Source organism: Natrix helvetica, assembly GCF_964273705.1.
Source record: "Natrix helvetica genome assembly, chromosome: 7".
NCBI lineage: Eukaryota > Metazoa > Chordata > Lepidosauria > Squamata > Natricidae > Natrix > Natrix helvetica.
Genome location: NC_138558.1, coordinates 75,466,726 through 75,606,830, shown reverse-complemented (window position 1 = coordinate 75,606,830; position 140,105 = coordinate 75,466,726). Strand labels below are relative to the sequence as shown.

At 48.2% G+C, this 140,105-nt stretch overlaps 5 protein-coding genes across 13 annotated transcripts; 2 read left to right on the top strand and 3 right to left on the bottom strand.

Moving 5' to 3' along the window:
* Positions 1 to 8,530: 8,530 nt before the first annotated feature.
* Positions 8,531 to 10,077, bottom strand: HMX1 (H6 family homeobox 1; the record flags this gene model as incomplete). Its single annotated transcript, XM_081959169.1, has 2 exons — positions 8,531 to 9,156; positions 9,741 to 10,077. The coding sequence occupies 2 exons, from the start codon at positions 10,075 to 10,077 to the stop codon at positions 8,531 to 8,533; spliced, it is 963 nt and encodes a 320-aa protein (XP_081815295.1).
* A 14,171-nt stretch (positions 10,078 to 24,248) lies between these two features.
* DOK7 (docking protein 7) lies at positions 24,249 to 39,614 on the bottom strand. Of its 3 annotated transcripts, XM_081958987.1 has the most exons (10): positions 39,533 to 39,614; positions 39,382 to 39,427; positions 37,573 to 37,803; positions 36,743 to 36,943; positions 34,924 to 35,034; positions 34,137 to 34,244; positions 30,260 to 31,065; positions 27,902 to 27,944; positions 26,749 to 26,877; positions 24,249 to 26,323 (listed from the first exon to the last, which is right to left on the bottom strand). In XM_081958987.1, exons 1-10 carry the CDS (start codon positions 39,584 to 39,586, stop codon positions 26,169 to 26,171), a joined length of 1,884 nt encoding a protein of 627 aa, XP_081815113.1. In that variant the 5' UTR covers positions 39,587 to 39,614; the 3' UTR covers positions 24,249 to 26,168. The 3 variants fall into 3 exon arrangements, 2 of the variants coding, with proteins under 2 accessions (XP_081815113.1, XP_081815114.1); XR_014175857.1 differs by lacking the exon at positions 27,902 to 27,944 and having other exon boundaries at positions 26,187 to 26,323; XM_081958988.1 differs by lacking the exons at positions 24,249 to 26,323; positions 26,749 to 26,877; positions 27,902 to 27,944 and adding an exon at positions 26,908 to 27,901.
* MSANTD1 (Myb/SANT DNA binding domain containing 1) lies at positions 28,633 to 136,925 on the bottom strand. Of its 3 annotated transcripts, XR_014175859.1 has the most exons (5): positions 136,364 to 136,925; positions 134,048 to 134,332; positions 131,639 to 131,979; positions 125,156 to 127,348; positions 28,633 to 28,700 (listed from the first exon to the last, which is right to left on the bottom strand). XR_014175859.1 is itself a non-coding variant. In XM_081959027.1 (3 exons), exons 1-3 carry the CDS (start codon positions 136,615 to 136,617, stop codon positions 131,744 to 131,746), a joined length of 780 nt encoding a protein of 259 aa, XP_081815153.1. In that variant the 5' UTR covers positions 136,618 to 136,925; the 3' UTR covers positions 130,061 to 131,743. The 3 variants fall into 3 exon arrangements, 2 of the variants coding, with proteins under 2 accessions (XP_081815153.1, XP_081815152.1); XM_081959027.1 differs by lacking the exons at positions 28,633 to 28,700; positions 125,156 to 127,348 and having other exon boundaries at positions 130,061 to 131,984; XM_081959026.1 differs by lacking the exons at positions 28,633 to 28,700; positions 125,156 to 127,348 and having other exon boundaries at positions 130,061 to 131,979.
* On the top strand, positions 39,767 to 99,898 carry RGS12 (regulator of G protein signaling 12). 3 transcript variants are annotated; one of them, XM_081958936.1, is made up of 18 exons: positions 39,767 to 39,819; positions 46,484 to 48,382; positions 54,623 to 54,742; positions 62,614 to 62,635; positions 65,733 to 65,902; positions 66,170 to 66,262; positions 66,960 to 67,103; positions 68,760 to 68,939; positions 69,921 to 70,074; positions 71,395 to 71,471; positions 73,455 to 73,655; positions 74,246 to 74,319; positions 75,059 to 75,185; positions 76,527 to 76,623; positions 77,630 to 77,700; positions 84,810 to 84,951; positions 96,105 to 96,617; positions 98,303 to 99,898. In XM_081958936.1, exons 2-18 carry the CDS (start codon positions 46,559 to 46,561, stop codon positions 98,656 to 98,658), a joined length of 4,365 nt encoding a protein of 1,454 aa, XP_081815062.1. In that variant the 5' UTR covers positions 39,767 to 39,819; positions 46,484 to 46,558; the 3' UTR covers positions 98,659 to 99,898. The 3 variants fall into 3 exon arrangements, 2 of the variants coding, with proteins under 2 accessions (XP_081815062.1, XP_081815063.1); XR_014175856.1 differs by lacking the exons at positions 77,630 to 77,700; positions 98,303 to 99,898 and having other exon boundaries at positions 96,105 to 96,231; XM_081958937.1 differs by lacking the exons at positions 77,630 to 77,700; positions 96,105 to 96,617; positions 98,303 to 99,898 and having other exon boundaries at positions 84,810 to 84,995.
* HGFAC (HGF activator) lies at positions 101,089 to 124,149 on the top strand. Of its 3 annotated transcripts, XM_081959003.1 has the most exons (13): positions 101,089 to 101,314; positions 106,397 to 106,460; positions 106,892 to 107,014; positions 108,785 to 108,916; positions 109,575 to 109,691; positions 112,458 to 112,623; positions 113,203 to 113,288; positions 114,234 to 114,335; positions 114,588 to 114,843; positions 117,443 to 117,582; positions 118,198 to 118,338; positions 120,540 to 120,688; positions 123,415 to 124,147. In XM_081959003.1, exons 1-13 carry the CDS (start codon positions 101,246 to 101,248, stop codon positions 123,583 to 123,585), a joined length of 1,716 nt encoding a protein of 571 aa, XP_081815129.1. In that variant the 5' UTR covers positions 101,089 to 101,245; the 3' UTR covers positions 123,586 to 124,147. The 3 variants fall into 3 exon arrangements, with proteins under 3 accessions (XP_081815129.1, XP_081815131.1, XP_081815130.1); XM_081959005.1 differs by lacking the exon at positions 109,575 to 109,691 and having other exon boundaries at positions 123,415 to 124,149; XM_081959004.1 differs by lacking the exon at positions 114,234 to 114,335 and having other exon boundaries at positions 123,415 to 124,146.
* Positions 136,926 to 140,105: the final 3,180 nt, after the last annotated feature.

Sequence of the window (140,105 nt, the reverse complement as noted above, 5' to 3'; positions counted from 1 at the left end):
CAACAGCAATTTGACAGAGGAGAGTCCTGGGTCTGACCTGGTTCCCCCCCCCCCCTTCCTTCCTTCCTTCCTTTCACGGCTAACCTATATTTATTGTGCGTCCCTGGAAGCGGCGGCAGGAAGCGACAGGGCTTCTCCCTTTTGCAATGCAAATTCCCGGCTCCCTTTCTGCAAATTTGCCTTGCAATTTTAATTTACTTTTTTTGCATGGGGAGGGAAAGCGCCGTTGGGTCATCTGGACCTCCCTCCACCCACCCGCCCCAAATCCCCACCCCCAAACCCAACCCCCAGCCCCCACCCCCGCAGCTCTCGACCCCTGTGTTGTGGTGAATGGACAATTGTTCAGGAAATATAATTGGTTCTGGGTCAGTCCCTCCGAAATGAAGGCTCTGTTGCTCCGGTAAATTGTTTCTCTTTCCTCCCCCCCCCCCGCTCCAATTAATCTCTAACGACGGTTCCTCTCTCAAGCCCTTGGAGTCGCACAGCAACGACCGCTCAGACGGAGGAGGAAAAGCTGGACTGAAAGACTAGAACTCAGGGCTCGCTCGGCAACTTTAAGCCTGGAGGACTTTTGCTCCCAGAATTCCCCAGGCAGCTTTGGGAGAGAGGGAGGAAAAGAGGGAGAAGGGTAAAAGGAAGGAAGGAAACAAAAAGGAAGGAAGGAAATAAACAAGGAAGGTAGTGAGGGAGGGGGGACTAAACAAGGAAGGAAAGAAGGAAGAAAAGAAGAAGGGTGGGAGGGAGGAGGGAAGGAGGGAAGGAGGAAGGAGGGAGGGAAGGGGGGAGAGAGGTAAAAGGAAGAAAGGAAACAAAAAGGAAGGAAGGAAATAAACAAGGAAGGAAGGGGGAACTAAACAAGAAGGGAGGAAGGAGGGAGAGAGGTAAAAGGAAAGAAACAAAAAGGAAGGAAGTAAATAAACAATGAAGGAAGGGGGAACTAAACAAAGAAGGAAAGAAGGAAGGAAATAAATAAGGAAGTAAGTTAAGAAGGAAGGAAAGAAGGGAGAGAGGGAGGGAAGGGGGAGGGGAGGGAGGAAAGGAGGCAGAGGTAAAAGGAAGGAAGGAAGCAAAAAGGAAGGAAGGAAATAAACAAGGAAGGGGGGAGGGGAGAACTAAAGAAGGAAGGAAAGAAGGAAGAAAAGAAGAAGGGAGGGGAGGGAGGAAAGGAGGGAGAGAGATAAAAGGAAAGAAGGGAGGGAGGGGAGGGAGGGAGGGAGGAAGAAAGAAGGTGGAAGGGAGAGAAAGAGAGAGGAAGGAAGATAAGAAGAGGATGGGAGGGAGGGAGGAAGAAGGAAAGAAGGAAGGAAGGAAGAGGGAGGGAGGGTTAGTTGGCTGGTCAGAAGGTCTCAAAAGGGGATTAGGTAACACCTCCCCTCCCCCCGGACGCTTCAACCTGTCATAAATAGGGGTCCACCTGCCAAGCGTGGGACTTGTGGCTGGTGGGTGGGACCCACGGGGACGTTGTGAACAGTCGCTAAGTTTGAACTACAATCTTAAGTCATGATTTTCATGGCGACTTCCAAGGGTCACTAAGACTTGCCTTCCTTTTGAGGTTGGTGCGGAAGGTCTGCGGGAGGCTCGGGAAGGAACCATTTTGGCCGGAGACCCGTTTGATTGGGGGTGGAGGAGCGAGGAGGACCTTCCCACCACCCCCTTCCGCCTTCAGGCAGGAGAAATCGCAGAAAATTTTGCCAGAGCGGGAGGGGCTCTTCGACTCCTCACATTATTGTTGTTGCTGTCACGAAGTTGTGTCCCACCCATCGCGACCCCATGGACCACGTTCCTCCAGGCCTTCCTGTCCTCTCCCGTCCTCTGGAGTCCATTGAAGCTCATGCCTGCTGCTTTGGTGACTCCATCCAGCCACTTCATTCTCTGCCGTCCCCTCCTTCTTCTTTTGCCCTCCATCGTTCCCAGCATGAGGCTCTTCTCCAGGGAGTCCTTCTTCCTTCTCATTAGGTGGAACAAAGTCTTTGAGTTTCCTCTTCAGGATCTGGTCTTCTAAAGAGCAGCCAGGGTTGACCTCCTCTAGGAATGACCGGTTGGATGGCCTTGCAGTCCAAGGGACTCAATGCAGGAGTCTTCTTCTCCAGCACCAGAGTTCAAATAACATTATTAGAATAGAACAGAATAAGAATAGAATAGAATAAAGACTAGGGTAGAATAGAATGAAGACTAGAATAGAATAAAATAGAATAGAATATAATGAATAGAATGGAATGGAATGGAATGGAAAGGAATGGAATGGAATGGAAAGGGATGGAATGGAATGGAGTAGAGTAGAGTAGAGTAGAGTAGAGTAGAGTAGAGTAGAGTAGAGTAGAATAGAATAGAATAGAATAGAATAGAATAGAATAGAATAGAATAGAATAGAATAACAGACCATGGCTAAAATGAATTGGATGGATCCCAATTATTTAATTATAAAAATTATAATTAAAGAGAGACAACCCCTTTCTAAACTATTCTCCCTGGAGGGAGGTTTTGGAAGATTATTGGATTTCTTCTTTTTTTAAAGTAAAAATCTTGGGCTTAGAAGAATCTTTATGCCAGGCCCGTAAAGCAAAGGGGGGAGGGAAGGAAGCGCTGAGCCCCCTCCCACCGTCTAACACCCCTCCGCCCGGGAGGGGAGAGGGGAGAGGAAGGGAGAGGAGGGGCATTCGTCCCCTTCAAGGTTCCTCGGAAGATTATGACTGACTGCCCGGAATCTATCGGCGCCTGACTCCAGCCCAGGGGTCTCGGGAGCAAGGCAGGCGGCGCGGCTTTCCAAGAAGGGTCTGCCTCCCCTCTCCTTTCGCGGCCCACTGGGGACCACAGAGCCCACTTCCCGGCTCGGCTCCTTCCGCCGCCCCCCCCCCCCGCCCACCACAGTTTTAAACAAAACCACACCCTTGGCCAGCCAGCCTGCTTGGGATAGCCCAGGTCCAGGATGGCCTGGAGGTATATAAAATGTTTTATAAATGGCATATCACCAGTGCTAGAAGGGAGTGGGGTTTGCAAAAAGGAAGGAGGGAGGAGGAGGAGGAGGAGGAGGAGGAGGAGGAGGAGGAGGAGGAGGAGGAGGAGGAGGAGGAGGAGGAGGAGGAGGAGGAGGAGGAAAAAGAGAATTACTGTTGCTCTCTGAGCTTGGTAGTTTTCTTGCAGATTTTTCATGATCCAGCTAGGTAACATCATCAAGATAAATCAACCAATTGTTGTCCAGAGGCAAGACAGATATTGGGCAAAAATTCGTACGTGGTTGGAAAGGATGATACAGTAGCATACCGATTTGAAGCCTGAACTGTTTTCGTTGGGTATTTTACCAGGGAAATATAGTAAAGAAAATATATATTTAGTTATTCCTGTAACAATTGCAGCTAGAATTGTATTTGCACAAAATTGGAAAACAGAAAAAAAAATCCCTCCGAGGGAGAGGTAACTAAAAAAAAAAATAGACTGTGCAGAAATGAACAGATTAACGTTGGCAATTAAAAGAGAAGGAAGAATCAGAGTATTATAAGATCTGGGAATATTTTTAGTCACTGGACAGAAAATGAATCTAAACAAAAAGAAACAGAAAGTTGAATCATTGGGAAAAGGAGGCAGAATTCTAGGGGAAATTAAAGGTAATTAAAGGAAATTAAAAGTAAAGGCAAAGGTCAGATAAAAAGAGATTTAAAATGACGCAACTGTTAAATAGGATGACACAAAGATTGCACCCAGGTGACCCACTGTAAGATTAATGATGTAAGAGTGGGGATGGGAAAATAAAAACAACTTTTTTTAAAAGGGGGGGGGTCGCCTGGAGGTGCCTTTTCCACCTTCACGCAAAGCCGAGAAAGGCTCCGGTTTTCCCCGCGATCCACGCCATCCTGAACCGGCCGCCTAAGCCCACGGGCGTGGGGAGGGGGCCGAAACGGCGGGACGTAGGGGAGGCAAAAGCAGGGAGGGAGGACAATTGCGTTGGACTCAAGGCAGCTTTCCCCCCTCCCCTGCGGGGCGAAGGGTCGCCTTGGGGCACCTTTAAAGGGGGAGTGGGCTTTCTCTCAAGGATTTCCCTCAAGGGCGGCAGATTAAGTCCCACATTTGGGGGGGGGATTGCAGAGCCCCCTCCCTGCGCTCGCTCGCTCGCTCCTCCTCGCGCTCCCTAAGAAAGGCCCAGCCGAAGCCCCTTCCCCACCCCGCTTCACCCCCTCCCCGCCCCAGGTCGGCGGTCCAGGGGGGCGCTCTTTCCTTTCCCCCAAATCTACCCAAAGCGCCTATGGATAACTTGGGCAGCTATCTAAATTTCTTTTAATAAAGAAAGAAATAAGCACGAAGTGAACGCAAAGTGGGGCGCAGATGGAGCGAAAGATTGAAGGGAGAAAGCGCAGCTTCCCCCACCCACCTACCCCGGCAAGGTCGAAGCCCCGGAACACGCGAGGGATTCCCGGTCTGTCTCCGAAGCTCCCCGGGCCCGGCCCAGCCCTGGGCGTCTCCTCCGCATAGGATGGCAGTTCTTAGGCGCAGTGCTTTTCCAGGCTTAGCCGTCCAGTCGCCCGGGCTGGAGCCCCCTTGGCCGGCCGGGAACCCCCGCAGATCTGGGCCGAAGCCCACGCGGGAAAAGCCCACACGAGCTCTGCCCGTGGACCAATCCCGCGGCCTTGGAAACCTTCACCATGGGCAACTCGCGGGGCAATTGGAACCATTCTTTAAATTTAATTGAAATTTACCTTCTTTAAAAATCAATAATTTAATTTAATTTTAAATGCAAATTCTTTAAAAATCAATAAAAAGATTTTAATGGTTGCCATTCGCCTTTCCTCGATCATTCTGTTCCACTATAACCAGTCCTCGCTGTATGGCCGCGGATGGAGGCCAAAATGTATGCTGCTAAGCGAGACACCCGTTAAGTGAGCTGTGCCCCATTTTTACTTGCCACGGTCCTTAAGCGAATTGTTGCTTTTCTTAAGTTAGCAACACGGTCGCTAAGCGCATCTGGATTTCCCGTGATTTGGCTTGCCCCAAGGTCGCCAAATAGTACACGGCGTCCGTCATAAGTGTGAGTCGGTTGCGAAGCATCCCAATGTACATCACATGACGGGGTGGGGGGAAGCGGTCGTGAGTGTGAAAAATGGTGAGAACTCACTTTTTTTTTCAGTGTTGTTCTAACTTGGAAGGAGCTATCTCTATTTCTTCGACATTTCGTGTAAATCTTGTTCCGTGGCAAGTTGTCCGTGGCGATTTTGCCTCTTCAGCGAGCCTCGTGGGGAGCCTGATCCAAAGCGGCGTGATTGCGCCCAGACGGAGAGGCCCGTGCGCGTCCGGACCTCTTGCGCGAAAGCTTTGCTCTCTTCCGCCAACCGAGCCTAAAGCTTCTTTTGCAATCCCACAGCGTAAAAGACTCATAAAATTCTAGATAGATAAGTAGATAGGTAGGTAGGAAGGTAGGTAGGTAGGTATGTAGACAGACAGACAGACAGAGGCAGGCAGACAGACAAATAGGGATAGATGATAGATAGATAGATAGATAGATAGATAGATAGATAGATAGATAGATAGATAGATAGATAGATAGATGATAGATAGATAGATAGATAGATAGATAGATAGATAGATAGATAGATAGATAGATAGATAGATAGATAGATAGATAGATAGATACGGTAGATAGATTTACCTAAATATAGGTTAAAAAGGGTAATTAGGTAATTCCACCCCCTCCCAGAAATTTGGGCTGCAAACAGCGAAAATTGTGCTCAGTTAAACAAATGGTGGCTCAGTGGCTAAGACGCTCAGCTTGTCAATCAGAAAGGTCGGCAATTGGGCGGTTCGAATCCCTAGCGCTGCGTGAGTGAGCTCCCATTCCTTGTCCCAGCTTCTGCCAACCTAGCAGTTCGAAAGGACGTTAAAAAAATGCAAGTAGAAAAATAGGAACCACCTTTGGTGGGAAGGTAACAGAGGCGTTTAGTCATGCTGGTCACATGACCATGGAGACGTCTTCGGACAGCGCTGGCTCTTCGGAAACTTTGAAACAGAGATGAGCACCCCCCGCTAGAGTCGGGAACAGACTAGCACATATGTGCTTAACATTACCTTTTCAACAAATGGCGCAAGGGAAACATTTACTTTTAAACAAACAAATGGGGCAAAGTCCTTGGAAACGGCCTTCCCAAAGGATCCCCCTGCGCTTGGGGGGTGGGGGAGTTCCATAAGGATGGGAAACGGAGCTTCTACCAAGAGAACCGGCGGCAGGGAGGGCTTCGAGGCCCTGGGCTGCGTTCGCGGCGCGCAGAGCAATCCTGCGCGGTACTCCGGGCCAGAAGTGTTGCCGGTCGCTCCCTCTCTCCCTAGTTCGGCTTTGAGCGGATCGGCCTTTTTGGGAAGTGGGGGGCAGGGCGGGTGGGTTTCGGGGGAGGGAGCGGCACTGGCTTGAACCTTTCTTAAAGATCAAAATCCCGAATTGCAAAGATGGAGATGCGGGAAGGAATATACTGTATTTTACTGAAGCGCCATAAAATAAGAGGTTTTTTAAAAAATACTTTTGCGGCTAGAAACAGGAGAGCGATGGGGGGGAGGGATAAATGTCATTGGGAGTGGGGAGGATTAAGAGTCAGCTTCCCGGCTCTCAAAGCCGGCGGATCTCGGCCGCCAAGAGATCCAAGCGGCGGGACTCCCTCTGCATCGCATCCGCCTCGCAAGCACTTTGGAGCGGGAATGGGGAGTGGGAGGGTTAACGGTCCCGAGAGAGAGAGACACAGAGAGTCAGAGCCGGTCTGTCAATAGGATGAGCCCTCCCCCCTTCCCCCACCCACCCCCTTCGGCTGAGCTTCTTTCTCTCTCCTTGCCTTCGCATCCAACGCAGCGAAATCCGCGCGGCCTTTCCGCGCACAGGGTCCTTCTCCGCAAGGCCGGAGGGAGCTTCTCGGCTTCCCACCGCCCTCCTGCCAAGCGCCTGCCGGGTTCTTCCCCTCCATCGCCCCCCCCCACTTTCTCCCCCCCCCCCCAAACCTGGCGCAATTCGCCACTTTCAAGCAGCCTCTATAGCCGGTGCAGAATTTCGAAAAAATACATTTTAGACAAAATCTGCCTCCGACGCTGCTAACGATTTTCCATTCTTTTTTTTTCTTTTTTTTTTGGGGGGGAGGGGAGGTGTACCGCTGACAATTTTTTCGCCCTCTAACCAGAGGCGAACCGTTTTGTTCCAAATATAATAAACGGGTTCCTTAAAACAATAAAAATAACAAACCGTTTTAAAGTGGATTTCGTGCCCTTCAAAAAAAGGGGGGGAGGAATTACTCGGAGACCTAGCATAAATAGTTTCTCCCAATTCGTTCCCTTCCTCATCCGAATTTCCAATGTTAGGATTGATGTATATTTTTTTAACCCATTCGCCCTTAAAAAGCTGAGAAAAAGGAATATTTAAAGGAACAAAGTTTAAACAAGCCCAATATATTCCCTATAATGCCGCAACGGGAGAATCCATTTTAAAACTCTACCTCAGATGGACGTGATTTAAGTTGGAAAAGATTTCTAGATTCAAAACCCTCAACGTAATCGGGGATCGAATTTATCTTCGTCGAGAATTAAAAACAGCATTAAGCTATATAGAATATGATACAGTATTGTTTTGAGGATATTCTAATACAGCATTCAAGAACATTTACCTTACCGCGTTTTTCAACATACCTCGCGTCATAAATTAACAAAGAAAATAATAATTATGCTACATGCTTTTTTTTTTTTGTAAATGGATGGCCTCCTTCCCCACCCGACAAACGCGGATCGTTCGTTCAAAATGTACTTTTAAAGAGGGAAATCGTAGAGAAACGAAGAGAGAGAATCGCTTTTTCCTTCCTTGGTCTGGGAAGGAATCGATTAGGCCAGGGGTGTCCAAACTTGGCAACTTTAAGACTTGTGGACTTCAACTTCCAGAATTCCCCAGAATTCTGGGAGTTGAAGTCCGCAAGTCTTAAAGTTGCCAAGTTTGGACACCCCTGGATTAGGCCATTGGAAAAGACAAAAAAACCTCTTTTGCTAAGTCTTAATTTCGCGCTTGTTAGTTAAAGGTTCGCCAGAGACCGTCCGGTGGGATATGGCTGGGATATCAGTCTTCGGAGCCGGCAATTGATCAAGGCAATTCTAGACGATGATGATGATTTTTCTCCTTCTCAGCTCCGCCAAAACCACCGGGAGGGTAGGATGGGGCCCTCCGGAGAAATAAAGCGCCCCCGCTCCTTGATGGCGCTAAAAGGCGAAAATCGGGACGCCACTCCAGAGTGGGTACTTCATCCCTGGAGATCTTTAAGAGACTGGGCAGCCACTTGTGCCTGAAATAGGATAGAGTCTCCCGCTTGAGCAGGGGGTGGACTAGAAGACCTCTAAAATTCCCTTCCAGCTCTGGTATTCTTTTGTTCTTCTGTTGTAGGTCCTCCACCATTGGAGGTTTCTAAGAGCCTGGGCAGCCACTTCTGTCTGAAATGGGGTAGGGTCTCCCGCTTGAGCAGGGGGTTGGACTACAAGACCTCCAAGGTCCCTTCCAATTCTGTCCCGGTCGAATTAGCGAAGGGGAGGCTTAAACCAGGCCGCTCACCGGCGCCCGCAAGAACGGGGCCGCCGCCGGGAAGGCGCTCAGCGGGTAAGCCACGGGGCCGCCCGCCAGGCCCAGCAGCGAGGGCGGCGGGCGCGGCCCGTGGGGGGACAGCGGTAAGGCTGCCAAAGCGCTGCCCGCCAGCGAGCTGTCGTGGTACAACACCGGGACGCGGACTATCCGCTGGGCAGTGGAAGGAGGCAGCTGCGCGGCTTCCAGGTCGGCGGCCAGCTGGCGCTTCCATTTGTTGCGCCGGTTCTGGAACCAGATCTTGACCTGCGTCTCGGTCAAGCGCAGCGAGGCAGCCAAACCGGCCCGCTCCGAACTGCTCAGGTAGCGCTTGACGTCGAAGGTGGACTCCAGCTGGAACACCTGGCTGCGGCTGAAGACGGTGCGCGTTTTCTTCTTGCGCCCGCCGGCCCGCGCCTCGGACGCCTCGGGCTCCTCTGGACGCCGCTTGCCGTCGCCGACGCCCCCGCCGGATCCGGGACGCTCCCGGGCCGGTTCTGTGCTCTCCTCGACGGCGTTGGGCTCCGCTGTCACCCGTGGCTGGCGACTTGCCTTCGGTTGGGTAGCTTCTTCGGCGATCTCCGGGGAGTCTCTGTCGCTGGCTGGTTGGGGAGGGGGAGGGGGAGAGAGGGAGGGAAGGGGTCAGTCCACATCGTCGGAAAACCCTCCACCCATCAATCCACAACCACCCCGCGCCCGGCTGTCCGGACTCCCATCGCAGCCGGGACCCTCAAAACCCAAGTTGGAAGGCCGGGTCAACTCCGGCAGAGGTCCTCGCTATGGGCTCTGCGCCCCTCCCCTCAAGAAGCTGGAGAAGAGGGGAAAGCCCGCCCCCCTCCCAGCCTTGGGCTAGGTCCGGGACCGGGAAGCCCAGCGCTCCGGTCCCGCAAGCAGCCTGAACAGACGCCCCGGTACCGGTTGGACTGTAAGGGGCTGCTGGAAAGACCTTCCTACCCATGACTCCCCTACTCCCACGCCGCGCTTCCCCGGGGAGGCCCACGGAATGTAGGCCGCTTCTCGGAGCGGGAGAGAGGACCGGGGGTCGCCTCTGTCCTTCTGCCCGGCGGGGGTTTACAGCAGCGCCGAAGGGAGCGGGGATAGAGAAAGGGATGGAGCCCGGACCCAAATCTCGCCGGCCGGCCCCAAGGGGTCCGGAAGGGGGCGCCGCGGGGGCTGCGGGACTTACTTTCCGGACTGGCGCAGCTCCTAAAAGCTTTGCGGGCCCGTCGGTACCACTCCAGGGCGCTCTCCCGCAGGGGCGAGCTGAGCTCCAGGCGGGGCCCTGGGGCCTGGCAGCAGGCGAGGGGGCAGGGGCGTCCGGGCTGGGCGCGGGGCGCCGGGGTCTCCTCTCGAGCCTGGCCAGGGCCGGATTCCCCCTCCGCCGCCTCCTCCTCCTCCTCCTCCTCTTCTTCCTCGTCCCCCCGCCGCCGCCGCTTCGTTTGGGCCGCCAGTAGGTTGGCAATGAAAAACGAGGAGACCCGAGCCGAGGCGGCCTGGACGGTTCCCGACGCTTGGTCCGGCATCCTGGCACGAGGATGCGGGCAACCGGAGCCGCTTTCAGGATACGAGAGCGCGGGCGAGAGGGGGACGCGCTCCGGAGGGTCACATCGCCGTTGTCCCCCTATGCCAGCCGGCCGGCCGGCCGGCCCGACTCGCCGCTTGGCCCGAGGCAGAAGCCAGCCCGAGAATAGGGCGCGCCCCGGCTGCCGCGCCCTCCCCGCGCCCGCTCGGCCGATTTAGGTCAATTGGGCAGCCAGGCACCGGCGGGAGGCGCCACGCCGGGAGGTGGGGGGAGGGCAGGGGGCCGGCCCTCACCCGCGTCTCTCATTGGTCGATCAGGGGGAGGGTGAAGAGGACAGAGGGGTCTGCCAATGAGGACGCCCGCCCTGGGGGGAAAAAAGAATCAAAAGATGCGCAATCTCGCCACGCCCCTCCAGCTCCCTTCCTTTGCTCCAGTTCCCACCGCGCTTCCCTACCCCCACGAACCCACCGACCCCTCCCCCCCGGTTTCGGCGCGAGGGCTTCGGCGCGAGGCGGAGGGCGGCCGGGATGGGGGCGACCTCCCTTCTCGGAGTCCGCAGCGGAAAGAGCCGGTCGGGAGGTTGGGAGACGCGGACGCATCCTCGAGACCCCAATGGATCTCTCCCGGGCCCGGCGGGGGACAGGGACGGGAAGGGGCTTCTCGGCGCCCGGCAGAAACGGGGCTCAGCGCGAGTTCCAACGGCTTCCCCAGTCCCCACTGGGAATCCCTCTCTCCCTCGAGCTGGCTTAAGCTGGCGGCCAATTTCCAGAGGGATCCCCGGGAAAATAAGCTGCCGGGGCTGGTGGGAACACCGTGGCAGCCGGAGGGGACATGAAGCCATGTCCCGGCCCAACTTCCGAAGGTGCCACGGCTGCCTAGAACTAAGAGGGTCTCCCGGATTCGCGAGACTTTCGCCCCCTCCCTCCCTCGGTGTCTCAGGTCCGTAGGGCGGCATTCCCGGGGTCACCAACCGCTGGGGAAGGAAAGCGGCCCCGTGAGAAGTTTGAAGGTGCCAACCTTCGTGGACCGGGGGTTCGACGGCCTGGAGTCCAGCCGCCCACCTTCAAACCGGAGAAAGGGGCTGCCTTTTTCAGGAGGGGCGTCCTCCCCGTCTCGGGAGCAGCGTCCCCTGCCCACCTCCGCCTCCAGGTGAGCCTGACCAAAGAGACGGCGTCTTCGTTGGATAGGAATCCCGTTTCTCCTCGTAAGTGGCAGACGTGCTTTTAAACGAATCCATTTTCTGCAAAGATCTAGCTAGATGACAGACAGAGAGAGAGAGCGAGAAAGAGAAAGAAAGAAAGACAGACAGACAGAAACAAAGACAGACAGAAAGAAAGAAAGAAAGAAGAAAGAAAGAAAGAAAGAAAGAAAGAAAGAAAGAAAGAAAGAAAGAAAGAAAGAAGATACCGACAGAGAGAGAGAGAGAGAGAAAGGAGAGACGAGAGAGAAAGGAAGAGAAAGGAAGAAAAAGAGAGAGAGAGACAGAGGGACAGAGAGAGAGAGAGAGACAAGAGAGAGGGGGGAAGGAAGGAAGGAAGGAAGGAAGGAAGGAAGGAAGGAAGGAAGGAAGGAAGGAAGGAGTAACCCCAACCCCACCTCCGTCTCCAGGTAAGCCCAACAAAGAGACGGTCTCTTCCTTGGACAGGAATCGCCAAGCGATTTTTGTCAAAATGCGTCGCTTCCTGAGCTGCCACCGCCTCGATGGGAGCTGGAGCGAGGCCGGGTTTTGAATGGGGGCGAGGCGGGGAAGAGAAGGCATAGGAGCGCTGGTGAGAAGGATGGCAAGGGCCGTGTCCAATTCAATCAGAATAGAGCTGGAAGGGACCTTGGAGGTCTTCTAGTCCAGCCCCCTGCTTGAGCAGGGGAACCTATCTCGTTCCAGGCAAACGGTTGTCCAATCTCTTCTTCAAAAACCTCCAGTGATGGAGCACCCACAGCCTCTGGTGGCAAGCTGTTCCATTGGTTAGTTGTTCTAATGATCAGGGAGTTTCTCCTTAATTCCAGGTTGCTTCTGTCATTGATTAGTTTCCATCCATTGTTTCTTACCCAGCCTTCCGGTGCTTTGGAAAATAAATGGATCCCCTCCTCTTGGTGGCAACTCCTCAAATACTGGAATATGGATCTCATGTCAACACTTAGTGCTTCTTCTTTTTTTCCGGGACCCAATTTTTTTTATAAAAAAAGTCAGTTCGGGGAAATAAATGTTAGGAAGCTCCTGACTTCCCCCCCCCCCACCCCCAGATTCAGACTGATGGGGCTCCTTTATCCGTGTATGCACGCGTGGGTAATCCCGGGTTTCTTGTGACTGCCGAGGAGAAAAGCAGTATCAATGTGTACAATAGAAATAAATTCAGATGCGCTCTTCTTGAGAAGGAAAAAGCCTTCGGCAACCAGCCTCTTATTTTTCCTAAATAATAATAATTTAAAAACACCGAAAAGGTGGTAGGATAACGCTGAGGATATATTGTGGTGCGAAGAAAACAATGTGTGGAATCCGGAAGAGAAATACGCGCGCGCGCGCACAGAGTGGGGAGGGGGAGGGGGGAGATAGGGAGAAAGAAAGAGAGAGAGAGAGAGAGTCAGAGAGACAGACACAGAGGGACAGAGAGACACAGAGAGCTAGACAGAGAGAGAGAGAGAGACAGAGAGAGATAGAGAGACAGAGAGACAGAGAGTAAGAAGGAAGAAAGGAAGGAAGGAAAAGAGAGACACACACAGAGAGAGAAACAAAAGAGAGAGAGAGAAAGAAGGAAGGAAGAAAAAGAGACACCCAGAGAGAAACAAAAGAGAGAGAGAGAGAAAGAAGGAAGGAAGAAAAAGAGACACCCAGAGAGAAACAAAAGAGAGAGTAAGAAGGAAGGAAGGAAGGAAGGAAGGAAGGAAGGAAGGAAGGAAGGAAGGAAGGAAGGAAGGAAGGAGGGAGGGAGGGAGGGAGGGAGGGAAGGAAGGAAGGAAGGGTGGATAGAAGGAAGAATAATAAAGAGTGAGAGAAAGAGAGAGAGTAAGATTTTCTTGGTGTTTTTTTCTTTCGTTTTCGGAGCTAAACGTCGGACTAACATTTTCCTCGGAACGAATTTTGTTTCCAAAGTGAAAACCTACCAAATAAAGACGTTTTCCAACGCTTCCGTTGGCTTCCCATTGACTTTCTCTGCAATAGACAAGGAAGATTCTTGCAGACAACAAACGGGGAAGATTTTAAGATTTTTTTAAAGCAAAATCGGAAGAGGCAAATTCCGTTTGGGGCAGCATAGTAAGCGCCGCTTTTCAAAAGCAGAAGCGGCCATGAAAAAAGAAAATTAGGGAGGTTACGGACGAGGAAGCGGGGCGACAAAATTCAAAACGCTTGGTATCCGTTGCAATATTTTAAATAGTCCAGTTTTGCTATCCATCCATCCATTCATCCTTCCCTCCCTCCCTCCACCCATCCTCCCTCCATCCCTCCATCCACCCACACATCCCTCCATCCATCCCTCTGATCTGCAGCTGATTTTTCTCCTCTGTTTATTCCTATCTGGTGAGAAAAAGAAAAGAAAAATAGTGTATACCATTTAAGACATCAAACCATTGTTTACTAAAAGAAAAAAGAAAAAAAAAGAGTGTGAACTGTTTTTCATTTTGTGCAAAATCCACCCCTTAATTTTCAAGCACTGGATATAGACTGCTCATTTTGTACAATATTTTTCCCCAGCCCTGCTATTTGTAATAACTATTATTACATAGCATAAGGATTGTTACCCTATTAATAATAGCCAGGCGAATGATAGATAGATAGATAGATAGATAGATAGATAGATAGATAGATAGATAGATAGATAGATAGATGATAGATTAGAGATAGAGATAGAGATAGAGATAGAGATATATTATTATATGTATCAAATAATATAAATAGGGACTGTTAAATATTACAAATAAATATTGGCAAAGATGAGCCTTAAAATCAAAGTGTACAAATTAATTATCTGTAACAAGGAGTTATGTGGAACACACTATCCTGCTTGGCACGCTAAATATTATCAGTTGACCGAACAGAGTGAACATCTGCTTGCTTTCAGGTTCAGGAGAAAAATCGAACAATAGGATGGAAGCTACGAAATTGTAATGGACATTTGAAGCAAAAATAATAATAATTCTGCCTCTTGATGAGCAGAAAGCAGTTGAGTAAAAGAACAAGTTGAAAGCCTAAAAATAAGAATGTGTGGTTCTTTTATTGTGAAACTGTTCATTTGTGGATCGAAGGGAATCTTTTCCATGCCTGCGTTTCCATTGTGGGGGGAGGGACGTCTAATTAAATCGGCTCAGATTAAAAATGGAAAGAAGGAAAGAAAGAAAGAAAGGAAGGAAGGAAGGAAGGAAGGAAGGAAGGAAGGAAGGAAGGAAGGAAGGAAGAAAGCAAGAAAGAAAGCATGAAAGCAAGAAAGAATGAATGAATATGGACGGGCAGTTTATATATGTACAATAGCGCCATCTAGAGGAGAACGTTCGTATCTTTTTTATTCGTTTTATATAATAGAAAATAGAGAAAAGATAGAAAAGAAAATATCGGGAAAGGGAGGGAGGGAGGAAAGGGAAAAATGTAGAGCAAAGGGGGGGGGAGAAAGAAAAGGTGTTTACTTCTGACTCCCTTTGGTGCAGTAGAATAAGATCATAGCATCAAACCTCAACTTTTTAAAAACTTTTGCTTAATGATATGAACTAGCCATTTCTACAACAACAAAGCTATAAAACAGATGAGCATCTGCCTGATTAGGAGGGGCAGAAGTGGCAGCTGGGAAGCCCAGAGGCTTTGGGTGGAGAGGCCACATAGCTGCAGCTGGTCAGTAGAGAAGGGAAGGGAAGGGAAGGGAAGGGAAGAGAAAAGAAACTATGGAGGATTGGAATGGAGTGGAGTGGGAATAGAATAGAATATAGAATTAGAATAGAATAGAATAATAAAGAATAGAATAGAGCAGAATATAGAGTAGGGTATATAGAGAAGGGGAAATAGAATAGAATAGAATAATAAAGAATAGAATAGAATATAATTTAGAACAGAATATAGAAATAGAATAGAATAGAATATATAGAATATATAGAGTAGAGAAGAAAATTAGAATAGAATAGAATGGAATAGAATGGAATAGAATAGAATAGAATAGAATAGAATGAGTTGAAAGGACCTTGGAGGTCTTCTAGTCCAATGCCCTGCTCAGGCAGGAAACCCTATACCATTTCGGACCAAAGAACTATTTCCTCCTCCTCCTCCAGATCCCAGAACAGAGGAGGGCTGAGAGGAGGCAGGCACAAAGGAGGCCAGCCAGGCTACTCGCGAGGAGGCAACCTCAGCCCTCTTGATGAGCTGCATTGGGAAGGAGTTATTTAGCTCAGCAAGGTGCGAGAGAGAGGGAGAGGGAGAGAGAGAGAGAGAGATGATCTTGGGAGAAGCGCACCTCCCTTTCCTTGCGGTGAAAATGAAATGTGGATGAAAAAAAAATTAAAGTAATTTATTATTTGAAATAATTCAATTGCATTGTTGGATTTGTCCCGCAGCAAATTGTTCCATGTTGAGTTGGCCATAGTGAGTTGTCCCATATTCCGAGCCTCAGATACTGCAGCGCGAGGGTCTTGCATCCACCGCTTCAAATTGGCCAGGAGCAGGGGGTATGGGGGGGGGGCAGAGAACAAGAGGAGGGGGCGCCCTTTCCCACGCTCCCGTGGGAAGTTCCGATGGAGAGCCAAGCGATGATTTTCACCCACTGTCGTCCCTTGGGGAAAAAACCCCCGAGGATGCAACTCGGGACGAAGCAGGAGAGGCAACCCAAACCTTCAGGGTTCATTCCCCCCCCCTCCCCAAAAAACCCTGGCATTTCCTTCAGAATTAGCTGCTTCCCTCAATTTCATCCTTTCCTGAGAAGGCAGAAAGGGACCGTCCTGGTCAACAATGCCTCCATTTGTTTAACCTTTCTTCCGGCCGCTTGACCTTGTCAGAAATGGTCAAATAAAGGCCAAAGTGAGGGGAGGCCGAGGCTGAATCTCTGAGCCATCCGTCTAAAATCACTTTGCCTCTTTAGTTTAGTGATGTATCACTTCACAACGGTGGCAAGCACGAAATGGGGCAAAGCCCATGAAACAAACATCTCACTTCCTTTTACAAACAAAGTTTCTTGATTTTTTGTTACACATTTAAATTTCTTTTGCAAACCAAGTGTTGCCTGGATTATTCCCCTTTAACATTCTCTCACATCCATAATTCATTTGGCATCGTATTTCCATTTCCAATTTTAGCCGTATTATTTTCTTCCCATCTTAAACTTAATTTTGTCTTAACACGTAAACAAGATCATTATTTGCCCCTTCAGAAATAAACCACGTTCATTTTCCATCTATTTTCCATGGGTAGCATATATCCTCAAATTCAATTTTTATATAGTAAGCATTTTACTTAATTAGTTATCCGCAATTAATAATGTTAATATAACTCCCTCACATCTTAGTTAGCTACATATCATTAACAGTATTAAACAAAGATCTCACTTAACCACAGAAATGTTGGCTCGATTTTAGTCTACCTGCAATAGCCTTTTAATTTTTATTTGTAAGAGAAGGCTGTTTATTTTGTTTCCAGAAAAACATTTTCCTTTGGGGTTTCCTATATGGCGCTGAACATCCAAATCATTTGGATAGAGAGAAACTAGGAGAGGCGGACAATCTTTCGGTGAAATTTAAATGTTAAAAGTTAAAAAAGAAATCAATAAAATTCTGTGTAGTACGGCTGTGAAGGTCTTCTTGGGATCATCGTCATCATTTAACGACCCCATAATCCCTTGCAGGGTGGAGTCTGGGCAACTGAATGGAGCTAGCAGAGAGTTTTATTTTTTTACTGGCCCGATGCCCTTCTTGTTGCCAGTGCTGAGTTTTGTTCAGCAGATATATCCTCATCGTGCCCAGAGAGAGAAATATCAGCCCCTACCTAGGATTGAACTTCCAGCCTCCTTATTGTGAGGCGAAGGCTTCACCTCTAGGCCACCACAACACTCTGCTTGAAGGTCTTCTTGGGATGTTCTACCTAAGACCTTCCGGGTCCCTTTTTTTTACTCCTTTCTGGGAAAAGCAGGGTGACATGGGAACTATTGATTCCGAAAAAAGCAGGTGTGGCTATTGGCCACCCCTGGAAGAGGTGGGAGAAAAGGGAAGGGCCAGAACTTGGCTTTCCTGGAAACCTTTTGCGGTTAATGGTTGCGGTATTGATCACATGTCAGGTAATGCTTCTGTGCTCCAGACTGCAGATGTCACATCCTCCCTTTTAAAAGCAGACAATCTCAGAGCGATGCCATTCAAAAGAGCAGCTTGTTAGATGTTGTAGCTCCCAAGAAGTCCCCTTACCTGGGGAATATAGGTAATGCACAGGTGGGAGTTTACACACAAGGGGGTCAGTCTGAAAAAGGCCACCTGGCTCTCTTGAACTCACCTGGGAAAGCACCATGAGCAGGCAGTGTTGTGACCGAAGCTTCCCAAAAGCATGAAGCAAACTCCTTGTCCCAACAAAAAACCCTTTTATTAATTGTCTGTGAATTCTGCTCCTTCCCATCCAGCAAAGTTTTTCAAGGGAGGATTTACAGTTACAGACCTTCTCTGGCTTGGAGAGCTGCCAGGCCGATCTCTGCAGAACTTGGCCAGGAGTCTCGGAGAGTCATGAACCAATTAAGCGAACTAATGGTCTCCTGCAAACTCCACTCCCCCTTTGCTCCTTTTTTATTTCCTCTGGGAGGGGCCATTCACTGTCCACCTCTGGCCTTACTCCCAAGTCGACTCCTGTTCTTTAGCTGTTCCCTTCGTCTGGCAACTCTGCTCATGCGCACACTGGGAACAGGCTCCAGCTGTTCCTCTGCCTCACTGATGTCTGACTCTGAAGGCAGCTGATAACTGTCAGATGGCCCTGGCCACATCTCTGTCTCCAGCACAGAGCCTCATCAGAGCCTTCCCCAGACTCGAGGACTGGCCCAGGTTCCTCCCCAACTCTCCTCACTGTCTGAATCTGCTGCCAGCTCCACTGGCCGCTGGTGGGCTACAAAAGCCACCTGATCTCTCAGAGCCAACCGGGAAACCATCATGAGCCACAGCTCTAGTGCAGGCAGTCCTGGACTTACACCGTTCATTTAGTGATGGTTCAAAGTTACAACCGCCCTGAAAAAAGAGACTTACGACTGACCTTGGCAGCATCCCCGTGATCACGCAATGGTGATCCAAATTCAGACACTTGTCAACTGACTCATATTTACGACGGTTGCAATGTCCTGGTGTGTGGGTGTCAAGTGATTCCACTTTGGTGAACTTCTAACAAGCCGAGTCAACCAGATTTGCTTTGCTGCCATGTGACACCAACTGAACAAGGACAGTGGTTCGCTTAACAACAGTGGCAAAAAAAGTCATGACCTGGGGCAGAGCTCGCTGAACCCATGTCTCACTCAGCAACATAAATCTGGGGTTCAGTTGCGGCCGTAAGACAAGGACTAGGTAAAGGTAAAGGTTCCCCTCGCACATATGTGCTAGTCATTCCCAACTAGGGGGCGCTGCTCATCTCCTTTTCAAAACCAAAGAGCCAGCACTGTCCGAAGACGTCTCTGTGATCATGTGGCTGGCATGTCTCAACACCGAAGGCACAAGGAACGTTGTTCCCTTCCCGCCAAAGGTGGTTCCTATTTTTCTACTTGCATTTTTTACGGTGCTTTCTAACTGCTAGGTTGGCAGAAACTGGGACAAGGAACGGGAGCTCACTCCGTTACACGGCACTAGGGATTTGAACCACCGAACTGCCAACCTTTCTGATGGACAAGCTCAGCGTCTTGGCCACTCAGCCACCGCATTGAGAACTACCTGGGTTTAATTCTTTGCTCCACAAAGAAGCAGGAAACGGAGTAACAGTTTCTATACCAGTTAGTGGCCCAATTCTAAAGATTGGGCCACTAACTTAACAAAATTATATTAGGGAGCAAATGGCTTGGCGGAGCTGCTGTGCCATTGAGCTCCATGAACCAAAGTACTGAGCCACACCCTGGGCTTGTCCTTGGAAAGTACTTCTCCTAGGTGTTACGTCCACTCGGGGCAGTCCTCCTGCTTTCTGTCGTTCTTCTCAAGTTGAACATACACACACCCCGGGGCTTTCCTCCTTCTTGAAATTCCAGTTTCTCGGAAGAGGCAGTGGCTAGACTGGGGATTATGGGGATTTGAACTTCTGCAGACGCCGTCAGAAATGGGGCGTGTCTTTCTTGCAGCTGTATAACACTCCTGGCTCCTCTTCCGGCTGAAATCACCCAGTGGTGGGATTCAAATTTTTTTTTTACTACTGGTGCTGTGGGTGTGGCTTGGTGGGTGTGGCAGGGGAAGGATACTGCAAAATCCCCACTCCCTCCCCACCCCACTAACCTGCTTTCCAGCTCCATTCTTCTGTGAAGGGCAACAGAAGAAGACCCAGTCGATCATCTGGGACTCGGGAGACAGAGAAGAGATTGGGGTGAGGCCAGCCAGCTCTCCGAACTACTCAAAATTTCTGCTACCGGTTTGTGGGAACTGGCCAGAACTGGCTGAATACCACCTCAGATTATAGCAGGTTTCTGCGGGGTGGTCCACTAACCTGCTTTCCGGCTCTGTTGTCCTGTTCAGGGCAACAAAAGAAGATCGGCTGGGAGGCAGCAGGGGCGGGGCCAGCCTATTTGCCGGTTCTCCGAACTACTCAAAATTTCCGCTACCGGTTCTCCACAACCGATCAAAACCAGCTGAATACCACCTATGAAATCACCCCAGTATGCTCAGATCCCTTGCACAGATCCTCTCTACCCCTTTACCTCACTTTACCTTGGGAGTTCAGTGAACTCTTGAGTTTTGGCTTTTCCCACGCATCGGCCCAATTTGTATCACCCGTTCAAGTGGAGGACGGTTCGTCTGGCAACCCTTCCCTCTGCAGGATAAGCCAGATCTGCCCCTGAATTTTAAGCCCTCGCTGTCTCCTAGGTAGGAGCTGCACTGCCCAGCTCAGGAAGGCTGCTCCAAGCGTCCGGGGAGGCAGGGGGGCACTTTTTTCGTAAATCTCTGGGAGGGTGACCTGAATTGAATGAGCAGGGGAGAAGGGAATGGCACCAGGCCTGTCCTGAAATAAAAACCCATCTCGTATTCAAAGGTCACTTGTCATCCAAACCGGGGACTCATTAAAAAGTTTCCACTCCTGTTACTCGAGACAACCCTTTGAGTATGACTGGGCATGGCGAAAGAGGGGGGGACTTGACTTCCCCTTCCCTAAAATAACAGGCCTGCATTTTCCCCGTCTCCTTTGCACTTGTGACCTTCGCTGTCGGCTGAACTGTTTGCTTTCTTTCTCTTTTCCCGCAGCTTTAGACAAGGCTTTTCTGCTGAGGGGCTGCTCTTGACACCTGCAATGATAACCCTGGGAATTGGGGGAGAGGGGTGGGGTTGAGAAGGAGGCGCTAGGGGCTTCCTGAGATGCCTTCGGGACAAGCAGGAACAGTGGTCTTCTAAAGACTCAGAGCGGAAGGGGACAACTCACCGCCACCTGCTCGCCACGCCCGAGCCAACTCGCTATGGGTGTGCAATTCAATGATTCAATGGAATGATTTAAAACAATCGTTGAAAGTATTTTAATTGGTGTCATTCAAATTTTATTTTGTCCTTCCTTTGGCATCCTTCCTTTAAGGAGTCTGTTCCACTATTTCTTCCATATTAGTGTAACTCTTGTCCTGTAGAGATGACCATGGAGACTCAGCTGCAGCAAATTGGCTGTGGAGAGTTGGCCATGGAGAATTGGCCGTGGAGAGTTGGCTGTGGAGAGTTGGCCATGGAGAATTGGCCATAGTGTGTTGGCCATGGTGATTTGGCCATAAAGAGTTGGCTGTGGTGAGTTGGCCATGGAGAGTTGGCAATGGTGAGTTGGCCATGGAGTGTTGACCGTGATGTGTTGGCCATGGAGAGTTTGCCATGGAGAGTTGGCAATGGTATGTTGACCGTGGAGAGTTGACCGTGATGTGTTGGCCGTGGAGAGTTGGCAATGGTATGTTGGCCATGGAGAGTTGACCGTGATGTGTTGGCCATGGAGAGTTGACCGTGATGTGTTGGCCATGGAGAGTTGACCGTGATGTGTTGGCCATGGAGAGTTGGCTGTGGAGAGTTGGCAATGGAGAATTGACCGTGGAGAGTTGGCCGTGGTGAATTGACCATGGAGAGTTGCACACGGAAAGACACACAAACGTCACCGAAACACACAATGATCACTATTTTTCCTTTTTATTTCAGCATTTGAAGGACACTTCGGTGATGCAACTCAAGCCCACATTTCAAGAGGCACCTAATTCTGCGCCTTTATTTGGTTAGAAACATGAGACTGTTTCTCTAATGCCGGACCAGAGTCAGAACTACGTACAACGATGAAGTAAGGAAGTGGTGGGGTGGGGGGAGAAGCCCCATTTCAATCGGGGCAGAGTGTGGACCGAACCTCCTGCAGTGGCTAGGGCTCTGCTGGGCCCAAAGGAAATCAGGCCTTTGCTGCGAAGGAAATGAGATGGCGCACAAAAAAATCTGGGAAATGGAACAGGTTGGAAAAAAAAATGAGACGATCAAAACCCCAAGCAACTCTTATGAACTAAAATCTATCAATCTGCACCGTTTTGGTTGTAAATTCCATATTATAATATGGTGGGATTCAAATTTTTTTACTACTTGTTCTGTGGGCGTGGCATGGGGTGGCTTGGTGGGTGTGGTAGGAGGATACTGCAAAATCCCCATTCCCTCCCCACTCCAGGGAAAGGATACTGCAAAATCTCTGTTCCCTCCTAACTCCAGAGGAAGGATGCTGCAAAATCCCTATTCCCTTCCCACTCCAGGGGGAGGATTCTGTAAAATCTCCATTCCCTCCCCACTCCAGGAGAAGGATACTGCAAAATCTCTGTTCCCTCCTCACTCCAGGGGAAGGATACTGCAAAATCTCTATTCCCTCCTCACTCCAGGGGAAGGATACTGCAAAATCTCTATTCCCTCCTCACTCCAGGGGAAGGATACTGCAAAATCTCTGTTCCCTCCTCACTCCAGGGGAAGGATACTGCAAAATCCCCATTCCCTCTCCAGTCCAGGGGAAGGATACTGCAAAATCCCCATTCCCTTTGTACTCCTGGGGTAAGGATACTGAAAAATCCCCATTCCCTCTGTACTCCTGGGGTAAGGATACTGCAAAATCTCCATTTCTACCGCACCCCACTAACCTGTTTTCCAGCTCCATTCTCCTGTGCAGGGCAACAAAAGAAGACCCAGCCGATCAACTGGGACTTGGGAGGCCGAGAACAGATGGGGCGGGGTCAGCCAGAGGTGGTATTTTCCGGTTCTCCGAACTACTCAAAATTTCCACTACTGGTTTGTCAGAACCGGTCAGAACTGGCTGAATACCACCTCTGATTATAGCAGGTTTTTGCAATGTGTAACAAGAGAACATGAGGTGTCTCCTGCTCTCTAATTGCCCCTCCTCCTTTTGAAAATGATTGTCTTGATGCCGCAAACCCAGCTGCAGGCGAGGGACACCCCACAATTATCTGCTGCAAGACGGTAAACAGCAAGGCCTTCTCGCCCTTCGGCCAAGTGACCATGTCCTGCCTCCATTTTGAGAGTTTCTTTGACCAGGAGAAGCGCCTTGGTAGAGCCATGGTTAGAATACAGCACTGGCAGGTTTACTCTGCCGACTGCCAGCAGTTCGATCCTGACTGGCTCAAGGTTGATTCAGCCTTCCATTCTTCCGAGGTCCATAAAACGAGAGGACCCAGATTATTGGGGGGAAGGCTGACTCTGTACACCGCTTAGAGAGAGCTGTAAAGCACTGTGAAGCGATAAATAAGTCTAAGTGCTATTGCTATTTTTTCCTCCCTTCTCTTCCTTCCTTCCTTGCTTTTCCTGCCTTTCCTTCCTTTCCTCCCTCCCTCCCTCCCTGTGGTTAGAGTGCAGTATTGCTTGCTAACTCTGCCCACCACCCACAGTTCAATTTTGATTGGTTCAAGGTTGCCTCAGCCTTCCCTCTTTCCAAAGCTGGTAAAATGAGCACCCACATTGTTGGGGGCAAAACACTGACTGTGTAAACCGCTTAGAGAGGGCTGTAAAAACACTGTGAAGCGGTATATAAGTCTAATGGCTATTGCGATTTGACCAAACCTCCATCTGTTTTTTTTTTTACAGGCATAGAAAAAGTGGTGGAATTTGATTGGCACCGTAATGCTCACTTCTTGTACCTTGTAAAAGCAAAGGTAAAGGCTCCCCTCGCACATATGTGCTAGTCGTTCCTGGCTCTAGGGGGCCGTGCTCATCTCTGTTTCAAAGCTGAAGAGCCAGTGCTGTCCGAAGACGTCTCCGTGGTCATGTGGCCGGCATGACTAAATGCCGAAGGCGCATGGAATGCTGTTCCCTTCCCACCAAAGGTGGTTCCTATTTTTCTACTTGCATTTTTATATGCTTTCAAACGAGGTTGGCAGAAACTGGGACAAGTAACGGGAGCTCACTCAGTTACGCGGCGTTAGGGATTCGAACCGCCGAACTGCCGGCCTTTCTGATCAACAGCTCAGCGTCTTAGCCACTGAGCCACCATGTCCCTTTGTGCCTTGTAGTCACCCCTAAATGTGCTGGTCATGCAGATCAATGCATGTACCTATAAAAGTAATAATTGCAACCGTCATTATGGAGAACGGGGAAAGCCTGTAAGAACAGCTAAATACACAGCTATCTATATATAAATGGCTCTGGTGTGTGTGTCTCTGGAAACAAATACTGTGGGGGTAAGACACCCCTAACACACATCGGTGGGGGAGGGTGTTCTGTTAAGATACAGCCTGTTGTGCCGTAAAATGGCTTCTACTGGACTGCCTTAAAATGGCTTCTACTGTACAGTGCGGTGGAGTTGCCATGGTAACGGCTTTGCAGTACTCCACAAGGGGGCTCCCTCTGGTTACATTAGAAATTACGCTCCTGGGGTCACGGGGAAAACATTTCTAACTAATTTAATTGTTGCCAAAATCAGGGAGAAGTTTCTCTTGCCATCGCCTCTCCAGGAATTGCTGCGATGTTCGTGGAAGGAGAGGGGAAAGCCCATTCTGCCCTTAGGTTGCCACTTGACATCGCCATTTGTGTCTGATAGAGGGGATAAACACCGTTATCAGCTATTAAATAATAAAAACCAGTTTGGCTGGGGGTGCAGTTGGGGAGGCCTGTTCCTGACCACAAGCAACCTTTGATCCAAGCAAAAAGAGAGGAAACAGTTCCCTCCACCTTCCTGACCATGGAATGCAGAATCCACAAATGCCACCCACTTCCCAAAAGTCTACTGGAATGCCAGTTACTCTACAACAGGGGTCTCCAAACGTGGTACTTGTTATGGCCTGCCAGTGGCCAGTGGAGCTGGCAGCAGAGTGAAACAGTGAGGAGGTTGGGGAGGAAGATGGGCCAGTCCTGGAGTCTGGGGAAGGCTCTGATGAGGGCTCTGTGTCGGAGGCAGAGAGGGGGCCAGGGCCGTCTGACAGTTATCAGCTGCCTTCGGAGTCAGACATCAGTGAGGCAGAAGAACAGCTGGAGCCTGTTCCCAGTGTGCGCATGCACAGAGCTGCCGGAAGAAAAGAACAGCTCAGAAATCAGGGTTGACTTGGGAGTAAAGCCACTGGTGGACAGTGAATGGCCCCTCCCATAGGACATAAAAGAGGAGCGAAAGGGGAGGGGGCTTTTGCAGGAAACAATTTGTTCATTCGTTCATTTCAGGAGTGTGAAGATCTGTTCGTGAATCCCAGAGACTCTGTGCCAAAGTCTTTCCTTGCACAGCACCTCATTTGGGAAAATATCTACATGGCATCTTTCCAAGACAGATAAAGTCTGTGATCATAAATACTCCTTTGAAAGACTCTTTGCCAGGCCTTGGCTGAAGGTGAATGGGAGGAATTGACATGCGTTTAATAAAAGGGGTTTTTCAGGACCAGGACTCTGCCTCCTGCTTTTTGGGGAAGCCTCGGTCAGAACAGCCATTTTAAGACTTGTGGACTTCCACCCCACCCCCCACCCCCCATAATTCCTCAGCCAGCATGGAGTTGAAGTCCACAGGTCTTAAAGTTGCCAAGTTTGGAGGCCCCTGCTTTCTACACGAGGAAGGACACGCCTGCAATTCCAGCCAGAAGCGCGCGGTAACAGAAAAAGGCAAAATTAAAAAGGCGGTTTGTTTCATGCTACTCGCTGCTCGGCCTACAGCCCACTCCTAATCACGCAGATGTGTCCTTCGGCTTTTTGAAAAATTAATAATAATAATAATAATAATAATAATATTAACAATACTAACAACCCAAAGCCATTTTGGCTCTTAACAAAAGCAGCCTGATCAATACGTACACTGTACAGGACTGCTGTTTCTTGCATGTTTCGTTCTAGTTACTTTTCTTGGACTCGAAATGAAATGCCTCGATTTGGGTATCTAATGCCTCGTGGGCCACGATCCACATTTCTTTGGACAGAGAGGACCACTGGTTTGGAAGTAGGGGTCCAGGAGGCCACGTGTGTCAAAACTGAACGGCCCTGGCTCAACAGAGGAGGGAGGGATACGACATTCTCTATCTGCAGTCCACAACACAGTCCTTTCGACTTTTCCAACAAGGTCCCATGCCTGTTTGCACTACTCAGATGATACTTTGGACACAGACAAACCTCCAAGTGGCCTCATTGACTCTCTAAAAAGGATGCAAATGACCAAATGTCTGTAAGGAGTATAAATCCTTCCATTCCCCGCCATCCTCTCACAGCTGAGTGAGCAAAGACCATTAAAAGCTAATGAACAAGATGCCAGCAACGGCAACGGAGACCGGGGAACCGGTTCGGGGGCGTGGCCAGCCTGAGTCGCTGCCGGTTGTGCAACCCAGGCCAGATTACCACTACCGGTTCGGGCGAACCGGGCGCAACCCACTTCTGTCGCACACGTCAGCCGTGCTGCCGGTTTTCCCGCTAGAAAGTGAGTCCATTGGAATGAATCTGGACCAGACCTGAGCGCAGGGATGGCGTTTAGGAGGGCGAGGGCAGGTGAGCAGGTGGCGGATTTCTGCCCCTTTACGAAGAACTGGGCAGGCCGCCGTCTTTCTTCTGCTGCTGCTGCTCGAGCTCCTGCAGACGCTCCTCCCGAAAGTAGGCATGCTGGGTGCCCACCTTATGGGCCGTCTCCGTGGCGGTGATGTCAATCTGGGCATATTTCGTGGCGTCGCCACCTGAGTGTAAAAGTATATTGCGTTGGCCACACAGCATAGCCCACACCCGAGGAGCGGAAATATCGGTTTGGCACGAAGGACTGATAAGGGGAAACACCGCCCCCCCCTTTATCTGGATCTCTAGAAGCTTCAGAGAGCAAACACAGGCAGTCCTTGACTTACGGCATTCCGTTTAGTGACCGTTCAAAATTACAATGATACTGAAACTCTATTTTTCTGCTATCCTTTCTTCCTTCCTCCCCTCCTTCCTCCCTCCCTTCTCCATCACTGCAAGTGTTTAAAAAGAGAATGGAGAACCACCTGTCTGAAATGCTATAGGTTCTCCTTCCTTTATATTCCAAAAGTTATTGAAATTCTTAGCGTAGCTCAGAACGTCACAAAAAATGTAAACTCTTCCCTGCTTGGCCATTTTCGGAGATCCTTACCTCGAACGCTCCCGCTGGGCTCCTGAAGCTCCACCTCCATGTAATGGAGTTGCTTCTTTGCTGTGGGGCTTGTGGGGATATTCACGTAAGTTGCCATTTCGCCGTGCAATTGCTCCGAAGGGGACGGCTCTGCAGAAACAGAAGGCGAAGTCTGTGGGGATGACCTTGGAAGCGAGAGGAAGCGTCAAGGCTGCAGAAGGAATGTGGGCCTGGCTTATGTCTCACATGGGACCCTCCCCAGGATCTAGGACAGTAAAGGTGTAGGAGGGGGAGAGAATGTATTTTCAGACTAGCCAAATTTCCTTTGTATCCCCCCCCCTTTTTTTAACAGCACTGTAGTCTCTTAAATTGGGGCGACTGACGGAAGCTGAGCATTTACTGACCGGATGCCCTTCCTGACACCTACGTGGAGTTCACAGTAGATATTTTTTCTTCGTGCCCTGAGAGAGAAACTAGGAAATTTCTAGGGGGTTTTTTCCTCTTTTTATGTCCCTGCAGCTCCTTAATTCAGGATAGGGTTAGGGCGATTGACTGGAGCTGAGTATTTACTTGCCGGATGCCCTTCCTGATACCTACGTGGAGTTCACAGTAGATATTTTCTCTTCGTGCCCTGAGAGAGAAACCAGGAAATTTCCAAGGTTTTTATTCTATTTATGCCCCTGTAGTCCCTTAATTTGGAGTGGGGTCGGGGTGACTGACTAGAGGGGAGAATTTACTGGCCAGATGCCCTTCCTGACACCTATGTGGAGTTCACAATAGTATGTACTCTTTGCGCCTTGAGAAATTATGAAATTTCCTTTGTGTGTGGTTTTTTTTTCCTTTTTATGACTCTGTAGTCTCATCATTCAGGGTGGGGTCAAGGCCACTGGGTGGAGTGAGCATTTACTGGCCGGATGCCCTTCCTGATGCCTACGCGGAGTTCACAATAGGTATTTTCTCTTTGTGCCTTGAGAAACGACGAAATTTGTGTAACTTTGCAATCAAGATAAGATTAGCCCTCTTGAGTAGGCAACGTTGCAAGGCGACACCTGACTTAAACGGCAATCACTTAACTGGATACGTCTGGAGGGGTGACCAAGCAGAACTAGAATGGGAAACTTTTTTCTTCGGGCATGAATGGCGTGGGAAATTCAAATCTTTCCGTGGTTCTTACCTAGATTGGGTGCGAACATTTGAGATGATAAAATTGATGTCTCCTTCGAAAACACACAAACACACACAGAGAGAGAATAGGTTGTATTAAAATACACTTCTTTCAAAACTAGGAGCACTAAAACTAACTGCTTTCTATTGATCTCTTAAAATGCAGGTAGTCCTCGACTTATAACAGTTCGCTTAGCGGCCGTTTGAAGTTACAACAGCATTGCAAAAAAGTGACTCATAGCCGTTTTTCACACTTACGACCACTCCAGCATCCGTAGGGGCGACGTGATGTACAATTGGATGCTGGACAGCTGACTCATGTTTATGACGGCTGCAGTGCCCGGGGGGTGGGGGTGGGGGGTGAGGGCGTCACACGATCCCCTTTGTGACTTTCTGACAAGCAGAGACTGCGCGAAAGCCCAGATTCAATGAATAACCATGTGACTCGTTTAACAACAGTGGGGGTTCACTTAACGAATGTGGATAAGAAAAGCCGTAAAATAAGACAAGGCTCCCTTAACAAAATTTATATGCTACTCGTTCCTGACTCTAGGGGGCGGTGCTCATCTCCGTTTCAAAGTTTCCGAAGAGCCAGCGCTGTCCGAAGACGTCTCCATGGTCATGTGGCCGGCATGACTCAACGCCGAAGGCGCACAAAAACGCTGTTCCCTTCCCACCAAAGGTGGTTCCTATTTTTCTACTTGCATTTTTACGTGCTTTCGAACTGCTAGGTTGGCAGAAGCCGGGACAAGTCACGGGAGCTCACTCCGTTACGCGGTGCTAGGGATTTGAACCGCAGAACTGCTGACCTTTCTGATCGACAAGCTCAGCATCTTAGCCACTGAGCCACCTCTGCTCTATAGAAACACATTTTAAAAGTTTTTAAAAACCCGCCAGGAAAGCTTTAAAGGTGATATCCAGCACCTGGAATTGCAGCTGGAAACACAGAGGTGCCCCATGCAGCCCACCAATGCAACCCAGCTGTGTTACAGAGCTGTGTTACCACCTCTGCAGCCTCGTTCTGCATCAGTTGAAGCTTCCAACTGTTCTTCAAGGGCAGCTCCCTGTAGAGACCTTTGTAGTAGTCCAGACGAGAGGGCAGGAGGGTGTGAGGGATTTACTGCCGATTTCCTTTTCTAGTAAACCGCAACTTAATCAAGGAACCAGCAAAAACACTTGCCACCAACACTGACGGAGCAAGCCACTTGCATACAAACAGGAGAACAAACCCATGTCCCTTCTAGCATTGATCATGTTGCCTAGTTGGGCCATGAAACGTCTGCGAGGACGCAACCCGGCTCAGAGAGCACCTAGGAGCCTGAGCTACAAATATTTCCTTCTGTTTATTTACTTCACATTGTAATCTTCAAAAGAATTTTTTATAAAATGATGCACACTTGGGGTATGACACCAGAAAACCTGTCTAGAGGAAGATGCCAAACTGAAGACCTGCGGGCCGGATGCAGCCCACGATGTGGTCAGGGCTGGGCTGGGGGCTGTCCTGGAAAATGTAAGGGGCCGGCCCACATCACTTCGGTCCCATCTACCCAGTGCGAAGAGCTAACATGCCAGTAGTTTGACGAGCAGGCTGACCACGCCCATGCAGTCCCCGTCTACCCAGTGCGAAGAGCTAATATAGCAGTTTGAGGAGCAGGATGGCCACGCCCATGCAGTCCCCATCTACCCAGTTGAAAGAGCTAACATGATAGCAGTTTGACGAGCAGGCTGGCCACGCCCATGCAGTCCCCGTCTACCCAGTGCGAAGAGCTAACATGCCAGTAGTTTGACGAGCAGGATGGCCACGCCCATGCAGTCCCCGTCTACCCAGTGCGAAGAGCTAACATGATAGCAGTTTGAGGAGCAGGATGGCCACGCCCATGCAGTCGCCATCTACCCAGTGCGAAGAGCTAACATGATAGCAGTTTGAGAAGCAGGATGGCCACACCCACACTGTTGGCCATACCCACTCTGGTCCCCCAAGGTCAACCGCAGCCCTGATGTGGCCCTCAATGAAATTGAGGGTAAAGGGTACTCTAAAACAGCAGCCCCCAATGTTTTAGGCACCAGGGACTGGTTCTGTGGAGAGAGGATTTTCCACGCACCAGCGGAGGTGTGGCTGCCTGCATCCCGCAGATGGGGATTTGCTTCTTTGTGCAGCTCAGTTTCTAGCATGCCTTTGCCCGGTACCGGTCCACAAGCCTGTGGATGGGGACCCCCACTTTAAAGCCATGTTGGAAATCGGAATAGCAAGATGGGACATTTTTATCACACATGGCGGTTGCGTAAGAAAGCTTTGGGTTCAGATACACACACCAGTTATGCACAGATTCAAAGCAAGGTCAGGATGAGCTGCCGGTCATGGTTTTACCTGTATCCCACCACAGACAGGGCAAGATGGGAAGAGAGCTGTTTTCGTCTCGGAAGGAGAGCTGCACAGTTCGCAAGAACCGCCGGAGATACATGGAGCAACCTCGGGCCCTCTCCAGTCCTGTCTGTGAACTGGTGGCCTGAGCTGTGTCTCCGGAATGGAGCCTTTGGTGCTTCCTGATGGGGAGACGCCCTGCGAGTCCTTATCCTGGCTTGGCTTGTTAGCGGCTTCTCTCTCCAGATGGGAGGCTGGCCGTTTCCCGTCCCCTTTGGAGCTCTGGGCCTTGGACAGGCCGGCGTCTGGACCAATGGCGAGGATGCCCGTTGTAGACGCCGCGAGCAAACTTCGGGGCGTATCGTAGTTGTGCCGGAGCCAACTGGGGGCCTGGTACTCCGAGCTGGGGCTCCTGCAACTGCAAACATTCCGGTCGGAAGGGAAGCTGAGCGAGAGGCTCAGTAGGGACCCAAACTCATCCCCATGAGAAATGTCCAGGCTCCCCGTGTAGGACGAGAAGCTTCCCGAATAAGAGGAGTGGCTGCCGGTCGCTATCCCGCTGTCAGAGGAGCTCTGGCGGCCAATTTCTTGCAGCTGCCTGGAGCGCAGGAGACTGGGGGGTGGCTTGCTGGCCCCCTGGGCTCCGTCTGATTGCAGCTTCTCCGCAGCTGCTGCCGCTGCCGCCACCGCTCCACAAGACTCCTGGGAAGTACCAGCGGATGACTGCTCGGGCCAGAGAGTCAATCTGCTCCCAATGCTGGCATCAGAGTGGCTGGTGTCCGAGGACGCGCTGGACAAGCTCCGGTCATCCCCTGGTTGAAGGAAGAAGGGACACAGGGTTAAACTGTGGAAGCTGTCTGGGATCAGAGAGGGAGGCCAGTAATCCTGGCCAGGCAGGGGAGCATCTGTTATCACCCAGGTCGCCTAGGCAGAAGTGGGCTTCTGAGGCCTTCTTATTTCGGAGGTCCAGGAGGCAGCGAACGTGGTCATCTCATGGCTGCTGCTGTGTTGCAATATTTTCGGGGAGGGCTTATTTTGTGCTCAAAAGCTTGATTGGGCTTATTATCCGGGGAGCTCTTATTTTCAGGGAAACAGAGTATCTATCTATCTATCTATCATCTATCTATCGATCTATCGACCTATCATCCATCTATCTATCTATCGATCGATCGATCTATCTATCTATCTATCTATCTATCTATCTATCTATCTATCTATCTATCTATCACATCTATTTACCTATAATCTATCCTCTATCTATCTCTATTTTGTATATCTATCTGTTTATCTATCTATCTATCATCTATCTATCTATCTATCATCTATCTATCATCTATCTATCTATCACATCTATTTACCTATAATCTATCCTCTATCTCTATCTTCTATATCTATCTATCTGCTTATCTATCTATCTATCTATCTATCTATCTATCTATCTATCTATCTATCATCTATCACATCTATTTACCTATAATCTATCTCTATCTATCTCTATCTTGTATATCTATCTATCTGTTTATCTATCTAGCTATCTATCATCTATCTATCTATCATCTATCATCTATCTATCTATCTATCTATCTATCTATCTATCTATCTATCTATCTATCTATCTATCATCTATCTATCTATCACATCTATTTACCTATAATCTATCCTCTATCTATCTCTATCTTCTATATCTATCTGTTTATCTATCTATCTATCTATCTATCTATCTATCTATCTATCTATCTATCTATCTATCATCATCATCATCTATCTATCTATCTATCTATCTATCTATCTATCTATCTATCATCTATCTATCACATCTATTTACCTATAATCTATCCTCTATCTATCTCTACCTTCTATATCTATTTATCTGTTTATCTATCTATCATCTATCTATCTATCATCTATCTATCATCTATCTATCTATCTATCTATCTATCTATCTATCTATCTATCTATCTATCATCTATCTATCTATCTATCTATCTATCTATCTATCTATCTATCTATCTATCACATCTATTTACCTATAATCTATCCTCTAACTCTATCTTCTATATCTATCTGTTTATCTATCTATCTATCTATCTATCTATCTATCTATCTATCTATCTATCTATCTATCATCTATCTATCATCTATCTATCTATCACATCTATTTACCTATAATCTATCCTCTATCTATCTCTATCTTCTATATCTATCTATCTGCTTATCTATCTGCTTATCTATCTATCTATCTATCTATCTATCTATCTATCTATCTATCTATCTATCTATCTATCATCTATCTATCATCTATCTATCATCTATCTATCTCATCTATTTAGCTCTATCCATCATCTATCTCTATCTTCTATTTCTATTGTCTGTCTTTCTGTCTGGAGGTTTTTTTCAGAATATACTCTTCCTTTCCTTCATTAACATGTTTTCCAATAAAAATGCCATTATAAAATTCAACATACCATGTTTTCCCGAAAATAAGACAGGATCTTATTTTCTTTTGACCCCCGAAATGACCGCTTGGCCTTATTTTCAGGGAGGTCTTATTAATTTTGAGGTGCAGGAGGTGACGAGCGTGGTCACCTCATAGCTGCTGCTGTGTTGCAATATTTTTGAGGAGGGCTTATTTTGGGGGAAAGGGGTTAGTTTAGCGCATGCGTTCAGAAGCCTGACTGGCCTTACATATTATCCGGGGAGGTCTTATTTTCAGGGAAACAGGGTAGATTTAAAAACTGTTTCTATGCTTGGGCTGTCAGCCTCTTAAACAGAACCACAATCACTCCACACACACGCGGAAAGCTATGACTAGTTTTTCTTTTCTTTCTTCTTGTTCCTAATGACTTGCATAGGGATTATTCTTTATACCATTTGTGTTGTTTGTATTTTTTGCCATGGAATGCACCACTGAGGCTAAAACCAATTTCGTTGTGTACGTGATGTACAATGACAATGAAGGTTATACTATAAAAAGCCTTGACCTGTTCACTTCCACCAGCTCTCCTCTCTCTGGGCTCAGCAACTGCCCTTCCTCAAGTTGGCCAATGAAACTATTCTTTTAGACCCGGTGTTATGGCCCGGTGGCAGCCAGCAGAACTGGCAGCAGATTCAGACAGTGAGGAGGTTGGGGAGGAACCTGGGCCAGTCCTGGAGTCTGGGGAAGGCTCTGAGGAGGGCTCTGTGTCGGAGGCAGAGAAGGGGCCAGGGCCGTCTGACAGTTATCAGCTGCCTTCAGAGTCAGACATCAGTGAGGCAGAGGAACAGCTGGAGCCTGTTCCCAGTGCGCGCACGCGCAGAGCTGCCAAAAGACAAGAACAATTAAGAAGGCAGGGTTGACTTGGGAGTAAAGCCCCACCTTGGAGGTGATTGGTCCCTCCCATAGGAAAGAAAAGAGGAGCGAATGGGGAGGGGGCTTTTGCAGGAAACAATGTGTTCCTTCGGTCATTTCAAGAGTGGAAGTTCTGTTTGTGACTCTAAGAGACTCTGTGCCAAGTTTTGCTTTGCCCTGTGTTTGGAAACTAGTTATCTGGCAGCTCTCCATGCGAGATAAGGTTCGTGTTGATAAATATTCCTCTGAAAGGCTGTTTGCCAAGCCTTGCTGACAGCGAATGAAAGGAATTCACAGTCGTGTAAATAAAAGGGGTTTTGCCGGGACCAAGACTCCGCTTGTTGCTTTTTAAGGAAGGCTGGGTCCGAAGACCTGGAACTTGGCACCGGCTGTGCAGAAAGCAGCAGACAGGGGGCCACCCTGGCATCTGAGGCACAGCTTTCTTCTCCTCGCCCCCTCCCACAGGCCCTGAAGGATCCAAGTGCTTCAGATTCCCTGGCTCAGCTGGAAAGAAAATTGCTAGGAAGGAGAAGGAAGGGCCGGGCGAGACGTTACCTCCGCTGCCGTGGCAGCCGCTGTGGGAGAGCAGGCTGAGGCGCTTCTCCAACTTCGAAGCCTCGTAGGCCACCCTTTCTTCCGTGCAGGCGGGGTTCACACTGGGGTCTTCGAGAAGGGAGAAAGAGAGAGAGAGATATCAATGAGAGAGGCTGAGATGAATTCTAACGGACAGTCAAAGGACAGCTTGGCAGGTCTGTTGTAGGCTGCCAGCGGACTCAGACAGTAAGGAGGTTGGGGAGGAACAGGAGCCAGTCCTGGAGTCTGGGGGAGGCTCTGCGTCAGAGGCAGAGAGGGGGCCGGGGCTTCTCCGACAGTTCTCAGCTGCCTTTGGAGTCGGAGATCAGAAGAGGCAGAGGAACAGCTGGAGCCTGTTCCCAGTGGGCGCATGCACGGACAAAGGGGAGAGCTAAGGAACAGGGGTCGACTTGGGAGGAAGGCCACAGGTGGACGATGGATGGACCCTCCCAGAGGAAATAAAAGAGAGGCAAAAGGGAGGGGAGTTTGCAGGAGACCATTAGTTCCCTTAGTTGGTTTGTGACTCTCCGAGACTCCTGGCCAAGTTTTGCAGATATCGGCCTGGCAGCTCTCCAAGCCAGAGAAGGTCTGTGACCGTAAATCCTCCCTGGAAAGACTTTGTTGGAGGTGAAGGAGCAGAATTCACAGTCAATTAATAAAAGATTTTTTTTTTCCCAGGCCAGGAGTTTGCTTCATGCTCTTGGGAAGGCTCGGTCAGAACAGCTTATCACCCCATTCCTGGGGGGGTGGGGGGGTTCCCCGTCTTAACCTGCTAGCGCCCGCCGAAAGCCTTTCGTTGGAGAGATGCCGTGAACGATACAGTCGAAGAGAAAGCTGATTTTTTCGCCTTCCGTGCAAGAGAGGAAAAAGACTCCGGCCCCTGAAAAAGACGAAAAGGTTTACACTTGCTATACATTCAGCGTTTTACTGATGGATTGATATTGATTGATTGATATTGATTGATTGCTTTTTCAAACATCGATCTTTTTTTATAAGTTTATAACATAAAATGCAAAAATGCGAAAAGCAAATAATAGGAAGAACAGGGGAGGGAGAAGTGTAGAAAAGAAGGGAAAAAGATTGATTCAGTAGAACATCAAACCTCAACCGGTTTTTTACTTTTACATAATAGTATAGACTTGGGATGCAGTGGCTCAGTGGCTAAGACGCTGAGCTTCTCAATCAGAAAGGTCGGCAGTTCGGCGGTTTGAATCCCCAGCGCCGCATAATGGAGTGAGCTCCCGTTTCTTGTCCCAGCTTCTGCCAACCTAGCAGTTCGAAAGCACGTAAAAAATGCAAGTAGAAAAACAGGAACCACCTTTGGTGGGAAGGGAACAGTTTGGCGTTGAGTCATGCCGGCCACATGACCATGGAGACGTCTTCGGACAGCGCTGGCTCTTCGGCTTAGAAACGGAAATGAGCACCGCCCCCTAGAGTCGGGAACGACTAGCACATACGTGCAAGGAGGGGAACCTTTACCTTATAGACTAGATATTTCTATAACAACAGATCTACCTGATTGGTAAAACCCAAAATCAAAGATTCATTTTTTTTTCTATCTCAAGCACAAAGTCCAGAAGTGGTTTCCAATGAGAAACAAAATTGTGGGGTGAGTTGTTGTTTTTTAAATCAAAGCGCTAAATTTATACCTCTATGCTAACTCCCCTCAGCTTTTGCAGCTGTTCATCCATTGTGGGAATCCTTCCATTTTTGTACATAAAGTAATCTTGCTGTCATCAACCTGTATAGCAGCCATGTTCCAATTTTTCCCCCCAAGTGTTTTTCCATTAAACCCAGTAGAAAAAAATCTTGTTTTATCTATATTCATTTCAAGAATCTGCTCCAATATTTCTTTGCTTTATCACATCATCATCCTCTTTTTTTTAAGCAGATTTTTAATTGTTTTTTAATCATCATCATCCTCTTTTAATGACCCCTATAATCCCTTGCGGGGTGGAGTCTGGCCAACTGAATGGAGCTCAGTATTTACTGGCTGGATGCCCTTCCCTGTCGCCAATCTGGAGTTTTTTCCAGTATATGCTCTTCCTTTGTTTCATTAACATGTTTTCCAATAAAAATGCCATAATAAAATTAAACATACTGTGTTTCCCCAAAAACAAGACAGGGTCTTATTTTCTTTTGACCCCTGAAATGAGCACTTGGCCTTATTTTCAGGGAGGCCTTATTATTTTTGAGGTGCAGGAGGCGGCGAGCGTGGTTACCTCATGGCTGCTGCTGTGTTGCAATATTTTCGAGGAGGCCTTATTTTAGCGCATGCGCTCAAAAGCCTGATTGGGCTTATTATCCGGGGAGGTCTTATTTTCAGGGAAACAGGTTAATTATTCTCATCATAGTAATACTAACAATTGTCATTTTATTCTCATGTTTATCTTATTTTCTGTTCTTCTTTTAACCTTCTTTTCTTTTTAACCTTTCCGTTTATTTCCAAATATACTTTTTTACTCTTTGCCGCGTTTCTCGGCAGTCCAGAAAAACTTTCGTGGGCTGATTCTCTACCCTGTTGGATACCACTGTTATTTTTGTAGACTTTAAGTAAAAACAAATATCCTGGAACGGCGAATACTCACAGAACCCGCATCGTGTGCCGCCTTCAAAAACAAATCCGTTCGGGACTGCCCCGTAGCGCCGGAGGTCCGAGAGCTTCCACTGCCCCATGATGACCGGCGGGACGTCCTTCACCAAGACGAGTATGTCGTTGCAGAAGTGAAGAGTAGCCGGGCCGCTCTCCAGCGTGGTTCCAGGCGCTACCACGACGTGAAATCGGTGGACTGGCGGGAAGGACAAGCCCAAAGAATTCAGCTTTTGATTGAAATACCTTTAGTCTGCCCACTTCCCTTTGGGTCAGCTGGCATCTCTGCATCCAACAGCACTGTGGTGGTGGAGTGGATAGAAGGCAGTATTGCAGGCTAACTCTGCCCATTGCCAGGAGTTCGATCCTGACTCAGCCTTCCATCTTTTCCAAGGTCGATGAAATGAGGACCCAGATTGTTGGGGGCAAGAGGCTGCCTCCGTAAACCGCTTAGAGAGGGCTGTAAAAGCACTGTGAAGCGGGATATAAGTCTATGTGCTATTGCTAGTCCATCTGTCTTTCCTTCCTTTGTTCCCTCCCTTCCTCCCAGTGGTTAGAATGCAGTATTGCAGGCTAATTCCGCCAACTGCAGAAGTTCAAGGTTGTCTCAGCCTTCCGTCCTTCCGAGGCGGGTGAAATGAGGACCCAGATGGTTGGGGGCAAGAGGCTGACTCTGTAAACCACTTAGAGAGGGCTGTAGAAGCACTGGGAAGCGGTATATAAGTCTAGGTGCTATTGCCATTTTTTCCTTCCTTCCTTCCTTCCTTCCTTCCTTCCTTCCTTCCTTCCTTCCTTCCTTTCTTTTCCTTTCCTTCCTTCCTTCCTTACCTTCTCCTAAACTGTAGCGGATGTGCGCATCCCAGACGTGCATGGTTTCCTTGCTCTCAAACCCCAGCATCACCACCTGGGAGAGGCAGATGATGGCCAGGGTGTGGGTCAGCCCCTCGTAGCAGAGCCCGGGGTCCAAGCCACAGATGTCCTCCAAGGTCACGCTGCTCCTCTCCTTCAGCCCTCGGAGACGCTCGGACCTTTCCTTGTACACCAGGAGGAGCAAACAGTCTGGGGGGGAGAGAGAGAGACAGAGAAAGACAGAGAGTGAGAAAGAGAGACAGAGACAAAGAGAGAGAGAGACAGAGAGATAGAAAGAGAGAGAGAGAGAGAGAGAGAAAGGAGAGAGACAGAGACAAAGAGAGGGAGGGAGAGAGAAAGAGAGAGACAGAGACACACACAGAGAGAGAGAACCTCAAACCCAACTCTGGACCACATCCTGGAGGAGACCCAGAGTTTGACCCCACAGCCATTCAGATCATCTAGGGACCCCAGCGCTGCCCCCCCCTCAGAATTCCTGCGCCCCCACCACCACCCAAATCCATCGGAGGCTCCCACCTCTCTTGCTTCTTCTCCCCCCTCGTCCCCCCACTTTTTTATCCCCCCTTTCCTATTACACGTAAACCAAAGGCAGATTAGGATATGCATGAAAGCCCGTTGCCTCCTTTGCCTTTGCTCCACTGAGCAGAATAACTGAGCTTGTAAGAAGCAAATGAAACAACCAAGTATTGATTAATATTCAGTGTTTATAATTTTATATTTGAAAGACTGGGTATGAATGAAAAGAGCATCCTAAAATAAGCCCTAACTGCTCAAGGAGACAGTAAACCATTTCAATCAGTCAATCAATCAATCAATCAATCAATCAGAATAGAGCTGGAAGGGACATTGGAGGTCTTCTAGTCCAGCCCCCTGCTCAAGCAGGAGACCCTAAACAATTTCAATCAATCAATCAATCAATCAATCAATCAGGATAGAGCTTGGAGGTCTTCTAGTCCAGCCCCCTGCTGAAGCAGGAGATCCCATATCGTTTCAGACAAGTGGCCAGAGCGAGCTGAGGGGCAGAATCCCTGACCCATTGAGCCACATCCAGGGAGGGGAGCTCTAGTGCAGCCCCCACGACCTCCCGCCCCTTCTTCTGGGTTTCCCCTGTCTCCCTCCCTAGGTGCAGGGACTGCATGGGTGACCCCCTGCTCCCAGGCAGAAAAAGGGGCATCCAACAGGGGCAGTCTCTGCCCAGCTCCCCAGCGCAATGTTGCCTGGGGTCTCACTTGGGGGGGGGGGCGCAGTGGCTGAGGGGCAGAATCCCACCCCCGTCCAGGGAGGGGAGCTGTAGACCTACCAGGCGCCCCCTCCTTCTGGGTTCCCCCCCCCCAGGGACTGCGTGGGTGCCCGCCTGCCCTCCGAGCCAAACCCTTGCCCCCCTCCTGCTCCCAGACAAGCAGGGGGGAAAGGGGGCGTCCAGGAGGTGCAGCCGCTGCCCTTCCGTGGGGCCTCCCTTGTGGGGGGGGAGGTGAATTAGGGGAAGAATCCCACCCCACTGAGCCACGTCCCTGCCCCTCCAGGTCAGCCAAGGAGGGGAGGGTCTCCACGACCTCCCGGGAGCCCCCTCCTCTTAGGTTCGGGGATGGTCTGGGTGCCCCCCCTGCCCTCGGACCCTCGCCCCCCTCCAGGTGGAAATAGGGGGCCCCAACAGGTGCATCCGCTGCCCCCTCCCCCGGGGTCTCACTTCTGCGGGGGTGGCCCAAGAGAGGAGGGTGGCGGGGATGGGAGGCCACCCGGAAAGCCCGGGGGAGGGGGAGGACTCACCGGCCACGGGAGACGGCTTGCGCAGGACCAGCCACCGGCTCTTCCACTGGGGAGGGGGAAGGCAGAGAGACAAGGGGAGGGGGTTAGCCGAGTCCCAGGTCTCCACCCCACCCCCACGACCTCCCTCCCCTCCCCCTCCCCTCCAGGGCACCTTCTTCCCCTCCCGCCACTTCAGCTGCCCCTCCAGCACCACCGCGTCCGTCATCTTCGCGCATGGCTGCCGACAGCTGTTAGGGGGCGGGGCGGGGGCGGGGACTGGGCGGGGCGTCTCCCCTCCCTCCCGCCCTCTCTGCGGCGCGTTGCATGCCGGGAGCCGTAGTCCGCAGGGAGGACGCTGCCACGGCGGCGGGAGGGCGGGCGGGCCGGAGCGGGCGGGTGATTGACAGCGGCGGCGCGCGTCGCCCTGGCAACGGGGGCCGAGGGAGGCCGGCGGCGGAGGTGAGCGGCGCGGCGGCGGACAAAGGGCGGGCGGGGGGCGAGGGAGACCCTCCCCGGGAGGAGAGAAGGCGCTGGGAGGGGGAGGGGAAGGGGCGCCCCCTTTGCATCCCCCCGGGGGCCTCTGCGAGGGCATCTGGCCTCTCCCCTCCTTTCCTTTCTTTCCTTTTCTTTCTCTCTCCCTTCTTTCCTTCCTTCTCTCCTTCCTTTTCTTTTCTCTCTCTCTCTTTTCCCCTTCTTTCCTTTCTTTCCTTCTTTCCTTTCCTTTTCTTTATCTCTCTTTTCCTTCCTTCTTTCCTTCCTTTTCTTTCTTTCTTTTCTCTCTTTCTTTTCCCCCTCTTTCCCTTTCTTCCCTTTTCTTTCCTTCCTTTTCTTTTCTTTCTCTTTCTTTTCTTCCTTGTTTTGTTTCTTTCTTTTCTTCCTTCCTTCCTTCTTTCCTTCTTTCTTTCCTTTTCTTTCTTTCTTTTTCTTTTCTTTCTCTCTTTTCCTTTCTTCTTTCCTTTTCTTTTTTCTTTCTCTTTCTTTCCTTCCTTCTTTCTTTCCTCTTCTTTCTTTCTCTTTCCTTCTTTCTCTCTTTTCCTTCCTTCCTTCTTTCCTTTCTTTCTTTTTCTTTCTTTCCTTCCTTCTTTCTTTCAATTCATTCCTTCCTTTCCTCCTTTTATCTTTCTTCTTTTCTCTTCTCCTCTCCTTCCTTCCTCCGTCTCTTTTCTTTCCTTCTTCCATCCCTTTGCTTCCTTTTATCTCCTTCCCTCTCTTTCTTTCTTTTTCTTTCTTTCTCTTTCTCTCTCAGTTCCTTTTTTCCTCTTTCTCCTTTTATCTTCCTTTCCTTTTTTCCCCTCTCCTGTCCTCCTTTCCTTTCCTCTTTTATCTTCCTTTCCCTCCCTTCATTCTTTTATATTCTTCCCTTTCCTTTTCCTCTCCTTCTTCATCCATTTACTGTCTTCTCTTCTTTTCTCTCCCCTTCCCTTTCTGCTTTTATCCCTTCATTCCCTTCATTCCCTCCCTTCATTCTTTTATATTCCTCCCTTTCCTCCTTCCCTTTCCCTCTGCTCCCCTTCATCCTTTCCCCCTTCTTTTTCTTCTTTCCCTGTCCTTTCCCCTTTCCTCTGCTTTCTCCTCTCCCCCCCTTCTGCTTCCCTTACCCTCCCTTCCTTTCCTCTCCCCCCTCCCCCTTCCCTCCTCTTTTCTCTCCTTTTTCCTTTCTTTCTTTTTCCTTTCTCTTCCCCCTGGGAATCCCCAACTTCCCAGCCAGACCAGGGCGGTGGCGCACTACTTCTTGGGGAGTGGGGGGGGGGGGAGGGAAAGACCCTTTGGAGTTCAGCTCATTTTTTAGGCCGCTCGGAGAAGTTCATGTTTGGCACCTCTTCCCCTCCTCCAGCTGAAGTAGTCCTCAAGCTACGACCACAATGGAGCCCCAAATCTCCGTTGCTAAGTGAGACATTGGTTAAAGTGAGCTTCGCCCTGTTTCACGACCTTTCTCACCCCCGTTATTAAGCGAATCCCTGCAGCTGTTAAGCCAGTCAACCCGGCTGTTAAGCGAATCGGGCTCCCCCTGTTGAGTTTTGCTCATCGGAAAATCCCCCCCAAAAAAGGGATTGCGTGACCCCCGGGAACACGGCCACCGTCGTAAATGTGAGTCACGGCCACCGTCGTCAACAGGAATCCGTTGCTGAGCGTCCGAATTGTGGATCGCGGGACTGCCCTGATCCTAAAGCGTGGGAGACAGTCCTTCCTTCAGTGCCGCGGTAACTTCGGACGGTCGCTAAATGGAAGGTCGTAAGTCGAGGACTCCCTGTCTTGCAAGGGTGCCTGTCTGCTTTTCCAGTTTCCTGGATTTTCTTCCCCGGGGCTTCCTCCTCGGCTGGGCGGCATAAATTGTGGATTGCAAAGCGAAATAAGAGCGAAATGACAGGTTAAAACTTCATTACAGGTTTTGCTTCCCGGGCTGGTAAAAAAAAACAACTTTTGTTGCCCTGCTTTCCGTTTTTGTTTTCTTTCGCTCCTCGGCGTTTCTTTTTGTTTCCTTACTTTTCCTTCCCTCCCTCCTTTCCTTCTTTGTTTCCTTCCTTCCTCGTTTATTTCCTTCTTTCCTTACTTGTTTATTTCCCCCTCCCTCCCGTCCTTTCTTGTTTATTTCCTTCCATCCTTTCTTTTTGTTTTCTTACTTTTCCCTCCCTCCCTTTTTTCCTTCCTCCTTTCCTTCCTTCCTTGTTTATTTCCTTCTTGTTTATTTCTTCCCTTCTCTCCTTCCTTCCTTCTTCTTTCCTTCCTTCCTTTTCCCTCCCTCCTTCTTTTCTTCCTTCCTTCCTACTTTGTTGTTTCATTCCTTTTCATTTCCTACTCACTCAGGTTTCTGTCCTTCTGCTTTTCATAAAATGAGGACCCAGATTGTTGGGGGCAAGAGGCTGACTCTGTAAACCGCTTAGAGAGGGCTGTAAAGTACTGTGAAGCGGTATATAAGTGCTATTGCTAGTCCTTCCTTCCCTCTTCCCTTCCTTCCTTCTCCTTTCCTTCCTTCCTTCCTTTTCCCAGTGGTTAGAATGCGGTATTGCAGGCTAATTCCGCCAACTGCAGCAGTTCAATCCTGATCAAGGTTGACTCAGCCTTCCGTCCTTCCGAGGTCAGTAAAATGAGGACCCAGATTGTTGGGCGCAAGAGGCTGACTCTGTAAACCGCTTAGAGAGGGGCTGTAAAAGTACTGGGAAGCGGTATATAAGTCTAAGCGCTCTTCCTCTTGCTCTTGGCATTATTCAAACTTGTCCTTATTCTTCTTTGGTTTCGTGGTATAATGAATTATTTGCCCTTGACTCTGCTCTCTTGCCTGCTTATACCGATATCAGGAACACAGGGAGTCTCTTCGTACGATCACGATTGAGCCCCATGTCGCTAAGCGAGATGTTTGTACAGTGAGCTTTGGCCCATGGTTACGCCTTTTCTCGCCACGTCGGTTAAGTGAACCCCTGCCATTGTTCCATTGTATCGCGCGGTTGTTAAGCGGATCTGTTTTTTCCCGTGGGTTCTGCGCGCCAGAAGGTCGCGAAAGGGGGTGGCGTGACCCACCCTGGGGCCATGCGACCGTCGTAAGTGTGAGCCAGCTGTCGAGCATCCGAAATTTCAACCCCCTGACCCTGGGGAAGTTGCACTGGTCATAAGTAAAAAAGAAACAGTCGTCGTGAGTCGCTTTCTTTCAAATGGCGTTGTAACTTCAGACGGCCGCTCAATGAACCGTTGTAAGTTGAGGACTATCTGTACTTTCTATCCCCGTGAGGCGAACCTATGGCATGGGTGCCAGAGGTGGCACGCAGACTGTGGGAATGCATGCTGTCGCCAGCCAGCTACTGATGTTCCAGAAAACGGCATGAAAACAGCCTTTTCAGGTCGTTTTTGACTGTTTTCCAGGCCATTTTTAGGCTGTTTTTGGAGCTCTGGCAAACCCCCCCACCAAAAAAAATGGCCTGAAACACAGCCTAAAAATTGCCCGATTAATCTTAATTATTACCGATCCTTCTCCGGAGCTGTCAGTCTGAGAACTAATCATTATCCTAGGATAATAGCTATGCTCTCAAATGCCTTTGAGGTCTGCCTCCCGTTGGCAGTGCTCAATAAAGCCCTTTGATAATTGCTCACAGGTGTAGTGCCTTTTCTTGAACCTGTTTCCCAAGCTTCACAAGCCTGGCCGGCCCCTTTTGACCTGGCCAAGGGTGTCCACTGCTCCAGGCCACCTCCAGGGCCGGAAGATATGGGTGGACTCGGCTCCAGAATCTCCCATCTGGGACGCCAAGAGGTGAAGGCCACTTTTCTTCAAAGATGGGGAAATTCTGTGGGAGGTAGAGAAGGAGGGAGGCGTAGAGGGGGGAGGGAGGGAAAGGGAGAGAGAGAGAGCGAAAGAAGGGAGAGAAAAGAGAGGGAGGGAAGGAAGGAAGGAAGAAAAAAGGAACAGGAAGTCCAGAAGGGAGGGTGGAAAGGAGGGAGGGAGGCATAGGGGGGGTAGGAAGGATAAAGGAGGGAGAGTGAAAGAGAGAAAAGAGGGAAAGAAGGAAAAAAAAACAAGAAGAGAGGTAGGAGTAGAAAGGGGAGGGAGGAAAAGAGAGGGAGAGTGAAAGAGAGAAGGAAAGGAAAGAGGGAAGGAAAAAATGAAGGAAAAGGGAGGGGAGAGCAAAAGAAAGAAGGAAAGAAAAGAGGGAGGGAAGGAAGGAAAAAGAGGAGGAGGGACATGAGGGAGGAAAGGAAGGAGGGTGGAAGAGGGTAGGAAGGATAAGGGAGGGAAGGTGAAAGAGAAGGAAAGAAAAGAGGGAAGGAAAAAATAGGGCGGGAGCAAAAGAAAGGAGAGAAAAGGGAGGAAAAGAAGGAAGGAAAAAACAGGAAGGAAGGAGGGAGGGGTGGAAAGGGAAGAAGGAAGGTAAGGGGAGGGAGAAACAAAGGAAAAAAGGCAGGAAGGACACGAAAGGAAGGGAGGTAAAGGAAGGGAGGGAAGGAGCAAAAAAAGGAAAGGGAGGGAAGAAAGAACAGGAAGGGTGAGGGCGGGGTAGAAAGGAAAGGAAGAAGAAAGGGAAAAGAGCAAAAGAAGGAACGAAAAGACGGAGTGAAGTAAGGAAGGAAAAAAGAACAGGAAGGGCAGAAGAGAGAGGGATAGAAAAGGAAGGAAGGAAAAGGGAGGGAGGGAGCGAAAGAAGGAAGGAAAGAAAGAGGGAAGGAAGGAAGGCAATGGAGTGAGCAGGCCCCTTTTTCTGCTTCCCTTCCTGCTTTCCCAGAGTCAGCATGCCAGCCCATGGGTTTGCAGGACAGGCAGTCCTCGACTTCCAACGTCTTCATTTAGTGGCCGTTCAAAGTTACATCAGCCCCGAAAAAAGTGAGTCGTGACCGTTTTTCAGACTTACAACCGTTGCGGCATCCCCCACAGTCACGTGATCAAAATTCAGGTGCTTGACGACTGACTCATATTTACGACAGTCGTAGTGGTCCCGGGGAGGGGGGGGAGGTCATGTGATCTGCTTTGGCGACCTTCTTTTTTTTTTTTTATTAAAAGAGTTTTGTACAAACAAATTTTCCCCCTTTTCACCCCCCCCCCCCTCCATTTGGCGACCTTCTGACCGGCAAAATCCGCAGGGGAAGCCAAATTCGCTCCACGACCGTCTGACGAACTGAACAACTTCAGCCATTCGCTTAACGACGGTGGCAAGAAAAGTTGTAACATGGGACAAAACTCACACAGGTGTCCCCCCCCCTTAGCGACAGAAATGTTGAGCTCTGTTACGTTCATAAGTTGAGTCAAGGGTGGCCGGGGGGGGGGGGGGGAAGCCAGGTTCATCTTCCAAACAGATTACTAACTAGCCAGCTGTTGTGACTCACTTACCAATGGTGGCAAGGAAGGTCATAAAAAGGGGGCAAAACCGAGCAAAGACAAATTTAAATGCCGAAGGCAAATTTCTTGTATGTCCAATCACACTTGGCCAATAAAGAATCCTACTACCCTGTTTTCCCCAAAATAAGACAGGGTCTTATTTTCTTTTGACCCCCAAAAGAATCCACTTGGCCTTATTTTCGGGGAGGTCTCATTATTTTTGAGGTGCAGGAGGAGGCGAGCGTGGTCACCTCATGGCTACTGCTGTGTTGTAATATTTTCAGGGGAGGGCTTATTTAAGTGCATGCGCTCAAAAGCCCAATTGGGCTTATTATCCAGGGAGGTCTTATTTTCGGGGAAACAGAATAGATGATAGATAGATGATTGATAGATAGATGATAGATAGATAGATGATAGATAGATAGATAGATAGATAGATGATAGATAGATAGATAGATAGATAGATAGATAGATAGATAGAAAAATAGATAGATAGATAGATAGATAGATGATAGATAGATAGATAGATAGATAGATGATAGATAGATGATGATAGATGATAGATAGATAGATAGATAGATAGATGATAGATAGATAGATAGATAGATAGATAGATGATAGATGATGATAGATAGATAGATAGATAGATAGATAGATAGATAGATGATAGAGATAGATGATAGATAGATAGATAGATAGATAGATAGATAGATAGATAGATAGATAGATGGATGGATAGATAGATAGATAGATAGATAGATAGATAGATAAATAGATAGATGATAGATAGATAGATAGATAGATGATAGATAGATAGATAGATGATAGATAGATAGAGATAGATAGATAGATAGATAAATAGATAGATAGAGATAGATAGATAGATAGATGATAGATAGATGATAGATAGATAGATAGATAAGATAAGATAGATGATGATAGATAGATAGATAGATAGATAGATAGATAGATAGATAGATGATAGATAGATAGATGATAGATAGATAGATAGATACCATGTTTCTCCCAAAATAAGACAGCGTCTTATTCTCTTTTGACCCCCGAAATATGTGCTTGGCCTTATTTTCGGGGAGGTCTTATTATTTTTGAGGTGCAGGAGGCGGTGAGTGTGGTCACCTCATGGCTGCTGCTGTGTTGCAATATTTTCGGGGAGGGCTTATTTTCGGGGGAGGACTTACTTAAGCGCATGCGCTCAAAAAGCCCAATTGAGCCTATTATCCCGGGAGGTCTTATTTTGGGGCAAACAGGGTATCTATTTTTCCAAAATCTCAACCTCTTTTTCGGATGTTCTTTTTTTCCCTTTAGGACACGTGAAGATTCAGACTGCCCACGAAAATGTAATTCTTGGAGAGGTTTTCTTGGCACCGACCAAATCCCAGCATGTACAAACCAGGAGAGAAACCGAAACGGCGACTGCGCGCTCACAGCTCCAGCATCCGAAACATCGAAATCGCCCGAGGGAGAGCGGGATACGGTTTCACTCTTTCGGGCCAAGCTCCCTGCGTGCTAAATTCTGTTTTAAAAGGAAGCCCTGCGGATTACGTGGGGCTGAAAGCGGGCGATAAAATATTTGCCATCAATGAAATTAACGTGAAATGGGCCTCCCACGAGGACGTGGTAAAGCTGATCGGCAAATGCTCCGGGGTTTTGCACATGGTCGTCGCCGAAGGCTTCGGCCATGTGGAAGCGGGTTCCAGTGAGGAAGAGGATGGCGCTCGTGATGGGAAGGGGTGGCTGAAGACCAAGGTTGACCTGAAAGGTCCCGGGATCAACCGGGCGGTGAAAGTAGTCGAGGAAATGCAATCCGGCGAAATTTTCAACATGATCTTCGAAAATTCCAATGTTTCCACCGGTGATACGCATGTGCCAAAGCGAAAGGAAAAGTCCGTGCACGAGGGGTCCAAGTTGGAAACGGAACCACCTGCTGGGAGTGATAAAGCCTTCGCGCCGTACAACGAGGAGCAGCCACCAACCTTGAACCACGACTCGGTGTTTCGAGTTGACCCAGATTGCTGCGGAATCGATGCGAGCATTTTAAACGTAGCCATGGTTGTGGGCTACCTGGGATCCATCGAGCTTCCTTCTTCCAGCTCCAATCTGGAGTACGACAGCTTGCAGGCCATCCGCGGCTCCATACGCCGCCTTCGGGCCGAGCAAAGGATCCATTCGTTGGTGGCGATGCAGATCATGCACGACGCCATTCAGCTGCGTACGAACCCGTCTGCCGTGATCGCAACCTACCCGGCTGAGAAGCTGGCCTTCAGCGCACTCTGCCCCGACGACAAAAGGTTCTTCGGGCTGGTCACCATGCAGAGCGTTGAGGAGGCAAGCTTGGCTACGGAGGACGACGCAGTCTTGAGGACATCCTGCCATGTTTTTATGGTGGATCCGGAGCTCTTCAGTCATAAAATCCATCAGGGCATCGCCCGGCGGTTCGGGTTGGAATGCACGGCTGATCCGGACACCGACGGCTGTCTCGAATTCCCTTTGTCATCTCTCCCGGTCCTGCAGTTCGTCTCCGTCCTGTACAGGGACATGGGGGATTTCATCGAGGGGGTAAGAGCCAGAGCCTTCCTGGACGGAGACGCGGACGCCCACCGGAACAACAGCATGAGCAGCAACAGCGACAGCGGGATCGGGAATGTCAACCAGGAGGAAAAAAGTCGGGTTTTAGTGGTCGATTTAGGAAGCAACTCCAACAAACACCCGCTTAGCAATCTACAGGGCAGCCCAGTAAACAGAGTTCCAAATTCCCACTGGAGTTTTGGTCACGAACAAGAAAATGCAGGATTGGGACCCACGTTCCAGGCCGACAAATCTCAAAGCCTAAGTAAATTTCTGGCGTCTTCGGCTCATGTTGACGTTCCGGGGGCTTCGTCCAAAGCCTCAGGGGCCCCGGGCCAGAAGAGCCCCGGGGACCATCAGAGGTGGTTGCCCACGCACGTCCTGAAAGACTGGCAGCAGGGATGCCTGAGCGACCAAGAGTCGTACACGGATTCTACCGACGGCTGGTCGAGCGTCAACTGCGGGACGCTTCCGCCTCCCATGAGTAAAATCCCGGCGGACAGGTACAAGGTCAGCGGCAGCTTCGGTCAGCCTCATCATCCCCTGTCCCCAAAGAAAGATGTGGCGGAGACAGAATTTCAGAGGGAGAATCGCTTGAATCCCCGACATGGATTCAGACCTCCTAAAGAAGATAAGAAGGTAGGTCTGTTAATGAAATATGCACAGTCCTCGATACAAATGTGCTTTCTTTTATTTCCTGATCTCTCGCTCCCTCTCCCTCTCTCTCCTTTTCCTTCTCTCTCCCTCTCTCCTTCCCTCCTTTTCCCTCTCTCTCTCTCCCTCCTTCCCTCTTTCTCTCTCCCCTCCCTCCCTCCCTCCCTCTCTCGGTCCTTCCCTCCCTCTTTCTCCCCCTCTCTCCCTCCTTCCCGCCCCCCTCTCTCTCGGTCCTTCCCTCCCTCTTTCTCCCCCTCTCTCCCTCCCTCCTTTCCTCCCTCCTTCCCTCCCTCCCTCTCTCGGTCCTTCCCTCCCTCCCCCCCTCTCTCCCTCTCTTTCTCCCTCTGTTCCTCTCTCTTCCCTTCTCCCCCTATCACTCCCTCCCTCTCTGTGTCTCTCCCCCTCCCTCCTTCTCTCCCTATCTTCCTCCCTCTCTCTCCCTCCCTCTCTTTCTCCCTCTGTTCCTCTCTCTTCCCCTCTCCCCCTATCACTCCCTCCCTCTCTGTGTCTCTCCCCCTCCCTCCTTCCTTCTCTCCCTATCTTCCTCCCTCTCTCTCCCTCCCTCTCTTTCTCCCCCCCCTCTCTCCCCTGAAAAAAACTCCTCATTGGCGACAGGGAAGAGCATCCGGCCAGTAAACACTCAGCTCCATTCAGTTGCCCAGACTTCACCCTGCAAGGGATTAGCACTGTAAAACGGTATATAAATCCAAGTGCTACTGCTATTGTCCTTCCTTCCTTCCTTCCTATTAGAATGCAGCATTGCGGGCCAACTCTGCCAACTGCCAGCAGTTCGATCCTGACCAGCTCAAGGTTGACTCAAAAAAGAGAGGGCTTTAGAGCACTATGAAGCGGTATATAAGTGCTATTGCTATTACCGACTGCAGCGACTCCCCTAACAACTGTAGCAAGGAAGGCCGTATAATGGAGCAAAACCTTGCTTAACAAATTTCTCACTTAACTGAAATTTTGGGGTCAATTGTAAGTCGAAAGCCACCTGTGTGCTGACTCTGTAAACCGCTTAGAGAGGGTTGTAAAAGCACTATGAAGCGGTATATAACTCTCTTTTTTTTTTTAACAAATTTTTTTATTGGTTTTTCAACATTTATAGGGAAAAGGGTAAATGGACAGGTATACAAATTTTGGCAGTTGCAAAATGTGACAGGCGCCCCTCTCTCCATACTCATAGTATACATTTATATATAATGCATTGGTATATAATTGATTACAATCAGCATATTAGTTCTATTACTAAATTCAATCAGATTAGACATTACAGTATAAAATCCAGATATAATTCCATTATCACTTTCGGTCAGTTTATAATAATATGATTTTCTTGTTTATTTTTGTGATCTGAGTCTTCTTGCTATTGCCCCATCTCCCTCCACTGGCAGAGCTCTGGCCCCTCCCGTGTCCTGCGTGTCCGCTGTAGTGTCTCGTGTTTTTTCTAGGAGTGTTTTGTTTTTTTCCATAAAGGCCTGCGCCTCTATGGGTGAATTGATTCTAATTCTTGTCTTCTCCCAGAATATCAGCATACCTTCAGGCATCAACCATCTAAACCACACCCCTTTCTGGTATAATTTATTCGCTAATTGCGAATAATTCTTCCTTTTTTCTCTAATCTTCTTAGGGATCTGCTTCAGAATGGTTATCTCCATATCATGGTATGTCAATGCTTGCCCCCTTTGTACACCCAGAATTTCATCTCTTGTGCTTTTTCTAAGAAATTTAATGTGAACCTCCCTGGGTACATTGTGAGTTCTAGCATAAGCTGAGTTCACTCTATAAACCAGGTCTATATCCCACTCCATCTGTTGTTTTTCTTTGTGTGTGTAGTCAGCCAGGATGTTTATCATGATGTCCCTTATGTTTTCCCCATCTTCTTCTATAACATTTTGAAATCTAAGGTAATAGGACATTCTCTCAAATTCTATTTTCATCTGTTGGATGTCAAGATCTTTGTTCCCTTTCTGCACAGCTTCTACCCCCCCCTCACCTCCTCCACCCCCCCTTCCACAAGATTCAGTCTTTGTGAGTTCTTATATATTTGGGCTTGATTTTCTTTAATTTCATCTTTCATTTCCCTTAATTGTTTCTTGATTTCCTCCTGGCCCTGTAAAATTTGTTGAAGCATTTGTTGAAAGTCCATCTCTGTAGTCTTAGGTTGCATCAGTTCTGTTATCTTTGACTGTGTGGCTGGACTGGATGTTGCGGATGTTGGAGCAGAAGTGGCAAAGCCAGGTTTTCCAGGAGGGGGTCTTTTGGATGCCATCCTTTATAACGTTAGAAGTTCAGTCCAAATATAAGATAAACAGTTAGAAAAGAAGGGTAGCCAGGTGAGTCCGGGAGCAGAAGAACCAGGCAGAAGAGAATCTCTCCAATAAGTCTGGCAATAGATAGAAAGTTTCCCCTAGAAAGTTCAAAAAATACCAATCCACAAGAGTTTCCTCTGGGAGACACGGAGACAAAGACCGGAAGCCTGAATTTTAAAGGTGGAGTCAGGTTTCACAGTTCATAAAGACAACGGAAGTGTGCCATCTTGCCCTGCCAGTTTTGGGCACAGAGGCATAACAAAGTTTTAAAAAGTTCCAAAAGTCCTCAAATCACAGTAATATGTAGAATTAAATTGAAAAGAAAATCATCTCAGCCTGGGTGAGGCTTCATTCGTTGGCTCTCCCCCCTCCTCCTTCCCCGGGGGCTGAGAGCAAAATTGTTCCTCGCCGCTTGTCCAAGGGGGGGGGGAAACCCCCCTCCCTCCAGCCGCACCTCCAAAATGCTCCGAAAGTTATTTTAAAGTTTTAAAAAGCTGAGTAATTCTTCATGCAGAATAGGGAATGAAGAGAGAAGCAACCTCACCGCACTGCAGCTGCTTCCTTCTATTGTTGCATTCTCCAGTCGGCTTATAGCGAGGCGCGAGGCGCAGGAACGCAAAGCGCCCTCCGAGCTTGCTCCCCGGTGCCTTGGGTCTCGCGCTGGCCGCCGCCGCTGCAGGAGTCCTCCGCGATGCCACCCCTCCGGCAGGACCCCTCTGCGGGGTGTCCTGTGCCCCCCAAGGAGTGGGGAAGCCCACCGGGGAGCCAGAGCGGGCAAAGAGCTGCCCGTCGCCGCCGCCGCCGGAACTGGAACTCAAAGCGGTATATAACTCTTAAGTGCTATTGCTAGTCCTCCCTCCCTCCCTATTTCCAGTGGGGAAAAAAATTGCAGACTACAGGTATCATTTACACCACTCAGGTGACCCCGAGGACACAGATATAAACTCCAAGTGGCCTCAAAAGACCCTCTCAAAGGATGCAAATGACCAGCTGTCTGCAAGGAATATAAATCCATCCATTCCCCACCATCAGTCAGAGCGGAAGAAGCTTCTTGGATGAGAAGTGAAACGTCTTCAAAGGAAAAACAAGAAAGTCCAGTTGCCTCTTGAAAAAACAAAAGCATCTTTGGGACAATTTGTTCCCTACCAAATGTACAGGCCTAAATCTGGATCCACTCCAGTTGCATGCTCAGAATTGCAGAGTGGAGACGGCATAATGGCATAAAGCGTTTAGCGTCCTGCAGGGACGTCGGAGGGAATAAATTAAAAGCAGGGCAGCTATTTTGAGCGCTTTATACCATTTCAGAAAACGTGGCGGTGTCTGGTTTTTTTTACCCCTCCCCTCTCTCGAATTCACAGCACCCCGTAATCAGGACATTTTTTAAAGATTCTATTGTTTAAAAATAGCATTTGAAACCCTGCAATTAAGGAAATTTGCATTGCTGGTGTATCCGACGCTAAACAAATCCCAGCTGTGCCTCATTTTTGCTCGACAAAGAACTTGAAACTTTGCAAAGGGAAACAAAGATCTAATGTGTCTAATGTCACAACAAAAAGAACTTGATGTCAGGTGATGCAGTTGTGTTAGCATTGTTCGTTCATCAGCAAGTATCACTAGACCATTGCACCAAGCATCAGCTCCTCCCAATGAATTGGAACGAGTGAACATGAGGGCAAGAAACGATTATTTTCTTGAGGGTCTACGAAATGCTAGAGCTAATCATCATCATCTTCTTTTGTAATTGTTAGTTGCAAAGTTGTATCCGACCCATCACGACCCCATGGAGAACATTCCTCCAGGCCTTCCTGTCCTCTACCATCCCCTGGAGTCCATTTAAGCTCACGCCGACTGCTTAGGTGACTCCATCCAGCCACTTCCTTCTCTGCCATCCCCTTCTTCTTCTTTTGCCCTCAATCTTTCCCAGCATGAGGCTCTTCTCCAGAGAGTCCTTCTTCCTTCTCCTTAGGTGGCCAAAGTCTTTGAGTTTCCTCTTCAGGATCTGGCCTTCTAAAGAGCAGACAGGGTAGATCTCCTCTAGGACTGACCGGTTGGATGGCCTTGCAGTCCAAGGGACTCAATGCAGGAGTCTTCTTCTCCAGCACCAGATTCAAAGGCCTCCATTCTTTGGCCCTCAGCCTTCATTATGGTCCAACCTTCACAGCCATCCATTGCAACTGGGAAAACCACAGCCTTAATGAGCCCATAATCCCTTGTGGGGTGGACTCTGGGCAACTGAAAGGAACTAGCAGAGTGCTTTACTGGCCGGATGCTCTTCATGTTGCCAATGCGGAGTTTTGTTCGGCAAATATGTTCCATTGTGCCCAGAGAGAGAAATATCTGCCTCTACCTAGGATTGAACTCATAGCCTCCTGATTGTGAGGCGAGAGCTCCACCTCTAGGCCATCGCACCACTCCTAAGTGCTAGGGCTAATAGCCTAGCAAAAGAAAAAGCCAAAAGTGATCCATTGATCACTGGACAATACAGTCTTCGACATACGACCACAGTCAAGCCCAAAATTTCTGTTGTTAAGTGAGACATTTGTAAAGTAACCCAAGGGTGCTTTTTCAGGAGGCAACTGGACTTTCTTGTCTGTTTGTTTTCTTTTGAAGATGTTTCGCTTCTCATCCAAGAAGCTTCTTCAGCTCAGACAGGATAGTGGGGGAATGGAAGGATTTATTGGAAGGACTTCAGTTGCCTCCTGAAAAAGCACCTTAGGGACAGCTGTGACCTGGAGGACTGAGAATCTCTACATACATTTGCGAAATGAGTTTTGTCCCCTTTTATGACCTTCCCTTGCCTCGGTTGTTCAGTGAATCGCTGTCGTGGATGGGTTAGTAACCTGGTTGTTAAGCAAATCTGGCTTCCCCATGGATTTTTCTTGTGAGAAGGTCATAAAAGGAGATCACGTGGCCACAGGACCAGGGGGGTGGGATTCAGCCGGTTCAGAGCGGTTTGGGCAAACCGGATGCTAATTTTGCATCCGATTTGCCAAATTGGTTGTTGCAAGGACCAGGACCGTATGCCAGTTATCAGCTGCCTTCGGAGTCAGACATCAGTGAGGCAGAGGAACAGCTGGAGCCTGTTCCCAATGTGCGCATGCGCAGAGCTGCCAGATGAAGGGAACAGCTAAAGAACAGGGGCCGACTTGGGAGTAAGGCCACAGGTGGACGATGAATGGCCCCTCCTAGAGGGAATAAAAGAGGAGCGACAGGGGAGTGGAGTTTGCAGGAGACAATTAGTTTGCTTAATTGGTTCGTGACTCTCCGAGACTCCTTGCCAAGTTTTGCAGAGATCGGCCTGGCAGCTCTCCAATCCAGATAAGGTCTGTGACTGTAAATCCTCCTTTGAAAGACTTTGCTGGATGTGAAGGAGCAGAATTCACGGTAAATTAATAAGAGGGGTTTTTGTCGGGAAAAGGACTCTGCTTTATACTCTTGGGAAGCTTCGGTCAGCCCTAAAGTAAAAATATTCTCTTCTGTCAGTCCCACTTAACGTCCAGACCGTTGAAATTCCACCAACCGACTTACTGACCATTCAAAGTTATGATAGCAATGAAAAAATGACCGTTTGTCATTATTAGGGGCTTCACTGTATCCCCATTCAGAGGCTTGGCAACTGGCTCATAGTTAGAACCGTTGCTGGATTCCCAAAACCATGTGATCACTTAGCAACGGTGGAGTGACTCACTTAGCAACGGTGGTGAGAAAGCTTGCAAAATAGGGCAAAACTCGCTTTAACGAATAGCTTCCGCTGCCCCCAACACTTTTCTTTTTATTTTCCTTTCTGCGTAGGGAACGGGCTTTACAATAACGCTTTATAAAAATTTGCTTTCAAGGAAATAGTAGGGAAAATAGATCATGGAGAATGAAGATGGAACCCTATATTCAATGCCTTTTTCTGTGGCTGATTTAGGGTGCAAAATTTGGACCCGCCTTCGGATTGGTACAACTCTTCCATCATTCCACTTCGGCACGGAGATCGTTTGGCCGCTCCAAGAGATTCAGCGTGACCCGTTCGCTCGAAGATCTTGAGGTAACGTGTGATTGTCGTGATTTCGGAGCGAAGGCGATCAATGCACAGTTCATTTTGATGCTGGAAAATTAACAGAGGAGTAATGTATTTCTGGAGATTCTGTCCTGAAGTCCATTTTACTCTTCCCTGATTCCTCATTTCTGAATCTTAAATTCTGCTTTTCTTAGCAATGTTTCGTATTCGTAACTGCAAAGGTTTTCTTACGGAGAGATCAGAGGTGGTCATTCAGCCAGTTCGCACCGGTTTGCCACGGTTGTGGAAATTTTGCCAAGTTTGGTGAACTGGTAGGCCAGGCCGGCTGGCCACGCCCCCGAACCAATCCACCTATCACCGCTTGCTCTCCCCGGTCGCTGCTCGCTCGCCCCGACAATTTGTATACCGGCTTTCAAAGAGGCGGCGGCTAGCCACAGACTGCTGAAAAGTCCTTCGGTCGGCGAGAAAGCTGCTGCCGTCGCCGCCATGTTCTTTGTGCATGCGCATCCCACTGCCTTGCAAGTCTGCTTTTCCTGTGGGCGTGGCTTGGTGGTGGGGGTTATGTGCCTGAGTGGGCGTGGCCAACTTGACATCACTCACGCCCACACCCACTCAGGCACATGCTCCTATCCACGCCCACCAAACCAGTAGCGAAATTTTTTGAAACCCACCACTGGGAGAGGTTGGTTGGTTAAGACATTGGGGATGGTTGTGATCACTGAGTGGTGTGGTGGCCTAGAGGTGGAGTTCTCACAATCAGGAGGCTGTGAGTTCTATCCTAGGTAGGCAGATATTTCTCTGTTGTGGCCTGTCGGCCGCTGGCCCCTCCATCAGATGAGGCAGCGATGTGGAAAACCTGGGAGCTCCGAGGAGGAAGAGGGAATGGAGCTAGCAGAGGAAGAGAGAGAGAAAGACTCCTCAGATGGAGAGTCATCAGCCCCCAGGTCTGGAGGGGGCTGATGTGGAAGAGGAGGCACAGCTGGGTCCAGTGCCTGACGCACGGATGCACAGAAGGCAGAGGAGAGCAGTGGAAATCTATAGGCTGGTCCTTGGGACAGAAGAGCCACTGCTGCTAGTAAAGCTCCACCTTAGCTCTGGGGATCAAAGGCAGGGGGTGGAGATGAATAGGTGTGACAGACAACTATTCATCTCCTTGCTGGACAGACTTGTTAGCTGGTGTTGAGAGAGAAACTTTTTGCCGGGGCTCCTAAGAAAGGAATATTTTGGGTTCACTTCAGACAGTTTGTCATGTTTGGGGAGCTGGGTCAGAACATTTTCTCTCTGGGCATGATGAGAATATATTTGCTGAATAGAATTCTGTATTGGTGACAGGAAGGCCAATAATCACTCCATAATTGCTCCATTCAGTTCCCCAGACTCCATCCCGCAGGGGATTATGGGGTCATTAAAAGAGGATGATGGTTGTGTGATCACCGAGGGCATAATAAAGCTTTGAGGTCCTTTCGCGTAGGATATCTCATCAGGTAGCCTAGCATCGGTTGTGTCAATGCACAACTTCACACTTAGTGTTGTGGCTTTGGACCAGAGGTAGCTGCTCCTATTCTTCTGGACCAAGGGTGTCCAACCTTGGTGACTTTAAGACATCTGGACTTCAACCTGGCTCAAAGTAGTAACTGTGAGAGGGATCTTGGAGTCCTAGTGGGCAACCATTTAAATAGGAGCCAGCCGTGTGCAGCAGTTGCCAAAAAAGCCAACACAGTTCTATGCTGCATCAACAGAGGTATAGAATCAAGATCATGTGAAGGGTTAATACCACTTTATAATGCTTTGGTAAGGCCACACTTGGAATATTTGCATTCAGTTTTGGTCACCACGATGTAGAAAAGATACAGAGACTCTAGAAAGAGTGCAGAGAAGAGCAACAAAGAGGATTAGGGGACTGGAGGCTAAAACATACGAAGAACAGTTGCTGGAACTGGGTATGTCTAGTTTAATGAAGAGAAGGACAAAGGGAGACATGATAGCAGTCTTCCAATATCTCAGAAGCTGCCACAAAGAAGAGGGAGTCAAGCTATTCTCCAAAGCACCTGAGGGCAGGACAAGAAGCAATGGATGGAAACTTATCAAGGAGAGAAGCAACCTAGAACTAAGGAATTTCCTGACAGTGAGGACAATTAACCATTGGAACAACTTGCCTCCAGAAGTTGTGAATGCTCCAACACTGGACGTTTTTAAGAAGAGGTTAGATAACCATTTGTCTGAAATCCTATACGGTCTCCTGCCTGAGCAGGGCATTGGACTAGATGACCTCCAAGGTCCCTTCAAACTCCCTTATTCTGTTCTGTTCCATTCTGTACTTAAGAGCAGATGGTTCTGAAGCAACATCTGTCTGACCTCTCATAAATTCTGCCACTCCTCTCGTTCTATATTATGGTCCCCCAAAAATATTATTTTTCCCGTTGTTCCATTGACCATTCAGTCGACCTTGTAACTTTGGTCGCTAAATGAACGGTTGCAAGGCAAAGACCGCCCGTACTTTAATTTTCTTCTACAGAACATTTCTCGTCAACCTTTCAGCGCCCGCCGGTTTCAAACAAGTGGGTGTGGTACCCGTTCTTTTTTCTTTTTTTTTGGTGGGAATCCTGTTCTTCCAGGAGAAGAGAAGAGCTCGTAAACTTAACGGAGCGAAGAAAGGAGCCAGTCGATTGGAGCAAGCCACAGATCCGTCTGGCGTGTGATTGCAATCTCCCGCGGACATGCAGCGACACGCCAAGAGGCAGCAAAGAGCAACAAGCTTTTACAGGATTTTTTGAATCCGGGGCTAAAGATTCAGCTTGCATAAAGAAAGACTCGAACTGGAGAAAAAAACCCAACAAAGCGGGGCAAAATCTCGTACGGATAACCCATCAATATGCCGTCTCAGTCGACAGCTCCATTGCTATGCAGGGATTGTCACCAGCGGAATTTAAAATCCTTGAGTTTGGGCTGCCGCTACTCCACGTTGTAGCGCAGCGGAGAAAGCCTACGTTGAACCTGGGTGGGTCCCCAACTGGGGGAGAAAGGAGGGAAGGAAGGAAGAAGAGGCACTAAACACTCCCAGTTATGACGGCGAGGAAGGAGAAGGGGAGCATGCCTCAGTGACCAGCCTGAGAATTTGACTTAAATGAAAGATAATTCTGTGATAATTCCTTCTGTTCATGGATAAAGTCTGCAAAGCCGGTCATGTAAGTTTTATTTTGCTAAAAAGAAAGAAAGAGAGAGAGAGAGAGAAAGAAGAAGAGGGAGGGAGGGAGGGAGGGAAGAAAAAGAAAGAAAGGGAGGGAGGGAAGGAAGGAAGAAAGAGAAAGAAAGAAAGAAAGAAAGAAAGAAAGAAAGAAAGAAAGAAAGAAAAAGAAAGAGGAACGAAGAGAAAGAAAGAGGCAGGGAAGGAAGAGAAAGAAAGAAAGAAAGAAAGAAAGAAAGAAGAAAGAAAGAAAGAAAGAAAGAAGAAAGAAAGAAAGAAAGAAAGAAAGAAAGAAGGAAAGAAAGAGGAAGGAAGGAAGAAAAAGAAAAAAGAACGAAGGAAGAAAGGAAGGAAGGAAGAGAAAGAAGGAGGTAAGGAAAGGAAGGAAGGAAGGAAGGAAGGAAGGAAGGAAGGAAGGAAGGAAGGAAGGAAGGAAGGAATAGACTATATTGGGTTTAGGGTGAAAAGTCTTTATTCTGCAGATTAGTGATTTTTGTTATTTGTCAGCAAACAATACAATACTTTCCTAGTATTTTAATGCTAAATGGTGTGTAAGCTTCCTTTAGCCGTTTAAAATATTTACTCTTCCCCCCCCCCCCTCGATGTTTTCCCAGCTGGTTTTTGTTGTTGTTGGTTTAACAAAAGTTCGACCAGTTTGTGGCTCGTTCAAAATGTTAATCCTGTCGATTGCTTTGCGTTAGGTTTTTATGTCTTCGGAATGGAACGGAAGAAAATATTTCGAAAGAGCGGGGTGGGATATTGAAAAGATCGGTGCGGATTGATGGCAGAACGAAGGTTAAAACGGTGGGGTTATTTCTTCTTAGGCTCTTTTTACCTTCAGTGGGGTGGGGGGAATGTTTTTGGAGGTGCCCAGGTTTGAGAAGGAAGCCACATAAAATTAAAGAGGGGGAGACAGGAGAGCAGTCTTCCAACGTTGGAGGGGCTGCCCCAGAGAGGAGGAAGGGGGCCAAGCTATTTTCCAAGGTATCTGAAGGCCAAACAAGGAAGAATGGATGGAAACTGAACAAGGAGAAATTCAACTGGAAATAAGGAGGAATTTTCCAACAGTGAGAACAATCCACCCATGGAACAGAAGTTGCCTTTGGAAGTTGTGGGAGCTTCATCACTGGAGCCTTTCAAGAAGAGACTGGACTGCCCTCGGTCAGAAATGGCGTAGGGTCTCCCGCTTGGGCAGAGGGGGGTTGGACTAGATGACCTCCAAGGCCCCTTCCAACTCTGTTAATCTGTCATCTTTTCTGCTGGGATTTTCACCCGGTTTGTCAATTCAGCATCTGATATTCAGACATTTATAACCTTCCTCTCCAAATGTTTTAATCTCTATTCGTTGTCCGACGTTTTAGGTACGTAGGCTATCTATTCCTTCTCGGTAGGAACAGCTGCTGGCAAGGAATGATTAGATGAGGAGTTAAAAAATGAACCAAACTTGGCCCGACGTAAGACTGAACAATCCTCAAGTACAGTCAAGTCCTCGATTTACAACAGCTCATTTGGCGACCGTTCAAAGTTACGGCAGCATGGAAAAAAGCCACTTAATGGCTGTTTTTTCACACTTAACAACCATTGTGGCATCTCCAGGGTCCCCTGGTCTGACTTCAGGCGCTCAGCATTTGGTTCATAGTTATGACGGTCCCAGTGGGGGCCCCACTTTCGCTGAACAACCAACCACTATTACCGGATTTACGTCAGCCGCGATTCGCCTGACAAGTATCGGCGAGGAAAACCGCGAAACGGGAGCCAAAACTCGCTTGGCCGGTGTTTCGCTTTTCGAGGCAAATTTGGTGGCGCCACTGTGGTCGTTAAGTCGAGGACCCCCTTGCGCACGCAGACAGTGAAGTTCGTTCATGTACATCTGCCTGGAACCAAGGTCTCCATTCATATGGATGGATTAGATGACAGACAGACGGATTTCCAGCAGGATCTCACACACGGGGGGGGGATTTTAGCAGGTTATGCAAAGTGCTAGAAAAAAACAGGCTGAACCAGATACACGCATTCACACACAGAGAGAGGTCAACGAGGCAAACATTGGGAGTGAAAAGTTAAAGCAACACGCTAAAAAGTTAGAAGAAGGAGGAAAAAAACAGATAGTTTAAGTAGGTTGGAGTCAGAGATGGGAAGCTGACGGCGGCGTCACACAATCCTGAAAAAAAAACACGACAAAACGAAGACATTCAGAATTCTTTGTTGGCCAAGTGTGATTGGACACACACACACACACCAGGAATGCATAAGCTCTCGTTGGACATAAAAGCTATAAGTGATAAATCGTAGTCGTCATAAAAAAATACATTCCTCGTGAATCATAAAATTCAACCCTTAGGGATCGTCATGGGATGCTAAATAAGCAATCAACATTAGAATAGAAGAACGGAGTCGGAAGGGACCTTGGAGGTCTTCTAGTCCAACCCCCTGCTTAGGCAGGAAACCCTACACCACTTCAGACAACCAGTGTTGGTAAGCAATGTTGCCTATCAATCAAAAAGCGGTCAACGTCAAGCGAGAAAACACCAGCGCAGGATGCCGCCTAGCTCTGCAACGGTTCAGTTCCGATTATGCTTAATTTTTCTGGCGAGAACAGTGCACGGCGGAAATAAAGATTAAATTCTGTCCTGTAAATAAATCAAAGACACAGTTGCCATTAAAGGTAAAGGTTCCCCTTGCACGTATGTACTCGTCGTTCCTGACTCTAGGGGACTCATCTCTGTCTCAAAGCCGAAGAGCCAGCGCTCTCCAAAGACGTCTCTGTGGTCATGTGGCCGGCATGACTCAACACCGAAGGCGCACGGAACGCTGTTACCTTCCCACCAAAGGTGGTTCCTATTTTTCTACTTGCATTTTTTACGTGCTTTCAAACTGCTAGGTTGACAGAAGCTGGGACAAGTCACGGGAGCTCACTCCGTTACGCGGCGCTGGGGATTCGAACCGCCAAGCCGCCGACCTTTCTGATCGACAAGCTCAGCATCTTAGCTGCCGAGCCACCGCGTCCCTATTACGGGGAATTGTTTTTTGCAAACTTCAGTTCAGCAGCGACCAAGTTGATGCTTACGAGAGGTAGATCCTAGGACCGAGGTCTCTTCTTCAGTGACAATGCTGAATCTGTGGTTTTATTTGGGGTTTTTATTCCTTGCAGTGGTTTAGTTTTCAACCCGATAAAAAGCATGCGGGAAAATGAGAAAATTGTCTCATTCCCCGCCAAAAAAGGGATCCTTATACAGTGTTAAATATCCTGTGCCTACTAGTGAGGTTACGAGAGCAAATGTGGAACCCTTTTTTTTAAACAGCTGCAAGCACAGGTAGTCCTCGACTTACGACCGTTTGTTTAGTGACAGTTCAAAGTCACAACGGCGCTGGGAGGGAAAAGGGAGGTTTGGGGGCCGTTTTTCACACTTAACGATCGTGGTAGCATCCTCCGTGGTCATTCAGACCCTTTGGCGACCGGTTCCTGTTTATGACAGCCGCAGCATCCTGGGGAAGTCACTCGATCCCCCTTTTGCGACAAAGGGGGAAACGAGATTCGCTTAACAACCACGTGGCTAACTTTAGCAACCGCAATGATTCAGCAGCGGCTGGAAGAGTCATAAAATGGGGCAAGTGTCCCATGTTTTGCTTAGCAAATGTAAATTTTGGGGCTCAGTTTTGGTCGTAAGTCGAGGACTGAATTTTCTTCAATGCCTGACTTGTCCAATAAGGAATCGAGAGTGGGAGGCACCTGCCGATGGGACTTTCGGAGGGGCTCTGCTCAGGGAAGCGGTGGGTGGGCTTAGAGTTCTCCCAAGGTGCGAAGCGAAGGGCCCATCAAAAGCAAAACAAATCCCTTTACCCCCCCCCCCGACCTGGATCTTCTGGAATTTGCTGGCCCTGAGAAATAAACATATTATACAGGATATACTGTCTCTGTTGTGGCCGGCCAGTGGCCAGAGGAGCTGGCAGCAGAGTCGGCCAGTGAGGAGGTATGGGAGGAACCTGGGCCAGTCCTGGAGTCTGGGGAAGGCTCGGATGAGGGCTCTGTGTCGGAGGCAGAGAGGGGGCCAGGGCCGTCTGACAGTTATCAGCTGCCTTCAGAGTCAGACATCAGTGAGGCAGAGGAACAGCTGGAGCCTGTTCCCAGTGTGCGCATGCGCAGAGTTGCCAGACGACGGGAACAGTTAAAGAACAGGGGTTGACTTGGGAGGGAGGCCACAGGTGGACGATGAATGGCCCCTCCCAGAGGAAATAAAAGAGGAGCGAAAGGGGAGTGGAGTTTGCAGGAGGCAATTAGTTCCCTTAATTGGTTCGTGACTCTCCGAGACTCCTTGCCAAGTTCTGCAGATCTCGACCTGGCAGCTCTCCGAGCCAGATAAGGTCTGTGACCGTAAATCCTCCCTTGGATGTGAATGAGCAGAATTCACAATACATTAATCAAAGGGTTTTGGGGGGACAAGGAGTTTATTTCCTGCTCTTGGGAAGCCTCGGTCAGAACAGTCTCCCTGCCTCCGAAATCAACTTTATTCGTCCAATATGTTTTCATTGGGAACATTTTCTTCTTCTCATTAACAGACCAAATCTTAAATCTCACTGAATGGGCTGGAGTGTTGAAAGTCGGATCACAGGGGTGGATAAAGAACCTTGCTCAGATCTTTTGAGTTTTCCAGTTTTTGCATCCATGACTGATCATTTCTCTCTCTCTTTTTCTTTTTTCCTTCTCTCCCTGCAGTCTACAACCGTCTCTGATGGAGGTAAGTGAAATGCTTCTGTGTTTATGAAAAGAACGGATATTTTTTTAGGCGTTTGACAATGAGTAGCACTGATGACGTTACCTAGTTGGGTCGTGAAACGCCTGCAAGAAAACAAGCAAGCTCAGAGAGCACCAAGGACCCCACAGTCCTCCTCCTCTTCCTCCTCCTTCATTCTGCAAATCTCAGAAATTTCCTGACAGTGAGAACAGTGGGACAACTTGCCACCAGAAATTGTGAATGCTCCAAACACTGGAAGTTTTTAAGGAGAGATTGGACCACCATTTGTCTGAAATGCTATCGGGTCTCCTGGGTGAGCAAATGGTTGGACTAGAAGACCTCTAAGGTCCCTTCCAGCTCTATTCTGATTGATTGATTGATTGATTGATTGATTGAATGAATGAATGAATGAATGCTAGGTTGGCCTAATATTCTGCCTTTTCAATATTTCCTAGGATATTTCAATTTTCTAGGAGAGGGGTGGGTGCTAACTTCCTACAATGGCCTGCCTGTAAAATCTGGCCAGTGGCTTTACGGTGTGCAGACGCCACAATCGGCCGGCAGACACCCCATCCCCCAATGTAGTAATTTTCAAGTTTTAAACCTGACCCCAATGCCTCCTTCATTTTCTTTGTGGAAGCAGGGAAGCCCAGAACGAATCAATCAATCTCTCTCCCTCCCTCTCCCTCCCTCCCTCTCCCTCCCTCCCTCTCTTGGCTGTGGCCACTGGAGCGCTGTGTCTGTCCTTGCATTGCGCTGCAGGCTGAATAATTCATGTCTCTTCAGCAACAGCCTTTTTCGTTCAATTATTGATGTCTCGCTGGATCAAATTTGAGTCAGGTGTTCCAAGAGCTTCTTACAGGCTCGGGGGAGGGGGGGGGCGATGCCCCTTGGAAGACATGCTGTAAAACAGAGTGAAAGGAACAGAGAGAAAGGATGCTGGCGGCGGCTGGTGGCGCCGCCACCGGGAGGCCAGCTGGGCCTTCTCCGTGGTCACTCGGCTGGGCATGGCCGCTGAAGGGTGGCCCTCCCTGAGTGACTGGAGGTGTCTGCTGAAGTGGCACCACACCAGGGGGTCATACCAGCTTTATCCAGGTAAGTTGGTAGGTTCCTTGGAGGTCGTCTAGTCCAACCCCCTGCTCAGGCAGGAAAACCTACACCATTCCAGATATGTGGTTGTCCGGTGTCTTCTTCGGGGAGAGGGAGCGGTTTATAAATCTAAATAAAGTAAAGTAAAGTAAAGTTCTTAAAAACCTCTAGTGTTGGAGCATTCACAACTTCTGGAGGCCAGTTGTTCCACTGATTAAATCAAGAAATTTATCCTTAATTCCAGGTTGCTTCTCTCCTTGATTAGTTTCCACCCATTGCTTCTTGTCCTGCTCTCAGGTGCTTTGGAGAATAGCTTGACTCCCTCTTCTCTGTGGCAACCCTTTAGATACTGGAACATTGCTCTCATGTCACCCCGTTCCTTTTCGTTAAACTAAACTAAAGGTAAAGATTCCCCTCGCACATATGTGCTAGTCGTTCCTGTCTCTAGAGGTCGATGCTCATCTCCGTTTCAAAGCCGAAGAGCCAGCGCTGTCCGAAGACATCTCCATGGTCATGTGCCTGGCATGACTCAATGCCGAAGGCGCACGGAACGCTGTTCCCTTCCCACCAAAGGTTGTGCCTATTTTTCTGCTTGCATTTTTTACGTGCTTTCCAACTGCTAGGTTGGCAGAAGCTGGGACAAGTCACGGGAGCTCACTCCATTAAGCGGCTCTAGGGATTCGAACTGCTGAACTGCCGACCTTTCTGATCGACAAGCTCAGCGTCTTAGCCACTGAGCCACCGTGTCCCTATTTCATTAAACTAGACATACCCAATTCCAGCAACCGTTCTTCATCTGTTTTAGCCACCAGTCCCCTAATCCTCTTTTACCACAGGGAAACTCACTACAGGAGAAGGCTACAATTCCATTTAATTATTTAAAATAATTTTAAAGGTGTTTTAATTTTTGTCGTTTACATTTTATTTGGTCCCTCCTTTGGCCTACTTTTTTTAATGATTCGATCGCACCATTTCTTCGATCTTAGTGTAATTCTCGTCCCGCGGACAGTTGGTTACGGCAGTTGTCCAACAGTGAGTTTGTCCTGCACTACACTTATCTGTGGTCAATTGGCAACTTGCAGTAGTCTCACCGGCAAAGCCTGGTCCTTTGCTGTGGTTCTCATCTTTCCCCTGTAGCCAACGAGAGGTTTCACGGTTTTCGGTTCCGGAGAGATTGACACAGTGGTGGGATTCAGCCAGTTCGCACTTATTCGGGAGAAACGGTTGTTAACTTTCAAAGCAGTTTGGAGAACCGGTTGTTGGAAGAAATCTCCTTTTGTTTTTTTCCCACTTCACAGGGCTAATCCTGTAAGGAAGGCAGGAAGGAACACTCTGGTGTTGTTTCTAGCCTAATCTTTATTGCCCGGCTTACAGAAACTGCCTCTCCGGTTAACACTACATTGTAACAGCTAAGGCGAAGTGCCCATCGACCTGAGTGACATTGAATTGGTCACTCCCACCCAGTCACATGACCACAGAGCCCCGCCAACCCAGTTGGTCATTAGGGCAGAGAACCAGTTGTTAAATTACCGTATTTTGCGGAGTAAAAGGCGCACTTCCCCCCCCCCAAAAAGGGTGAAAATCTGGGTGCGTCTTATACACTGAATACAGCATGATTGGCCTCCGGAAACCCCAGTTTTTCAGAAAAATGAATGCGCAGAGGGTTTGGGAGGCTTGCAAAGTGCTCCTGGGGACTGGGGAGAGCAGAAACGAGTGAAAATAGGGGTGTTTTTGCCCTCTCAAGCCCCCGGGAGCACTCTGCAGGACTTCCAAACTCTCTGCAGGTCCCATTTTTTGCTCGTTTTGCCCTCCTTAGCCGCCAGGAGCACTTTGCAGGCCTCTCAAACGGGGGGAAGTTTTTTTTTAATTTACCTCTTCAAAATCTTGGTGCGTCTTATACTCCGGTGCGTCTTATAGTCCAAAAAATACGGTATTTGAATCCCGCCACTGGGTCGACACAGCCGTACGTTTATTGCCAGATGATGATGATGATTTTTGGACGTTCCCGCAGAGCTGAATCACAGCGACTTGAAAGATGGCGCCAGCGACACCAGCCTCAGCAGCAACGCCAGTCTGCCCAGTGTCCAAAGCTGCCAACGACAACGGGAAAGAAGAGCCGCCAGTTGGGCTGTCTCCTTTGAGCGGCTTCTTCAGGATCCACTTGGTATTCGATATTTTTCTGTAAGCAATGGACAAGCTCAATATCTTAGCCACTGAGCCACCCTGTTCCTTCTCCATAGCTGGGCTTAATTCAGTCGCGGTTGCAGCTCAATTCGCTTTCGAGCCCCACCAGCCAATCCCCCCCCCCCAACCCAAGATAGACTTTGAAAGAGACACAAGAGGGTCCCTTGTCTGGAAGATACTTCAGGGTTTGAGATCTGGTGGGCTTTTGGAAGGTTCTTGGACGTTTCCCCTCAGCGTGGTTTTTAATTCCTCTTTCCCACCTAGGATTTTTTACGGAAGGAATTTAGTGAAGAAAACATCCTGTTTTGGCAGGCCTGCGAATATTTTAACCACATACCTGCTCACGACAAAAAGGAGGTAAGCCCATGCGGTCAAATGCCTTTTCCCCTCTTTTTCTCTTCATTTTGAAACAACCTACAATGCATTCTGGCCGTTCAAACACTTTTGGAAAAAGTCCGAGGTGGGGATGGGGAGAAGCAGGGAGAAGAAAGGAGCCACACACACACACGGGGGAAGGAGAAGATAGCTAGTCCTCAACTTGCAACAGCTCCATTAGTGACCGTTCAAATTTACCACACCAGTGTGACCTGTGATGATTTTTCACACAACTTCTGTAGCATCCCAACTTTTGTAGCATTATGATCATAATTCAGATGCTTGGCAACGGTCTTGTATTTATGCAGGGGTCACATGATCCCCTTTGCGACTGCCTGAACCAGGGAAGCCAATGGAAAATATGGTCATAGGTCCCTTTTTTCCCCCAGTGCCGTTGTGGCGAAACAAAACTGTTGTAAGTTGAGGTCAGCCTGTATCACGGCTGCCATAATTCCTGCATAAAAGGTAAAGGTTCCTCTTGCACATTTGTGCTGGTCGTTCCTGACCCCAGGGGGCGGTGCTCATCTCCGTTTCAAAGCCAAAGAGCCAGCGCTGTCCGAAGAAGTCTCCGTGGTCATGTGGCCGGCATGACTAAATGCCAAAGACTCACGGAACGCTGTTACCTCTGTTAATTCCTACACGCTTTCCTTTTTAACGTCCTTTTTTTCTTGCTTTGCAGCTTTCATTCCGAGCGCAGGAGATCTTTAATAAATATTTATGCAGCAAAGCTACGACTCCGGTCAATATCGACAGCCAAGTCCAGCTGGCGGACGATGTCCTGACTGCACCACATCCAAACATGTTCAAAGATCAGCAGCTTCAGGTACCGTCGGAAATCTGAACAATCCCCTTCCGCTGGTTAAGAAAAAACACCCTTTGCGAAGGGCTGCCACAACCTATTTCCCCGAAAGTAAGACCTAATCAGAAAATAAGACGTAACATGAATTTTCAGGATGCTCATAATATAAGCCCTACCCCCAAAATAAGCCCCAGTTCAGACTGTCAACCAGAGAGAGGCATTTAGTGCCGTATTTTCCCCAATATAAGACCTAAACACAAAATAAGCTCTAATATGAATTTTCAGGGTGCTGGTAATATAAGCCCTACCCCCAAAATAAGCCCCAGGTAAGAACTTCAGCCAGTCCGATGCAATTTAGTACCGTATTTCCCCGAAAATAAGACCTAACTGGAAAATAAGGCCTAATGCATCTTTTGGAGCAAACATTAATATAAGACATGGTGTTATTTTCGGAGAAATACGGATACAAGCAGTCCTCGGATTATGACTCCAACATGCCCGACATTTCGGTCGTTCAGAGAAACCTTTGTCAAACGGGTTCGCCCAATTGTACGACCTTCCTTGCCACGCAGGTTAAAGGAATCGTCGCTTTTGTTAAGTCAAAAACACAGTTGTTAAGTAAATCTGGCTTCCCCATTGCTGGGAAAAGGTCGCCCAAGGGGATCAGGAGACCTCGGCAGATAGCACCACCGTCATAAATACGAGACAGTCTCCAAGCGTCCGAATTTGGATCATGTGACCACGGGGATGGTGTAATGGTCGTACATGTGAAAAATGGTCATAACTCCCTTGCTTCGGGGCTGTTGTAACCTTGAGTGGCACTAAATGAACTGATGGAAGTAGAAGTCCCCTTAAATTGCTCTTAAATTCTCTTTATCTGTAATGTCTCTTTCAGAAGACCAACCCATATTAGAAGAGGCAATTGGGTTAGAATTCTCTTCAAGCTCTCTGTTGTCACCCGCCAGTGGCCAGAGGAGCTGGCAGCAGATTCGGACAGTGAGGAGGTTGGGGAGGAAGATGGGCCACTCTTGGGAGTCTGGGGAAGGCTCTGAGGAGGGCTCTGTGTCGGAGGCAGAGAGGGGTCCAGGGCCGTCTGACAGTTATCAGCTGCCTTTAGAGTCAGACATCAGTGAGGCAGAAGAACAGCTGGAGCCTGTTCCCAGTGTGCGCATGTGCAGAGTTGCCAGACGAAGGGAAGAGCTAAAGAATAGGTGTTGACCTGGGAGTAAGGCCACAGGTGGGCGGTGAATGGCCCCTCCCAGAGGAAATAAAAGAGGAGCGGAAGGGGAATGGAGTTTGCAGGAGACATTTTAGTTCGCTTAATTGGTTCTTGACTCTCTGAGACTCCTTGCCAAGTTCTGCAGATCTCAGCCTGGCAGCTCTCCAAGCCAGATAAGGTCTGTGACCATAAATCCTCTCTTGAAAGACTTTGCTGGATGTGAATGAGAGGAATTCACAGTGAATTAATAAAAGGGGTTTTATGGGGACCAGGAGTTTGCTTCAGGCTCTTGGGAAGCCTCGGCCAGAACACTCTCCTTTAGCTACTCCAATTTCTCCCCAAAATATTTATTTATTTTATTTTATTCCCACCCCGGGGACAATCTCTGCCACTTTGGAAACTGGTATTCATGGCAGCGTGGATTGAATTCTGCCTTAATAGGACTCCGTTCCTTCCGTTAGATTTTCAATTTGATGAAATTCGACAGCTACGCACGCTTCCTGAAGTCTCCGTTTTACCAAGAATGTGTTTTAGCCGAAGTGGAAGGCCGTCCGGTCTCCGATCCGCAATGGGTCCCAAGCAGCCCTACTCAGAAGTCCAATTTCGGTCCGGATATGTTCCCTGTTTCCACTCCCAGAAAGGTATCTATCTATTTTTTAGGATGTACAGTTGAAAAGAGACCGAATTCTTGAATAGAATAGAATAACTTCATTGTCACTTTGAAGGTCCACTAAATGGCATACATTAAAACGAAATTTCGTGGCCTCCTGCTCTCAAAGGGTCACTGCCTCCAATATACGCTACATAAACATGACAAAATCTATATCTATCTATCTATCTATCTATCTTCTATCTATCTATCTATTCTTCTATCTATCTTCTATCTATCTACCTATCTATCTATCTATCTATTCTTCTATCTATCTTCTATCTATCTATCTACCTATGTATCCATCTTCTATCTATCTATCTATCTATCTATCTATCTATCTATCTATCTATCATCTATCTATCTATCTATCTATCTTCAAACATATGAAGAACGGTTGCAGGAACTGGGGATGTCTAGTTTGATGAAAAGAAGGACTAGGGGAGACATGATAGCAATCTTCCAATATCTCAGGGGTTGCCACAAAGAAGAGGGAGTCAAACTATTCTCCAAGGCGCCTGAGGGCAGGACAAGAAGCAATGGGTGGAAACTAATCAAGGAGAGAAGCAACCTAGAACTAAGGAGTGAGAACAATTAACCAGTGGAACAACTTGCCTCCAGAAGTTGTGAATGCTCCAATACTGGAAGCTTTTAGGAAGATGTTGGATAACCATTTGTCTGAAGTGGTGTAGCATTTTCTGCTTCAACGAGGGGTTGGACTAGAAGACCTCCAAGGTCTCCTCCAACTCTGTTATTCTGACAGCTGCTTGTTGGTCAGGAAGGTAATCAAGATGTTAGCTTGTTAGTTTATCTTGGCTACAACTCAGAGGTGGTAGTCTGCCGTCTGTGGGGCTGAAAGCTGCTGGGAAGAAGAAGATGAGGAGGCAGCAGAACCAGCAAAATATAAGCACCGGTCTGATGAAAGAAAGAAAGACTCGCGGAAAGTGATTTTTAACATTGGACTTGTTGGTAGTTAGGTGGAAAAGCCAAGTCTGGCCGCTCCTTAAATGAAGAATCTGGAGAAGAGGACGGTGAGAAGAAGAAAAAGGGAACTTTCTTCTCCTGGTCGAGGAGCAGGAGCCTGGGGAGGTCGCAGAAGAAGAAGGAGAACGGCAACTGTCTGAAAGGTGGGTTTTAAAATCCAAAGGTAAAGACTTTGTGGGGGAGAGAGAAGGAAGGAAGGAAGGAAGGAAGGAAGGAAGGAAGGAAGGAAGGAAGGAAGGATGGATGGATGGATGGATTCTGAGAGATGGAGGGAGGAACGAAAAAGGAAAGAAGGAAGGAGAGAGGAAGAAAAGGATGGATGGAAGGCTTCTGAGAGAAAGGAAGGAAGGAAGGTGAAAGAGAAGGAAGGAGGGAAAGAAAGAAAGAGAAGGAAAGAAGCAAGGAGAGAGGAAGAAAAGGATGGATGGGAGGATTCTGAGACAGGAAGGAAGGAAGGAAGATGAAAGAGAAGGAAGGAGGGAAAGAAAGTAGGAAGCAGAGAAAGAAAGAGAGAAGGAAAGAAGCAAGGAGAGAAGAAGAAAAGGATAGATGGAAGGATTCTGATACAGGAAGGAAGGAGGAAAGAAGGAAGGAGAGGAGGAGATGGATGGAAGGCTTCTGTGAGAGAGAGAGAAAGGAAGGAAAAAGGAAGGAGAGAAAGAGAAAGAAGGAAAGAGAGGAGGAAAAGGATGGATGGAAGGATTCTGAGAGAGAGGAAGGAAGGAAGATGAATGAAAGAAAAGGAAGGAGAGAAAGAAAAGGAAAGAAGGAAGGAGAGGGGAAGAAAGGGAGGGAGGGAGGGATGAAAGGAAGGAGGAAGGAAGGAAAGCTGAGTGAACAAGGAAGGGAAAATTCAGCTTGCTAAGCAAGACATTTGCTAAGGGAGTTTTGCCCCCTTTTACATCCTTTCTTGCCACCCTTGTTAAGTGAATCACCGCAGTTGCTAAGTTACTAACAAGGTTGTTAAGTGAATCTGGCTTCCCCCTTGACTTTGCTTGGCAGAAGGTCGCAAAAGGGGACCACACGGGCATTGCCACCGTCGTAAACACTAACCGCTCTCCAAGCATCCGAATGTAAATCGCACGACCGCGGGGGAAGGGGGACACGCTGCGACGGTCGCTAAGTGTGAAAAATGACCATAAGTCATTTTTTTTCAGGGCACTTGTACCTTCAGACGGTCACCCAGAGAACTGTTGTAATACGAGGACCGCCTGTATACGGAGATGGAAGGGAGAGTTAGAAAATATATCCAGAGTGCCAGTCCTTTTTGGTCCAATTCTGGAGTTCAGGTCCTTTTCTTGCGCTTAGAGAATTAAAAGCGGCGGAGTCTTAAATCTAGATTCCCTTCAGAGATTGAAGCGCGGAAACCGCCAAAAAAAAGCTGATTTAAAATCCTTTTGAGGAGGATTGTGAGGTTTTTAACCCCAGCTAACAGAGACCTATGACTTCCTATTTCTCCCCAGAATCTTCTCAGTCCGGGGGACTCTCCTACAGACAAAAATCTCAAGATTCCTTATCTTCGGCTGCCAGTCTGGAGATGGTAAGATTTGTGGCGTTTTGGGCAGGAAATGTGCATGAAGATGAACTAGGATGATAAACTGTTGCCTGGTTCAGTGTTAGCAAACCTTTTCGGCCCCAGTTTCGGCGAGGGGGAAACACCGAAACTGGAAGAGCAGCTCCCTGGCATGCGTAGGCGAGAGCAATGAAGACCCAAAGAGCATTTCCCCAGAGCACATGCGCGCACCGGGAAACTGAGCTTCCGGTTTCTGGTGTGCATGCATGGGCGAAGACCAGTGGCTGGTGCGCATTTGCATGCCGGAACCTGGAAGTGCAACGGGCGACAGCTGGCGTTTGCATGCCACTTCCGGCACGCGTGCCATAAGTTTGCCATCATGGGTCTAGTTTAATGAAAAGAAGGACCAGGGGAGACAGGATAGCAGTCTTCCAGTATTTGAGGGGCTGCCCCAAAGAAGAGGGAGTCAAGCTATTCTCCAAAGCACCTGAACACAAGACCAGCAACGGGTGGGAACTAATCAAGGAGAGAAGCAACTTAGAACTAAGGAGAAATTTCCTGACAGTGAGAACAATTCATCAGTGGAACAGCTTGCCTCCAGAAGTTGTGGATGCTTCAACACTGGGAGTTTTTAAAAAGAAATTGGACAACCATTTGTCTGAAATGGTGTAGGGTTTCCTGCCTAGGCAGGGGGTTGGACTAGAAGACCTCCAAGGTTCCTTTCAACTCTTGTTATTCTGTCTTCTAAATGCGTTGCTTTTTGATTTTAAAAAAAATGCTTACCGTAGTAGCAAGATTACTTTATGTACAAAAATGGAAGGATCCCCACGATGGAACAAACAGCTGCCAAAGCTGATGGGAGTTAGCAGAGGGGGCTAAATTGAGCACTTTGATCAAAGGAAAAACAAACACAATTTTGTTTCTCATTGGAAACCACTTCTGGACTTTGTGCTTGAGATGGGGGGGGGGGGGGAGGATGAATCTTTGATTTTGGGTTTTATCGATCAGGTAGATCTGTTGTTATAGAAATGTCTAGTCCAGCAATGGCGAACCTTTTTTCGCTCGCGTGCCACAAGTGGGGGGAGGACAGGGGGGTCGTGTGCGGGCGTGCCGCACCCATAATGCAATGCGCGACCCCCCCAGTGCGTATGCGCGCACATCGCGCGACCCGCCCCCCCATTTTTACATGTTTTTTTCGCCCTCCCCAGGCTCCAGAGGCTTTATAGGAGCCTGGGTAGGGCGAAAAGAGCCTCCCCCGTCCCCCCGGAGGCCCTCTGGAGGCTTCAGGGACCGTCCGGAGGCTTCCCTGAAGCCTTCAGAACGCTTAAAACCACCCTCCGAGCAACCCAGTCACTTCCGGTTTGCTCGGAGGGTGGTTTTAAGCGTTCCGAAGGCTTCAGGGAAGCCTCCGGACGGTCCCTGAAGCCTCCGGAGGGCCTCCAGGGGGGCGGGGGGCGGGGGAGGCTCTTTTCGCCCTCCCCAGGCTCCTGTAAAGCCTCTGGATCCTGGGGAGGGCGAAAAGTAGCTTTTAAAAAGGTGAAAGCAGCTGGCCAGCGCGCCCATGCACGCTGACAGGGCAGCGCCTCGCATGCCCTGACAAATGGCTCCGCGTGCCACTTGTGGCACGCGTGGCATAGGTTCGCCATCACTGGTCTAGTCTATAAGGTAAAGGTTCCCCTCCTTGCACGTGAGTGCTAGTCGTTCCTGACTCTAGCGGGCGGTGCTAATCTCCGTTTCAAAGCCGAAGAGCCAGCACTATCCAAAGACGTCTCCGTGGTCATGTGGCCGGCATGACTCAACGCCGAAGGCGCACGGAACGCTGTTCCCTTCCCACCAAAGGTGGTTTCTGTTTTTCTACTTGCATTTTTACATGCTTTTGAACTGCTAGGTTGGCAGAAGCTGGGACAAGTCACGGGAGCTCCCTCCGTTATGCGGCACGAGGCCCCACTGTACTTCGTTTAAATTCCCGCTCGATTTACCCAGCAGATCTGTAACGCTTTCTCTTCAAAGGGCGAGCCCTGCCGACCCTCTGGACCTCCCGCGGCCAAAGAGAAGCCCCCCAAGTGTTGCCACATCCACCTCCCCGACGGCTCCACCTCCGTCATGCCTGTCAGAGGCGGGTTCTCCCTCAAAGAGGCGCTGTCCGAATTCTGCGAAAGGCAGCGGATCAGCATGGCTGCCGTCGACCTCTTTTTAGTCAGCGGAGATAAGGTACTTCACTCTCCTGGGACTTTTTTAAAAAAAAATTCATTTTTAGGCTACATTTTTCCAAGAGCGATGCAGAGGTTAGCAATAGCAATAGCATTTGGACTTAACATACCACCCCAATAGCCCCCAAGGTCCCTTCCAGCTCTATTCTGATTGATTGATTGATTGATTGATTGAAATTGTTTAGGGTCTCCTACCTGAGCAGGGGCTGGACTAGAAGACCTCCAAGGTCCCTTCCAGCTCTATTCTGATTGATTGATTGATTGATTGATTGATTGATTGATTGAAATTGTTTAGGGTCTCCTACCTGAGCAGGGGCTGGACTAGAAGACCTCCAAGGTCCCTTCCAGCTCTATTCTGATTGATTGAAACTATGACCAAATTGCATTATTTATTTTTGTAATAGTTCCACGGGCTTTAAATTAAATTGAAAGAAAACCAATAACCGATCAGAAATCTCTGCTGAAGGCATCTCCAGGCGTTTTCTCTGGAGTAAAAGTCTCTACTCTTCAAGGGGTAACCATGAAAGTCCTCGGTTTGTTAACTCACTCAAGCGTGACGTTAAATGTGATTTCGTCCTTCTCTGTCCGCAGCCACTCGTACTGCAGCAGGACAGCAGCATTTTGGATTCTCAGACCCTTCGCTTAGAAAAAAGGACGTTATTTCGGTAAGACCAGAAACCTGCTCTGACCCTCTTCCCACTCCCTTACGACCATTTTTCACACTTATGACCATTGCTGCATCCCCGTGGTTATTTGATCAAAATCCAGGCGCTTGGCAACCAGTTCAGTTTTTTTTTAACAATCCCATAATCCTTTGCAGGGTGGAATCTGGACAACTGAAGTTTTTTTTTTTACTGGCCAGATGCCCTTCTTGTTGCCAATGCGGAGTTTTGTTCAGCAGATATATTATTCTTCATTGTGCCCAGAGAGAGAAATATCTGCCTCTACCTAGGATCGAACTCACAGCCTCCCGGTTGTGAGGCGAGAGCTCCACCTCTAGGCCACTGCTCCACTCCTAACGCATTTCAGTTCACATTTACGACGGTTGCAATATCAGGTTCTCTTAACAACTTGAGTTATTAAGTTTGGTAGTCCTCAACTTATAACAGTTCACTTAAGTGACCGTTCAAAGTCACAACAACACTGAAAAAAAGTGGTGTATGGCCAATTTTCACACCTCACAACCTTTGTAGCATCTCCATGGTCTGGTAATCAAAATGTAGATGCTCATTGGCAAGTACTGGTTCGTACTTATGACAGTTTCAGTATCCTAAAGTTGGATAGGTAAGGGTGAGAAACGGTCCTAAGTTGTTTTTTGTTAACTTGCAACTTCGACTGGTCATTAAATGAGCTGTCGTAAGTCGAGGAGTAGCCATATTCACTCGGTTTGTCTATCCGTTTCAGGCTTGACCTGCTCCCTATAAACAGATCGGTTGGTTTAAAGGCTAAGCCCACCAAGCCGGTCACGGAAGTCCTGCGTCCAGTCGTTGCAAAATACGGACTGAATCTTAATAATCTCGTGGCCCGACTAGTAAGTAATTCGTTGAACTAAAATAGGTTTTTGCGTTTGTTGTTTTTAAAGATTTTAATGTATGGCGTTTTCTTTACGATAAATAAAGGTCTCCAACCTAATTTGTCATTAAGAAACACACTAATCTCACCGATAGGAGATTAAAGCAGTTTATTTTCCTTCCTCTCTGCATGTATATTTTATAGAATTTCAGATTCTGCGTGTAAGTTTTAATTTCTTCATATACCGTATTTTTTGGAGTATAAGACGCTCCGAAGTATAAGACGCACCTAGATTTTGGGGAGGAAAACAAGGGAAAAATATCTGCCTCCCAGCAATTTGCCTCCTAGCAGCAAACATTACAGACAATATACACTGTTTACTTGTACAGATACTTGAACAAAGTTTCACTTTCAGTTTCTCCCGATCATCAGCTGTTTGAGGCCGCAGGGGTTGCTATAGCTTTCTGAAGCCTCCGCAAGCATAGTTATTCTCTGCTATTTAAAAGAAGAGACAATAGCACTGGGCCTCTTCAGATCAAGCATTTATTTTAAAAAGCTTCTTCATTTCGTTAAGCTGTCTAGAACAATAATAAAGCAGTCTTTAAAAAAATAAGTTTAATAATTTGAACGTTCTATAGGCATTTATAGTTATTGACTTACCTCCTTGCAGCAAACAGCAAACGGCCTGATTAGCACAAGAAGAAAAAAATCTGCCTCTGCCTCCCAACAATTTGCCCTGTGGAACAAACAGCAAGTTTCACTTTCAATTTCTCCCGATCATCAGCTGTTTCAGGCTGCAGGAATTGCCATAGCCTATTGCAGCCTCCGTAAGCCCCCGTTTGCTGCAAAGAGGTACATTGCTGGGAGGCAGAGGCCAAAGGGTGGGGGCTGATGGGTAGGTGGGGCTACATTCAGTGTATAAGACGCACCCAAATTTTCACCCTCTTTTAGGGGAGAAAAAGGTGTGTCTTATACTCCAGAAAATACGGTATTTTTTTAAAATTCACATTGGTACCTCCTGAATTTGGGCAGCTTGCAATACACCGGACAGCTGAATCAGAGGAATAGAAGGCCTCGGAGTCAGGGCCAGCATGAAGGCAACCTGGCACTTCTGAGTGGGGGGAACAGGGAATGGAGCTGGCAGAGAGAAAGAGAGAGCCTGGGCCATCCGTCAACCCTCAGATAGCAAGTCACACACACACACACACACACACACACACACACACACCAGGTCTGGAGGTGGCTGATCAAAATCCAAATTGCTTTATTCGGGCTAACTCAACTTACGGTACTGGCCACAAATTCAGTTCCTCTAAAACCACCATTTTTTTTTCTCCCACGCCGCTGAATTTGATGACAGAACGGCGAGCAAGAACCCTTAGACCTCGGGGCGCCCATCTCCACCCTTGATGGACAGAGGGTGGTCCTGGAAGAGAAGATTTCGAAAAAGGGGAAAGGTAAGCGGTTGCGGAAAATCCTCTGGCTAAACCAGGATCCCGCGTGATCCAGCCGAATAACCCGGCCGCTGAATTCGGGACCAAGTAAAGTGTTCCAAGTACAGGCAGCCCTCGACTTACAACCACCGTTGAGCCCAACTTTTCTGTTGTTAAGCGAGACATTTGTTAAGTGGCTTTTGACACACGTTACAGCCTTTTCTTGCCTCCATTCTTATGCGAGTCTCTGCAGACGCTAATTAGTAAGGCGCTTCTTTGGTGAATCACTGCGGTGGATAAGTTAGTAGCACAGTCGTTAAGTGAATCTGGCTTCCCCATGGACTTTGCTGATCAGAAGGTTGCAAAAGGGGGTCACATGATCCTGGGACACTTTTTTTTTTTTGGTCATTTAACGACCCCGTAATCCCTTGCGGGGCAGAGTCTAGGCAACTTAATGGAGCTAGGATAGTGTTTACTGGCCAGATGCCCTTCCCTGTCGCCAGTGCGGAGTTTTGTTCAGCAGATACATTCTCCTTGAAAGAGAAATATCTGCCTCTGCCTCTAGGATCGAACTCACAGCCTCCCAATCGCGAGGCGAGAGCTCCACCTGTAGGCCACTGCACCACTCGCCCCGGGACACCATAACGGTCCTAAAAATATGAACCAGTTGCCAAGGGCCTGAGTTTGAATCATGTGATCACAGGGAGGCTGCAAAGGCTGTAACTATGCAAAAGGGCCGTTGGTCACTTTTCTCACTGCTGATGTGACCGGTCACCAAATAAACTGTTGTAAGTCGAGAACTACCTGTGATCTTTAGAGGCATTCCAGGTAGCCCAGACGGGTGGGAAGAAGGGGGTAAAAATTAATCCTTAAGGGGTCCTTTTGTCGCTGGTGCCAATCGGCGCCCCAAAAACCTGCTCATCAAGCAAACAGCCACGATCTTTCTTGACCAACCCCTCTTAGATTGTAAGCGTGTTGGCAGGAAGCATCTGGTTTTGGAAAAAAAGAATTAAATTTCTATCGTTCACAGACAAGGGGAAAGCTGCGTCCTTAAAACACACTGCGCCTGTAACTACTAATGCAGGAAACCAAGCCCTCACAGTAAGTTTTCTTCAATTATTCGAAACTCCTGTGAATTACACACACGCCCCCCCCCACGCCCCTTTTCAACCCTTTCTTCCCAAAATTAGGAGCGTTGGACGGGTAGAGTCCCATGTTTGTTTTGTGCTTGTTCTTTATTTTGATGTTTGCACTCTGGGGCTCGTCCACTTCAACCCTTCAATGTGTGATGTTGTGGGTTCATCACCAGAGAGTTACACAAGAACATTTTACAGAACCCAGAGCAACAGAGTTGGAAGGGCCCTCGGAGGTCTTCTAGTCTGACCCCCTGCTCAGGCAGGAAAGCCTTTAATATTTCAGACAAATGGTTGTCCAATCTCTTCTTTAAAACCAGTGTTGGGGCATTCATGACTTCTGGTGGCAAGCTGTTCCACTGATTAATTGTTCTCACTGTCGGGAAATTTCTCCTCAGTTCTAAGTTGCTTCCCTCCTGGATTAGTTTCCACCCATTGCTTCTTGTTCTACCCTCAGGTGCCTTGGAGAATAGCTTGACTCCCTCTTCTTTGTGGCAACCCCTGAGATATTGGAACATTGCTATCATGTCTCTCCTAGTCCTTCTTTTCATTCAACTAAACATACCCAGTTCCTGCAACCATTCTTCATATGTTTTAGTCTCCAGTCCCCTAATCCTCTTCTTTGCTCTTCTCTGCATTCTTTCTAAAACTTCCTTTCCTGCTTTTTTGGCCGTTTGAAAAATAGTAGTTTTTTTAGAGTTTTATTGTTTTTTAATTACAAAAATAAACATTCCATCTTTCCTTTGAAAAATAGATTGGCCCCTCCTCTTGTTTGTAGGTCAAGTGCTCCAAACCTAGGATAATCATAACTTTGCAGATTTGACAATTGCAGATATAATAAAGTTGGCTTCTCCATCGGGTAATTATTATCCATCGGCAGTCTGCACCATAAGCAGGATAAGGGGCATTGTTAGGCCGCAATATTTCTGACATCTACTTCCGCCCTCCACCAATCTGATGGTGATCATTGTTTGATGAAGATGGTTTCCTCAAAATCAGCTTGCCACCATTGTCCAAAACCTCATGGACAACCGGTTCTGTGGGCATGGTGTGGGTTGGTGGGCGTGGCTTGGTGGGTGTGGCAGGGAAGGATACTGCAAAATCCCCATTCCCTCCCCACTCCAGGGGAAGGATACTGCAAAATCCCCATTCCCTCCCCACTCCAGGGGAAGGATACTGCAAAATCCCCATTCCCTCCCCACTCCAGGGGAAGGATCCTGCAAAATCCCCATTCCCTCCCCACTCCAGGGGAAGGATACTGCAATATCCCCACTCCCTCCCCACTCCAGGGGAAGGATCCTGCAAAATCCCCATTCCCTCCCCACTCCAGGGGAAGGATACTGCAAAATCCCCATTCCCTCCCCACTCCAGGGGAAGGATACTGCAAAATCTGACCCCTGGAATCGCTCGATAAAGCTTTGTTATATACCAGGGATTGGCTAGGCAGATGCTCGCTTGGCCAGTCAGCGGAGTGTCAGTGGCCATTGATCCTGGCAGTGTTTTCCTCAGAGAACACGGCTTTGGCTAGCATTAACTTCGTGACATAGAAAGACAATAAATCAAACTCTGTGACACCACTACATAACGGAGTTCTCGACTTACGACCAAAGTCGAGGCCAAAGTTCATGTTGCTAAGTGAGACATTTTGTTAAGTGAGTTTTGCCCCGTTTTAGGACTTTGCTCTCCATTGTTGTTGAGCGAATCACTGCAGTTATTAAATTAAGTCACCCGGTTGTTAAGTGAATCAGACGTCCCCATTGTCAGAAGGTCGCAAAATGGGATCGGGTGACCCCGGGGGGACGCGGCATCCGTCATAAATATGAGTCAGCTGCAAAGCCTCTGAATTTTGATCATTTGACCACGGAGATGCTGCCATGGTCGTAAGTGTGAAAAACCATCATAACCCACCTTTTTAAGTCCATTGTAACTTTGAATAGTCAATGAAGGATGAAAGGTTGTAAGTTGAGGACTTCCACAATACAGGAGCAATTGAGCACAATATTAGCAACAAACATGGAGAAAATGTTACAACCGGCCAGGATTTAAGTTCTACGGGTAGTCCTCGACTTACGACCACAACTGAGGCCAAAGTTTTCTGTTGCTAAGCGAGTCATTTGTGAAGACAGTTTTGTCCCATGTTATGATTTTTTCCTCACCACCGTTGTTAAGCGAATTCCTGCGGGCGTTAAATGAGTAACCCAGTCATTCGGTGAATCTGGCTTCCCCATCGAATTCGCTGGTCAGAAGGTCACAAAAGGGGATCGTATGACACCCCCCTCCATCCAGAACGCTGCAACGGTCATAAGCATGAACCAGTTGGCAAGCCTCTGAATTTGCATCACGTGAAGCTGCAACGGTCGTAAAAGTGTGGGAGGACGCTCATAAGTCGCTTTTCTCAGTGCCACGGCAACTTCGGATGGTAACTAAATGAACCGTTGTAAGTCGAGGACTACTTGCCTATCACAATTCCTGCTTTTGGCTCGTCTAGGGCAGGGGCGTCAAACTCTTATTTCATTGAGTGCCATGTCAGGGTTGTGTTTGACCTCGGGGGGGGAATGGGCGTGGCCATCTTAACATCACTGGTGTCGGGGGCGCCAGTCGGGGCCCCAGAGGTCTGCCAGCAAAAACAGGCTCCTAATCTCCATTTTCGACCGCGACAGCCTTCTGCTGCTCTCTGCTGGCAAAGACGGTGCTCAGCGGGCCGTGCGAGCTCCATTTTCATTGGCAGAGGCACCATGGGCCGCTCGGTCGCTATTTCCAAGGCAGCCCCGTCGGCCGGATGCGGTCTCTGCCCTTGAGTTTGACACCTCTGGTCTAGGGGAGGGATTGGCAGCCTTAAACACTCCAAGAGCCATTTAGATCTGTTTCCCACAGAAAAAAAAACACCAGAGCCACAATAGGGGTTGAAAAGCTGAATAAATCGCACATTGGCGGTTGTGACACATATTTTGAGCGACAGGGAGCCGCAGCAGAGGGTTGAAAGAGCCGCATGAGGCTCCTGAGCCGCAGATTGCCAACTCCTGGTCTAAGGGAGTCTTACCAGGTATCCATCTCGGTTGTTTGTCCTTGCGTCGAAGTCTTGAAAAGATGCCTCTGAATGACGGTCACTCGGGCAACCGTCCATTGACCGTAATCCTCTAAGTTAAGATTAACATGGGTGATTAGCGTGGCTTAGCCCGGATCAGGCATTGTGGTAGTGGGATTACGGCAATTGTGTTTCCCCCTAACCGAGTCCATTCAGGTTCATCAATTAAGGCTTCCCGCTGTAGGAGGTGTGACTTGATGTCCCCGTTTGACAGCATAAAGAGACAAAAAGAATTAACACAATTTCCCTCCTTTGTGGTGTTTAGACTTTGACAAAGTTCATCCTTAAGGGCAACAAGCCAGCCTGTTGTGGCCCACCAGTGGCCAGTGGAGCTGGCAGCAGATTCGGACAGTGAGGATGTTGGGGAGGGGAGATGGGCCAGTCCTGGAGTCTGGGGAAGGCTCTGATGGGGGCAGAGGAACAGCTGGAGCCTGTTCCCAGTGTGCTCATGCGCAGAGTTGCCAGATGAAGGGAACAGCTAAAGAACAAGGGTCAACATGGGAGTAAGGCCACAGGTGGACCGTGAATGTCTCCTCCCAGAGGAGATAAAAGAGGAACGAAAGGGGAGTGGAGTTTGCAGGAGGCAATTAATTTGCTTCATTGGTTCGTGACCTTCCGAGACTCCTGGCCAAGTTTTCCAGATCTCGGCCTGGCAGCTCTCCAAGCCAGAGAAGGTCTGTGACCGTAAATCCTCCCTCAAAAGACTTTGCTGGATGTGAATGAGCAAAAATCACAGTCAATTAATAAAAGGGGTTTTTGTCGGGACCAGGAGTTTGCTTCAGGCTCTCGGGAAGCCTCAGTCAGAACACAGCCTAAGAAGCCCCCTCCTACAGACATTCCCTCCCCCCCCCCAAAAAATAAATTTGGATAGAAGCCATCTGAAACCTCCAACATTAATTACCAAATTGCATTTTTCAAAAGAATTTAAATCTAAAGATAAGGGAAAACTTTAAATTCAAGGCAATCCCCAACTTGCAACTCGTTTAGCGACTTGCAAAGTTGCAGCGGTGTTGAAAAAAGTGACGTACAGCCGTTTTTCACAGTTAGAACCTCTCCAGCATCCCCCGCCCCCATGGGCACGGGAGCCAAATTCAAACACTCAGCCACCGACTCTTGTTTATGACCGTTGCCGTGTCCGAAGATCACACGATCCCCTTTTGCGACCTTCTGACAAGTCAAACGGGGTGGGGGAGCCAGATTCACTGACAAGGTTACTACCTTGTCAACTGCTGTGGTTCACTTAACAACGGAGGCGAGAAAGGTCATAAAACAGGCGCAAAGTTCACTTAACAAACGTCTCAGAAATGTTGGGGCTCAATTGAGGTTGTATGTTTTTCAATCCACCGGGGAATTGGTAAAGGTAAATGTTCCCTCGCACATTTGTGCTAGTCTTTCCTGCCTCTAGGGGGCAGTGCTCGTCTCCGTTTCAAAGCCAAAGAGCCAGCGCTGTCCAAAAATGTCTCCGTGGTCATGTGGCCGGCATGACTAAATGCTGAAGGCACAAGGAATGCTGTTCCCTTCCCACCAAAGCTGGTTCTTATTTTTCTACTTGCATTTTTTACGTGCTTTCGAACTGCTAGGTTGGCAGAAGCTGGGACAAGGAACGGGAGCTCACTCCGTTACGCGGCGCTAGGGATTCGAACCGCCAACCTTTGCAGATCGACAAGCTCAGCAGCCACTGAGCCATCACGTACCCAGAGAATTGTTAGTTTTGCTCAAAAACTCTTCATAACCTGTCCGACTTCCCCTCCTCTTCCCATCAATCTAACTCTTGATTCGATGCCACGTAACTGAAACGCGTCTCCTTCTTCCCAACACAAAAGCTTGTGTCCATCGTGACTATTCTTGTGAATGTTTCTTTTTTACTTCCTGCAAAAGGGGATTCCAAAATTGTTTCCAAGGAGAAGAAGCAAAAAGGCTTTTTAGAGACCAATAATCTGTAGCGAACAAAGTCCCCCATCTATTTTGGCATCTTGTTTCTTGATCTTCTTCCAAAGTAAATTGTGATAGCGATAACAACCTTCTACTGGGCTGGACATTTGTACGCTGCGTCTGAAAACGTGGAATTTTTTGCCCAGCTCTTTGGATAAAGCCTTTCTTCTTTCTTTCTTTCTTTCTTTCTTTCTTTCTTTCTTTCTTTCTTTCTTTCTTTCTTTCTTTCTTTCTTTCTTTCTTCCTTCCTTCCTTCCTTCCTTCCTTCCTTCCTTCCTTTCTTTTTTTCTTTAAACATCAGGATAATAATTACATATAAAGCCAAGCCAATGAAAAGTTAATAGTAAATCTTAACACACAAGCTAGTAACTATAACAATAATATAACAACAGTAATTATAATAGTGTGACAAAAAAGAGTAACGAAAAAAAGCTTTAACTAAACTTCTACTTACATTAGCCTATTTACAATTTTTCCCTTACTATAGTCCTAGTTTTATACACCTTTATTTCCCATGCTATCAATTATTGACATTCGTAAACTTATTTTCCCTCTCATTTCTACCTCCTGTCTCTATCCATTTGTAAAATTTATTCCATGTCCAATAATATTTCGAGTCTTCTTTATCTTTAATTTTTAAAGTTAATCTATCCTTTTCGACACAATCCCACATTTTCCTAGTTATATCCTCGTCCGATGGGGTATTCACATTTTTCCAATATTTAGCATATATCATACTTGCTGCCATCAGTATATGTAACACTAAGTAAGTGGTTGCTTTGTCATAACTTTCCGACAGTATACCTTAGAGACATGTTTCTGGTTTAAACTCAATATGTTGCTCAGTTATTGTTTCCAACCAATTATTAATTTCCCCCCCAGTAATTCCTTGCTTTCCTACACCTCCACCACATGTGATAGTAAGTTCCTTGGATCTGGTTGCACTTCCAACATTTGGCGGAGGAATTCTTATACATTTTTGCCAATCTAGCAGGTGTCATCCATCATCTGCTACTTCCTCCGTGGGCTTCTTCTCTTCCTCCACCTTCCGAGTCTTTACAACGCCCGGGTTCGGGTCTGCGTTGGGGGTCAGGACCCCGGACAGCACCCTGAAGGTCAGGATAGCTGGAGAAGTATTTTAATGGAGATTCGGGTTAATTTCAGGGTTCCAAATAGCATCCAAAAGTAAATCAGAGTCCAAGGCAAAGTATTGCTCAAAGTTCCAATTTATGAAGAGAGCCATGTTGGCACATCTGGGAAAACCCGAATCTGAAAGCTTCCCGGTTTTCCCCACCCAGTTGAAAGTTCAAGATCTTGCCCCCCACACCTACAACTCCATCAAATGGTCCAATCTCCCACTGCCATGCTGGTAGTTCCACCCATCCAGTTCCGGTCCGGTGCAGAGGTGCAAAGACAAAGGATGACCTTGGCTTTCTAGAAAGAATATTGTTATGGCTACATATCACCTAACTCCGTACAATTCCCCCACTCCCATTTTCCCACAGTAGAAAATGCATAGCAGAAGAATAGAAAGTGTGGCAGGCCAAAGATCCAAAAGGAAAGATGGCTGCAGGCCTGACAGCAGATGGCAGATGCCACTTGTAAAACATTTTATATAGGTTTTCTAGATCTTCATGTTGGGGTGACAGGCTTGGGTGGGGCATTTGCAAAGGGTGTGTGTGGAAATGATGGAAGATCTAAGAATTATCACCATCATCTTCTTTTAATGATCCCATAATCCCTTGTGGGGTGGAGTCTGGGCAACTGAATGGAGCTGAGGGTTTACTGGCCGGATGCTCTTCCCTGTTGCCAATGCGGAGTTTTGTTCGGCAGATATTTTCTCATTCTGCCCAGAGAGAAAAATATCTGCCTCTACCTAGGATCGAACTCACAGCCTCCTGGTTGTGAGGCAAGAGCTCCACCTCTAGGCCATCACACCACTCTTAAGGGAAATCCAAGAATGTCCAGACCAAAAGTCCCCGGATTACATATTTGGCTCATGTTCCTCCGTGTGGCTGTTGTATCAAGGTAATTCGTGTTCCCTTTGGCTTCCCCTATAGGGCGAAGGAAGACCTGTTGGAAAGCACAATTCTTTTAAATTAAAAGGCGAGCCGGGAAAAAGCTCTCGAGTCCCAAGACATGACTGCCTTGCTCAGGCCGAAAAAAACACACGTCCGCATTTGAATTTGGAAGAAGCAGAGGGTATGTCATTTTTAAAATATATGCAGTAGTGTGTGTCTCGTCCACCGTGGTGACCAAGTGGAGTGTGTTATCTGTTCCGGCCGTGTGTATTGGCGATGCAATAAACTTCATCCACTCTGAAGTTAACGTTCCTGTGTTGCTGGAAGTGTTTGGGATGAATGTGAAAGACGTCAGAGCTGAGCCCTGCCTGGTTCCTGGCACTCATTCGCTCCATCTGTTAAGTGAGGTCCTGCCGTGCGCTGGGTGAAGGCTGGGGAGAAGAAGGGATTTGGTGATCCACTCGCTGGATACCCTTGACCATGCCTGATTATCCAGACTTCTTGGATCCCCAACTCAACCCATCGTCTAGGACAGTGCTGTCAAGTCTATTTCATTGAGGGCCGCATCAGGGTTGTGTCTCACCTCGGAGGGTCGGGGGGGGGAGCATGGCCAGCTCTATGTCACTCGTGTTGGGGATGCCGGTGGTGGCCCGAATGCCAGCAAAAACGGGCTCCCAAGCTCCCGTTTTCTGCTGCGACAGCCTCCTGCAACCCGGAGTTCAGGACGGCCGCACGCAGCCACCCCCCCCCCCCTTGAGCTCCATTATCGTTGGCAGAGGCACCGCGGACCGGTCCTTCGTTGTTTCCCAGGTGGCCCTGTGGGCCGCATCCAGCCCCCGGGTCCTGAGTTTGACACCCCTGGTCTAGGACAACCCGCCGTGGTCACTTCACTGTGGCCAAATTGCCCCGGCCATCTCACCTCGGACAACTCGCTGCGGGATGAGAAGTTACGCTAAGAAATGGTGGAATAGAATCGTTAAAGGAAGGCTGCCCATGGAGGGACAAAATGAAACGGGAATGAGAATTTTTAAATTAAAAAAAATTAAACAGAATTGTTGCGTTGCGCCTGGTGGGATGGCCATGGCGAGGTGCCCTGCAATGAGGTGGCCACGGCAAGTTACCCCTTTCCGTTTCTCATCCATCCCTAGTTGGTGTCTCCATCTCAGCTTCCACCACCCCAGTCTTTCCAGAAATGTCTGCTTTGGGTTAAGGAAGCCTTGATAGATCTGTGTGACCCTCGATCTGGAGAGGCCTGGGGTTAAGGGATCCTTTCGCCAGCCCCTCCCTGGCCCACCTCAAGATAACACTTGGCAGGCAGCGATTGAGCCGTATATTCAAATGTCGGGGATTTGGGGTGCTTCCCTCCCATGTTTTTCCTTGCCTTCAAATTAGGGGTACACGAAATATGCTGGTAAAGGGACTGTGCTGGCTAAGACGCAGAGCTTGTCGATCAGAAAGGTTGGTGGTTCAAATCCCTAGGGCCGCCTAACAGAGTGAGCTCCCATTACTTGTCCCAGCTTCTGCCAACCTAGCAGTTCGAAAGCACATTAAAAAATGCAAGTAGAAAAATAGGAACCACCTTTGGTGGGAAGGGAACAGCGTTCCGTGCGCCTTCGGCGTTGAGTCATGCCGGCCACATGACCACGGAGACGTCTTCGGACAGCGCTGGCTCTTTGGCTTTGAAACGGGGATGAGCACCGGCCCCTAGAGTCAGGAACGACTGGCACAGATGTGTGAGAGGAACCTTTAACTTTTAAAATATGCTGAAGTCACTAGGTTGAGGGATCCCGAAGGATCTTGCTTTCAGACTGGATTAGTAGCGGGCTCCCTGTTCCTACAGACCAGACATGGCACCAAGTGTCTCCTTGGAAGAATCAGGATCAGATCGGGGTGGAGTGTGGGGCAGACATTCCCCAGCTAGCACCCCTGGAATGAGGTGGGGCCGAGTGGTTCAGTCAATCCATCGCTCTGGGGTGCAATTTGGGTCTGAGGATCAAGGGGGGGAGGAGTGCAAAGTCCAAAAAGATGATAGTGCCACCTCCGAAGCAAGTCAAGGATAGTGTCCAATGGGACATTCGATGGTCATCACAATTTGATGTTGGCGCATTGCTTGCAATCCTTAGAAGGCGTGAATCAGCAGAGAGAAGGGCAAGTATCTTTGCGCACCAGGTGCTTGGCATCCATGTGAGCATCGCCTTGGCATCGCCACAGCCCTCAAGAGCATCAAACGAGCTACGTCTCCAATTAGAGTCATAGGATTCCAGGGCTGGGAGGGACCTTGGAGGTTGTCTAGCCCAACCCCTTGCCCAATTTAAGAATCCTCATTCCATCCTAGACAGGAATGGGTTGCTCCCGGCATTATCGCCAATTTGGTGTGTGGAAAAATTTTGCGCCCATGCACGCCTGCTCCGCACATGTGCACATTTGCACAGAAATAGGTCTGTGCGTGCGTAAATGTTAAAAAAGGGGGAAAATAAATTTGTGCAATTACAAGATGGCAGCCCCATAGGAGAACCAGTTCAGGCCTGGGTCACTTCTGATTTGCTCATAGGGTCGTTTTTTGCCCTCCTGAGCCTTCAGGGAAGCCTCCTGAAGGCCACTGAAGACTCCGGAGGGCTAAAACCAGCCCTACAAGCAAACCAGAAGTCCGTTCCCGAACTTCCAGTTTGCCCGTAGAGCCGGTTTTTCACGCTCCGGAGGCTTCAGGGAAGCTCCTGAAACCTCCGGAGGGCCTCCAGGAGGGAATGGGGAGGCTGTTTTCACCCTCCAATAAAGCCTCTGGAGCCTGGGGAGGGCGAGCAAAGCATGCCAAAAATAGAGGGGAGCACTGGCCGTGCGCGCTGGAGACGTGCGCATAGCATTATGGGTGTGGCATGTCCACACATGACCCCCCCTTGCGCTCCCCCCGCTTTTGGCACGCGAGCCAAAAAAGGTTTGCCATCACTGCCTTAAACCGTCCTGGACAAATGGTTGTCTAATCTCTCCTTAGAAAACTAAATTTCTGCATTTTAGCATTTGTTCATACCGTGGTTCAGAAAGCACTTGAATTGGGGGCCTGGAAGGTACCTTGGAGGTCTTCTAGTCCAACCCCCTGCCCAAGGCAGGGATCCTCATGCCATCCTAGACCAACAGCCGTCCAATCTCTTCTTAGAAAACTGAATTTGTGCAATTTAGCATTTGTTCATTCCGTGGTTCAGAAGACTCTTGATGATAGGGCGGGGAAGGGACCTTGGAGATCTTCTAGTCCAGCGATGGCGAACCTTTTTTGGCTCGCGTGCCACAAGTGGGGGGGGAGCGCAGGGGGGTCATGTGCGGGCGTGCCGTACCCATAATGCAATGCGTAACCTCCCCCAGTGTGCATGCGCGCTCAACAGGTGCCCCCCCCCATATTTACATGCTTTTTTCGCCCTCCCCAGGCTCCAGAGGCTTTATAGGAGCTTGGGGAGGGCGAAAAGAGCCTCCCACGCCCCCCCCCCCCCCGGAGGCCCTCTGGAGGCTTCAGGGACCATCCGGAGGCTTCCCTGAAGCATTCGGAGCCTGGGGAGGGTGAAAAATGGATTTAAAAAAGGGGTGAAATCAGCTGGCCAGGTCGCGCATGTGCTCTGGCCAGCTGACAGGGCAGTGCCTCGCGTGCCCTGACAAATGGCTCCGTGTGCCACCTGTGGCACGCGTGCCATAGGTTCGCCATCACTGTTCTAGTCCAACCCCCTGCTCAAGGCAGGAGACCGTAAACCATTACGGATAGATGTCTGCCCAATCTTTTCTTGAAGACCTCCAGCGATGGGACACCCACAACTCCGGGAGAGAGGCTGTTCCATTGCTTAATTGCTCTCGCTGTTAGGTGAGTCCCAGGTAGGAATTCTCTTTGAGTAACCTCTACCCATAAGTGGTGGGGCATCTGTCCCACCGAAGAGCGAAGCCATGGCAGTGTCTGCAGCTGGCACATAGAAGATGCCCAAAGCTCTCCACTCTCACCAGGCTGATGCCCAGAGGATGACTCTGTTGTTGCTTTTTTCCCCTTCATTGGTGTAGTACTTCCTGCTCACCGTTAGATGGCTCTTTCCAAACCGCAAGTACAACCCAACAGCTGACTGTCAATAGCTGTCAAAAGTGCATAAAATCCGCGAAAAAAAATCAAATAAAACAAGGAGAAAAAGGACTTCCCCTTGGGCTCTTTCTTTGCTTAATTAATTTCTCCACTTCCAAACGGCAGAAGACATAAATCCTCTGAGGCTGTGGTGTTTCTACCTCCGCTGCCTCTTTTTTTTTTTCTTCAATAAAATTCCCCGAAAGCCAGTTAGTCACTAATTCCGCTCCGGGACCCTTTAAGATCAAAATCAATGTTTCTTTTTCTCTGTGAGTTGGTCAATCACTCGCCCAGTTTCCACACTCCATTCCAACACCGCTCCAGCACACATAGCTTAGTCTAGATGCCCCAGCTTTGTAGCGGTCATTTAATTATGGCCGCCGCCCCCGCTACCAGTTTGAAGGGCTTTTCTCCGACCTATCGAGGAACTGCCAGTTCCTCTTGGTCGTCCGAGACATCCCTTCTTCTCCCTCCAGGACAGGTTTCGGTCCGACGACCTCCCGACAGCGGTTTGTCCAGCTGGATTTTCACGTGGCTCAGCAGAGCCCGCTTTTTTCCAGCTGGTCTCGCCGTGATGCTTCCGGCTTCTCCTTCCAGATGATGACCTTCGACAACCAATTTGGTAGAGGACCTATCTCCCAACACCTCATCCAACGACTTGTTTTAGACTTCCCTTTACAAATCACCTTTGGCAGGTAGGTGAAGCTTGTCCTGGATCCTCCACAGAGGGAAGAAATGTTGGGGAAAGCCTCCTTAGCTTCGCCCGTTCATCTTAGATACCTCTTCTTGGTCAACCTTTGGTGAGGATGGAAATAAGAGAGGGAATCTATTGCTTTGCCGGAGGAGTGGTGCGGTGGCCTAGAGGTGGAGCTCTCGCCTCCCAATCAGGGGGCAGTGAATTCGAACCTAGGTAGAGGCAGAGATTTCTCTCTCTGGGCACGATGAGAATATATCTGCTGAATATAACTCCGCATTGATGACAGGGAAGGGCATCCGGCCAGTAAACACACTCCTAGCTTCATTCAGTTGCCCAGACTTCACCCTGCAAAGGATGATGGGGTCGTTAAACCAAGATGATGATGATAGAATGCTTTGCTGGCATTTCAGCTCATGGAAGTTTCCACTTGGCAGATCACGTGCCAGGAAGCATAACTTGAATAGAATCCTCATCACAGAAGGGTTGAAGGGAACTCTGGAGATCATGTAGCCCAGTCTCCTGCAGGAATCTCTTCCTACAGCTTCTCCGATGACGTCCTTCTCCTGAGCCGTCACCAGCTCATCATCCCCACTCCCCAGCCTAAACTTTTCTTGCTACGTAGAGAGACGGTTGGGTCTATTGGCCAAGGCGTTGGGCTAGAAACCAAGAGACCAGGAATTCTAATCCCGCCTTGGACTAGATGATTCCTAAGAAGGGACTATAGGATCAGAGGGGCAGGTCTGAGATCCCACCATGATGCTGCCTCTGCTTTCCGAGGCAACTTTGGACAGCTGGTCCCAGAAGATCTCTCGTTTTGGCTGGGCCACCAGGTAGGTAGGTAAGTTCCCAGCCTTGTCAATACTTTGCAAAGGGGAAATTCCATTTCAGGACTCGCCCTGGGCTGCTTCTCTCTGTTTGTGGCGATACGGATCTATTATGCCAGGGGTCCCCAACTCCTCCATCCATGGATCCGCACAGGGCTGTGGGATGCTGGCAACCGAGCCACGAAAACAAGGAAAACCCTGTCCACGGGATACAGGCAGCACGCAAAACTATGTCCACAGAAAAATCCTTTCTCCGGCTCCCGGTGCCCAAAAGATTGGGTGGGGGGGATGGGGGCACACAAATCCAACTAAGCCCAGTTGAACTCTTATCACGCTTCTAGACTTCTGTTGTAGCTGTTTTACTACCTGTATTGGATGTGGTCAAAGGTAGTCCTCGAGTTACGACAGTCCATTTAGTGACCGTTCAAAGTTACAACAGCGCTGAAAAAAAGGGACTTACGACTGTTTTTTAAACTTATGACCATTACAGCATCCCCCGAGGACACATGATCAAAATCCAGACGCTCGGCAACTGACTCATAGTTATGACCGTTGCTGTGTCCCGGGGGGGGGGGGTATCATGCGATCCCCTTTTCCCGACCTCCCAAAAAGCCAGATAACCGGGCTTAACTAACTCAGCCGTTGCGGCTATTCGCTTTGCAACCTCGGCAAGGAAAATCATAAAATGGGGGCAGCGCTCGCTCCCTTGACCCACGTCCCACTTAGGAGCAGGAATTTCGGGCTCCGTAATGGTCGTAAGCCGAGGACTAGCGGTACCGATGTAACAATTTCAGCGCTTCATTTAACAGCCGTGGCAAGAAAGGCCGTACAACGTGGGTCAAAACCCACTCTGCCCATGTTCCGCTTAGCAACATAAACGGGCAAAATTGCAAGTCGTAAGTCGAGGACGAGCTGTAATTTAACGTCCCCTTCTTGATTTGATTTTGTGGCTCTCCTCCCAGAACCCACCTGGGTTGTCCTGGGCTAGTTTACATCACAAGGTGCATGAAAAGGTTGCCTGTTTGTTAGCGTTGTTGAGCTGTCTTCTTTCTCTTCTTACCGCTTTTCTGTGGCAACATTCGTTCTAGCCAGAGCCATGTTCTCTGTGGAAAAACACATTTGGGCGCATAAAATAGCCCGATTACAGTCGTAAGTCAAGGACTACCTGTACAGTAAATCTTGGGGTGGGGAATCCTCTATAAACTACAGCACAGGGAGGGAGGGAGGGAGGGAGGGAGGGAGGGAGGGAGGGAGGAAGGAAGGAAGGAAGGAAGGAAGGAAGGAAGGAAGGAAGGAAGGAAGGAAGGAAGGAAGGAGAGAGGAAGGGAGGAATGGAAGAGGGAGGGAGGAAGAAAAGGAAGAAAGGAAGGAATAGAGAAGAGGGATAGAAGAGAGGAAGGGAGGAATGGAAGAGGGAGGGAAGACAAAAAGGAAGGAAGGAATAGAGAGGAAGGGAGCAATAGAGAGGAGGGATAGAGGAGAGGAAGGGGGAAAAGAAGAGGAAGGAAGGAAGGAAGGAAAGAAAAAGAAAGAAAGAAAGAAAGAAAGAAAGAAAGAAAGAAAGAAAGAAAGAAAGAAAGAAAGAAAGAAGAAACTGCTGGGATCCTGGAGTCTTAGTGGACAACCAGCTAAATATGAACCAGCCGTGTGCAGCAGCAGCCAAAAAAGCCAACTCAATCCTAAATTGCATTAACAGAGGGATACAATCGAGATCAAGTGAGGTACTAATACCACTCTGTAAAGCCTTAGTAAGGCCACACCTAGAGTACTGCGTCCAGTTTTGGTCACCCCACTATAAAAAAAGATGCTGAGACTCTAGAAAGAGTGCAGAGAAGAGCAACCAGGATCGATGAGGGGACTGGAGGATAAAACATATATAAAGAACGGTTGCAGGAACTGGGCCTGGCTAGTCTATGGAAGAGAAGGACCAGGGGAGACAGGAGAGCATCTTTCAATATTGGAGGGGCTGCCCCAGAGAGGAGGAAGGGGGTCAAGCTATTCTCCAAAGCCCCTGAAGGAACAATGGATGGAAACTGACCAAGGAGAGATTCAACCTGGAAACGAGGAACAGTTTGTCAAAGTGTGAACAGGAGTTGCCTTCGGAAGTTGTGGGAGCTTCATCCCTGGAGACTTTCAAGAAGAGACTGGACTGCCCTCTGTCAGAAATGGTGTAGGGTCTCCTGATTGGGCAGGGGGTTAGATTAGATGACCCACAAGGCCCCTTCCAAATATATTAGTTTGTTATTATTCTATTATTCAGATTTTGTGGGAGCTTCATCACTGGAGGCTTTCGAGAAGAGACTAGAGTCTCCTGCTTGGGCGGGGTTGGGGTTGGACTAGATGACCCACAAGGTCCCTTCCCACTCTGTTAATCTGTTAAGTAATTTACCGTACCTGGCGGCTTTCAAGAAGAGACTGGACTGCCATCACAAACAGTTTAGGGTCCCCTGCTTGGGCAGAGGGGGGAGGGGGGTTGGACTAGATGACCTCCATGGTGCCTTCTAACTCTGTTAACCTGCAATCTTGTTTGTCCATGAAATTCTTTTTAATTTGTAATTCGGATTCCAGAACAAGAGTGCAAGAATTAGGAATGTTTTAATTAGGAATTAGAGCAACTTCAAGACTATTCATTCAGATGAGATAAAAGCCAAAAATTGGATCTCACCGCACAGAATTTAATTCCATTTTAGAAGAAACTTTCAAAACATGAAGACAGCACAGGTAGTCCTCGACTTACAAGAGTTCATTTAGCGACCACTCCTAGTTACGTCAGAACTCCCAGAAAAAAAAAGGGAACGACGACCGTTTTTCAAACTTACGACCGTTGCGTGGTCAACCGTGTTACTAACGTATCAACTGCTCGTGTTCACTTAACCACAGTGACAAGAAAGGTTGTAAAATGGAGCAAGTTCACTTAACAACCCTCTCACTTAGCAACAGAAATTTTGAGCTCCGTTGTAAGTCAAGAACTACAGATTCATTTAATGACCGTTCAAAGTTACAACGGCACTGAAAAATTGACTTACCACTGTTTTTCCCACTTAATGGGAGCATCCTCACCATCACGCAATCAAAATTCAGATGCTTAGCGACCGATTCATATTTACGACGGTTGCAGTGATCCCCTCCTGCGTCCTTCTGACGACCAAAATCAATGGGAAGCCAGATTAACTTAACAACCGGGTTACCAGCTTACCCACTGAAGCGATTCACTTAACAATGGATGGCGAGACAGGCCTTTAAAGAGGGCAAAACTCACTTAGCGAATGTCTCGCTTAGCAGCAAAAGTTTTGAGACCTTTCCCATTTTTTTTTCACGACTCTTTCCCCAAAAGAACACCATTTATGTACCCATCTTCTTACCAATTTGCCAAGACTATTTGGAAAGTTTACAATATTTGTGTAGCCTAATAGTAGCACGGTCTGTCTGTCTGTCTGTCTGTCTCACCTGTGGATTAACTTCAGGAATAATTCTTCATGCCTAGTTAAAATATTGTGGATTAAAAAAGAATTCTGCGCCACACGGTATAATATAATCAACTTCAAATCCTAAATTACCTTCCTAGAACCGAGATGGCGAACCTATGCCACGCATGGTCAAAACAGCACACGAAGCCATGGCGCCCGGCACTGTTTGTATGCGTGGATTTCTGGCACGGATGCACACACGACAATCAGCTGTCCTTCGCGCGCGCGCCAGGCATGAAATCCTCTTACCTTTGCTAGCGGTTTGGAGCCTCGGAGCGTGCACATGCGCGGAAGCTTCTGCGCATGTGCAGAACGTCCGTGATAATGTCTGGGCAGGTGGGCGGAGCCTCCTACCACAGCCACTACTGGTTCGCCTGAACTGTTGCGAAGCGGCAGAATACGACCTCTGGCCTGCGCAAATGCCGAAAACCGGTGTGCGGCTAGCTGATTGTCGGGTATGCATGCGTGCCAGGATCCAAAAGTTCAGCTTTTCCCGTTGCACGATCCTTTTGCGCATGCGGCAGTGCTGAAAAACAGCCTGCGCAAGTGCACCAGTCCGGCTGATCGTCGGGCGCCAATGCGCTCTGAAACCCAGAAGTTTGGCTCTTCCGGAACGCGGCCCCGATAACCACATGCGCGAAATTTCGCACATTTTGGCCCTCTGTGCCGAAACGATGCGTCATCACCTTCCTAGAATCTTTAAATTTCTTTATGCAAACCAACTGTGTTTAATATAAAAATTTGTTAACATAACACTGAGAAAATCTGGTTTTTGCATGTACAGGTTGCATTTTTCAAAACTAGTCCTTGGAAAAAATGCAATTGTACTTGATTCCTTAAAACCAAGTTGGAACTTGCCATAATCCAAATTCAAAATGTATGCAGTCGTAAGAGGCTTTCCTCTCAACAACTACACTCTGGTTCCAAAAATCCTTTTTGCTTTTGTTTAATTAACAACGCCTTTTATTCAGTGGCATGTTGCTTTGCCTAAGTTATTAATTCGGTTTTCTCTAATTGATGGGAATGAACAAACCCTATTTTTGCCTGAAAAAACTGTTGCAAGAAAATATAAGCCAGTGCAGACAAATTAAAAGTTGTTCTCAAGAGTATATTTATTTAGTTATAATTTGATTTATTTCTACTTATTTATTACAAAGGAATTCTACCAGACATCTACTAGTTGTTAAAGTTTAGACCAGTGGTCACCTGGTGGTCCATGAGAAAATTTTGGTGGTCCACAGAAAAATTATTTGCATTTTTTATATTCCACTAAATACTATTTATCTTTTTAAAAAATGTCATATGAGTGGTCCGCGGGATTTAAAATTGTGAATTTAATAGTCCCTGAGGTCCGAATGGTTGGTGACCCCTGGTTTAGACTGCAAGTAGCCCTCGACTTACAACAATTCACTTAATGTCCGTTCAAAGTTAAAATGGCACTGAGAAAAGTGACTTATGACCATTATTCACAATTAGGACCTTGGGGAAAGCCTGATTCATTTAACGACCGTGGTACTAACTTACCAACTGCAGTGATTCACCGAACAAGTTCCTGGTTTAACAAATGCAATGATTCACTTAGCAACTGTGCACGGAAAGTCGTTAGAAGGGGCCAAACTCACCGGACAAATGTTTTCCCTTAGCAGCATAAATGTTGGCGCTTCATTACGGTCGTAACTCGAGGACTACCTGTCGTTTTGATGCATGACATTTATGAAATCACATCTGCTCCAAATAACCAACAGGGTTGTGTGTTCTGATGCTGCTTTTTCCAGGTTTTTAATAAACCCTTTGGAGGACGGAGAACCAAATTTGCAAAGTATTCAATTCAAAATGGCAGATATTTCTCTCTCTGGGCACAATGAGAAAATATCTGCCAAACAAAACTCCACATCGGCGACAGGAAGGGCATCTGGCCATTAAAACACTCCTCTAGCTCCATTCAGTTGCCCGGGCTCCAGCCCTCAAGGGATTATGGAGCAGATATTTCTCTCTCTGGGCACACTGAGAATATATCTGCCAAACAAAACTCCTCGTTGGCGACAGGAAAGGCATCTGGCCAGTAACACTCAGTTCCATTCAGTTGCCCAGACTCCACCCCGTGAGGGATTATGGAGTCATTAAAAGAGGATGATGATGATTGAATTCAAACAAAATTGAAACAAACAATAAACAAACAAACAAACAATTCAAAATGGCGGCTGGGTGTGATGGGCTTTTTGCAATGCTGACTCTCACCTTCTGGGTTTCTTGGCTTAGAATTTTTCGAACTCATATCCAAAGTCCAGAGTAACCGAGCCGACGACCAGCGTGGGTTGCTGAGAAAGGAAGACCTGGTTTTGCCTGAATTCCTTCAAATGCCCCCGGGCCAGACGGGCCTTTCCACATCTGTCCCCAGGGATACTGCAGGCACTCCCCCGAGGATGCCCCATCCTGATGGCCAGGAGGACAGAAGGTGCCTGCAATCCCCAAGCAACTCGGCGGCTGGACAGAGAGGTCCAGAGGACGGCGGGATGATGCCCGTGGCTCTCGCCCCCGCGACCAGCGATGGAAATGCTCGCCGCCCTCCGAATCTGCTTTTGCAGGGCAACCCCAGGTGGAAAGAAGAGGTGGAGACGATGGAGGAGGAGGAGGAGGAGGAGGATGTGGTCCTGGCAGACCTCACCCTGGTGCCGGAGGGGGACATCACCAGCCCCCCAAGCTGCAGGCTGCCCCTCTCCGAGACGGGAAGTCCCACCGAGGCCAAAGCCGGCTACGAGAAATTCAGACCAGGTATTTCCAGATATTGAATGGCTTGGCAATCATTCTCTGTTATGCTTGTTGCATGGTTTGTTACACTGGCTTACTGTTGTGGCCCACTAGTAACCAGCAGAGCTGGCAGCAGATTAGGACAGTGAGGAGGTTGGGGAGGAAGATGGGCCAGTCCTGGAGTCTGGGGAAGGCTCTGATGAGGGCTCTGTGTCGGAGTCAGAGACGGGGCCAGGGCTGTCTGACAGTTATCAGCTGCCTTCGGAATCAGACATCAGTGGGGCAGAGAAACAGCTGGAGCCTGTTCCCAGTGTGCGCATGCACAGAGCTGCCACACGAAGGGAACAGCTAAAGAACAGGGGTCGACTTGGGAGTAAAGCCACAGGTGGACGATGAATGGCCCCTCCCAGAAAAAATAAAAGAGGAACGAAAGGGGAGTGGAGTTTGCAGGAGACAATTAGTTCACTTCATTGGTTCATGACTTCTCCGAGACTCCTTGCCAAGTTCTGCAGATCTCGGCCTGGCAGCTCTCCAAGCCAGAGAAGGTCTGTGACTGTAAATCCTCCCTTGAAAGATTTTGCTGGATGTGAATGAGCAGAATTCACAGTCAATTAATAAAAGGGGTTTTTGTCGGGACCAGGAGTTTGCTTCCTGCTCTTGGGAAGCCTCGGTCAGAACATGGGAATCCTTCTCTGTCATGCTCATTGCACTATTTGTTATACTTTGGCTTATGCCCAAAGATCCTAGGACAGGCAGTCCCCAACTTACAATGGTTCACTTAGTGACCGTTTGAATTTGCAACCGTCCTGAAAAAAGGCAGTTAATGGCCATTTTTCATAGTTATGACCTTTGCAGCATCCCCGTACTCAGGTGATCCAAATTCATACGCTTGGCAACGGGTTCATACTTAACGATACAGGGAGTCCTCGACGTACCACCACAATTAAGCCCCGTATTTTGTGTTGCTAAGTGAGACATTTGTTCAGTGAGTTTTACCCCGTTTTACAATCTTTCCTGCCACAGTTGTTAGGGGAATCACTGCAGTTGTTACATTAGGAACACAGTTGTTAAGAGAATCTGACTGCCCCATCCATGTTGCTTGTCAGAACGTCACAAGAGGGGATCACATGACCCCCCCGACTCATATGTCTGACGGTTGCATTGTCCCGGGGAGCACATGATCCCCTTTTGCGACCTTCTGACAAGCAGAGCCAATTGGGAAGCCCGCTTCACTTAACAGCCGTGTTGCTCACTTAGCAATTTGCAAAGATCTGCTTAACAACAGAGGCCAGAAAAGTCGTAAAACGGGGCCAAACTCCCTTGACCAATGTCTCCCTTAGCAATGTGAATTTTGGGCTCCGTCGGGGTCGTAGGTTCGAGGATTACCGCCACAAGTATCCAATAAAGGCATGAAAGACCATTCTAAGGAAACAGAGTGAACGAAATAGCATCACAACTCGTGTGCTAAGACGTCACAATCAGAGGCGGTATTCAGCCGGTTCGGACCGGTTCGCCTGCGGAAATGGCGGATGGGTCCGCCCACCTGCCCCAGCTCTACGGGATCCCATTTAGGCTCTTTTTTAAGGCAAAGGCGGAGCACAAACGCGTGCTCACTTTTGCAGACTGATGGGAAGGTACGTAAATACCACCTCTGGTCACAGTACGAAGCCTTCTCATCTTCCCTCTTCCCTTTTTCCTCTGTGTTCTAGGTCTGCTCCATAAGCCTAGAACCCACCTCCGAGGGAGCGAGGGGAGCCTTTACGACCCAACCTCCCCAAGCCATCATCGTGACTTTAACCCTGCCGTGATCCGAAAGGAGACTTGTAGGCCCGAACTCCCGATCCGTTGCGTAATCGACGTGGACAGTGTGACTACATCATTGCCAGCCCCGCGATGGTCGTGTCCCGAACCAGAGAGCCATGTCCTTTTTGACGGCAGCGTCTCGGAGCCCAGAGCCGGCCAGCCGAAAAGACAAACGAGAACTCAAAGGACATCCAACCTTCCCGCTGTCCCTGCAGCCGGGAGTGAGGAGAACGAGGGTCCTTGTAAGGCGACTTTCGTTTGAACGTCTGGACGTGCAATGCCTGGGGCGCTTTGTGCTCCCTGTGGCCTTCACCTGTGGAGCCGCGGTGGTGCAGTGGTTAGAGTGGGGTACTGCAGGCTACTTCTGCCGACTGCCTGCAATTTGGCAGTTTGAATCTCACCAGGCTCAAGGTTGACTCAGCCTTCCGTCCTTCCGAGGTCGGTCAGACGAGGACCCAAAATTGTTGGGGGCAATAGGCTGACTCTGTACACCACTTAGAGAGGGGCTGTAAAGCACTGCGAAGTGGTATATGAGTCTAAGTGCTATTGCTATTTTCCTTCCTTCCCAGTGGTTAGAATGCAGTATTGCAGGTTAACTCTGCCCAGTGCCAGCAGTTTGATCCTGACCATCTGAAAGGTTGACTCACCCTTCCATCCTTCTGAGATTGGTAAAATGAGGACTCAGATTGTTGGGAGCAGGAGGCTCTGTAACCGCTAGAGTGGGCGGTAAAGCACTGTGAAACGGTATATAAGTCTTAAGTACTGTTGCTAGTTCGTCATTCCTTCCTTCCTTCCCATAGATTTCCACTGCTCTCCTCTCCTCTGCATGTGCGTATCTGCACATCAGGCACTGGACCCAGATGTTCCCCCTCTTCCTCATCAGCCACCTCCAGACCTGGGGGCTGTTGACTCTCCATCTGAGGGCTGACGGACGGTCCGGGCTTCGCCTCTCTCTCTCTGACAGCTCCATTCCCTCTTCCCCCTCGGAGCTCCCAGGTTGCTCTGACCCCCACACTTACTCCTTATCTGATTCGGCTGCTGGAGGGGCCGGCACAATACCCCATTCTGTTTGTCCGTTGCCGAGTTGACCAGGAGAAGCTGGCCAGGGCAACTTGGCCATGATGAGTTGACTATGGTGAGTTGTCCCGATCCATTTCACCCCAAGGAACAGCTGACAGTACTGTGATTGTTGGGGAATCCACAAGTAACGTCACACTTGGACCCCTTGAAGGTGGACTCGTGGGTCTCATTATATGCCACCACATCCAGTGTGAAATTCAGCAGGTTCTGACAGGTCCTGGAAAACCGGTAGTGGAAATTTTGAGTAGTTCGGAGAACTGGCAAATACCACCTCTGGCTGGCCTCGCCCCCATCTAAATCCCAGCTGATCAGGAGGGAATGCTGATTTTGCAGTATCCTTCCCCTTGAGTGAGGCGGGAATGGGGATTTTGCAGTATCCTTCCCCTGGAGTGTGGAGGGAATGGGGATTTTGCAGTATCCTTCCCCTGGAGTGAGGAGGGAATGGGGATTTTACAGTATCCTTCCCCTGGAGTGTGGAGGGAATGGGGATTTTGCAGTATCCTTCCCCTGGAGTGAGGAGGGAATGGGGATTTTGCAGTATCCTTCCCCTTGAGTGTGGAGGGAATGGGGATTTTGCAGTATCCTTCCCCTGGAGTGAGGAGGGAATGGGGATTTTACAGTATCCTTCCCCTGGAGTGAGGAGGGAATGGGGATTTTACAGTATCCTTCCCCTGGAGTGTGGAGGGAATGGGGATTTTGCAGTATCCTTCCCCTGGAGTGAGGAGGGAATGGGGATTTTGCAGTATCCTTCCCCTGGAGTGTGGAGGGAATGGGGATTTTGCAGTATCCTTCCCCTGGAGTGAGGAGGGAATGGGGATTTTGCAGTATCCTTCCCCTTGAGTGTGGAGGGAATGGGGATTTTGCAGTATCCTTCCCCTGGAGTGAGGAGGGAATGGGGATTTTACAGTATCCTTCCCCTGGAGTGTGGAGGGAATGGGGATTTTGCAGTATCCTTCCCCTGGAGTGAGGAGGGAGTGGGGATTTTGCAGTATCCTTCCCCTGGAGTGTGGAGGGAATGGGGATTTTGCAGTATCCTTCCCCTGGAGTGAGGAGGGAATGGAGTATCCTTCCCCTGCCACGCCCACCAAGTCACATCCACAGAACTGGTAGTAAAAAAAACTTCACCACTGATCACGTCTGCTTAATGGGAAGGATCACAACTCACTGGTCATTCACCGCAAACTGGAAGTTTCTGGCATTACATGTTGGGCCATGCCACGCCCCTATGTCCGCCCCCCCAAAGCAGAATTCGAACCCCGTTCTGGAATTCAGGAGGAAGAAGAGGATGCATATCATTTTTGGACATTTTGGTTTTTGTCTGTAAGCTTTTCATTTTGTCCATTGTGTGTAAATTGAATGGTTTAATTTAAGAGTAAACTTATCTTTTAAAATTAACTTCGCCTCTTCGGGCTGCGTTATTCAACCGGGGCCCTATAGTTGGGCTTGTTAATTCTCAACAAGTGGAGCAGGGAAAGGAAGCCTACTGCAAATATTGATCATCCCCAATGCTCTGCAGCCTGCTTTCTTTGGCTTCCGTTTCTCTCCCGCGATCGATCGATCAATCGGTAGGTGAGCGGGTGAATGATTAACCCTCGTTGAAGTAGTGGCAGGAGTTAAACTTATCTTAAAAGGAAACAAATTTGCATGCACCCCAATGTGGCTTGGAGTTCCTATTTGATCCTTCCGCCCTGAGATATTCCAGAAAAATTCCAAGATAGTTTGGTACTTTAAAAAAAGGGGGGGGGGGGGAATTAGTGAAAGAGAAGACGATGAAAATCTACATTTTTTCCATCACGCTCGCTCTGGTTTTGGGTCTAAGGGACACTACAACTAGGCCGGTAAGTAAGTGTGTGTGTGTGAGAGAGAGAGAGAGAGAGTGGTGGGTTATGACCGGTTCGTCCCGGTACGGGAGAACCGGTGCCTGCCAGGAGCACCAGGTATCGTTCCAGTACAGTGCTCTGGAGGGCCCACCCACGCGCCTTACTGGTATTTGAGGTTTTCGGCGCTTCCGCACACATGCACGGAGCATATGGCGCCTGTGCGATGCTCCGCCGAGCATCTGGAGCGTCGTGGAGGCGTCGTGGGCTCTAAATACGCATATGTGCGCTGCGTGCATTCATGTGCTGGATGCCCGGCCCCGTTGCACTGTACTGGTTGCACCCGGATCCAGAACCCACCACTGGTGTGTTTGTTTGTTTGTATCTGCTTGCTTTTAACCTTTTCCTGGCTGAATCCGGAGTCAGAAAAATGAGAGCTTTGGTGACGATATCAGGAATGGAACGACAAGTTCCAAGAAATGGATCCTTGTGGCCAAGAGCTTCTCCTTCTTACAGAGACCCAGATCTTGCTAATGGCAGCAGATACAGGGAGTGGCCAATCAGAGTTACAAGGGCCGTGAAGAAAGTGACTTACAATTGTTTTTCACCTGAGCATTGCTGCATCCCGGTTTGGATCGGTTCGGTTCGGTTCAGCTGAACCGTTAGTGGTTTGGTGGCCTGGATCGCTGGAGCTGGCAGTGACCCAGGCCTGCCACGCCCCCGAACCGGTTCTCCGGGTGGCGCCGATCTTGTTTTTTGCTTCTGTGCATGCCCAGGACAATTTTTATTGCACTGCCCATGCGCGCATACGAGCGAACTGGCAGTGTTGCCTGCCGGAACTCACCCCTGATTCCTGTAGTCACATGATCAAAATTCAGAGGCTTAGCGACCCACCCTATTTATGATGGTTGCAGTGTCTTGGAAGGGGTGCTGCTGCGTGATACGCGTTTGCAACCTTCCAACAAGCAAAAATCAACAGGGAAGCCAGATTCACTTAACAACCGGTTTACGGTGGCAAGAAACGCCATAAAATGGGGCAAAGCTCACTTGACTGACGTCTCCCTCAGCCACAGAAATGTTGGACTCCGATGGCGGTCATAAATCGAGGACTACCTGGTTTAAAACTGGAAATGGAGTATGCGGAATGTTAGGAAAGATTGGATGAAGCAGGTAGCAAGCTCAACACTTCTGTTGTTAAGTGGGACATTGCATTTTGCCCCATTTTAACAACCTTTCTTGCCTCAGTACTGAGTAAGTCGTTAAGTGAACCTGGCTTCCTCCATTAACTTTGTTGTCAGAAGGTTGCAAAATGGGATATGACATTGACTCTGAGACCGTCATAAATATGAGTCAGTGGCCAGGTTTCTGAATTTGGATCACTTTACCAAAGGAATGCTGCAGAGGTTGTTAACTGTGGAAAACGGTCATAAGTCATTTTTATTGGTGCTGTTGTAACTTCGAACAGTTACTACGTGAAGCGTTGTAAGTCGAGGACCAACCTGGTGGCAGTCCTGCCCCTGCCCCTAAGACCTTCTGTTCTGGGGTTGTCTGGAAGAATTGTCTTCCTCATCCTTTGAACCTCTCCCTAAAAGAGATTAAAGAAAGCCATTCATCGTCTGGCTTTACTCTCGAGTCGACCCCTGTTCTTTAGCTGTTCCCTTCGCCTGGCAACTCTGCGCCTGCGCACACTGGGAACAGGCTCCGACACAGAGCCCTCATCAGAGCCTTCCCCAGACTCCAGGACTGGCCCATGTTCCTCCCCCCAACCTCCTCACTGTCCGAATCTGCTGCCAGCTCTGCTGGGGATCACAACAATATGGTCCTTGAAGGCCACACTTGGCAAGGAGTCATGAACCAATTAAGCGAACTAAAATGTCTCCTGCAAACTCCACTCCCCTTTTGCTCCTCTTTTATTTCCTCTAGGAGGAACCATTCATCGTCCACCTGTGGCCTTACTCCCAAGTCGACCCCTGTTCTTTAGCTGTCCCCTTCTCCTGGCAGCTCTGCACATGTGCACATTGGGAACAGGCTCCAGCTGTTCCTCTGCCCCACTGATGTCTGACTCCGAAGGCAGCTGATAACTGTCAGACGGCCCTGGCCCCTTCTCTGCCTCCGACACAAGAGCACTCATCAGAGCCTTCCCCAGACTCCAGGACTGGCCCATCTTCCTCCCCAACCTCCTCACTGTCCAAATCAGGCCACAACAGTTTCAGGAATCCCTCTCCCACCCCTTCTTTCCCAATTGCTTTGATGATGTGATGTAGGATTGATTGACCAAACAGAAGAAAGCAAGAGAGATTCCGGCAATCTCCGGAAAGAGATTGCAGGGACAAACTACTGTAAGGATCGGTTTTCTCTGCAACTTGTTGGAATCTTCACCTTGCTCTCCTCTGAGGTCCTTTTATGCAGGACCTTCTCTTTCTTTCACCCTCTTTCTATTAAATGCGCCATGGCATCCTTCGGCTGGCTTGGGAACGTCACCTTCCAAACTAGGATAAAAAGCAGGATAATAAGTGAGTTGAATAGCAACAGAGCTGGAAGCAGAGGTGAGATTCAGCCGGTTCGGGCTAACCGGTTGTTAAAATGCTGCCCAGTTCAGCGAATTGGCTAATCCCACCACTGGCTGGCCCTGCCCCTGCCCGTTTTTCGGGCCAGTCATTAGAGTAGAGAACCAGTTATTAAATTATCTGAATCCCACCATTGGTTGGAAGGGACCTTGGAGGTCTTCTAGTCCAACCCCCTGCTTAGGCAGGAAACCCTATACCACTTCAGACAAATGGTTGTCCAATCTCTTCTTCTTAAAAACTTCCAGTGTTGGAGCATTCACAACTTCTGGTGGCAAGCTGTTCCACTGATTGTTCTAAGGGCCAGGAAATTTATCCTTGGTTCTAGATTCTATCTCTCCCTGATTAGTTTTCCATCCATTGCTTTGGAGAACAGCTTGACCTCCTCTTCCCCATGACAACCCCTTAAGTATTGGAAGACAGGTATCAAGTCACTCCTAGTCCTTCTCTTTGTTAGGCATGGAGCCCACCCATAACTTCATAATATAATACCATTGGAAAGGGACCTTGGAGGTCTTCTAGTCCAACCCCTTGCTCAAACAAGAGGCCCTACACATTTCAGACAAACTGTGGTCCATCTCTTTTTTAAAAAACTCCAGTATTGGAGCATTCATAACTTCTGGTGGCAAGCTGTTCCACTGGTAAATTGTTCTAACTGTCAGCAACTTATCCTTAGTTCTAAGTTGCTTCTCTCCTTCATTAGTTTCCATCTGTCACTTCTTCTTCTGCCTTCAGGTACTTTGGAGCAGTAATCACCAACTGGAGAGCCACAGAAAAATATTTTGCATTTTTTAATAATGCACTAAATCAGGGATTCTCAAACTACGTCCCCTGGGGCACATACGGCCCGCCTACACAATTACGCCCACTCACTGACGGGATGGGGTCCTTCAGGCACTTAGCTTGGTCACCTGTTTAGTAGCTGCAGCCCTTCCCTCCCTCCCTGGGAGTCCAGGCGCTTCAGTGAGTGACACGTAAAACTGTCAGCTAGGCTGGCTATAAGACAAACATTCATTCTTGGCCGTATTTGAGATTCCTAGCTGCAAGGATTGCTTTGCACAAAACTGGAAATGAATCAATACATCCGCAGATGAAACAATAATTAGAAAGGTTCTTGAATGTGCAGAGATGGACAAAATGACTTTGGAGTTAAGAGAAAGAGAAGAATTGGATTATTATCAAATACGGAATAGAATGTATAAGTGGCTAGAAAACAGAAGCCAAAACAGGAAATAGAAGTCTCTTTTAAAACTAATATTGAATAAAAAAAATAACCAAAGTTACTAATTACTATCAAACTTAAATTATTGACCATAATGCAAATATAACGGTGATACTGCATTCAGTTCTGGTCGCCACGATGTAAAAAAGATGTGGAGACTCTAGAAAGAGTGCAGAGAAGAGCAACAAAGAGGATTAGGGGACTGGAGACTAAAACATATGAAGAACGGTTGCAAGAACTGGGTAGGTCTAGTTGAATGAAAAGAAGGACCAGGGGAGACATGATAGCAGTCTTCCAATATCTCAGGGGTTGCCACAAAGAGGGAGTCAAGCTATTCTCCAAGGCACCTGAGGGCAGAACAAGAAGCAATGGGTGGAAACTAATCAAGGAGAGAAGCAACTTAGAAGTGAGGAGAAATTTCCTGAGAGTGAGAACAATTGATCAGTGGAACAACTTGCCTCCAGAAGTTGTAAATGCTCCAACAATGGAAGACTTTAAGAGGATGTTGGATAGCCATCTGTCTGAAATGGTATAGGGTTTCCTGCCTAGGCAGGGGGTTGGACTAGAAGGCCTCCAAGGTCCCTTCCAACTCTACTATTGTATTGTATTGTATATGAACAATTAATATTATTGCAATTGTTAGTACAACTGTCATTACACTACTACAGATGTTAAAACCGATAGGAAGGCAATGTAGAATAGAGAACTATAAAAGCTAAATATGTAAACCGATACAGAAGGCTGTAAAATTACTTTGCATTGTTATGTGTGTCTTGTTTTTTCTTTATTTGTTGTTGTTGTTTTTCCTGCTTTCAAAGTTTAAAGTGTTTAATAAAAACTTTTTTTAAAAAAAAGAGAGATTCCTAGTTGCAATGGACAGCAAATCTAGAGTTGATCCCAGGCGCTTCTATCCGCTAACAGGCGGCCAAGCTAAGTGCTTGAAGGACTCCATTCCGTCATATTAGTGGTCCACGGGACTTACAATTATGAATTTAGCGGTCCCTGAGGTCCGGAAGGTTGATGACCCCTGCTTTGGAAAATACGTCGACTTGCAATTTTGTCTTGCCAGTTTTACAAAAGCTCCGCGGCTCTCAATTTCCAAGAAAAACAACAACAATACTGTTTACTCTTTGGAGCCCTTTATGACTTTGTACAGGAACAACAGAAATGTTGACCTCCATTGTGGTCGTAAGGCGAGGACTACCTGTATTTACCTACCATTCTCAATTTTAGAGAGAGAAAGCAAGAGACGGAGGATCTGTTTATGAAAAAAAGTCAACCACTCACACAATTTACTCTTGACAAATTGCTTCCTAGGAGGAAATAACAGCGGGCGTTAAGACGACAGCCAAACCTGAGTATGAAGTCTATCAACCCCAAGGTATCAAAAAAAACGATGTGGAACAATCCAGTCAGATTTTAATTCTTTATTTGCTTTCCTTTCTTTTCTTTTCCCTTTCTATTCCCTTCCCTCCTTATTATCTTTCTTTATTCTTCTTCCATTCAAAATTTGTACTGTTTTTTTTTTTGCACTGTCGAGAAAACTTCCTCAGTAAAAATTATTTTAAAAAGAAGGACGCGAGTTAGAATTCTCACGGCAAGGAAACTCCTGAAGAGAAAACGGTCAAGGGATCCACAGGGAGAGGAGATCAAGCAGTGAATAACCACCCCAGAGGAGATCTCTCTACCTGGCCTCTAAGGTCTGATCCTGGCTTGGTGTCACATAAAAGTCCCCCTTCCTTTTCTGCTCTTCATTGGTGCCCGTCTGCTGTTGCCTCTCTTGATTTGCTCTTTGACTGCTTTTCTGTGTAGACGTTTCCCACGACTGCGGACGTAACCCTTGTAGAAATGGGGGCACGTGTTTCAGGGAATGTGACCAATGTTCTCAGCGCTGCGTCTGTCCTGCAGAATTCATGGGGGGACAGTGTGAAGTTGGTAAGCTGAGTCTCAAAAGTGGTTTTTATTTTGAAAAGGATTGATATATATATTTTTTGAGGAAAAAAACAAGACGTTTCGCTTCCCATCATTGGAAGCGTCATCATTGGATGCTGTGGGAGATGGACAGTCATGGACATTTGGTTAGCTGAGATTCTCCACTGGGTCTATGACAGTTCCCCACAGGCAACTCATCACAGCCAACTCACCGTGGCCAACTCACCATGGCCAACTCACCATGGCCAACTCACCATGGCTAACACCCATAGCTAACACCCATAGCCAACTCACCATGGCCAACACACCATGGCCAACTCACCGTGGCCAACTCACCGTGGCCAACTCACCATGGCTAACACCCATACCTAACACCCATAGCCAACTCACCATGGCCAACACCCATAGCCAACTCACCATGGCCATCACCCATAGCCAACTCACCATGGCCAACACACCATAGCTAACACCCATAGCCAACTCACCATGGCCAACTCATCATTGCCAACACCCATAGCCAACTCACCATGGCCAATATCCATAGCCAACTCACCATGGCCAACTCATCATTGCCAACACCCATAGCCAACTCACCATGGCCAACACCCATAGCCAACTCACCATGGCCAACTCACCATGGCCAACTCATCATTGCCAACACCCATAGCCAACTCACCATGGCCAATATCCATAGCCAACTCCCCATGGCCAACTCATCATTGCCAACACCCATAGCCAACTCACCATGGCCAACACCCATAGCCAACTCACCATGGCCAATATCCATAGCCAACTCCCCATGGCCAACTCATCATTGCCAACACCCATAGCCAACTCACCATGGCCAATATCCATAGCCAACTCCCCATGGCCAACCCATCATTGCCAACACCCATAGCCAACTCACCATGGCCAATATCCATAGCCAACTCCCCATGGCCAACTCATCATTGCCAACACCCATAGCCAACTCACCATGGCCAATATCCATAGCCAACTCCCCATGGCCAACTCATCATTGCCAACACCCATAGCCAACTCACTATGGCCAATATCCATAGCCAACTCCCCATGGCCAACTCATCATTGCCAACACCCATAGCCAACTCACCATGGCCAATATCCATAGCCAACTCCCCATGGCCAACTCATCATTGCCAACACCCATAGCCAACTCACCATAGCCAATATCCATAGCCAACTCCCCATGGCCAACTCATCATTGCCAACACCCATAGCCAACTCACCATGGCCAACACCCATAGCCAACTCACCATGGCCAACTCATCATTGCCAACACCCATAGCCAACTCCCCATGGCCAACACCCATAGCCAACTCCCCATGGCCAACTCATCATTGCCAACACCCATAGCCAACTCACCATGGCCAATATCCATAGCCAACTCCCTATGGCCAACTCATCATTGCCAACACCCATAGCCAACTCACCATGGCCAATATCCATAGCCAACTCCCTATGGCCAACTCATCATTGCCAACACCCATAGCCAACTCACCATGGCCAACTCATCATTGCCAACACCCCTAGCCAACTTGCCACAGCTAACTCGCCGAGGGACAAGAGTTACATTAATATCAAAGAAATGGTGGAATAGGGACAGAATGAAATATGAATGACAAACATTAATATATTTTAAATTTACTTTAAATGATTAAATTGAATTGTTAAATTGTCACACAGTGACAGTCCAGCTCTGAAGGCAGAAATTGTGGTCCAGGCTAAAGGCTTTTACGCTTCCCTCCATTGCAGCGAAATGCTTTGATGAGACTCTGTCCGAATACTTTGAGCTGGGAGACAGGTGGGCCAGAATCTACCAAGGCTCAATACAAGGATGCACCTGTGTTAACAGCACAACCGACTGCCATCCAGAAATGTATACAGGTATTGCGGGGAAGGGTCATTAGACTGCTTCCTTTGATGCATTGCAAAGAGATCAAACAATCAGAGCTGGAAGGGCACCTTGGAAGTCTTCTAGTCCAACGCTCTGCTCAAGCAGGTGGGAGGGAAGGAAAGAAGAAAGGAAAGGAAAGGAAGGAGGGAGAAGAAAGGAAGGAAAGGAAGGAAGGAAAGGAAGGAGGGAGGGGGGAAGAAGGAAAGGGAGGGAAGGAAGGAGAGAGGGAAGGAAGGAAGGAAGGAAGGAAGGAAGGGGAAGGAAGGAAGGAAGGAAGGAAGGAAGGGGAAGGAAGGCGGGAGGGGGAAGGAGGGAGGGAAGAAGGAAAGGAAGACAGGAAGGAAGGGAAGAAAGGGAAGAAGGGAAGGAAGGGAGGGAGGGAGGAAGGAAGGGAAGAAGGGAGGGAGGAAGGAAACAGGAGAAATGCCACATTTCACTACTGGCTGACTGTTTCCCGACATTTAAGGTGAAAAGTCCTCACCCTCTTCTGCGGGTGAGGATTCTGCCAACGTTTCTTCATCGTGGCTACAGAAGCCTCAATAATAATCCACACGAACACCAGTTCAAGCTGTAGCTCTCCTGCTTCGTATTTTTATGTCGGTTTTAAGGGCCCCCTTTGCCTGTGCTTGGCTTTCCCCCCCCCCCCAGGCTGTCCCTCCGACCCCTGCCTGCCTTGGGGCAGCCGCTCTTGCAGGAGGACTTTCTTCTCGGACAGGACCATCTGCGTCTGCAACCACCTTTTCAGAGGGAGACACTGCAACGTGGGTGAGTGAGCCCCCTCTCCTCCCCACAGTTGTGACCGGAAGTGAAACGTCGTGTCCTATTGGGTTGGTTTTACCTTCTTTTTTTTTAATCACGAGGGCTGCAGCAGGGTTGGGTTGCTATCGGTTTCACTACTGGTTTGCAACACGCGCTGCACAAATGTGCACTCTGCAATGTAAATTGTTCTTCACGCATGCGCAGAACAATTGAAAGTCAACTGCGCACACGCAGACACTAAAAACCAAAATGGCGCCGGCCCAGCAGCAGCGAGGGAACTGGTTTGGGGGCGTGGCAGGCCTCAGTCGCTGCTGGTTCTGTGACCCAGGCCTGAATTCCACTACCGGTTCGGCCGAACCGGGCCGAACCGGGCTGAACTGGGAGCAACTCATCTCTGGTCTGCAGCCGCCCTCTTTGCAAGAAGGTTTAATTTCCCAGTTAGACAATTTTATCGAGATTTGCAGAGGCACAGAAAGAGCAGAGAGGAAAAAGGGGAAATGGTATCCCAAAAAGGAATTACCATATTTTTCGGAGTATAAGACGCACCGGATTATAAGACATGCCAAGGTTTTGAAGAGGCAAATTAAAAAAGAAAGTTTTTTGCACTCTGTAAACCTCTCCAAAGTGGCCCGTTTTTCACAAAAATGGGCCCATTTCCCCCCCCCCAAAAAAGAGCATGAATAGCCTTTAGGAGGGTTGTAGAGTGCTCGGGTGGGGGGGGAATGAGCAAAAAATGGCCACTTTTTCACAAAAATTGGTCCATTTTTTGTCAAAAAAGGACATGCATAGCCTTTAGGACGCTTATAGGAGTGCTCCTGCGGGGGGGCAAAATTGAGCAAAAAATGGCCCATTTTTCTCTCATTTCTGCCCTCCCCAGCCCACAGGAGCTCTCTGAAAGCCTCCTAAAAATTATGCACGGCCATTTTGGTGAAGGGGGCGGGGTTTAGGGAGGCAAAAAATCCTGTATTCAGTGTATAAGACGCACCCAGATTTTCAGCCTCTTTTTTGAGGGGAAAAAGGTGCATCTTATACTCCGAAAAATACGGTAGCCAAAAATAAAGAGAGAAATAGTGGGAGGTGAAAAAGAGAAATCCTGGGGAGGATTATTCAAACAAACTATTGAAAAGTGATAGAAAAGATTGAGAAGAAAAGACATAATCTATATAAAAGGGGGAAAAATATCTAAGAACAGGGGATTAGTAGAATAAAATGAAATATGTTAATCCTGGTAATGATCTGTGAGGGAAATATATTAACATTATTAATTGTGGGAAGTAATTAACTAAAAAGCTTATTGTATAAAAACTAAATTTGAGGATATATGCTACCTATAGAAAATAGATGGAAAAATTAAATGACAAACTTGGTTTATTTCTGAAGGGGCAAATAATGACATTGTTTATGCGCTAAGAAAAAATTAAGTCTGAGATGAAAAATATGGGAAGAAAATAATACAGCTACAATTGAAAATTGAAATATAATGTAAAATGAATTATGCATATGTGAGAATGTTAAAGGAGTTAAACCGGGCAACACTTTGTTTACAAAAGAACATAACAAAACAAAAACAAAAAACTTTGCTTGTGAGAGGGTTTAATTTCCTGTGGCGAATTCCAATTCTACCGCTTACGGCCACAGTCGAGGCCAACAGTTCTGTGGTGAAGGGAGAGGTTTGTGAAGTGCGATTTGCCCCATTGCGCCACTTTTCGTGCCACCTTTGCTAAGTGAATCACTGCCGTTGCTAAGTTAGGAACACAGTTGTGAATTGAATCTGGCTTCCCCCCTTTTGACTTTGCTCGTCAGGTGGTCGCAAAAGGGGATCACGTGCCCCCCCCCCCACAGGACTTTGCGACTGTTGTAAATAGGAACCAATGGCCATAATTTAGAGCAACTGACTGTGGTGATGCAATAATGGCCGTCACTGTGAAAACCGATCCTAAGTCAAATTTTCTATGCTGTCGTAACTTTGAATGGTCAGTAAATGAACTGCTGTACGTCGAGGGCTACCTGTACTACTACCAAGAAAGGATGCAAACACACACACACACACACACACCAGTGGTGGATTCCGGATCTCGTTCCAACCGGTATGTGCGTGGATTCGCACGGGGGCTGAGGGTCATGCGTGGATGCGCAGAGGTGGGGGTATGTGCAGCCTCCCACCACCCCACCACGTTTTTGGTCCCAGGAGGCTTCACGGAGGTCTGCTAGGCCCAAAACGGGGCATGGGGGTGTCACGTGTGCAGGAGTGAGAAGGCGGGGGGAGTGCAGGGGAGCGGCGCTCCCCCTGTGGCCCATTTTTGGTCCCAGGAGGCTGCAGAGAGGCCTGCTAGGCCCAAAACGGGGCATGGGGGGTCACGCCCGCATTCATAGGGATGCACGGGGGGTGTTGCATGTACGTTGCATTATTGGTATGAACGCTTTTGGCCCGTGATGACAAAAAGGTTAGTCATCGCTGCCCTGTAGCATTTGAGTCAAATGGTTGTCCAATCTCTTCATGAAAACATCCAACGTTGGAGCACCTACAACTTCTGAAGGCAACTTCTGTTCCGCCAGTTAATTGTCCTCATTGTTAGGAAGTTTCTCCCCAATTCCAAGTTGCTTCTCTCCTTGATTGAGTCTCCATCCATTGTTCCTTTGGTGCTCCTTGGTGCTTTGGAATAACCGGCACTATGGATCAATGGGGTAAAGCTGCTGATTGGGACTTGATTAATGAGGGCCTGATCGATTTTTGAGACTGACTTGAATCTCTTGCCTTTCCTTCTTCGTCAGCTCCAAGTCAAAGCTGCTATCGGGGGAATGCGACCGATTACCTGGGCCTGGCCAAGAAGACCATTTCTGGAGATGATTGTCTCCCATGGACCTCCGACCTCTTCTCCTACGAGGACTCTCAAACAAACACGGTGCAGCTTGGATTGGGCTCACATTCCTACTGCCGGTAAGATGCCAGAGGAGTAACTCCTTTGCAAGAACAGTTTGGAGTACCCTGTGTCCCCAAAATAAGACCCAGCTGGAAAATAAAGCCCTAGCATGATTTTCAGGATGCTCATAATATAAGCCCTACCCCCAAAATAAGACCCTGTTCAGATTGTCAACCAGACAGAGGCATTTAGTACCGTATCTCCACATTTCTCCCCTTCACCAAGCAGTCAGTCACAAGGTTCAATCATCGTGTTTTCTGGTTGCCTGATAATGTCACTCCTCCTCTCTCTGACCATCTGTGGGAATGACCTTGGTTCCCAAGAGAAAATATTTTGCTTTGGCTACAAACCTCTCTCCTCTATCTCTACTCCCCTCCTTCCTAACCCTCAGCTCTAGTGTGGCAACGCTGAAGCTAGAAAATGGCCTCGCTCAGGCCAACTTCCAAGTTGACACCCGCCCTTCCTTCTAACATTAGCAAATCCTAAATCAAATCCACATTTGAAGGATGTGCTCCTAGCAAAACCAGAGGAAAGAGAGCCTGGAAGTCAACAGGTTACTCAAAGAGTGAATTCCTTCACTTTTTCCAATGCCTTAGAAGTCCAGATGGGGACGAGCAGCCGTGGTGCTATTTCATTAAGGACGGCAGGCTGTCTTGGGGATACTGCGATGTGTCATCATGCCGTAAGTAACTTGTCAGCTGCAGGTTCCAACTTACGTTGTACCGCGAAATTAGCTCAAGGATGGGCAGATGTGTCCTTAAGTAAATGTAAACTTTTTAAAATAAAAAAAAATAGTTATCAACAGTGGTGGGATTCAAGAAAATTTACTGCTGGTTCTGTGGGCGTGGCTTGGTGGGTGTGGCTTGGTGGGCGTGGCTTGGTGGGTGTGGTAGAGGAAGGATACTGTAAATCCCCATTCCCTCTCCACTCGAGGGGAAGATTACTGCAAAATCCTAATTCCCTCCCAATCAGCTGGGACTTGGAAGGCAGAGAATAGATGTGGGCGGGGCCAGCCAGAGGTGATATTTGCCGGTTCTGCAAACTACTCAAAATTTCCGCCACCGGTTCTCCAGAACTGGTCAGAACCTGCTGAATACCACCTCTGGTTATCAATCAGTGTCACGTCAATATCAATCTTTGTGCCAATACCATCCCTTTGGTCAGTCTCTCTTCATTACAGGTAGTCCTTGACTTACGACCGTAACTGGTCCCAAAATTTCTGTTGCGAAATGGGTTTGGCTCTGTTTTATGACTTTTCTTGCCACCGTTGCAACGTCGATCGTGGTCGTTCAGCAAATCTGGCTTCCGCACGGACGTTGCTGGTCAGAAGATCGCAAAAGGGGATCGCATGACCCAGGGACACAGCAACTGTCGTAAATATGAACCAGTTGCCAAGCATCTCAATTTTGATCATGTGACCATCAGGATGCTGCAAAGGTTGTAACTCTGAAAAACGGTCATAAGTCACATCTTTTGAACGGTCACTAAATGAACTGTTATAAGTTGAGGACTGCCTGTATTGCAGAAGGCTTAGCAAGGACAGGTCCCTCCCTTCTAGAATAACAGTAAAAGGTCCACTGTCCAGTTGTGTCCGACTTTAGGGTCCCGTGCTCATCTCCGTTTCTAGGCCAAAGGACCCCGCATTGTCCGAAGACCGTTCCGTGGTCATGTGGCCAGCATGTCTATACATCAAAGGGGCAGGGAACGCTGTTATCTTCCCACCAAAGTGGTACCTATTGATCTACTCACATTTGCATGCTTTCGAACTTCTAGTGGGCTGGAGCTGAGACAAGTACGGGAGCTCACCCTGTCGCGTGGCGCTTGGGCCTCGAACCTGGGCAGTCAGCTGATAAGCTCGGCAACTTTAACCACTGAGCCATCACGCCTCCCGAACCCCCACTACCATAACATTTTGAAAAACAAACGGAAGGAGAATCCAGTAAGGAAATAAAGAGATCCCCTATCCCCTCCTTTCTTTCAGAAAGTGGGCGCAGGCAGCCACCACCACCACCAGACGTTCCCCCAGAAGCTGAGGTTGAGTTTGCCGCGGTCAAGAAGTCGTGTGGGAGGAGGCACAAGAAGCAGAAGTTTGTAAGACCCAGGATTGTGGGTGGGTCTTCTGCCTTGCCAGGATCCTACCCCTGGCTGGCTAGCATCAACGTGGGCGGGAATTTCTGTGCCGGAAGCCTTATTCGCTCCTGCTGGCTGGTCACATCGGCCCACTGTTTCGCTAACAGGTAACGCTGCTCAATTCATTGATCCTCCTCCTTCTTTCCCCCTTCTTCTCCTTTCCATCTTCCTCCTCTCCCTCTTCTTCTTCTTCCTCCTTTCCCCCTTCTCCCTCCTCCTTTCCATCTTCCTCCTCCTCTCCTTCTTCCTCCTCCCTCCCATCTTCCTCCTCCTTCTTTGCCCCTTCCTCCTCCTTCTTTCCAGCTTCCTCCTTCTTCTTCTTCTTCCTCTTCCTCCTCCTTTCCCCCTTCCTTCTCCTCCTCTTCCTTTTCCCCCTCCTCCTCCTTTCCATCTTCCTCCTCCTCTCCCTTTTCTTCTTCTTCCTCCTCCTCCTCCTCCTTCTTTCCAGCTTCCTCCTCCTCCTCTCTTCTTCTTCCACTTCCTCCTCCTTCTTTCCCCCCTTCCTTGTCCTGCTCTTCCTTTTCTTCTTCCTCTTCCTCCTCCTTTCCTCCTTCCTTCTCCTCCTTCTCTTTCCCCCCTCCTCCTCCTTTCCCTCTTCCTCCTCTTCCCCCTCCTCCTCTCTTTGCTCCTGCTCACAGGGACCTCCTCCAGTTGCCCCCATTGAGTGCAGAGTTATATGCAGGAGGGCAGCAGAAAAATGCCAGATGGCACCCCCCCCCAACCTTCACTCCAACCCCTTTTAACCTGTGCTGCGTGGTCGTGGTGGCCATTTTTATGTTTTGACCCTGAGGCAGCAGGTAAATAACCCCCTCATTTGAAGGGTATAGGAGCCCCTAGACTCCTTGATAAAACTCCTTGATAAAAACATGGATTAAGTCTGCATATTAAGAGGACTTCTGTAGCTGGCATAGGAAATTACACATCTTAGTGACACATAGCTTAAGAAACGCTTTATGGAAGGGCACAGAGAAAAACAGATGTGGTAAGATAAGAAATAGGGAAGTGGCATTTAGCATTTTACTCACCTTTATGTAGAGATCGCCTAGGCTAACACATTATTTCTGTTTTTCTGTTTTTCTGTATAATGTTAGCATTTTCAACTTCTCTTTTCTTGTAATCAACAAATTCACTTCTGTTTTTGTTAAATGTCAAGGAGCATATTTGTAACATTTTACTGTAAAAGTTGTGATGATGATGAATCTAAAATATACCTCCCCTTGACCGAATGTACCTCCCCTTGACCTTCCTTTTTCCTTTGGACAAACACGCCTATGGAACCCCCAAAACGTCTGAAGGGGTATTAAAGTTCTGTCCTGGCCTACCCAGGACAGTTCAGACTTTGCAGTGTTAAACGCTCTGAACTCTGATGCATCATTAAAAACCTGTTTCTCTTTTACCTTGTGGTCTCGCGTCCTATGTTAGGCTGACTGAGGTTTCCTGCCACAGTCTGCCGCAACAACCCGACCCTATGGCCACCTCTGCTTGCATCCTTCTTCCGCTTCCAAGAGGACTGAAGCAAGGAGGAAGGGGAAGCGTGGAGCCCCATTGCTCAGAAGCAGGAAGGGAAGGCTGCATCTAAGGACCTTCTGGGTTAGGCCCAGGGAAAACCTCTGCAGAGGCAGAAATCTTTTTTGAGCTGTAAAACCCAAACATCCTCACAATGGAGGAAAACAAGTCTGGTTTACAATTCAAAAGTTCATTTTGAAAGTGTTTGTAAAGGCGGCCTCGGAGTCTCTTCCCAAGTTGGATTGAGAACAAGTAGAGCAAAAAACAGTTTTCAAACTATACAATTTATAGTCCCTAAGCAACGCATGCCACGCCTAAGAAGAAACTCTCCCTTTCTCCTAAGTCATTCTTGAAGTCATTTTGCACTACTAAAGGTCAGCATGACCCTTCCTGCAGAATCCCAGTTATCTTCTCTTTGTTTCCTTATGGCTTCGCCTTAGGTGGCCAATGTTCCTATCTCACCAAATGGTGGCCTTGCCTCGGGCATATGTTTCTGTTTTCAAAGAAAGTTACCCTATTTTTCGGAGTATAAGACGCTCCGAAGTATAAGACATACCTAGCTTTTGGGGAGGAAAACAAAGGGGGAAAATCTGTGTCTGCCTCCCAGCAATTTGCCCCCTTGCAGCAAACAGCAAACGCCTGGTTAGCACAAGAAAAAAAAATCTGCCTCTGCCTCCCAACAATTTGCCCTGTAGAGCAAACAGCAAGTTTCACTTTAAATTTCTTCCGATCATCAGCTGTTTCAGGCTGCAGGAATTGCCATAGCCTATTGCAGCCTCCGTAAGCCCCCGTTTGCTGCAAAGAGGTAAATTGCTTGGAGGCAGAGGCCAAAGGGTGGGGGCTGATGGGTAGGTGGGGCTACATTCAGTGTATAAGACGCACCCAAATTTTCACCCTCTTTTAGGGGAGAAAAAGGTGTGTCTTATACTCCAGAAAATACGGTAGTTATATCAGGTCATCACGTACTGTTTTATTAAGCACATTTGGTGGTTAATTTGCAACAGGATGAACTCTATAGTTTATGGATACATTTATAACTTTTATAAAAGAATAACATTATTTATTTCCTTCACTTTGGATGCTGGAGCTGGCATCCTTATCTTTGCCTTTGGCTCTGAGAAATTTTGGATCAACTGCCCAGACGGTGAGGTGAAGGCTCAGGGTAAGCTGCCACTCACATGACTTTCTCATTTCCTTCAGCCCGCTAACTTCAACCATCCATGTGGTTTTGGGGCAACATTATTTTAACCGAACAACAGACGTCACTCAAGAATTTAAGATCGAGAAGTACATCCTGCATCCTGACTACTCAGTTTTTAACCCAACTGAAAACGATATTGGTGAGCTCTTTTTCTTGCCTCTACTGCCGCATAAAGCAGCGGTCCCAAACCTTTTCAGGGATGGTTTTGCACACACAGTGCTTTCACAAACACAGCTTTGCGCGAGTGTACACGCTCTTGGGCACCACTTCTGTGATCCTGTTTCAAACAGGCTGCGAACTGGCACTGGGCCATGGACTGGAGTTGGGGACCCTGATGCAAAGACTAAATTCTGTTTATTGGATCAAGAATAGAGTAGAATAGAATGGAGTGGAACAGAGTAGAGTGGAGTGGAACAGAGTAGATAGGAGTAAGAGTAGAGTAGAGTAGAATAGAATAGGAGTAGAGCGGAGTGGAGTGGAAAGGAGTGGAGTGGAATGTAGTAGAGTGGAGTAGGAGTAGAGGAGAGGAGAGTAGGAGTAGAATAAAGGAGAGGAGAGGAGAAGAGAATAAATTAGAGAATGGAACGGAACTGAACAGAACAGAACACAGAGTTGGAAAGGACCTTGGAGGTCTTCTAGTCCAACCCCCTGCTCAAGCAGGAAACCCCGTACCATTTCAGACAAATGGGCAGAAGGCAATCTAATGATAATTCACTCTCTTACACAATTAACCTGTTCTTCCCCTCTCTTGCAGTTTTAATTAAACTCAAGAAAGTCAAGCAACGTTGTGCAGTGAGATCCCGATTCATCCAACCCATTTGCCTGCCAGAAGCTTCCATGTCCTTTCCAGATCATTACAAATGCTATGTTGTCGGATGGGGATACTTGCATGAAAGTAAGAGATGACCGCTGGGGAAGCTGATCACCCCTATTGCCAGGAGTTCCAGCTGACACTAGACCCGATCTTCATCAGTGGTGGGATTCATTTTTTTTTACTATTGGTTCTGTGGGCGTGGCTAGGTGGCGGGGTCATGTGACTGAGTGGCCGTGGCCAACTTGATGTCACTCACGCCCACGCCCACTCAGTCACATGACACCCTCCCCAAGCCCCCCCCCCCACACAGAAAAAGGTAGAGAAAAATTGAATTTCTACCTATCTACTTATTTTCTACCCACGCATGGCCTAATCTAAGTGAGCGGTGACCGGGCGACTGGTTCAGGGGCATGGCCAGCCAGCGGTCACTACTGGTGACCCCGGCCTAATTTCCACTACCGGTTCATGCGAACCGGTGCAAACTGGCTGAATACCACCGTTGATCTTCATGATGCCTGCAGATCACACTCAGTTTTTATATAGGTGATGTTTTCAATACAGCTGGAGTGGTGCAGTGGTTAGAATGCGGCATTGCAGGCAAACTCTGCCCACAGCCAGGAAGTTCGATCCTGGCCGGCTCAAGGTTGACTCAGCCTTTTGTCCTTCCGAGATTGGTCAAATGAGGACCCGGATTTTGGGGGGCAATAGTCTACCACTTAGAGAGGGCTGTAAAAGCACTGTGAAGTGGTATATAACTCTAAGTACTACTACTATTGCTTCTGTGCCCCAACCGGACACTTAAACTTGGGTCCTTGAATTCACATGGTTGGGGGATGCATAATTGTCCACAACATTCCCTTTCTGTGGTCTTTGGGTCAGAGATGGTGTATCTAATGAGAGTACAGTGTGTTGCCGAATGGGGGTGCAGAAAAGGAGAATGGGGGGGAGGTGCCTCATTTCATGACCACAGCTTAAAGATGGGTGAGGGGAGGACCCAGGGGCCTCTTGTGGGGGGGACTAGGACATTCAGCATGGCCAACTCACTGTGCCCAACTCATTGTGGCCAACTCACCATGGTCAACTTGTTGTGGGACGACTCACTGTGGGAAAGAGTTACACTAATCTCAAAGAAATGGTGGAATAAAATCATTAAAGAAAGGATGCCCAAGGAGCAGAGGAGATATTCAGCAGTTTCTGACCAGCTCTGGAGAACTGGTAGCAGATATTTTGAGTAGTTCGGAGAACCAGTAAATACCACCTCTGGCTGGCACCGCCCCCATGTATTCTATGCCTCCTGAGTCCCAGCTGATAGGGAAGGAATGGAGATTTTGCAGTATCCTTCCCCTGGAGTGGGAAGGGAATGGAGATTTTCCAATATCCTTCCCCTGGAGTGGGGAGGGAATGGAGATTTTGCAGTATCCTTCCCCTGGAGTGGGAAGGGAATTTAGATTTTGCAGTATCCTTCCCCTGGAGTGGGGAGGGAATGGAGATTTTGCAGTATCCTTACCCTGGAGTGGGGAGGGAATGGGGATTTTGCAGTATCCTTCCCCTGGAGTGGGGAGGGAATGGGGATTTTGCAGTATCCTTCCCCTGGAGTGGGGAGGGAATGGGGATTTTGCAGTATCCTTCCCCTGGAGTGGAGAAGGAATGGAGATTTTGCAGCATCCTTCCCCTGGAGTGGGGAGGGAATGGGAATTTTGCAGTATCCTTCCCCTGGAGTGAGGAGGGAATTGTGATTTTGCAGTATCCTTCCCCTGAAGTGGGGAGGGAATGGGAATTTTGCAGTATCCTTCCCCTGGAGTGGGGAGGGAATGGGGATTTTGCAGTATCCTTACCCTGGAGTGGGAAGGGAATGGAGATTTTGCAGTATCCTTCCCCTGGGGAGGGGAGTGGGGAGGGAATGGAGATTTTGCAGTATCCTTACCCTGGAGTGGGGAGGGAATGGAGATTTTGCAGTATCCTTCCCCTGCCATGCCCACCAAGACATGTCCACGCAACTGGTAGTAAAATAAATTTGAATCCCACTACTGAAAAGGAGGGACTAAATGAAATTGGAATGACAAAAATTAAAATATTTATTTTAAATAATTGAATTATTAGATTGTCCTGTAGTGAGTTGTCCCATGGCAAGTTGACAATGACAAGTTGATCACGTTGAGTTGTCCCATTCCTTCTATTTGCGGGTGTCCTTTTTCCGCTTTTGCCACAGAGCTAACGCCCTTTTCAGGGGGGGCCTTGCTGCTCCTCGGACTTATTTTCTATCTCGACATTTATCTGAGCAGATTCATCCAGATACTCCAACGTGGTGCAAGAAGCATTAGTTCCGATTATCCCAGATTACAAGTGTCAAAACGCCGACGTTTACGGAGCGGAAATCAGCGGAAATATGTTCTGCGCTGGTTACCTTGACGGCAGGTCAGACGCTTGCCAGGTAATCCTGTTGAGTTTCTGCAGGAATTAGCCGTGTGGGTGGTTGTGACAGCATATGATCATGAGGCCATAGTACACACACACACACACACACACACATATCATCATCATCGTCTTTTAATGAGGCCATAATCCCTTGTGGGGTGGAATCTGGGCAACTGAATGGAGTTAGTAGAGATTTGTTTTACTGGCCAGATGCCCTTCCCTGTCACCAATACGGAGTTTTGTTCAGCAGATATATTCTCATTGTGCCCAAAGAGAGAAATATCTGCCTCTACCTAGGATCGAACTCACAGCCTCCTAATTGTGAGGCTGTAAGAGCTCCACTTCTAGGCAGCCTCACCACTCCATAGTATGTGGGTATATAGTATATCTACCCTGGAGTTTTGGCTGGTTCTCTCCACATTTTATGATGGCCATTAACAAAAATCCCTCCCTCCCTCCCTCCTTCCTTCCTTCCTTCCTTCCTTCCTTCCTTCCTTCCTTCCATCCTTCCTTCCTTCCTTCCTCCTCCCTCCCACTTTCCCTTTCCCTTCCTTTCTTACCATCCTTCCTCCCTTCCATTCCTTCCTTTTTCCCTTCCATCCCTCCCTCCTTCCCTTCCCCTTTTCTTCCTTCCTTGCTTCCTCTGTTTCTGCTTCCTTCCCTCCTTCCTTCCCCCTTTGTTTCCTTGCTCCCTTGCTCCCTCCTTACTACCTCCCTCTTTCCCTCCCTCCTTCCTCCCTCTTTTCTTCCTCCCTCCCTCCTTCCTTCCTGCCTACCTGCCACCCTCCCTCCTTCCCTCCTTCCTTCCTTTTCCTCCCTTTCTTCCTTCCTCCATCTTCCTTCCTTCCTTTTTCTTTCACTTTTTTCTACTTCTTTATTTCCTCGCTCCCTCCTCCTTTATTTCTTTTTTCTATTCCTTTATTCCCTCCCTCCAACCCTCCTTCCCAACCAACCATATTGCTTCCAGTTCTGAACTGTACATTTTAGGGAAGTCTTTGAAGGAAGGAAAGCTGACCTGTCCCTCTGTTGAGCCAACCTTGGGCCTTTGTATTACTTTGATTTTTTCTAAAAAAATTCCCAGCTGCATCCAGCTGTTGGCTCTTGCTCAGCTTGAACAGGGCTCCCTCAGGGAACAAGAGTGGGGGCACAAGAGTTTGGAGGCTCTGCCCTCTGCACTTTATGTATTCTCGTATCAACAGACCTCCTTCCCTCTGACATGGGCCAAAAAAGCCAATTTTTTTTCATTGTTTTTCATTGTCTTCTACCTTTGACCTTAACCAAAAGCTCTTGAGCGGCCAAACAATTCACTCAGCAGCCAAATTTTTCCCCGTCACCGAAATTATGGGGTTTCCAGGATCCTCCTTTTCCCAATTCATGGGGACCGTTTCCATCTTCACTGAGATTCTTCAGGTGCTCTGAGGCATCTTCCCATCCGGTTTCCCACTGCTGAAACGTAGGTGCCATTAGAAGTTACCAAAAAAAAAAAAACCCACCCCAAAACCCCAGTTGGGTGAGATTTGCAACATTGCGTAGCTCCTCCATCTACAGAAGAGACTGCAATTAAAAAAAACACTAGATTGTGCAGAAATAGATAGGCTGACATTAAAGATAAAGGAGATATGAAATATTTACTAACATGGAACTTGCTTTATCAATGGCTTGATAATAGAGGTAGCGGTTAGAAATTGGATAAATATTATTATGTGTAAGCAAATTGACCCAGACCCGTGATGGCGAAACTGTTGTGGCCCACCAGTGCCCAGTGAAGCTGGCAGCAGATTCGGACAGTGAGGAGGTTGAGGAGGAAGATGGGTCAGTCCTGGAGTCTGGGGAAGGCTGTGAGGAGGGCTCTGTGTCGGAGGCAGAGAGGGGGCCAGAGCCGTCTGACAGTTATCAGCTGCCTTTGGAGTCAGACATCAGTGAGGCAGAGGAACAGCTGGAGCCTGTTCCCAGTGTGCGCATGCGCAGAGTTGCCAGACAAAGGGAACAGCTAAAGAACAGGGGTCGACTTGGGAGTAAGGCCACAGGTGGACGGTGAATGGCCCCTCCCAGAGGAAATAAAAGAGGAGCAAAAGGGGAGTGGAGTTTGCAGGAGACAATTAGTTCGCTTAATTGGTTCGTGACTCTCCAAGACTCCTTGCCAAGTTTTGCAGATATCGGCCTGGCAGCTCTCCAAGCCAGAGAAGGTCCGTGACTCCTTTGAAAGACTTTGCTGAATGGGAATGAACAGAATTCATAGTCAATGAATAAAAGGGGGTTTTGTCGGGACAAGGAGTTTGCTTCATGCTCTTGGGAAGCCTCGGTCAGAACAGAATCTTTTCGGCGCCAAGTACCGGTTGTGCGAAAATGACGCACACGCTTGTCAGAGCTGCTCTCTGCAAAAGCCAAACTTCTGGGTTCTAGTATGCATGCACGTCCGACGATCAGCTGGCTGGCGCGCATGCGCAGGCCAGTTTTTGACACTGCCGGGCACACGAAGACCAGCTGATCGTCCTGCGTGCATGCACCCAGAAGACAAACGGGCAAGGCTGCGTGTGCCGGGTGACATGGCTTCGCGTGCTACTTTGGGCACACGTGCCACAGGTTCGCCATCACGGGCCCAGCCACTGTTCGCAAAGCACTTATGGATGTAAAAGACAAATTTATAAACAAACTAAAAAAAGTTAGAAAAAAAAGGTTGCTTGAGATTTGTGACGTTGCATAGCTCTTCTGTTTACCTTCATGTTCTCCTCTGCGTCCCAGGGAGATTCGGGGGGTCCCTTGGCCTGTGAAAGGGACGGAGAATTCTACCTGTATGGAATCATCAGCTGGGGTGATGGCTGTGGCAAGCCCATGAAGCCGGGAGTTTACACCAAGGTGACAAACTACATCAGTTGGATCAACCAGGAGATACATCGCCCACCCAAAGGATAAGGATGGCTTCGCAGAGGGTCCGCTCCCTTTCACGTGGGGCCCACGGGACAACTTCCCTCGTCACTCTGGACAGTACCGAATGCTCTTTGGAATGAACATTTTCTTTTTCTTGTGGTGCAGAACTAGGGGAGGGAAAGCAGACTCCAAAATCCAAGATGTCCTTCAAGGAACTCCAATTTAGCCTTTCTGTGCTGTGGGACTTCCCACCCTTCCTTTGGGATTTCTGCCTGATTTTCCATTTAACAGCGTAAGAGAGGGCAGATGTGTGTGAGGAGGGGTGTCCTCCTCTGTGGGTCAGAATATCAGAATTGGAAGGGACCCCGGAGGTCTTCTAGTCCAACCCTCTGCTCAGGCAGGAAATCCTGCACCACTTCAGACAAATGGTTATCCAACATCTTCTTTAAAACTTTCAGTGTTGGGGCATTCACAACTTCTGGAGGCAAGCTGTTCCACTGATTAATTGTTCTAATTGTTAGGAAATTTCTCCTTAGTTCTATCTAAGTTGCTTCTCTCCTTGATTAGCTTCCACCCATTGCTTCTTGTCCTGCCTTCAGGTGCTTTGGAGAATAGCTTGACTCTCTCTTCTTTGGGGCAACCCCTGAGATTTTGGAACACTGCTATCATGTCTCCCCTGGTCCTTCTTTTCATTAAACTAGACATACCTAATTCATAAAACACAGAATAACAGAGTTGTAAGGCACCTTGGAGGTCTTCTAATCCAACCCTCTGCTTAGGCAGGAAACCCTACACCACTTCAGACAAATGGTTATCCATCCTCTTATAAACTTCCAGTGTGGGAGCATTCACAACTTCTGGAGGCAACTTCTGTTCCACTGATTAATTGTACTAAGTGTCAGGAAATTTCTCCTTACTTCTAGGTTGCTTCTCTCTTTGATTACTCAACTCAGGGACTTAAAACACCAGCAACAAACTTATCAATTGAGGAGCGTTTATGTATAGATCAATGAAAAAGTGTTTTTTTTTTTTTAAATTAAAGGGATATAACAAATAATCTTTACAGAGCTGTATTACAATGAACTCATTTCAAATTGGAAAAGACATAAACATAAAAAATCATATTTTAAAAAGACGGTTTACAAACATTAAAAAAATACCCTCATATTTGTCTCAAAAAAGGAGAACTAGATTCCAAAATTTCCTGCTTTTCACGTGGGAATATCTCTCTGGGCAACCATTGCATTCTGGAAACTTCCGGCTTTGAGCATTGGGAGTATTCCCTTGGGAATATGAACATTTTATTGCAAAAACCTTAAAGTAAAAGTTCCCCTCGCAAATATGTGCTAGTCATTCCCCACTCTAGGGGGCAGTGCTCATCTCCATTTCATAGCCGAAGAGCCAGCGCTGTCCGAAGACGTCTCCGTGGTCATGTGGCCAGCATGACTCAATGCCGAAGGCGCACGGAACGCTGTTCCCTTCCCACCAAAGGTGGTTCCTATTTTTCTACTTGCATTTTTATATGCTTTCAAACTAGGTTGGCAGAAACTGGGACAAGTCACGGAAGCTCACTCCGTTACGCAGCGCTAGGGATTCGAACCGCCGAACCACCGACTTTTCTGATCGACAAGCTCGGCGTCTTAGCCACTGAGCCACCCTTCGGAATAAAATGTTCCTATTCCGTTCCTTGGGAATATGAACATTTTATTGCAAAAACCTTATTGATGAACTAATCAACGAGATGGAGAGCTTGTTTTTAACCACTGCATTTTTCTTTTTCTCTTTTGGCCTCTGATGTCCTCCCTCATGCAGCCTTGTTTTTTACATCCTTTGTTTGAAAAGTTTTAACCCGCTCTGGGCTCTACCATAAACCGTTTCCTAGCTTTTGGCTTGTCTGTCCATCACCTCAACTCTGGGCAGGGGGAGCAGAACTGAACTGTCATTTTATACACACACACACACACACACACACACACACACACACACGTACGTGTATATATATGGTGTTATGTCAAAGCACCCAGGGTGTCCAAATATGGGAGGGAGCATACTTAATCATTTCCTCGGCTCAGCTGATAAGGGAGGAGAACTTGTGGCTTAGAGGCTAATACAACTGCCAAATATGTAATAACAGCCCAGGTTCGAATCCCACACACATACATACATACATACATACATACATACATACATACATTATGAGGGAACACATTTTCAGCCAACAGGATGAGGACCAAAAGACACACAAAAGAGGACTTTTCCAAACATTTTGCCTCAGTGGGAGCATCTACCTTCCGGTATCCAGAAATAGCTTTAGCCTGCCTCACCTGGAAGAGTGTTATGGCCACAGACCAACATGCCCCTTCATCTTGGTGGCCCTTTTGGCTAGGTTATCCCTGCTCCTTAAAGCTGGACTTCTCTCTCCTTTTTTTCCCTCCCTCCCTCCCCCCAATCCATCCATCCATCTCCATGACCTCCATTCTCTTACCAGAAGGGTTTCTGCTTAGCTTCTCTTCACTATGTTTGGTTAACTATGCCGGAGGTAGGACTCGCTTGCTGTTACTACCATTTCTCCCAGCACCAGAAAGGTGCCCACGCACCATTTGCCTGTGGCATCACAAAACATGGCAATTTGCTTGCGTGTGCCATCTGCGCATGCGTGTGATGTCCGAACCGGCTAAATACCACTTCTGAACTATGCCCTGCATATAGAGACTATCTCTTCTCCTCCTCCTCCTCCTCTTTCTTCTTCCATCATGAATTTGGCTTTCAACTCGAACTCTCCCTGCCCTGAGTACTAAGGTGTGTCACCATATCCATCCTCAACAATCGAGTTTCTTTTTTGATATTTCCGCAATCACATCAATTCAATTTGGTGCCCGAATTCCAAATTCAATCCAGATCTTTTCCTTTGCCCGAATTCGACTATAAAATCAAACTCTATGATTTTTTTTTTAAGGAATCGGCGTAAAAGCTGAAGATTTAATATCTGTTTCACTGGTGGTTGCCGCTGATTCTGATGTGACCCAGAATATTATTTTCCCCCTCCCCGAAACTGGAATAAGGAAGTAGAAATAAAATGTATAATTTTGGAACAGGATGGCTAGGTCTTCGCGTTATATTTAAAATATAAATGATATTTTTCTGTCGCTCTTTTAATGTCTTTTAAAACTAACCCTATTCGAGCACGTACGCTTTTGGGAAAGAACTATGCTTTGTAGAATGGAACATAATCAATAAATTTGTGGCATACAATCCTCGTGTATTTCCCCCACAAATACTACAGTATTTGCAAGTAGAAAAGTTCTTCTGGAATTTTCCTATATATATTTTTCCCCAACGTAGATGATCCTTCGGTGTGTTGAATTATCCTTGTGAGATCCTGGAGCCTCAGATGAGAGAGAGAAGGGACGAGGAGGAAGATCTGGCTTACTGGCAGGGAGGAATCCTGCTAGCCTGGTCAGCCATTCATTCCCTGATCTTTTTGGGGTGGGGTGGGGGGATTCCTAGAGACCTCCTCCTGCTGGGACCATCCCCATGTCTGTCTTCCCAGCTCCTGCTTTCCCGCCTCCTGCTCGGCGCAGCCTCCTCGGGGCCTTGTCCAGATGTTGACTTGCTCCTCTTCCTTCTCCGTGGTCTCCGTGGACCGAAGGCTCAAGTTGGAGCAACGAGTCCATTTTTCGGTCCATGGGCCATAGTTTTTTTCCCTCTTCAGCGCCATGAAGATTGGCGCCGTTCTCGAGCGGGAAAGGTGTCCAAAGCATGGGTTTTCATGAAAGGAGATTCCTGGAGATCAGGGTAATTTCGTGAACTGTCAATCGGAAAGAGAAAGAGAAGGCTGAATGGGTTAAGCATACTCTGGGCAACCGGTGTTCGTTTTCTCTACCTCATCCCGTTCAAGGTGCCCCTGGCTGAACATCCTGGAGCCCCACCCACCCCCGTTCCACAAAACGTCTCAATTTGAATTCGACAATACAAGGCGAAAGGTCTCGCCTACCAAAATCATCCTCCTCATCCTCTTTTAATGACCCCATAATCCCTTCCGGGGTGAAGTCTGGGCAACTGAATGGAGTTAGCAGAGCATTTTTTTACTGGCCGGATGCCCTTCCCTGTTGCCAATGCGGAGTTTTGTTCAGCAGGTATATCCTCATTGTGCCCAGAGAGAGAAATATCTGCCTCTACCTAGGATTGAACTCACAGCCTCCTGATTGTGAGGCTTTAATAGCTCTACATCTAGGCTGCTGCACCACTCCTCTCGCCTGCCAAAAGGCAGGCTTAGAAAACAGCTGATGGCCATAGTTGGTGCTCCTGGTTCGAAGGAAAACACCAAGGCCTCCTGACCCTCATGCCAGCTAACTGCAGAGAGCAAGGACAGTTCTGGTGTCAATCGTTGGGTGATGGTCCCCATGTTGGGCGGTGGGTCCCCAACATGAAAGTCCCACCTGCATGCCTGTCTTTTGGGTTTCTGGTCACCTCCTTCAAGGAACACCATGGATGACCAGCCTTGTTCCAAAGGCTTTGCATTTGAAATTCAAATTTCATTCAAAATGAAATTCAATGGTGAAAATGAAATTCAATGGTGAAAATGAAATTCAATGGGTGAAAATGAAATTCAACGGTGGAAATGAAATTCAGTGGTGAAAATGAAATTCAGTGGTGAAAAGAGTAAGGTCCTACATTTAGGCAAGAAAAACCAAATGCACAGGTGCAGTATAGGTGGTACCTTCCTCAATAGTAGTAACTGTGAGAGAGATCTTGGAGTCCTAGTGGACAACCATTTAAATAGGAGCCAGCCGTGTGCAGCAGCTGCCAAAAAAGCCAACACAGTTCTAGGCTGCATCAACAGAGGGATAGAATCAAGATCCCGTGAAGTGTTAATACCACTTTACAATGCCTTGGTGAGGCCACACTTGGAATACTGCATTCAGTTTTGGTCGCCACGATGTAGAAAAGATGTAGAGACTCTGGAAAGAGTGCAGAGAAGAGCAAAAAAGATGATTAGGAGACTGGAGACTAAAACATATGAAGAACAGTTGCAGGAACTGGGTATGTCTAGTTTAATAAAAAGAAGGACTAGGGGAGACATGACAGCAGTCTTCCAATATCTCAGGGGTTGCCACAAAGAAGAGGGAGTCAAACTATTCTCCAAAGCACCTGAGGGTAGAACAAAAAGCAATGGGTGGAAATTAATCAAGGAGAGAAGCAACTTAGAACGAAGGAGTGAGAACAATTAACCAGTGGAGCAACTTGTCTCCAGAAGTTGTGAATGTCCCAACACTGGAAGTCTTTAAGAAGAGGTTCGATAGCCATTTGTCTGAAGTGGTGTAGGGTTTCCTGCCTAGGCAGGGGGTGGGACTAGAAGACCTCCAAGGTCCCTTCCAACTCTTATTCCATTCTATTCTATTCTATTCCATTCCATTCCATTCTTCTATTCCATTCCATTCCTCTAATTCTATTCTATTCTATTCTATTCCTCTATTCTAATTCTATTCTACTGTATTCTTTGCTGTTCCATCAGTCTCTCTTCATTGGCCCCCAATGAGGTTGGAACAAAGTCAGCCCCCTGTGGAATCACTCCCACTGAAGGTCATTGGGAGGTGAAGGGCCGCTTGGGGAGGTTGAAGATTGATTCAAGCCCTACCTCTACTCCCTCACCCGACAGGACTCTCCCATCACAAGACCTACTGACCACACTAAGATGCTACTGGTAACGAAATGTTCAGAAACCAACCCACAAGCTCGGACAACGAATCTCTACTCTCATTGTTAAGCCAACATGTTTTTTTTAAAATACCACCGTAACCTGGAATGGCTACTAAACAAGGCAAATGGCAAGTGAGGATTATCTGTATTACAGCTAGAAAAAAGAACTGAGGGAGGAATCAGGTTTTGCTTCGATGTAGCCGAAACACGAAATTGCTCCCTTTATAGCAGGGGTGTCCAAACTTGGCAACTTTAAGACTTGTGGACTTCAACTCCCAGAATTCCCCAGCCAGCTCTGCTCCATTCTGGTCGTCGCTTGCAGGCTACTTGCATCTCAACTAACTTAGGGGAGAAGCTCTGCTGGCTGGGGAATTCTGGGAGTTGAAGTCCACAAGTCTTAAAGTTGCCAAGTTTGGACACCCCTGCTTTATAGCAATAGCACATAGATTTATATGCTGCTTCACTCTGCTTTTACATCTCTTTTTAAGCAGTTTACAGTCAGCCTCAACAATCTTGGTCCTCATTTTACCAACTTCGGAAGGATGGAAGGCTGAGTCAACCTTTGAAACGGTTAGGATCGAACTGCTGGCAATGGGCAGAGTTATCCTGAAATACTGCATTCTAATTACTGGGAAGGAAGGAAGGAAGGAAGGGAGGAAGGAAGGAAGGAAGGAAGGAAGGAAGGAAGGAAGGAAGGAAGGAAGGAAGGGAGGGAGGGAGGGAGGGAGGGAGGGAGGGAGGGAGGGAGGGAGGGACTAGCAATAGCACTTAGGCTTATATACCACTTCACAGTGCTGGGGGATTTTACAGACCTCTCTAAGCAGTTTACAGAGTCAGTCTTTTGCCCTCAACAATCTGGGTCCTCATTTTACCCACCTCGGAAGGACGGAAGGCTGAGTCAACCTTGAGCTTGGGGAGATTCGAACTGCCAAATTGCAGGCAGCCAACAGTCAGCAGAAGTAGCCTGCAGTACTGCACTCTCACCACCACGCCACTGTAGTGCATATTTATAGCCCCATTCAGTTTCCTATTACATTCTGATCTTAGCTACTGTCGGTAAAGGCCACCCATCCTACACAGGTAGTCCTCGACTTACGACAGTTCATTTAGTGACCGTTCAAAGTTACACCAGAAGGCACCAGAAGAAGTGACTTCTGGGCGTTTTTTTCACGCTTAGCGTGTTCACGTCACACGATCAAAATTCAGACGCTTGTTAACGGGTTCATATTTATGACAACTGCAATGACCCGGGGGTCCCTTTACCAACCTTCTCACAAGCCAAGTCCATGGGGGAAGCCAAGATTCACTTAACAACCATGTGACTGACTTAACAAATGCAACGATTCACTTATCAACAGTGGCGAGAAAAGTCATAAAATGGGGCAAACACACATAAGAAATGTTTCACTTAGCAACATAAATTGCGGGCTCCATTCTGGTCGTCGCTTGCAGGCTACTTGCATCTCAACTAACTTAGGGGAGAAGCAAGCTTTAAAGAAAACCTTCCATCCTTCGAAATCCTAAGACCAGACCCACCTCCCTCCCTCCCTGTCTCTCTCTCTCCCACCCCCCTCTCTCTTTCTCTCTCTCTCTCTCCTATTAGCAAATCAGAAAAATGGCTGTTCTGACCGAGGCTTCCCCAAAAAGCACGAGGCAGAGTCCCAGTCCTGACAAAACCCCTTTTATTAAACAAATGTGAATTCCTCTCATTCACCTTCAGCCAAGGCTTGGCAAACAGCCTTTCAAAGGAATATTTATGAGCACAGACCTTATCTGTCTTGGAAAGCTGCCATGTCAATATTTTCCCAAATGAGGTGCTGTGCAAGGAAAGACTCTGGGCATAGAGTCTCTGAGATTCACGGACAGATCTTCACACTCCTGAAACGAATCGAACAAACGAATTGTTTCCTGCAAAAGCCCCCTCCCCTTTCGCTCCTCTTTTATTCCCTCTGGGAGGGGCCATTCATCGTCCACCTGTGGCCTTACTCCCAAGTCGCCCCCTGCTCTTCAACTGTTCCCTTCGTCTGGCAACTCTGCGCATGCGCACACTGGGAGCAGACTCCAGCTGTTCTTCTGCCTCACTGATGTCTGACTCCGAAGGCAGCTGATAACTGCTGAACGGCCTTGGCCCCCTCTCTGCCTCCGACACAGAGCCCTCATCACAGCCTTCCCCAGACGCCAGGACTGGCCCAGGTTCCTCCCCAACCTCCTCACTGTCCGAATCTGCTGCCAGCTCTGTTGGCTGCTGGCGGGCCACAACACTGCTGTTGGATTCACCCATGTGGCTTCGCCCACCACGTTCCCCCCAAAATTAATTCCTATTATCAAGCCCAAATTGTATTTGCTGAAGAATTATCCCACAAGGAGGTCAAGCTGTTTCTTTCCCGTTTTGATTTACCTGGAAGGAAGAAACTATCCCAGGAATATGAAATAAGCCATTTCTATCAAAACAGGTTAAGTTTGCTTCCTTTTTTCCCCCTTCCTTTTATCCCCCAGGCAGAAATTAAACATTGGCTTTGGTGATCATTTTCTCCAGTAAGTTCATCATTCTTTCCTGCAGCTGCAGGCTCTGGACTTGGATGATGTTTTGCTGGTCCAAAGTCCTTCGCACTTCCCGACACGTTTCCTCCATCGCTCGGCTCAGCTTCTTCTGCTCTTCCAGCATGGCCTCCATGAGCTTCAACTTCTTCTTCTGAAAACTGCAGCTTTGGACTTTCCTTTTCTTCACCGGTCGCTCTTCTGCTCTGAAACGGAAACACTTCGGCGTTAGAATCCCTCCGTGAAATGCGGCCGTCGTTGGAGCTCGTACAGCCTCACAATCAGGAGGCTGTGAGTTCAATCCTAGGTAGAGGCAGATATTTCTTTCTCTGGGCACACTTGAGAATTTATCTACTGAACAAAACTCCACATTGGCGACAGGGAAGGGCATCCGGCCAGTAAAAAAATTATCTACTAGCTCCATTCAGTTGCCCAGACCACACCCCGGAAGGGATTATGTGGTCATTAAAAGAGGTTGAGGATTTTGGTAGGTGAGATGATACTCATCTCCGTTTCAAAGCCGAAGAGACAGCGCTGTCCAAAGACGTCTCAGTGGTTATGTGGCCGGCATGACTAAATGCTGAAGGTGCATGGAACAGTGTTACCTTCCCACCAAAGGTGGTCCCTGTTTTTCTACTTGCATTTTTACGTGCTTTCGAACTGTTACGTTGGTTAGAAGTCACAGGAACTCCGTTATGTGGTGCTAAGGATTCGAACTGCCAAACTGCTGACCTTTCTGATCAACAAGCTCAGCGTCTTAGCCACTGAGCCACCATGTCCCATACCTTCCCTACCGATTTGCAAATGTGTGCGCAAATGTGTCCACATTTGCTCCCGGCTTTTCCCCATATGCGCTTTGCTCAAAAAAACGTCCCTAAATAGGACGAAATAGAGTCAGGGGTCATAGCCCACCCGCGATTTCTGCTACCAGTTCGGGTAAAGTGGCCCAATCTGGTAGAATACCACCTCTGATCATGATATCAAAATAATTCAAGGGTGGATGCGTGGCCCATCCCGTCCTGCTTTATAACAGTAGGAGGTAACCCAGAAGAATAAAAATAAAAAGCTTGGAAAATTATAGACAGAAGAAGCAAGAGATTTTGGAGTCCCGGTGGACGATCCCTTAAAGACGAGCCAGCCGTGTGTGGCAGCAGCCAAAAAAGCGGATACAATCCTTGGTTGTATAAACAGAGGCATCGAATCAAAATCTCGTGAAGAATCAGTACCTGCTTTATAAGTCCATAGTAAGGCCACACCTGGAATGCTGCGTCTAGTTTGGGTCACCACATTACAAAAAAGATGTTGAGACTTTGGAAGACGTTCAGAGAAGAGCAACTAAGATGATTAAAGACCTGGAGACTAAAACATATGAAGAACAGTTGCAGGAAATGGGTATGTCTAGTTTGATAAAAAGAAGGATTAGGGGAGACATGATAGCAGCATTCCAGTATCTGAGGGGGCTTCCCCAAAGAAGAGGGAGTCAAGCTATTCTCCAAAGCACCAGAAGTCAGGACAAGAAACAATGGGAACTAACCAAGGAGAGAAACAACCTAGAATTAAGGAGAAACTTCCTAACGGTGAGGACAATAAATCAGTGGAACAGAGGTTGTCTCCAGAGGTGATGGATGCTCCATCGCTGGAGGTTTTTAAGAAGAGATTGGACATCCACTTGACTGAAAAGGTACAGCGTCTCCTGCTTGAGCAGGGGGTTGGACTAGAGGACCTCCTTGAAATTTTCCTTCCTCGTCTGACCTTAATTCCAAGGTTGATCTGAATGGTGATACAAACGTGACATAGATTTCTCTTTTTGGTGTGCAACAATAAATCCCTCAAAAGGCTAAGCCGCTGAGCTTGTCGATCAGAAAGGTCGGCAATTCGGTGGTTCGAATCCCTAGCGCCGCATAACGGAGCGAGCTCCCGTGACTTGTCCCAGCTTCTGCCAACCTAGCAGTTCGAAAGCACATAAAAAATGCAAGTAGAAAAATAGGAACCACCTTTGGTGTGAAGGTAACAGTGTTCTGTGCACCTTCGGCATTGAGTCATGCCGGCCACATGACCACGGAGATGTCTTTGGACAGTGCTGGCTCTTTAGCTTTGAAACGATGAGCGCTGCCCCCTAGAGTCAGGAATGACTAGCACAGATGGCCGAGGGGAATCATTACCTTTTACTAAATCCCTCAGCAGTTTCCTTGTGACTTCCCAATCCCACCGGGCCAAACCCATAAGGTTCGAAAGTCAAAATGTTTGTGTGTATGTGTGGAGGGGTTACCTTAATTTATACGAAATTAGGCTGGAGGAGCTCTCCGAATGGGCATCTTCAAAGAATTCTTCTCGCCCTTCGTACGGGAACTGATTATATGGCAAATAGAGAGGCGCTGATTTGGTGGATGGTGACTGTGAGGCTTCCGTCTGTGAGGTGGAAGGGCCTGGTTGCTGGCTGTCGTGAATTTTCACATCGTTGTGCTCCGGGACTTTAGATAATATTCTATCAATGGTTTTGAAGTAAGGCCAATCGGGTGCTAAGGTTTCACTGTCCGTCATGCACTTCAATTTCCTGCGGTGATAAAAACACAATCACGTAGGCAAACGGGCTTCACACATGGAAATAATATAGAATAGAATAGAATACAATGGACCAATGAATGGAATGGAATAAGAGTAGAGTAGAGTAGAGTAGAATAGAATAGAATAGAATAGAATAGAATAGAACAGAATAGAATAGAATATGCCAATGAACGGAATGGAATAAGAGTAGAGTAGAGTAGAGTAGAGTAGAGTAGAGTAGAGTAATAGAGTAGGACAATGAATAAAAGAGATGAAGGAGGAGGAGGAGGAGGAGGAGGAGGAGGAGGAGCAGGAAGAGGAGGAGGAGGAGGAGGAGGAGGAGGAGGAGGAGGAGGAGGAGGAGGAGGAAGAAGAAGAAGAAAGTAGAGTAGAGTAGTAGAATAGAATAGAAAATAGAATGGAATGGAATAGAATAGAATTCCTTATTGGCCAAGTGTGATTGGACACACAAAGAATTTTCTTCAGTGAATAAGCTCTCAGTGCACCTAAAAACATCCATCCATCAAGAATCATAAGATACAGCACTTAGTGACAGTCATAGGATACTAAATAAGCAATCAAAATCATACTAGGTAACTAAATAAAACAATATAAATCGTAAAGATGCAAGCAACAAAGTTATAGCCATAAGTAGAAAAAAGAGATAGGAAGGATGAGGAGAATAATAGTAATACAGCCTTAGTAATAATTTGACAGTGTTGTGGGAATTAGTTGTTTAGCAGAGTGATGGCGTGTGGGGAAAAAGTAAAAATAAATAAAAGAGATTCACTCCAGAAGGAATCCTCGGATGGTGTCCAGCTATCTCCAATTTGCCACAGCCAATCCCCCCCCCCCCCGCACCAGCTCACCACAGCCAAGTCGCCGCGGAACAATTCAACGATCCAATTTAATTATTAAAATTTTAAAAGTTATTCATCTTTTTCTTTTCATGATTCTCTTCTATCATTTCTTCGATATTAGTGTAGGAGCTCCAGTCTTAACAAAAGCATTCTCCCTCCTTTCCATCTCTCTCCTCTCTTTTTGACTCAGAGGGGAAAAAACGGAGCACAAAGATTGGGATCAATTCAGATCCATAGAGTATGCCTCCTTGACTTACTCCTGAGAACTCTCTGGCTTTCTGACCCAAAGCATGTCAAAATTCCCCTCTCTGCCTACACAAAAACTTGGGGAAAGATTCCCTGTGGTGGAAATTAAGCCATACTGAGAAGGAGGCAGAAAAGTCAAGATGGAAACCCCTAATGCCATACCCTCCCTGCTTTGGGTGCCGGCAGCCCCGATCAAATGCCAAATGAAACTGCTTCGCGTCTTGAAGTCGCCTCCGGAAAAAAAGCACCTTTGGGGACAACCATGACCTTAGATGGTGGAGAATCTCTACAGACTTCACATCTTAAGATGCTTTCTAGGCTCTTTGGAGTTGCCCTCAGTGGACCAAGGGAGGACTAGATGATCTCCTAACTCAAGCAAGGGGTGCAACTCGGAAGCACTTGGGAATAACTTTGGCATCTTGGCAGGATCGCGCATGGAGAAAAAGAGACAGCAAAGGTTTCTCAGGTCAACAGGTGAGCATTTAATGAGCACATCTGGACAGTCCAATAGGAGCCGTGCCTCCCCTCTTCTCTTTTCTCCCTTTGGACGGGCACAAATGGCATTTCCTAGGTCTGGCTCATTTGCTCAGGACAGCGACCATGCTGGGCGCCACTCTCTGGAGAGGCCATCTGCCGGGATTCAGGGGCAAAAAGGGACCAAGATTGGCACAGAGGTTCCCTGGGAAAGGTTGACTTGGCTTGACCAGCCTCTACTCCTGCAGAACCAAGCGGTGCCACTCTGGACCACCCTGGCTTGCCCGGCACCTCCTGCCCGTGCCTGGTGGTTTCGGGCTACCATCACTGTTGCCCAACAAGGTTGCTGGGACCTTTGTGGGTAGCAAGGACGGTGCCCTGAAATCCTTCTTCTGGGCAGAGGGATTGGCAGAATATTCTTGAGGTGCCCAGGCACCTCTCCTCTCGCATCCTCAACTCACCTGTATTGGAAGGTCATGTTGGTGATTTTAATCTTGATCTCTTCCCCATGCCGGATTTCCCCCGTCATTTCAAAGAGTTTGTTGGCCATTTTCTCGTAAACTTTGGCGTTCCTCTTGGTCTGCTTCAGCTCCTCGAAGAATTCCTCCCAGACCAGCATCAGGCCTCGCATCTCGGCTTCGGTCCAGTTGCGTGCCCGCCGGTGCTTCTCGCTCTGGACGGAGAGCAGGCAGCCGGGGGCCGGCACCGAAGCCATGGCAGCTGCCGGCCGTGGAGGCTCTTCGCACCGGCCAGCACAAGCGGCGGCTGGCTGGCAGCACAAGATGGGGCCTACATCTGACAGGCTGGAATTTAGCTAAAAGCTTTTAAACAGAGGGACGTCATTTCGATGTCATGTTTCCATAGCAACGGAGCCACTGCATAAGCTACAACAACAAAAACCTTTTAACTGAAAGGCGAAGAATCGGGACAAAGTTGACAGGCCATCAATATTAAAGCTTTTAACCACATTAGGCTTAACTAAGCCGCATGCTCACCCTCCCGTGCACACAAACACACTCACACAGGCACACAAACACACTCACACAGAGGCAGGCAGGCTGGCCCCCTGCATCTACAGCCCCCACCCCACCCCAATCAGAGCAGCATCACAGCCCGGGGGGGGGGGGGTTGCAGCTGGAAAAGCTCTTCAAAAATTCCTAGCCTTGCAAGCTTTACGGGAGAGCCTGCAGCTCCCCATGTGGGTCAGGGGTCTCTCTGGGGAAAGACCCGTGCAGCCTCGGCTCTGGCAAAGCAAGGAAGGCAGCTTCAGATCCAAGGGTCCATTGTTGCAGGGCAAGAGTCCGCCATGCCAGAGGGGGGGGGCTATATCTATATAACTCTATCACCTATCTCTATCTCTATCTACCTCTACCACTATCTCTACCTCTGCCTCTGCCTGCCTGAATGACAGGATGACTGGATGATTGGAAGGATGGTTGAATGGCTGCCTGGCTGCCTCCTTGGATGATTGAATGGATGATAGGATGGATGGATGGATGGCTTGCTGCCTGCTTTCCTACATGCCTGCCTTCCTGCCTGCCTGGATGATTGGAGGATTGGATAATGGATGATTGGATGGATGGGTGCGTGGCTTCCTGCCTGCCTGCCTGGATGTTTGCATGATTGGATGGATGATTGGATGGGAGGGTTGGTGGGTGGATGCCTGCCTGTCTTCCTGCCTGCCTGAATGATTGGATGGATGATAGGATGGATGGGTGGCTGGCTGCCTGCCTGACTCTCTGCCTGCCTGCCTGGATGATTAGACAAATGGATGAAAGAATGCATAGATGGATGGATGGATGGATGGATGGATGGATGGATGGATGGATGGATGGATGGACGGATGGTTGGCTGCCTGCCTGCCTGCCTATCTGCCTGCCTGCCTGCCTGTATGATTAGATGAATGGATGGAAGAATGGATGGATGGATGATTGGATGGATGGATGGATACATGGATGGATGGGAGGCTGACTGCCTCCTTGCCTTCCTGCCCGCATGCCTTCCTACCTGGATGATTGGATGATTGGATAATTGGATGGCTGGGTGGTTGGTTGGTTGGTTGGCTGCCTGCCTGCCTGCCTGCCTGCTTGTCTGGATTATTGGATGATTGGTTAATTGGATGGATGATTGGATGGGTGGGTGGGTGGCTGCCTCCCTCCCTGCCTGCCTGCCTGGATGATTGGATAATTGGATAGGTTGCTGGCTGGCTGCCTACCTGCTTGCCTCACTGCCTGCCTGCCTGGATGATCAGATAATTGGATAGATGATTGGATGGATGGATGGATGGATGGATGGATGGATGGATGGATGGATGGATGGGAGGCTGGCTGCCCCCTTCCCTGCCTACCTGGATGATTGGATAATTGGATGGGTGGGAGAGTGGTTGCCTGGTTGCCTGCCTGCCTCCTGCCTGCCTGGATGATTGGATGGGTGGCCGCCTGCCTGCCTCCCTACCTGCCTGCATGGATGGATAATTGGATGGGTGAATGGGTGGCTACCTCCCTCCCTGCCTGCCTGCCTGCCTGCCTGATTGGATGAGTGGCTGGCTAGCTGGGTGGCTGGCTGGCTTCCTCCCTACCTGCCTTCCTGTTTGGATGATTGGATACTTGGGTGGATGATTGGATGGATGGATGGATGGATGGATGGATGGATGGGTGGGTGGGTGGGTGGCTTCCTGCCTGCCTTCTTGCCAGCCAGCTAGCCAGTCTGCCTGCCTGGATGTTTGGATGATTGTATGGATGTTTGGATGAGTGGGTGGGTGGATTGCTGCTTGCCCACCTGCCTGCCTGGCTGATTGGAAGAATAATTGGATGGGTGGGTGGATGGGTGGCTTCCTGCCTTCCTGTTTGGATGATTGGCTGGCTGGCTGGCTGGATGTTTGAATGGATGTCACCATAACTCACTTACCGCAGCACAACTCACAACTAACTCATTGCAGGAAAATCGAACAATGCAATTATTTAAAATAATTAAAAATATTTTAATTTTTGTCGTGCAGATTTCATTCTGTCCTTCCTTTTGCATCTTTTGTTTAATTATTCTTTCCCACTGCTTCTTCTCTATTAGTATAAACCTTGCCCTGCAGCGAGTTGTCCCACAGCAAGTTGGTTGTGTCTAGTTATCCTGCAGTGAGGTTGGCCGCAAGTTGGCCATGGCTTGTTGGCCATGTCGAGTTGTCATAGATCCCTTCAGGCCAGTGTCCTCTCAACCTTTGGGAGTAGATCGTCCTCGACTACAACCGAGCCCAAACTTTCTGTGGCTGAGGTGGTTTTTTAAAAAACAGAGCTTTGCTCCATTTTGCGACCTTTCCTGCTGCAGTCGTGAAGCGAACCATTGCGGTTGTGAAGTTAGTAGCGGTTGTGAAGTGAGCCTGGCGTCCCCCTTGATTGGACTTGGCTTGTCAGGAGGTCGCAAAGGGGGATCACGTGATCCTGGGACACTACGACCGTCATAAATACGAGTCAATGGCCAAGCGTCTGAATTTTGATCACGTGGCCATGGGGAGGCCGCAAGGGTCGTGTGAAAAAGGGTCACAAGTCACTTTGAACGGTCACTAAATAAACTATTGTAAATTGAGGACTACCTGCATAATCTCCTGGCTTAAGTCTCATGAAACTGGGTTTCTGCGCTTGGACCCAAGCCAGCAATCGGGAATATCTCAACCACAATTTCCTGCACTGTGAAGTGTGTGATAAGGTTGCATTTCCCTGGCAAGGTCCAGAATCAAATTGTTCTGACCGAGGCTTCCCGAGAGCATGAAGCAAACTCCTCGTCCTGACAAAAACCTCTTTTATTCATTGACTGTGAATTCTGCTCATTCACATCCAGCAAAGTCTTTCAAAGGAGGATTTACAGTCACAGACCTTCTCTGGCTCGGAGAGCTGCCAGGCCGAGATCTGCAAAACTTGGCAAGGAGAGTCACGAACAAATTAAGTGAACTAATTGCCTCCTGCAAACTCCCCTCCCCTTTCGTTCTTCTTTCATTTCCTCTGGGAGGGGCGGTTCATCGTCCACCTGTGGCCTTACTCCCAAGTCGACCCCTGTTCTTTAGCTGTTCCCTTCATCTGGCAACTCAGCGCATGCGCACACTGGGAACAGGCTCCAGCTGTTCTTCTGCCCCACTGATGTCTGACTCCGAAGGCAGCTGATAACTGGCATAAGGCCCTGGCCCCCTCTCTGCCTCCGACACCGAGCCCTCGTCCG

Bases quoted from the DNA above. Each gene is read 5' to 3' on its own strand.
- HGFAC (XM_081959003.1), top strand. From the start codon at position 101,246: ATGAAAATCTACATTTTTTCCATCACGCTCGCTCTGGTTTTGGGTCTA. The intron at 101,315-106,396 runs GTAAGTAAGTGT...ATTGCTTCCTAG, and splicing joins GGGACACTACAACTAGGCCG to GAGGAAATAACAGCGGGCGT. The intron at 106,461-106,891 runs GTATCAAAAAAA...TTTTCTGTGTAG, and splicing joins TGAAGTCTATCAACCCCAAG to ACGTTTCCCACGACTGCGGA.
- DOK7 (XM_081958987.1), bottom strand. From the start codon at position 39,586: ATGACGGACGCGGTGGTGCTGGAGGGGCAGCTGAAGTGGCGGGAGGGG. The intron at 34,245-34,923 runs GTTAAGACGGGG...CCCTTCTCGAAG, and splicing joins CTTTCGGCGGGCGCTAGCAG to ACCCCAGTGTGAACCCCGCC. The intron at 27,945-30,259 runs GTAAAACCATGA...GTGTTTTCGAAG, and splicing joins CTGTCTGTGGTGGGATACAG to GAGACATCAATTTTATCATC.
- MSANTD1 (XM_081959026.1), bottom strand. From the start codon at position 136,617: ATGGCTTCGGTGCCGGCCCCCGGCTGCCTGCTCTCCGTCCAGAGCGAG. The intron at 134,333-136,363 runs GTGAGTTGAGGA...TTATCACCGCAG, and splicing joins AACATGACCTTCCAATACAG to GAAATTGAAGTGCATGACGG. The intron at 131,980-134,047 runs GTAACCCCTCCA...GTTTCAGAGCAG, and splicing joins CTAATTTCGTATAAATTAAG to AAGAGCGACCGGTGAAGAAA.
- RGS12 (XM_081958936.1), top strand. From the start codon at position 46,559: ATGTACAAACCAGGAGAGAAACCGAAACGGCGACTGCGCGCTCACAGC. The intron at 48,383-54,622 runs GTAGGTCTGTTA...TGGCTGATTTAG, and splicing joins CTCCTAAAGAAGATAAGAAG to GGTGCAAAATTTGGACCCGC. The intron at 73,656-74,245 runs GTACTTCACTCT...CTCTGTCCGCAG, and splicing joins TTTTAGTCAGCGGAGATAAG to CCACTCGTACTGCAGCAGGA.